The 144,179-nt window shown below is 38.8% G+C and overlaps 1 protein-coding gene and 1 long non-coding RNA gene across 2 annotated transcripts; one reads left to right on the top strand and one right to left on the bottom strand.

The window, feature by feature from the left end:
* Positions 1-32,105: 32,105 nt before the first annotated feature.
* UFM1 (ubiquitin fold modifier 1) lies at positions 32,106-63,701 on the bottom strand. Its single transcript, XM_049853381.1, has 6 exons — positions 63,592-63,701; positions 63,458-63,514; positions 59,650-59,707; positions 48,040-48,079; positions 46,745-46,777; positions 32,106-38,041 (listed from the first exon to the last, which is right to left on the bottom strand). Coding segments are annotated over exons 1-6 (255 nt in total). The 5' UTR covers positions 63,594-63,701; the 3' UTR covers positions 32,106-37,976.
* LOC126058313 (uncharacterized) lies at positions 63,465-142,934 on the top strand. Its single transcript, XR_007513181.1, has 3 exons — positions 63,465-63,575; positions 130,361-130,445; positions 140,994-142,934. It is a non-coding gene; the product is annotated as an uncharacterized LOC126058313 (long non-coding RNA).
* The last annotated feature ends 1,245 nt before the right edge of the window (positions 142,935-144,179 follow it).

Raw genomic sequence — 144,179 nt, 5'->3', positions numbered from 1 at the left:
ACCATATTTCCTGAACTCCAGACTTCTATATCCTACTTTCTTCCCCACATTCCAATTTGGATGTCTAGTAGACATCTGAAACCCAGCATGTCCAAAACCCACCTTCCATAAACTACACTACACAACTAAGAAATGGAAACTCCTTTTAGTCATTTACTTGGGCCAAAACCTAGAAGTCATCAATGATTCACCTCTTTTTTTTTTTTTTTTTTTAATAGATTCTGCTAATTAAGACTCTAACTACTTCTTGTCATCTTCATTTATAGTCAAAGCCATCTTATTTTGCATGCCCTGCTGGAAGAACTTCCAAACTGGTCCCTTTCTTATATTCTATCTTCTACAGTTTATTCTTAACTGTATGTCCTTTATACATATCTTTAAAAAAATCCAAAGCATAACCTTTAAAAATCCAAATCAGATCATATCACTTTCCTATTAAACCTTCCAGTGAGTCCCCATAGCATAACAAAATCCAAATATCTCCACAAAGTTCTCTATGACTAGGCTCCTGTATGCCCCGCTGACCTTGTTTTCTCCCACTCTTGTTCTCGTGCCCTTCTCCCATCCACACTGACCTTTTTGCTATTTTCTAGTCTTCCACGCTTGTTTCTACCTAAGGGGTCAAAACCTGGAATGTTTGTCCCTCTAGCATGACTTAATTTGTTCCTTCGTCTCATTCAAGTTTCTGCTCAAATGACACCTCTTCAGAGAAGCTGTTTCTGACCACTGACCATCTTAATTAATAGACCCCTTCTCATCACTTATGCAGTCCCTGTGTGGTGCAAATAGTTAAGCGCTTGTCTACTAATCCAAAGTAACTCAGAAGAAAGGCCTGGCCACCTGGCCATCTGCTTTCAAAAGACCTTGAAAACCCTATGGAATGCAGTTCTACTCTGTGCACACATGCGGTTACTGTGAGTTGAAACTAACTTGTCAGCAACTGTTTTTCTTTTCCCCTCATCACTTATTATCCCCCAACCTCCTATATTGTCTTTCCTAGCACTTATGCTTCCTGAGATTATTTTAGGTAAGTATTTGTTATTTTTTGTTGTTACCCACCTCATTACAGTCAAAGATCTTTAAGTGAGGACTATAATGGACAGCCTGGATAAAAGAAGGCATTTACTCACCAGGCTTCCTCAGTGCCTAGAGCAGGACTTAGGATACAGACATGTTCAGTTAATATTTGTTAAACAACTGAGTAACTGTTAATTTTATGCAAACATGTGAAATAAGTTTAAGAAGAAACACAAAAACATCAACAGCAAAATTACTTGAGATGAGTTTTCAGAAATTTTTTACATTGTTCATTATAGATTTCTATATTTTTCAAATTTCCTACAATGAGCATGAATTTGTTTATAATAAGAAAAAAATTAATCACTTGGTTAAGGAAAACAAACACCTAGACGTAGCTTCTGACCTGGTGAAAAATATTAGCTGATTTGATATGAGGCAAGAGACTGAAGCAATGGAATTGTGCAAAGAAGTAGAAGAAAAGGGGAACTCTGGCATTTTCCTTCTGAATAGATATTTAAAGGTAATATAGTTTTTTTTTTTTTATAGTAAACATTTAGGATGGCAAAAATCTTAATATATTCCCAAAAACCTTTATATCTTTGGTACTGAACATTACAGAACAGTACCTTTTTTAAAAAACTTAAGGGTTGAATATATATATACACAAATGGAGCACATGTTCTTTATAGAAAATTTGGATGATATAGACAGATAAAACATGAAAATTAAAATCCCCTAACCCTTGTTAAAATTTAAGCATATATATGTGTATTTAATGTACTATACACACAGTGCTATATTCTTTTATTTTAATTATTATAGGTATCCTCCATGGCATGACTACAGCTTTAAGATAATAGACTTTGATAACTGAATCCCTGCTCCTGAGCACTTATTTCCTTCTTGTTTTCTTCCTTTTCTTTATAAATGATGCTGTGATTAATATCCCTGTACAGAAACCTTCATGCATATGTCTGATTACTTCCACTGAATAAATTTCTAGAAATGGAGATACCGATTAAAAGGAGATATTTAAAAACTTTTGATAATACTGCCAAACAGCCCTCCAAAAAGACTGTCCATTTTACATTTACACTGACCTGACATAAGTGTCCATTTCTTGTATCTTTGCCAACTCTGAGTATAATCTTTTAATTTTAATTTGTGACATTTGATGGACGAAATAACTTCTCGTTGTATTATTTTTTCACATTTGACTTCTAGTGAGTTTCAAGATGTTAAATTTTTTAAGGCATATAAATTCCTTTTAAGTGAATTTTTGTTCAAGTGTTTTACTTGTTTTCCAATTTTAGTGTCTTTTCTTATTGAATTGCAAAGATCCTTATGTATTAAGATTATTAACACTTTATCTACCATATGTATTAAAAGCAGCTTTTTTTTCCCCTCCTTGAGAGAACTTTCTGGAACAGTAACCTAAGATGAGAAGAGGAAACTGCTCCAAATTAACTATAAAATTAGAATTGATTTGATCAACAAACGTTGATCCCTTCTTATGTGCCACACTGGGCAGAGAGAGAACGCACAAGCTTTCTATTCCTGTCACAGGCAGTGCACTGGGGCACAGCCACACACAGATCATGAAAACCCTGCTAAGCCTTGAGACATTTACCTGATGCTTGGCTTCTCTAGGAAAGTGAGGAGGGCCTGTGTGGTTACTGAATATCCCTCCAGTCCTTTTTTTTGTCGTGAACATAGATACATGCATACACACATGCACAGGCACACACATGCACACACACAGCACATATGAACACATACAGCACACATGCACATACATGTGCACACACATGTGCATGCACGCACACAGCATACATGAACACACATACACACACAGCATACATGCACACACACAGCATACACGCACAGCACACATGCTCGCGCACAGCATACATGAGCACACATGCACACACAGCATATATGCACATAACATACACAGCTTACGCACACATGCACATACACAGCACACATGCACATACACAGCACACATGCAAACACAGCACACATGCACACACACACTGCACACATGCACACACACATGCACACACACAGCATACACACACACGCACATACACAGCATACACACACATGCACCTACACAGCACACATGCACACATGCACATACACAGCATATGCACACATGCACACACAGCACACACACACGTACACATGCACACGCACAGCACGCACACACACACGTGCATGCATGCACACACAACATACACACGTCCTGGCCTCATATTTCCTCTTCACAGATGTCTTTCTTCTGACTGTCTACAGAAAAGGCTGCCTGGCAGAGGTGGAAAGGGAGGACCAGAGAGGTCTGTCGGAGCCAGTGTTTCTCTTAGGCAGTCCCTCGGAAGTGCAGCTCAGGAGGCATTGCTCAGGGAGATGCCCAGCTCTCCTTCCCTGGCTGTCTGGCCTCCTGCCAAGCCAATCATACAGTAGCATTGGCCAAGCTCTGCTGTTCACTAATCATTACGCATCCCACTGACTTCAATGCTCAATAGGATTTCCATGAAAGTGAACCAAGGGCACAGCTTGGTAGGCTTGCAGACTTAATAATAATAAAGCTTGTTTTAAGAAAAATGATAAAATGGAGGTCTCCTTTAAATGGAAAACAAACTTTAAATATGTTCAAGGCTTCCAATAAAATATCCATTTAGGGATTTACTTGGAGGAGGAGCCAAGATGGCGGACTGGGCAGACGCTACCTCGGATCCCTCTTACAACAAAGACACGGAAAAACAAGTGAATCGATCACATACATAACAATCTACGAACCCTGAACAACAAACACAGATTTAGAGACGGAGAACGAACTAATACGGGGAAGCAGCGATTGTTTCCAGAGCCTGGAGCCAGCGTACCAGTCAGGTACGGCACAAGCACAGAGAGCTGCTCCACCCCCCTGAACTAACCCCGGGAGGGGGACCAGCCGGTTCCACGGGCGGTGTGGGACGCAGCCAGTAGGGGAAGTCCCGGGGAGGCAGTGACAAGTCTTGGAGCAGGAAGAGCAGCGTCCCAGCCGGAGAACTGTCCCGCCGGGATTTGGACTGGACGCAGGTACGGCATAAACACGGAGAGCTGCTCCACCCCCCTGAACTAACCCTGGCAAGGGGCCCAGCTGGGTCGCGTGGGCGGCGTGGGACGCAGCCGGTAAGAGAAGTCCCCGGGAGGCAGCGACTGGTATTGGAGCAGGGAGAACAGCGTCCCAGCCGGGACACTCGGTCACGGCACAAGGACGGGGACCTGCTCCACCCATCTGAACTAACCCCGGAGGCAGCCCAACTGGTTCGTAGGGGCGGCACGGCCACACGGCTGGAGGGACGAGAAGTCCCCAGGAGGCAGCGACTGATTTTGGAGTCGAGAGTGCACCGTCCCAGTAGGGGAGCCTTGATGCTGGGCGTGGGGCTGGAAGCAGAGGATCTGACCGTGACTCCAGCGGGCCAGACCCCCCGGGGGCAATCTCCACACAGCCAGCACACATAGGCGACGCGCCCGTGGGAATCTCAGATATAATAGTCATTTCAAGCAAGACAAGCAACTCTGGCTATATTCTGAGGTGCTACTCTCCTATCTCTCTGTTCCCTCCCCCACCCTCCCCAGGCGGCTTCATTAACATCCGAATAGCCTGAGCCAGAGGGAGAACTCTGATAGGGATCTGACTGCATTTTTTTTTTAGCAGATTTTCTGGAAAAACTAGTTTCCCAGTGATGGCTTGGAGACTACAATCCATATCAAACCACTTAAAGAAGCAGACCATGACAGCTTCTCCAACCCTCCAAACAAAAGAATCAAAATCTTTCCCAAATGAAGATACAATCCTGGAATTATCAGATACAGAATATAAAAAACTAATTTACAGAATGCTTAAAGATATCACAAATGAAATTAGGATAACTGCAGAAAAAGCCAAGGAACACATCAATAAAACTGTTGAAGAACTCAAAAAAATTATTCAAGAACATAGTGGAAAAATTAATAAGTTGCAAGAATCCATAGAGAGACAACATGTAGAAATCCAAAAGATTAACAATAAAATTACAGAATTAGACAACGCAATAGGAAGTCAGAGGAGCAGACTCGAGCAATTAGAATGCAGACTGGGACATCTGGAGGACCAGGGAATCAACACCAACATAGCTGAAAAAAAATCAGATAAAAGAATTAAAAAAAATGAAGAAACCCTAAGAATTATGTGGGACTCTATCAAGAAGAATAACCTGCGGGTGATTGAAGTCCCAGAACAGGGAGGGGAGACAGAAAACACAGAGAAAATAGTTGAAGAACTCCTGACAGAAAACTTCCCTGACATCATGAAAAATGAAAGGATATCTATCCAGGATGCTCATCGAACCCCATTTAAGATTGATCCAAAAAGAAAAACACCAAGACATATTGTCATCAAACTCACCAAAACCAAAGATAAACAGAAAATTTTAAAAGCAGCCAGGGAGAAAAGAAAGGTTTCCTTCAAGGGAGAATCAATAAGAATAAGTTCAGACTACTCAGCAGAAACCATGCAGGCAAGAAGGGAATGGGACGACATATACAGAACACTGAAGGAGAAAAACTGACAGCCAAGGATCATATATCCAGCAAAACTCTCTCTGAAATAGGAAGGCAAAATTAAGATATTTACAGACAAACACAAGTTTAGAGAATTTACAAAAACCAAACCAAAGCTACAAGAAATAATAAAGGATAATGTTTGGTCAGAGAACCAATAATATCAGATACCAGCACAACACAAGGTCACAAAACAGAACGTCCTGATATCAACGCAACTCAAATAGGGAAATCACAAAAACAAACAAATTAAGATTAATTAAAAAAAAAAATACACATAACAGGGAATCATGAAAGTCAATAGGTAAAAGATCACAATAATCAAAAAGAGGGACTAAATACAGGAGGCACTGAACTGACATATGGAGAGTGATACAAGGCAATATGGAACAATACAAGTTAGGTTTTTACTTAGAAAAATAGGGGTAAATAATAAGGTAACCACAAAAAGGCATAACAACTCTATAACTCAAGATAAAAGCCAAGAAAAACGTAACGACTCAACTAACATAAAGTCAAACACTATGAAAATGAGGATCTCACAATTTACTAAGAAAAACGCCTCAGCACAAAAAAGTATGCGGAAAAATGAAATTGTCAACAACACACATAAAAAGGCATCAAAACGACAGCACTAAAAACTTATTTATCTATAATTACGCTGAATGTAAATGGACTAAATGCACCAATAAAGAGACAGAGAGTCACAGACTGGATAAAGAAACACGATCCATCTATATGCTGCCTACAAGAGACACACCTTAGACATAGAGACACAAACAAACTAAAACTCAAAGGATGGAAAAAAGTATATCAAGCAAACAATAAGCAAAAAAGAAGAGGAGTAGCAATATTAATTTCGGACAAAATAGACTTTAGACTTAAATCCACCACAAAGGATAAAGAAGGACACTATATAATGATAAAAGGGACAATTGATCAGGAAGACATAACCATATTAATTCTATATGCACCCAATGACAGGGCTGCAAGATACATAAATCAAATTTTAACAGAATTGAAAAGTGAGATAGACACCTCCACAATTATAGTAGGAGACTTCAACACACCACTTTCGGAGAAGGACAGGACATCCAATAAGAAGCTCAATAGAGACACGGAAGATCTAATTACAACAATCAACCAACTTGACCTCATTGACTTCTACAGAACTCTCCACCCAACTGCTGCAAAGTATACTTTTTTTTCTAGTGCACATGGAACATTCTCTAGAATAGACCACATATTAGGTCATAAAACAAACCTTTGCAGAGTCCAAAACATCGAAATATTACAAAGCATCTTCTCAGACCACAAGGCAATAAAACTAGAGATCAATAACAGAAAAACTAGGGAAAAGAAATCAAATACTTGGAAAATGAACAATACCCTCCTGAAAAAAGACTGGGTTATAGAAGACATCAAGGAGGGAATAAGGAAATTCATAGAGAGCAACAAGAATGAAAATACTTCCTATCAAAACCTCTGGGACACAGCAAAAGCAGTGCTCAGAGGCCAATTTATATCGATAAATGCACACATACAAAAAGAAGAAAGAGCCAAAATCAGAGAACTGTCCCTACAACTTGAACAAATAGAAAGTGAGCAACAAAAGAATCCATCAGGCACCAGAAGAAAACAAATAATAAAAATTAGAGCTGAACTAAATGAATTAGAGAACAGAAAAACAATTGAAAGAATTAACAAAGCCAAAAGCTGGTTCTTTGAAAAAATTAACAAAATTGATAAACCATTGGCTAGACTGACTAAAGAAATACAGGAAAGGAAACAAATAACCCGAATAAGAAACGAGAAGGACCACATCACAACAGAACCAAATGAAATTAAAAGAATCATTTCAGATTATTATGAAAAATTGTACTCTAACAAATTTGAAAACCTAGAAGAAATGGATGAATTCCTGGAAAAACACTACCTACCTAAACTAACACATTCAGAAGTAGAACAACTAAATAGACCCATAACAAAAAAAGAGATTGAAACGGTAATCCAAAAACTCCCAACAAAAAAAAAGCCCTGGCCCGGACGGCTTCACTGCAGAGTTCTACCAAACTTTCAGAGAAGAGTTAACACCACTACTTCTCAAGGTATTCCAAAGCATAGAAAATGACGGAATACTTCCCAACTCATTCTATGAAGCCACCATCTCCCTGATACCAAAACCAGGTAAAGACATTACAAAAAAAGAAAATTATAGACCTATATCCCTCATGAACATAGATGCAAAAATCCTCAACAAAATTCTAGCCAATAGAATCCAACAACACATCAAAAAAATAATTCACTCTGATCAAGTGGGATTTATAGCAGGTATGCAAGGCTGGTTTAATATCAGAAAAACCATTAATGTAATCCATCACATAAATAAAACAAAAGACAAAAACCACACGATCTTATCAATTGATGCAGAAAAGGCATTTGACAAAGTCCAACACCCATTTATGATAAAAACTCTTACCAAAATAGGAATTGAAGGAAAATTCCTCAACATAATAAAGGGCATCTATGCAAAGCCAACAGCCAATATCACTGTAAATGGAGAGAACCTGAAAGCATTTCCCTTGAGAACGGGAACCAGACAAGGATGCCCTTTATCACCGCTCTAATTCAACATCGTGCTGGAAGTCCTAGCCAGGGCAATTAGGCTAGACAAAGAAATAAAAGATATCCGGATTGGCAAGGAAGAAGTAAAGTTATCACTATTTGCAGATGACATGATCATACACACAGAAAACCCTAAGGAATCCTCCAGAAAACTACTGAAACTAATAGGAGAGTTTGGTAGAGTCTCAGGTTATAAAATAAACATACAAAAATCACTTGGATTCCTCTACATCAACAAAAAGAACACCGAAGAGGAAATAACCAAATCAATACCATTCACAGTAGCCCCCAAGAAGATAAGATACTTAGGAATAAATCTTACCAAGGATGTAAAAGACCTATACAAAGAAAACTACAAAGCTCTACTACAAGAAATTCAAAAGGACATACTTAAGTGGAAAAACATACCCTGCTCGTGGATAGGAAGACTTAACATAGTAAAAATGTCTATTCTACCAAAAGCCATCTATACATTTAACGCACTTCCGATCCAAATTCCAATGTCATATTTTAAGGGGATAGAGAAACAAATCACCAATTTCATATGGAAGGGAAAGAAGCCCCGGATAAGCAAAGCACTACTGAAAAAGAAGAAGAAAGTGGGAGGCCTCACTTTACCTGACTTCAGAACCTATTATACAGCCACAGTGGTCAAAACAGCCTGGTACTGGTACAACAAGAGGCACATAGACCAATGGAACAGAATTGAGAACCCAGACATAGATCCATCCACGTATGAGCAGCTGATATTTGACAAAGGACCAGTGTCAATTAATTGGGGAAAAGATAGCCTTTTTAACAAATGGTGCTGGCATAACTGGATATCCATTTGCAAAAAAAATGAAACAGGACCCATACCTCACATCATGCACAAACACTAACTCCAAGTGGATCAAAGACCTAAACATAAAGACTAAAACGATAAAGATCATGGAAGAAAAAATTGGGACAACCCTAGGAGCCCTAATACAAGGTATAAACAGAATACAAAACATTACCAAAAATGATGAAGAGAAACCAGATAACTGGGAGCTCCTAAAAATCAAACACCTATGCTCATCTAAAGACTTCTCCAAAAGAGTAAAAAGACCACCTACAGATTGGGAAAGAATTTTCAGCTATGACATCTCTAACCAGCGCCTGATCTCTAAAATCTACATGATTCTGTCAAAACTCAACCACAAAAAGACAAACAACCCAATCAAGAAGTGGGCAAAGGATATGAACACACATTTCACTAAAGAAGATATTCAGGCAGCCAACAGATACATGAGAAAATGTTCTCGATCATTAGCCATTAGAGAAATGCAAATTAAAACCACGATGAGATTTCATCTCACACCAGCAGGGCATTAATCCAAAAAACACAAAATAATAAATGTTGGAGAGGCTGCGGAGAGATTGGAACTCTCATACACTGCTGGTGGGAATGTAAAATGGTACAACCACTTTGGAAATCTATCTGGCGTTATCTTAAACAGTTAGAAGTAGAACTACCATACAACCCAGAAATCCCACTCCTGGGAATATACCCTAGAGATACAAGAGCCTTCATACAAACAGATATATGCACACCCATGTTTATTGCAGCTCTGTTTACAATAGCAAAAAGTTGGAAGCAACCAAGGTGTCCATCAACGGATGAATGGGTAAATAAATTGTGGTATATTCACACAATGGAATACTACGCATCGATAAAGAACAGTGACGAATCTCTGAAACATTTCATAACATGGAGGAACCTGGAAGGCATTATGCTGAGCGAAATGAGTCAGAGGCAAAAGGACAAATATTGTATAAGACCACTATTATAAAATCTTGAGAAATAGTAAACCTGAGAAGAACACATACTTGTGTGGTTACGAGGGGGGGAGGGAGGGAGGGTGGGAGAGGGTTTTTTATTGATTAATCAGTAGATAAGAACTGCTTTAGGTGAAGGGAAAGACAACACTCAATATATGGAAGGTCAGCTCAATTGGACTGGACCAAAAGCAAAGAAGTTTCCGGGATAAACTGAATGCTTCAAAGGTCAGCGGAGCAAGCACGGGGGTCTGGGGAACATGGTTTGCGGGGACTTCTAAGTCAATTGGCAAAATAATTCTATTATGAAATCATTCTGCATCCCACTTTGAAATGTGGCGTCTGGGGTCTTAAATGCTAACAAGCGGCCATCTAAGATGCAGCAATTGGTCTCAACCCACCTGGAGCAAAGGAAAATGAAGAACACCAAGGCCACATGACAACTAAGAGCCCAAGAGACAGAAAGGGCCACATGAACCAGAGACCTACATCATCCTGAGACCAGAAGAACTAGTTGGTGCCCGGCCACAATCGATGATTGCCCTGACAGGGAGCACAGCAGAGGACCCCTGAGGGAGCAGGAGATCAGTGGGATACAGACCCCAAATTCTCATAAAAAGACCAAACTTAATGGTCTGACTGAGACTAGAGGAATCCTGGCGGCAATGCTCCCCAGACCTTCTGTTGGCACAGGACAGGAACCATCCCCGAAGACAACTCATCAGACATGAAAGGGACTGGTCAGCGGGTGGGAGAGAGACGCTGATGAAGAGTGAGCTAATTATATCAGGTGGACACTTGAGATTGTGTTGGCAACTCTTGTCTGGAGGGGGGATGGGAGGATAGAGAGAGAGGGAAGCCGGAAAAATTGTCAAGAAAGGAGAGACTGAAAGGGCTGACTCAATAGGGGGAGAGCAAGTGGGAGGAGGGAGTGAGATGTATGTAAACTAATATGTGACAGACTGGATTTGTAAACGTTCACTTGAAGCTTAATAAAAGTTATATAAAAAAAAATATCCATTTAGTCCAGCTGATAAGTACAATTATCCCTGGAAAAGGTGTGGAGCCTTCTTTTCTGATATTTTCTGACCTTTCCAGTTCCCTTTTTTATACAGATAATGAAATATATTTATAGAGGTTAAACGGTATAAGCAATCAAAAGCAACACTGGGACTATGTCCAAATATTTCAGATTCCCAGTCCAGTGTTCATCTCAGCTCACAATGGCACCTCTCCATTTGAGATAAGAAATTAGGCTTGATTGCAAACCACTCATCCAAGACAAGGTCTATGAGGAAATGTCTGGTGATGCTGGAAGGAGGCCAATGACAGGTGGAGATTCAGTGTGCCCTGGAGAGGACTTTCCACAACACGTCATGGCAGGTATAATGCTGTCCTAGTTCAGGCCTTCCTTGTCATCATCACGTTATTCTCATCATCATCACTCACTCTGCAACAGCCTCCTGAGAGCTGGCACTGATGTCAGTTTCCTCCTCGGATCATCTTCGCACACGTGCCAAGCTGATCCCTGTAAAATTCTTACTCGGCCATGTGGCATTAATTCCCAAAACACAAAATAATAAAAGTTGGAAAGGCTGTGGAGAGATTGGAACCCTTACACACTGCTGGTGGGAATGTAAAATGGTACAACCACTTTGGAAATCAATTTGGTGCTTCCTTAAAAAGCAAGAAATAGAACTACCATACAATCCAGCAATCCCACCCCTTGGGATGTACCACAGAGAAATAAGAGCCTTTACATGAACAGATGTATGCACATCCATGTTCACTGCAGCACTCTTCACAATAGCAAAAGGATGGAAGGAACCAAGGTGCCCATCAATAGATGAATGGATAGATGAATTATGGTATATTCACACAATGGAATACTATGCATCGATAAAGAACAATGATGAGTCCATGAAACGTTTCATAACATGGAGGAATCTGGAAGGAATTTTGCTGAGTGAAACTTGTCAGTTGCAAAAGGAGAAATATTGTATGAGACCATTATTAGAAGAATTCGAGAAATAGTTTCAACGGAGAATAAAATATTCTTTGACGGTTATGAAAGCAGTGAGGGAGGGAGGGAGAGGGATTTTCACTAATTAGATAGTAGACGGGAACTATTTTAGGTGAGGGGAAAGACAACACACAATACAGGAGAGGTCAGCACAGCTGGACTAAACCAAAAGCAGTTTCTTGAATAAACTGAATGCTTCGAAGGCCAGAGTAGCAGGGCTGGGGGCTTGGGGACCATGGTTTCAGGGGACATCTAGGTCAATTGGCATAATAAAATCTATTAAGAAAACATTCTGCATCCCACTTTGGAGAGTGGCATCTGGGGTCTTAAACGCTAGCAAGCAGCCATCTAAGATGCATCAATTTGTCTCAATCCACCTGGAGCAAAGGAGAATGTAGAACACCAAGGACACAAGGTAATTATGAGCCGAAGAGACAGAAAGAGCCACATAAACCAGAGACTACATCAGCCTGAGACCAGAAGAACTAGATGGTGCCCAGCTACAACTGATGACTGCCCTGACAGGGAACACAACAGAGAACCCCTGTGGGAGCAGGAAAGCAGTGGGATACAGACCTCAAATTATCGTAAAAGGACCAGACTTAATGGTCTGACTGAGACTGCAAGGACCCTGGACGTCATGGTCCTAGGCTTTCTGTTAGCCCAAGACAGGAACCATTTCCAAAGCTAACTCTTCAGCCAGGGATTCGACTGGACTATGGGATAGAAAATAATACTAGTGAGGAGTGAGCTTCTTGGATCAGGGAGACACCTGAAGCGATATGGGTGGCTCCTCTCTGGATGGGAGATGAGAGGGTAGAGGGGGTCAGAAGCTGGCTGAATGGACAGGAAAATAGTGGAAAGGAGTGTGCTATCTCATTGGGGGAGAGCAACTAGGAGTACATAAAAAAAATAGCAAGGTGTTTATAAATTTTTGTATGTGAGACTGACTTGATTCATAAACTTTCACTTAAAGCACAATAAAAAAAAATTTTTTAATTAAAAAAAAAAAAAACTGCCTCTCCACTGCACAGCTGAAAGAGTTACAGTCAGCCCTCAAACAGGTTTGCCTTTGCAATATAACAGCCAGATTCTATCTGCTGTAATGGGGCTACCTGGATTTATGTAGGGGTTAAAGACAGTCTGTGGACCACTTGTGCCCGGACTGGCTCACTTCTGCTCTGAGTTTCCAGATTAGGGGAGTTGGCAGAGAGTTCTTCCCCCATTTGTTAATTTGTTTCTTCTTCAAGGCCAGGAGAATGGCTCAGGAAGCGCAGGAGGACCCGTCTCAGGCCCAGGTAAATCAACTGCTATTGAAACTGGCTAGGGCAGAGGGAGGAGAGATCAGATAGATAGGAGAGAGTTCTTTCAAAAGAAAGGAGCTATTAGATCCACACGTTAAATTAGACAAAATCGCTTATCTGTGCCGAGAGCAGTGTTGTACCTCAGATTCTGGAGGAGTGTGTAGATTGTGTGCACTGGCTTGGTCTCCACCATGTTGCACCAGGAGTCAGGGCTGTGCCACCTCTCTTGCCTTCTTTCATGAAGCAGCCGTGTCCTAAACACCACCACCAGCCCCGCCGCAGTCACGCCATGGGGTCAGGTGTGCACCACTTTGCTTGCTTTCTTTCTCTGAAGCAGTCACGTCCCCGAACACTACCGCCAGCCCCTCTGCAGGGGAATAGGGGCTGAGGTGCTGCCATTGACTTGGCAACTCTTCCCTGCTTCTGCACCATTTCTCCTGTCACTCAGTCCAATTTCTTAACTTTGCCTTGAATGGTCAGGGTTCCTAGCTTGTCATATATATAATTAATTCACTTGTTTTTTTGGGTCTTTGTTGTAACAGGGACCACCAGAAGAGTCTGACTACTCCACCATCTTGGCCTGGCCTCCTGGACTCTTACTTCTGGTAGCATCCCCACAGTGACAAGTATAAATTCCATACACATTTCCATACACATGGTACCCCTCCTTAATCAGGAGAACCTCTCGCAGAGGGAGAAGAATAGAAATGGGCATTCCAGGCAAGATACTAGTATGACCAAAAACATGGCTACAAGAGGGCACATGAAGTGTTTAAGAATCAGGGTCTACAATGGGGTGTAGTAGATATAAGTCTCATAAAAAATCAAGGACCAGAATGTGAAGATCCCTGAAGACAGGCTAAGAAATTGGATTGGCATGCTCTGAGCATTCTCTCCCTGTGTCTCAATTCATAGAATGGAGTGGAAGAAATCTATGCTTTGAAGTCAAACAAACATAGGTCTGAATCCTACGTCTACTCCTTACTTGCCGTATAAGTAAATTAATCTGTCTAAGCCTCAATTTCATCATCCATAAAATAAGAATATTAATGGATTATTATGAATTTTTTTTATTATGAATAAGATGTACATTAGATAAAACACTCAGCAAAGTGTTTAAAACATTAATTGCACCAAAAATGTGAGTTGGCATCTCCGAAGCTATGGCGCCTAGATATCCCTGCTCAGAACTGAAGGCATGCCTGAAGTCCACCTTTCAGCCAAAGATTAGACAGGCCTATAAAACAAACAATAACGTGAGGAATGTGTTCTTAGCTCAATCCCTTATACGAAACCAAATGGGCAATACCTGACAAAAAGCAAAGATGAGAAGGCAGGAAGGGACAGGAAACCTGGACACAGAGAACCCAGGGTATAAAGGGAAAGGGGGAGAGTGCTGACAACATTGCGAGGATTGCAACCAATGTCACAAAACAATTTGTGTGTAAATTTTTGAATCCAAAACTAATGTGCGCTGTAAAGCTTCGTTTAAAACACAGTAAAATTAAAAACAAAAATAAGACAAAATGTGAGTTGGTGATGTCTTACCATTATTTCAGGCGAATAACTTGCACTTGGAAAACTTTCCACTTCCTTTTAACTCTAACTAAACACATCTAAGTATCAAGTTGAGAGACTGGAAAAGAAGGTATTTTGCTCACAGTGTCTGGAACAAATTACAGTTTTGAGGCTCTATGGAGGATTCCTAGGGGGCCCCTCTTAAGGGGACCACCTTAAAGTTGTTTATTTAGAACCCTCTTTACAAAGCCTCAGAGATCTGGTAAGAGGAAGAAAACGATTACTTTGGCAGGCAGGATGGATGTTCTTTTTTATATATGACCTATCATAATTCTTTTTTCAATTTTACTGAAAAGAAAGCCTTTAGAAGCAGATTTTTAAATCTTCTATTTTGGGATCTCCTTGATAAGCAGAACTGGACCTATAATTTGCAGTGCTGCTTCAAGTTCCTATTTAATATGAAGCCTCCATGTTTTAATAGCCTCTCCTTGCTTACAGTTTGTTCCTTCTGAGGATGCTTTGGATGCCCACATTTTTTCATATCAAATAGATTGTTAAATGCTGAACAGAGCTTTTTGCATCTTTCCAAGTAGTACAGGCAATGGAAAGTAGTCTGGCTGCTGAAAAAAACCTTTTCATTTGTTTGAATGATGTGGCTGCGTACAGTAGAACATCCAAGGCTGAGAAATCTCACAAACACAACCTTTTAGCCATTGCTTGAAACTCGAGCTGATGACTGTTTGAGGACTATGCACTACCACATGTAATCATTAATGTGGGTGTGAATTACTAGTTGAAAAGTCTATCACTTTCAGCTGTCAACCTTAAGGGTCTTGCTCTAGGGTGTTTCTTGGGGGAGAGCTTAAGGGTGAGTGACAATTGGAGTGTCAGTTTGCTGCTAGTTAGTAGTGTTAAAGCCAAAAAACCAAACTAGTTGGCATCGAGTCAATTTCAACTCATGGCAACCCCATGTGTTACAGAATAGAACTGTGCTCCATAGGGTTTTCAAGGCTGTGACTAATAGCTTATAAAAAGCAAATCGCCAGGCTGTCTTCTGAGGTGCCTCTGGGTGGGTGCCAACCACCAACATTTCAGTTAGTAGTTGAGCACCTAACTGCCTCCCTGGGACTAGCAGCACTAGGCAATAGTTTGGGAGATGCTAAAGTGAAATTTGTTAATATTTTTCATTATTTTTTCTACTTATTTCATTAACTTTTTAAAGTTATGGGGTTTTACTCATACACTTGTGATTAAACTTGATTGTAATTACACACACAAAGAATTTCAGGACATATTTTGTAATTCATGTATTTAGCCCATAGCCCTTTCTGGGAAGCTGTTGCTGTTGTTAGGTGCCATCAAGTTGGTTCCGACCCATATCGACCTTACGTACGACAGAATGAAACACTACCCAGTCGTGCACCAGCCTCCTGATCATTGTTATGCTTGAGCCCACTGTTGCAGCCACTGTGTCAAGACACCTCGTTGAGGGTAATTAAGAGCTAGGCTATTAACCAGAAGGTCGCAGTTGGAATCCACCAGCTGCTCCTTGGAAACCCTATAGAACAGTTGTACTCTGTCCTATAGGGTTGCTATAAGTCGGAATCCACTCGACGGCAACGGGTCTGGGAAGCTACAACTGGTAAATAGCATGAGGTAGGCTTATACTTTAAAACTTTCCCTTCTTTAAACATCGCATTGTTTCATTTATATTAGCTTTGTCACTCTAGATATTTATTTCAAGAGAGATTTCAGTTAAAAAGTTAAATTGAAGATACATTGTAAACTTACAGCTTATTTTCAGTGAACTGTCTAAAAATGACCATTATTTTGCCAGTAAACCGTGGTGGCGTAGTGGTTAAGTGCTACGGCTGCTAGCCAAAAGGTCAGCAGTTTATATCCACCAGGTGCTCCTTGGAAACTCCATGGGGCAGTTCTACTCTACCCTATAGGGTCACTATGAGTCGGAATCAACTTGATGGCAACAGGTCTGGTTTGGGTTTTGGTAGCTGCATTCCATCTACTTGTTGTTAGCTGTCATCAGGTCGGCTCTGACCCCTGCAGTCTGTAACAGAACAAAACATGGCCTGGCCCTGTGCTATCTGCGTGATCACCCCTGCAGTCTGTAACAGAACAAAACATGGCCTGGCCCTGTGCTATCTGCTTGATCACTGATACATTTGAATCCATCGTTGTGACTGCTGTGTCAATCCATCTCACAGAGGGCTTTCTTCATTTTTGCTGACCCTTTCCCAAACATGATTCCTTTTCTATCGACTGGACTTCCTGATGACATGTCCAAAACAAGGTTCTGTAGTTGTTCGTTGATAGAGAGAAAGTGATATCCTTGGAATCCAGTTTAATTTATTAAAGCCCCTGTGGAATCTATTTTAAAGTGTTTTTTTTTTTTTTCTTAATAAAGCTTTTGAGAATATAATCTTATTAAGAATATTAGGGCTATGGATTAGATAATTTTAGAGAATCTTTTCCCAAATAGAAAGTTCTATGAAATACAGATTTTATACTTTCATAGGTAACAAGGTGTTACGATTTATTTAAAAAGTAAATCAAGATATTTGGAACATGATTATGTCTATACTGGGAAGTGCCTGCAATTAGCCCTTGTCAATCACTGTTGAGGGAAGTCCCTCTCTTGTTTTGCTCCCTACCCCAATTAAAACAGCAGGATATGAAAGTTCAAGATTAAGTTCAGTAGATACATGGCATTGGTAGCAGGTCATGAGATCCCTCACAGTGCTGATGGCCTTCTGAAGCCTCCATGTCCCACAGCTTTGAGAACGCTCACTGTGACTTCTCTACAATCATGTTGATAATTTAGCTCTGTGACTCACTTATTCATTTGCTTCCTTTTAAATTTTATTCCCATATAATGTGCACACCTAAGGATAATTCAAATGGTTCTGATCCATCAAAGAAGCCAGCATCTCCGCTGAAGACTTATCGAAATGTTTCTGGCACTGAAAACAAGAATCACAGGGTTTATTTCTGCAGCAGCTCATCAGCTGTAAATTGTGCATTTAAGAATTAATTTATTAAATCCACAGTGCTGCTCAGTCAAATAAATATTGACATGTTGTGTCATCACAATATGCTCACAATAACAGCTTTTACAGTGCTAGTGAGTTTTGCCAAAAATTCAAAGATTTATGCCAAAAACTGGCTGCCTGCATTTGTTTGCCAACCTAGGCCAGTGTTTTGCATCCAGTGAGAAAATTACAACACCCTTTAGAAAGCAAAACAGATAATAGGGCCATAAAACACTTTACAGATGTTCACACTTCCTTATTGTTAGAAACATATGTATTAACCAAAAAGGAGCTGTTAAGTGCAAGTGGATGGCTGAATGTCAGCTGAATTTTCCAAGTGGGCAGGGCCAGGAAAATCAGACTGACACAGGACCAACAAGGTGGGTCACCATCCCAGCGACAAGGTGGGGTCACCATCTCAGTGACAAGGTGGGTCACCATCTCAGTGACAAGGTGGGGCCACCATCTCAGCAACAAGGTGGGGCCACCATCTCAGCAACAAGGTGGGTCACCATCTCAGCGACAAGGTGGGTCACCATCCCAATGACAAGGTCGGTCACCATCTCAGCGACAAGGTGGGTCACCATCTCAGCGGGACTGGAAGGCAGGGCGGACACCCAGGGCTGAGCAATCTACTCCTAGAGTCCAGAGAGTGTGACCAATGCCCAGAGGACAGAGCTGTTGCCCACATGTGCCTGTAGAGCTGAGGATTATTTTCAACCCTTGAGAGCTAAGGAGATCTGCCCTGCTAGGTTTTGCATTTGCTTGGTACCCATGACCCCTTCTTCCCTTCCAATTTTTCCCATTTGGAAGGAGGATGTCTACCTTGTACTTGTTCCATTATTGTACTTTAAAGGAAGATAACCTGTATTCCAGGTTTCACAGGTCCACAGATGGAGAAGAATTTTGCCCCAGGATGGAGCACACCCATACTTGATTTAGATGATTGAGAAGATGAAATTTTGGACTTACAGTTAATGCTGAATGGGTTAAGACTTTTGGGAATGATGTAACATGTGATATGTTTTTTGCCTGTGGAAAGAACACAAATTTTGGAATGCTATGGACTGAATTGTGTGTCCCATATATTTGTTGAATTCCTGGCCCTTGTACATGTGGAGATTTGGAAATTGAGTTTTTCCCTTTGTTTTGTTGAGGTCATACCAGTATAGCATGGATTCTAAATCTACTCATTATAAAAGGCCAGAATGCACACAGGGAGAAGAGAAAAACAGATGAAAGAAACATCCATCTACAAGCCCAGGAAAGCTGAAATAGACAAGGAAGGACTTCCCTCTAGAGCCATGCTTTGGATTTGTACTTTTAGCTTCCTAAACTGTGAGAAAATGCAGTTCTGATCTTTACAGCCAGGCACTTGTGGTATTTCTGTTAAGGCAGCATCAGGTAACTAAGATACAACAATATATTGTTATGATTATTACTTTACTCTTTTCAATACAGCTTTACTCCCGCTCAACTCCTTTTGCTGTTATTAGCAAAAAATATGTTATACCTATATTACTATGCTATAGGAATTTTTTTTTATAGGCATATTTTTAATAACTGCTTTTTAAATCAGTAAAGATAAGAAAGGAGGAAAATATTCATTTCTACAGTCATTTATAATTACATAATTACCTTTACCTGTGCTCTTCTGTTTCTTCATGTGGATTTGAATTACCCATATAAGGTCACTTGCTTTTAGCCTGAAGACCTTCTTTTAGTATTTTTTTAGGTGGGTCTACCAACAATAAATTCAGTTTTTGTTAATCTAGGAAAGTATTTCATCTTCAGTTTCGAAAGACAGGTTTGCTGTATATAGGATTCTTGGCTGACAGTTTTTCTCTTAGCACTTTAAGTATATTCTCTCCCTATCTCTGACCTTCATTGTTTCTGCTGAGAGGTCAGTTGTTATTCTTATTGGGGTTCCCTTGTCAGTGATGAGGTGCTTTTCTTTTGCTGCTTTTGAAATTTTCTCCTTATCTTTGATTTTCTGCATTTTTACTACGATATCTCAGTGAATCTCATTGCATTTATCCTACTTGGAGCTCATTCAGCTTATTGAATGTGGAAGTTGTTATTTTTCAATAAATTTGGGAAGTTTTCAGCCAAAATTTCATCAAATATTTTTTGTCCTCTGTCTCCTCTCTTGGTATTCCAATTACACATATATTTTTCTGTGCTTAATGGTATTCCAAATTCCTGAGTCTCTGCTTTTTTTTTCTATTCCTTTTCATCTCTATTCTTTGGCTTGCATAATCTCTATCAGGTATCTTCAAATTCACTAATTCTTTCTTTAGATGGTTTAGATCTACAGTTGAGCACCTCTAGTAAATTTTTTATTTTAGTTATTGTGCTGTAATTTTTTTATTGTACTTTAGATGAAGGTTTACAGAACAAACTAATTTCTCATCAGTTAGTACACATATTGTTTTATGACATTGGTTAACAACCCCATGACATGTCAACACTCTCTCTTCTCAGCCGTTGGTTCCCTATTACCAACTTTCCTGTTCCCTCCTACCTTCTAGTCCTTGCCCCTGGGCTGGTGTGCCCCTTTAGTCTCATGTGTTTTGTGGGCTTGTCTAATCTTTGTCTGAAGGGTGAACCTCAGGAGTGACTTCATTACTGAACTGAAAGAGTGTTCAGGGGCCATACTCTCAGGGTTTCTCCAGTCTCTGTCAGGCCAGCAAGTCTGGTCTTTCTTTCTGAGTTAGAATTTTGTTCTACATTTTTCTCCAGCTCTGTCAGGGAACCTTTTTGTGATCGCTGTCAGAAGTGGTGGTAGCCAGGCACCACCCAATTGTACTGGACCAAGTTTGGTGGAAGCTGTGGTAGATATGGTCCATTAGTCCTTTGGACTAATCTTTCCCTTGTATCTTTAGTTTTCTTCATTCTTCCTCCTCCTGAAGGGGTGAGACCAGTGGAGTATCCTAGATGGCTGCTCAGAGGCTTTTAAGATCCCAGACACTATTCAACAAAGTAGAACGTGGAACATTTTCTTTATAAACTATGTTATGCCAGTTGAGCTAGATATTCCCTGAGACCATGGTGCGCCACCCTCACCCCAGGAATTCAGTCCCTTAGGGAGTTTGTACGTGTCTATGGAGCTTCCATGACCTTGCCTTGTACATGTTATGTTGGCTTTCTGAGTATTGTGTACTGTCTTGCCTTTCATCAAAGAAACCACTTATCTATTTACTGTTTTTATATCCCCACCCCTCCCCCTCGTGACCATCAAAGATTCATTTTTTTCATTATTTTTTTATTGTAGTTTAGACGAAAGTTTACAGAACAAACTAGTTTCTCATCAAACAGTTACTACACACGTTGTTCTATGACATTGGTTAACAACCCCACGACATGTCAACACTCTCCCTTCTCAACCCTTGGTTCCTAATAACCAGCTTTCCTGTTTCCTCCTGCCTTCCAGTCCATGCCCCAGGGCTGGTGCACCTCTTTAATCTTGTTTTGTTCCATGGGTAGGTTCAATCTTTGGCTGAACAGTGAACCTCAGGAGTGATCTCATTACTGAGCTGAAAGGGTGTTCGGGGGCCATACCTTCAGGGAGATTGTTCCTTTTTGTGTATAAACCTTTTCATAAGTTTTTTCAGTAGTGGTCTCATACAGTATTTGTCCTTTTGTGATGGACTTATTTCACTGAGCATAATGGGAGAATGGGAATTTCAGAACACTTAATTATGCTCATGAGAAACCTGTACATAGATCAAGAGACAGTTGTTGAGAGAGAACGAGGGGATACTGATTGGTTAAAAGTCAGGAAAGGTGTGCGTCAGGGTTGTATTCTTTCACCATACCTATTCAATCTGTATGCTGAGCACATAATCCAAGAAGCTGGACTATATGAAGAAGAATGGGCATCATGATTGGAGGAAGACTCATTAACAACCTGCATTATGCAGATGACACAACCTTGCTTGCTGAAAGTGAAGAGGACTTGAAACACTTACTAATGAAGATCAAAGACCACAGCCTTCAGTATGGCTTGCACCTCAACATAAAGAAAACACAAATCTTCACAACTGGACCAATGGGCAACATCATGATAAATGGAGAAAAGATTGAAGTTGTCAAAAATTTCATTTTACTTGGATCAACCATCAACAGCCATGGAAGCAGCAGTCAAGAAATCAAAAGACACATTGCATTGGGTAAATCTGCTGCAAAGGACCTCTTTAAAGTGTTGAAAACCAAAGATGTTACCTTGAAGACTAAGGTGTGCCTGACCCAAGCCATGGTATTTTCAATGGCATCATATGCATGTGAAAGCTGGACAATGAATAAGGAAAACCAAAGAAGAATTGATGCCTTTGAACTGCAGTGTTGGCGAAGAATATTGGATATACCATGGACTGCGAAAAGAATGAACAAATCTGTCTTAGAAGAAGTACAACCAGAATGTTCCTTAGAAGCAAGGATGGCGAGACTGCGTCTTACATGCTTTGGACATGTTGTCAGGAGGGATCGGTCACTGGAGAAGGACATCAAGCTTAGCAAAGTACAGGGTCAGGGGAAAAGACGAAGACCCTCAACGAGGTAGGCCGACACAGTGGCTGCAACAATGAGCTCAAGCATAACAATGATTGAAAAGACAGCGCAGGACTGGGCAGTGTTTCGTTCCGTTGTGCATAGGGTCGCTATGAGTTGGAACTGATTCGGCAGCAGCTAACAACAACAACAGCAATGCCTTCCAGATTCATCCATGTTATGAGATGCTTCACAGATTCAACCTTGTTCTTTATTGTTGGGTAATACTCCATTGTGTGTGTATGTGCCAGAGTTTATCCATTCATCTGTTGATGGACATCTAGGTTGTTCCAATCTTTTTGTGATTGTGAACAATGCTGCAATGAACATGGGTGTTCATGTGTCTATTTGTGTGACAACTCTTATTTCTCTAGGACAGCTTCCTAGGAGTGGGATAGCTGGATCATACGTATTTCTATTTCTAGCTTTTTAAGGAAGTGCCGTATTGTTTTCCAAAATGTTTATATCATTTCGCATTCCAGCAGTGCATAAGAGTTCCTATTTTCCTGCAGCCTCTCCAATATTTGTTATTTCCTGTTTTTTTGATTCGTGCCAGTAATACCAGGGTGAGATGGTATCTTACTGTGGTGTTGATTTGCATTTCTCTATGACTAGTGATCGGGAGCGTTTCCTCATGTGTCTGTTGGCTGCTTGAATGTCTTCTTTGGTGAAGTGTCTGTACATTTCCTTTGCCCACTTTTTAATAGGATTATTTCTCTTTTGTTGAGGAGGTGTTGGGTTTTCTTGCAGATTTTGGACATTAGACCTTTGTCTCATTTGTAATAGCCAAAATTTTTTTCCCAGTCCGTAAATTCTCTTTTTACCCTTTTGGTGAAGCCTTTTCGTAAGTGTTTAATTTTTAGAAGATCCCAGTTATCTAGCTTATCTTCTGGAGTTTGTGTGTTGTTGGTTGTCGTTTGCATCCTGTTAATGCTGTGTATTAGGGCCTATAGTGTTGAGCCTATTTTTTCTTCTATGAACTTTATAGTTTTTGGTTTTATATTTAGGTCTTTGATCCATTTTGTATTAGTTTTTGTATATGGTGTGATATATAGGTCTTGTTTCTTTCTTTTTTTTTTTGTAGATGGACATCAGTTTTGCCAGCAGCATTTGTTAAAAAGACTGTCTTTTCCCCCATTTGATGGACTTTGGGCCCTTGTCGAAGATCAGGTGACCATAGGTAGATGGATTTATATCTGGGTTCTTAATTCTGTTCCATTGGCCAATGTATCTGTCATTGTACCAGTACCAGGCTGTTTTGACTACCATAGCTGTAGAGTAGGCTCTGAGGTCAGGTAGTGCGAGTCCTCTGACTTTATCGTTTTTCTTCAATAGTGCTTTACCTATCCAGGGCCTTTTCTCTTTCTATATAAAGTTAATGATTAGTTTTTCTATCTCTTTAAAGAATGTTGGTATCTGGATCAGGATTGCATTGTATTTGTAAATGGCTTTGGGTAGAATTGTCATTTTCACAATGTTGAGTCTACCTAACCATGAGCATGGTATGTTTTTCCATTTATGTAGATCTCTTGGTTTCTTGCAGTAGTGTTTTGTAGTTTTCTTTGTATAGGTCCTTTACATCCCTGGTTAGATTTATTCCTAAGTATTTTATTTTTTTAGGGGCTATTATAAATGGTACTGTTTACATTATTTTCTTTTCATCGTTCTCTGTATTTTGGTGTACAGGAATCTAACTGATTTTTTCGTGTTTATCTTGTATCCTGTTACTCTGCTGAATCTTTCTATTAGTTTCAGTAGTTTTCTCTTGGATTTTTTGCGTTTTCTATGTTTAGTATCATATCATCCACAAATAGGGAGTGTTTAACTTCTTCATTACCAATTTGGATGCCCTTTATTTCTTTCTCTTGCCTTATTGCTGTAGCTAGGACTTCCAGCACAATGTAAACAGGAGTGGAGATAAAGGGCTGTCTTAGCCATCTAGTGCTGCTATAACAGAAATGCCATAAGGGGATGGCTTTAACAAAGAGAAATTTATTCTCTCACAGTCTAGGATGTTACAAGTCCAAATTCAGAGTGTCAGCTCCAGGGGACGGCTTTCTCTGTTGGCTCTGGAGGAAGATTCCTTGTCATCAATCTTCCCCTGGTTGAGGAGCTTCTCAGGTGTAGGAACCCTAGATCCAAAGTTTGCTCCCTGTTCCCAGTGCTGCTTTCTTGGGAGTATGAGGTCCCCAACTCTCTGCTTGCTCCCCTTTCCTTTTTATCTCTTGAGAGATAAGAGATGGTGCAGAATTTCCCCAGGGAAATTCTCATTACACGGGATCAAGAATGTGACCTGTGTAAGGCTGTTACAATTCCACCCTAATCCTCTTTGACATAAAAGTACAATCACAAAATGGAGGACATCCACACAATACTGGAAATCATGGCCCAGCCAAATTGATACAGAGATTTGGGGGGGGGGGGTGGGGGGAGGCACAGTTCAATCCATGACAAGAGCATCCTTGTCTTGTTCCTGTTCTCAAGGGGAATATTTTCAGCCTCCCTCTGTTAAGAATGATGTTTGCTGTTGGTTTTGCATAAATTTTTATGTTGAGAAATTTCCCTTCTATATCTATTTTATCAAGAGTTTTTATCAGGAATAGCTGTTGGACTCTGTCAAATGTCCTTTCTGCATCAACTGAGATGATCATGTGATTCTTTTCTTTCCTTTTATTTATGTGATGCATTATGTTGATTGATTTTCTAGTGTGGAATCATCCTTGCAAATGTGGTAAGAATCCTACTTGGTCGTGGTATATTATTTTTTGGATATGATCCTGAATTCTATTGGCTAGAATTTTGTTGAGAATTTCTGCATCTATATTCATGAGAGATATTGGTCTGTAATTTTTTTTTTTGTGATGTCTTTGCCTGGTTTTGGTATCAGGGTTATGCTGGCTTCATAGAATGAATTAGGAAGTATTGCTTCCTTTTCTATGTTCTGAAATAGTCTGAGTAGTACCAGCGTAAGCTCTTCTCTGAATGTTTGGTGAAGCTGTCTGGGCCAGTGCTTTTTTTGGTTGGGATTTTTTTTTTTTTTAACCTTTTCAATCTCTTCTCTTGTTATGGGTCTGTTCAGATTTTCAACATCATTTTGTGTCAGTTTGGGTAGGTAATGTGTTTCTACAAATTTGTCCATTTCCTCTAGGTTTTCAAATTTGTTGGAGTATAGTTTTTCATAATACTCTGTTATGATTCTTTTTATTTCAGTTGGGTCTGTTGTAATATCCCCCATTTCATTCCTTATTTGGGTTATTTGTGTCCTCTCCTGTTTTTCTTTTGTCAGTTTGGCCAATGGTTTGTCAGTTTTGTTGATCCTTTCAAAGAACCAATTTTGGTTTTATTGATTCTATTGTTTTTCTATTCTCTATTTATTTCTGCTCAGTCTTTATTATTTCCTTTCTTCTGGTGGCTGTGGGCTTCTTTTGCTGTTCTCTTTGTTTTTGTTCAATTTGTATAGTTGTTTTGATTTTGACCCTTTTTTCTTTTTTGATGTGTGCATCTATTGCTATAAATTGACCTCTGAGGACTGCCTTGTTGTGTCCCAAAGGTTTTGGTATGATGTGTTTTCATTCCCATTGAAGTCTAGGAATTTTTTGATTCGATCTTTGATTTCTTATATTACCCAGTGGTTTTTAAGTAGGGTGTTATTCAGTTTCCATGTAACTGATTTTTTTTCCTTGCTTTTCCTGTTAATTTCTACTTTTATGGTGTTGTGGTCGTAGAAGGTACATTGTAATATCTTAATGTTTTGGATTTCGTCAAGGGTTGCTCTGTGGCCCAAGACATGGTCTATTCTGGAGAACGTCCCATGTGCATTGGAAAAGAATGTGAACTTTGCATCTGTTGGGTGAAGTGTTTTATATATGTTGATAACAAGTTGGCTGATTGTGCCGTTTAGCTCTTCTGTATCTTTGCTGAATTTCTTTCTAGGTGTTCTGTCCTTTACCGAGAGTGATGTGTTGAAGTCTCCTACTATTATTGTGGAACTGTCAATTTCTCTTTTCAGTGGTGTTAGAGTTTGCTTTGTGAATTTTGGTGCCCTGTCACTGGGTGCATAGATGTTTATTATGGTTGATTCTTCATGACGGATCATCCCTTTAATCATTATATAGTGCCCTTCTTTGTCTTTTATGGCAGATTCCGTATTAAAGTCTATTTTATCTGAGATTAGTATTGCCACTCCTGCTCTATTTTGGTAGTTACTTGCTTTTTTTTCCCCATTCCTTTGATTTTTAATAAAATTTACATCTTTGTTTCTAAGGTGTGTGTCTTGTGGACAGCATATTGATGGATCCTGTTTTCTTATCCATTCTGTCACTCTACGTCTCTTTATGGTTGTGTTTAAACCATTTACATTCAGTGTAATTATTGGTAGGTGTGAGTTTATTGCTGTCGTTTTGTACTGCTTTTTTTTGTGGTGCTGACATTTTCTTTGTTCCCCTTACTCTCTTGTGCTGAATTCCTTTTGTTTGTGGACTTCTTTTTCTTTTGTTATTATTTTGCAGATTTTGTTTTTATTCAGACTTTATGTTTTTCTTCTTTATTTTGATGATTATGTTTGTCAGCTTTCTTTGTGGTTACCTTGAAATTTACCCTTATCCTCCTAGGTTTGAACCAGTACATTATTACTTGGTATCGCCTTGCTTTCCTCTCCATTAGAAAGTTCTATTCCTACACCATTTATTCCCTCTTTTATTGTTCTGACATTGTCGTCATTTACAGATTAACCTCTCTGGTTCCCTGTTGTAATTCTTTTGGTTTTGGATAGTCCTTGAGAGTTCATTTCCTAGGTTGGTGTCTGGCTAGTACAATCTAGCATCCTAGATTTAGGCTGTGGTCCGATGCTGTTTTTCTTAGACCAAAGGACTCCCTCTAATAATTTTTATAATTTTGGTTTGGTTTTTATATATTCCTTAATTTCTATTTATCTGGAAATATCCTAATTTCGCCATCATATTTGAACGAGGTTTTCGCAGGATGTACCATTCTTGGTTGGCAATTTTTTCTTTCAAGGTTTTATGTATGTCATCCCATTGCCTTCTTACTTTCATGGTTTGTGCTGAATAATCAGAGCTTAGTCTTATTGTTTCTCCTGTGTATTTCACTTTTTTTTCTCAAGTTGCTTTCAGGATTTTTTGTCTTTGGTTTTGGCGAGTGTGATTATGATATGCCTTGGTGATTTTCTTTTGGGGTCTATCCTATATGTGGCTTATTGAGCTTCTTGGAAGATCACCTTTTTATCTTTCATGATATTAGGGAAGTTTTCTGTCAGCAATTCTTTAACGATCCTCTCTGTGTTTTCCAATTTCTCCCCCTGTTCTCGAACTCCAATTACTTGCAAATTTTTGCTTCTGATTGTATCCCACATAATTCTCAGGGTTTCTTCATTTTGCTTGATTCTTTATTCTGGGTTTCCCTCAGAGTTGTAGCCAAGTGTTTCTCTTCTATTTCACTGATCCTGTCTTCCATCATTTCAAACCTACTCCTCAGGCCTTCTATGACACTGTCCCTTTCTGAAATTTTTTTGTTTACCTTTCGGATTTCTAATTGTTTTTGTATAATCTGTAGTTGTGAATTTATTTTGGTATGTTGTTCCTATATTATTTTCCTGAATTCTTCTAGTTTTTTGTCTGTATTTTCCATGAATTTGTCAGCCTTTTCCATGAATTTGTCTATTTTTCCTCATTTTTGCCTGCTTTTTGCTTTAATCTTGGATAGCTCTTCATATTAGAGATTTGAATTCCCTGTCTTGTAGTTCTAGTGCCTTTTTTTCTACTGAAAAGTCATCTGGTGTTTTATTTTGGACGCCTATTAGAACCATCATGTCCTGTTTTTTTTATGTTTTGATATTGTCTGTTTTCAGGACATTCAGTAGTTACTTTCTTCATTTACTGATCGCAAATTTGTTTCATCCTGATTTTTGTTTGGCTTTTTTATGTTTGAGCAGGTGGGCTGTGTGCCCTTTGTTGTTTGCTTGTCTGTGGTCACTTTTCACCTCCTTGTCCAATTGGCAGGGCCAGTCACTCAGGCTATGATGCAACAGGGCAGGTCCAGCTGAAGAGAGGGGCTGGGATGGCTTGTGTGTGGCATGTACTGGGGCTGAAAGGGCAGGCTGGGATTAGTGCTGGGCAAGTCTCAGTAGGCCTTACCCCTGCTGCTCAGGGTTGTGATGTTCAGTGCACAGTGCAGGTAGGTAGGAAGTAGAGGGGAGGTTTTATGTGTGAAGTTAATATGGGTATGGGAAAGAGGAGAAACAGGAGCCAAAAACCAACAAAATAAGAGTGCTAAGGGAGCTTGCTGTTGGAGTGGAGATACGAGAAACCAAGAAATGGAAGTTAAAAAAGAAAAAAGGAAAGAGGGAAAAAGAAAAAAAAATACCAGATAAAAATTTGGAAAAAGTCCCCAGGGGTTCCACTGATGTGGCTGTGAAGACCAGGAAAGTGGCTCTCCAGCTGCGCAGTATGGTGTGGCTGGATGGGTTATAGATGTCACACAGCACCACGTATTCAGGACGCAGGAAAAGTAGGTAAGTGCAGAGAAACGAGAACTGAGAAAGGAAGAAAGACAGAAAGGATATAAGAAAAAATAAAGAATAATGCCTCATGGATCCCACTGATGTGGCTACACAGTCTGGGGAGTGACTCCTAAGCCATGCAGTGCAGCCCAGCTGGAAGGGCTCCCAAGCCACAAAAAGAAAAACAAAACAGAACAAAGCAAAACAAAAACCCCCAGGGATCCCACCACAGGCTGGGGGAGTGGTTACCCAGTCGAGTGGGGCTTCAGAGCTTTTCAAGAAAAAGCAAAGATGGCACACAGAGCCAGGTGTTTGAGAAAAAGGAGGGCGAGGTGGTGGGAAGCACAGAAGAAACCAAAAGAAATGGAAAAAAAGCAACACCAGCAACAGACGAATGGCACTCAGGGAGCTGGCCAGTGTGAGCGGGACGAATCCAAGTGGCCTGGGACTGAATCAGTTGCCTCCCAGCCAAGAGGCTGCAGCCGGTGGGAAGCAGAGGAAGCCAGGAGAGAGAAGGGGGGATTTGGCAAATGTATATTGCTGGTTAGTGGGTGCTCTTGTCTCCTGCAGGGAACTTCACTAAGCTGCTTTCCCATGTGCCCTGTTCCACTGATCTCTCATTTGGGCGGTGCATATCGAAGCAGCACACAGGCTGGACTTCCCAGCCAGCTGAGCCACTACTGCCAGCTAGGAAGTGTGGTGGTAGAGCAGTGGCGAGAGGATGGGGGGTGGGAAAATGTGTATTGCTGGTAACCAGGTGTGCTGTCTCTTACTGCGAGCTCAGTGAAGCTGCTTTCCCATGCTTCCCATCTGCCGATTTCAGGAGTCCAAGATGGTGAATCCCTGCCGTGTTACCTGATAGGGGACCTAAGCACATATCTCTCCTCATTCTATTTTCTGTTAGTTTCTTATTCCACTAGGTGCTTGGCTGAGTTATCTCTTCATTTAACACTTCAGTTTCCAGGACTGACATTCGCCTGTTTTACTTACTTTTTAAGATCTTTGCTGTGGAGGAATGGCATGGTGCTTCTATGGCGCCATATTGGCCAGAAGTCCTCATTGTGCCTTTTGACTCCAGACTTTAAAATTGGTTAAATAATTTTTCTATCACTATTGGTATCCTTTAATTGATGTGACATTGCCATCATGCCTTCCTTTACTTCTTTATTCATGCTTTCCTGTAGTTGTGAGAATTTATTTGTAGCCTTTTTTTGTTAAATTTGTCATCTGGTCACTCTTACAGGTTGCCTGCTTTTTTCCAGTGTATGGGTCATAGTATCTTGTTTCTTTGCATGCTTTATAATTTTTTCTGGGAAACTAACCATTTTAGATAATACATTATAGCTACTCTGGATACCTGCCCTCTTCCACTTCCAGGGTTTTTTTTTTTTTTTTTAACTGACTTGCTGGATTATTTTAGTGGTCTATTTCCTCCCCACAATGTTAAGCCTCTGATGTTGCTCCTTGAGGAGGCATAGCTTTGGGCATGTCTACAGTCACTCTAAGACAACAGTGACATGGTAAGGCTCTCTTCCTCTTATCTGTGACTACTAATTCAGGACTGAGTGCTGTATTGTTTTCACCTGTGTCCTGGGGCATACATTACCAATTAATCCAATGAAATTGTGATTCTACTGAAAAAAAAGCTCCTGATGTTCCTGTTGGATATTTGTTCTGATCCCAGGAGGGCTCCTCCCAGATGTCTGAGTACCTGATTCTCTTCTGCAAACCAGCCAGGCTACAGTTTAGGCCTATCTTTATGAAACATATGCATCTCTTTCCAGTTGCTTTTAACCACAATCACTGCTGTTCTTGAGAATGCTCTTAGTCTTGAGCTTTTGTGTTCTGTTGCAAATGAAGCCAGTAATTTTGGTAAGAGATAAGGAACTGTTTTATGTTCTGCTTCTTTTTCCAGGCAAATTCTCTGAGCCAGGGCTGTGGAGATGGAGAGGGGACAATAGCAAGCTTCTCTCTGGGTGACACCACCACAGTAGGAGCCAGGGGGCAGCAGCCTGAGGCCCTCTCAACTTGCCTCTGCTGGCACAGACCACCACCTCACAAGCTGGGGCAAAGGCAATTCAGGCCCCAGTATTCTCAGAGTCCTATGCCAAATATAGAGACAAAATTACAGCAGTGTGGGTTGGGAAGACAGGAACCCTCACCTCTTGATTGCACTTGCTTGAGTTTTAGCCGCATCATCAGGCAGCTGGGGAAAGGACAAAAAATGTTTAAGTCCTGCTGTTGCCAGAACGAAGACCTCTGGCTAACAGCTAGGTAGAGGTAAGTAGGTAGTGGTCTTGGTTCAAATACCAGACTCTTGACTTTCTCATGGAATTTTCATAGATTTTCTTGAAGAGATGTTTCTTCATTTATGGTTTGCCCTTAGGACCATTTGCAGAGGTTTAAAGATTGTTGTTGCTGTTTACAATTTTCACCGGTTTCACTGAGGCGTCGGTCAGAGGAGCTCCCCATGCTAGCATGCTGCATACCGATATCTATGTCTATGTTTAATAATTGCTTAAAATGAAAGTAGAGGCAGAAGAGCCTGGAGATTCAGTTCCAAAAATCAGCCAGTGAAAACCAATGGATAACAATGATCTCATCTGCACCAATCATGGGGATGGTACAGGAATGGGCAGCATTTCACTGTGTTGTGCCTGAGTGGCTATGAGTTGGGGGTTGACTCAAAGGCTAAAACAACATAAAGTATGTGCAAAGTGCAAATGGTTGCTTAGAAATCTAATCACCTAATTCTGCTTGGGCATAGTGCAGGAAGGTTCAATGGTTTTTGAACTTGAAGAATGAGAACTAGATCTGCCAGGTAGACAAGTGAAGAAAGATTACATGGAAACAATATATGTAAAAGCAAGGAGGCATACAAACATGGCACATCAAAGGTACTAAATATTAATTGTAGCTCAGTGGAGTTGCAGTGTGAACTGAAGGTGGAAACTATAAGGAAGAGTTAAGAGATGACTTAGATCACAAACCAGGTCATGACGGGCCTCAAGTGTCATTAAAAGTATCATTTTTTGTATTCAGAATTTTGACTAATGGAATTATATATTGCCATGTCCGAAAGCTCAATACAGCAACAGTCTAGAAGAGGAAACGGAGATACTAGAGACTTTTATTATAGTATACAGAAGATAAAGGCTTTAATTAGTGGGGATGACAATGAAATGTATTCTGTAGACATAATAAACTTTTATGATTGGTTTGATATGGTAAGTGAAAGGAAATCTGAGTTCAAAATCTCTTTGGTAACTTGGAGGATGGTAATAACAGATTGGGTAATTTTCGCCTCTCAAGAATGTTTATTTCAACTAATGGCTTAATAGTAGCCTGGTTTAAACCATGATTTTTCCACCTTCAGCAAGGTTCCAAGGTGGCATAAATTATTTGCCCTCGACTGCTAGCCAAAAGGCTGGTGGTTCAAACCCAACACAGAAGAAAAGGCCTGGCTTCTGTTAATATTACAGTCAAGAAAATCCTACGGAGCAGTACTACTCTGCAACACGCGGGCTGCCAGGAGTCAGAATTGACTTGACAGCAACTCCCAGTAACAACCATCTCCAGTGGTGGTCAACACTGGAGATCGACACTGGAACTTCAGTACTAGAGGGGCTTATGAGCGGCAAGAGTCCCTGGGTGGCACGAACAGGTAAGCACTTGACTAACCAAAATGTGGGTGATTCAAATCCACCCAGAACTGCCTCAGAAGATAGGGCTGGTGATCTAAGTTCAAAATGTCACACAGCCTGGAAAGCGCTATGGAACACAGCTCTTCTCTGCAACACATGCGTGGCAGTTTTTTTTTTTTTTTTTTTAATGAGCAGCAAGCAGTTGGAAGCTGTGGTTACTAGAGGACTTATCTTACGTAAGATTACTAAACAATGGTAATGGTATATTTTGCAAAATACTTAAGATTAATAAACGATTCTGTTGAGCTGATGCATATGGGGAGATTGCCCTACTCCCACTAAGCTATCTTGTGGAGTGCCATCACTATCGTCACTACCTTCACTTGGCTGGCTTTTGCCTGGTCAGAGAATTCCGTTATCATGCTGACACAATGTACCAGCCGTGTCACATGCATGATCATCACCCACACATTCAGCACTCTGAAGTTAGAATTTAAGCCTGAAGTATTGTTTTCTTTTTAAATTTGTTATTCAATACATAGCTAACTAATACTGAAATATTCCCCAGTATGATGTGCAGGAGTGTTCCAAACTCAAACATGGTTTCAGATTTTAAATCTCAACCTCTGTAAACCTGTTTGTCCTTCAATAAAATGCGGATAACGACCTGGCACTGTTGTAAAGAATGTAAGTGTCCATCAAAGGTTTGACACATAGTAAATGTTCAATAGGTTTTTTTGGATGATTTACATACGTAAAACATATTTTTTGGAATTTTATGAATGGCCTCAGGAACACTAACATAGTCAATTAACTTCGAATCACTCCATTAAAGTATACTTCTAATTTACAAACATTTCAAAAATCCTTGGGTAGAAGACATGGCAGATATTTTAGTATCTTTTGTGTGTGTGCGTGATGGAGGGGAGAGAAGCTCAAATAGTACCAAGTCTTCTTCCCATTGATTTTTCTTTAAAAGAGAAAAACATTTTAACATGTAGTATTAAAATAGCTAATGTTAACAGGTAACAGATCTAAAAAGTGATTGGCACTGTTAATAAGGAAACTAAGGCCCAGTATGACACAGTGACTTTGCAAACCTCCTTTGTGACAATCACATGGTAACCATAAACTCAGTTTATCAATGCAAAAATGTAACTTTAGGTAATCTCCCTTGCTTCCTGAGATAATTCTTCAAATTCCTGAATAATTGGGGTAACTTTCAGCATTGTAAAACCTCCTGTCTGCGTATGCCTAAAAATATGTGCAAATCAATGGGTAGGAGGTGGCCAGGCCAGACACACCTAGTAACCTGATGCCAGCTTATCTCAGTAAGGTGGGACACGGTTCAGTCAACTCCATCAAGTCAAGCCAATGCTGATGCTTTACTTTACTCCCTTCCTCTTCTCTTTAAGAGCTTCATTTCAACTAGCCTACACTGTGATTCATTTTTTTAGAAACAGAATGGTCTCCCCCATGCACATAGAATAATTGCTTTAAAAAAATAAATGCTGTGTTTTGTGTTTTGTTTGCTCTTTATCACAATCTTTATCAAAGGGTTTTTACTAGCAATAAGTAAGGGAGGCTGTTAGCTACCATCTTTGTGTTTAGTGAAGATAGCAGGCACACAAGCAGTGGAATGTATGCTGCCCAGGATCCCAGAACACCAAACCAAAACCAAACCCGTTGCCGTCGAATCGATTCCAACTCATAGCGACCCTACAGGACAGAGTAGAACTGCCCCATTTGGTTTCCAAGGAGTGCCTGGTGGATTCGAACTGCTGACCTTCTGGTTAGCAGCCGTAGCTCTTAACCGCTATGCTACCAGGGTTTCTGATCCCAGAATAGATTCTAGTTATTCTGCCCCTTTAGGCCTCATTTTCCCCATCTGCAAAGTTAGGAGATTGGCCTTATTAGTCATTCTTCTTGGCATGGAAGTATACACTCATTTCTATGGCCAACAGCCATTTGTCACTTTTACCAATTTTTTGCTACATTTTTCACACATTGGCTTAATGGGTGTGCTGACGAGGAGTTCTATCAATATTATGAAGGAGCTTTTAAAAATTCTAGGTGTTTGGCATAAGGACAGGCTTCTGCCAGAGATGCAGGGTGGACCCCATTTTTGCTTTTTACTGCTTATTCTGAGCTGACTTTCAAAAGTCAGCTAACCAGCATACCGCACGAAGCCTGTGGGCTCCCCTCCTTCTCACAGCATGCTCCCAAGGAGGGTATTCACTCAGGCTGGCCCTAAAATATCCAGATTAACAAGATTTTAACTGACTCAAACTTTTATCATTAACAGATTAACAAAACAACCCTTACAGGTCCTTGCAACTGTCTAGTGTCCGCTGAAGCACGATTTTCTAAATGCCAACCAATCAGAATTTTTTTCCTTGTAAATTCCTGCATTTTCTGTATTTAAACTCTGGGAAAAATTCTTTTGTAGGAGCGCTTTTGTGAATCTTCAGCAAGTGCTGCCCGATCTGGATCACTGTTCCATCAACACATCTTTTTGCTTTAACTTTAACAGAAGCTTCTGTTCCCCCTTTAACAAGGAGAGTAGACAATATGGTTTCAGTATAAAATATGTATTTTCTCAAGATGTTAATTATGCACCAATAATGCATTTAAACTAAATACTTCCGAGCATTCTACACAAGAACTTAAGAGATCACATTTAATATCAAAATAGCAATGTTTAAAAAATTGTTTTTAGAGTTTACTACAATAACATTTTCAAAATCAACAAACGAAAATATTAAATCACTTCACCACACAAATAAAACCCTTTGCTATTGAGTTGATTCCGACTTGTAGCGACCCTACAGGACAGAGGAGAACTTTCCCACAAGGCTTCCAAGGAATGGCTCGTGGGTTCGAACTGCCAACATTTCAGTTAGCAGCTTAGCTCTTAACCACTGCACTACCATGGCTCCAAATGGCTTAGAACCCCTGAAATTTTTAACTATGCAGATTTTTGTGCTAAAAACAAAAAAGAATAATCTAAATTAAACCAAAAACTCAAGGAATGGCTGTTTACAAATTTCTGTTAACTGGAAGCTTAACCTTCTCAGAACCAGGGGCCTTTGAACATAAATTTATAAAAATGAAAGCTTGCCCAAACATCAAATCTATCTACCTCAGCAAAGGCTTTTCCTCCTGATAACTCAGAATCCTTTTGTTCATCTGTCAAGTTTATGAACAGTATCTGGTTAGCTTCTTCAATTTAAGTACCAATGTCAAGGTTGTAATGTTGATTCCATTGCATTTTCTTACAAATTTTTCCCCACTGAGCCTAGGGTCTGTGATAGAGAACACACTTGTTTTATACTGCATGAGGAACTCAGCATATTTACTGAAAGCCTACTATATTCCCAGCTCTAGACAGAGCAAGATAGACACAGTGCCTGTCTTTGAGAGGTTGCCAACTATAACACAACAGAATTGGTTCTCAATCACTGTGAGCCTTTCAAGATTTGCATAGATATTGATTTCCTCTACAAGTAAACAAAACCCTTCCTTATGCAAGCTATTCTTTGGATGCTCACAAAAGGAATTTTGAAATCCATGTATTGACAAGGTCTACGCTCTGACTTACGTAATTGCCTTCTGCTACTTAAAACAATGTCCAGTATTTTGTTTATCTACTCAGGCCTCCCCAACAAACCCTCTGCAGTTTTGTCTATCCAGCTGGCTTTTTCTGTGACACTCTCAGCTTTTGGTTATCTTTCAGGTGTTGGCCTTTGTTGCCTTCCTCCTTACCAAAAACCCTGGTCATCTGGACCTCACTATCTTTTCTTTCCTGGCTTCTTATTCACACAGGTGACTAATCTTAACACGTTCTTAAACGGCGGTTCTTCAATAAGTATATCAAATTGAATCAGCATTTTCAACCAGCATTTCCTTGAGTTTTGTTGTAAATTTCAGATGTTCTTAGCAACAATACTTTCTTCCTAAAAGCCTCTTTGAACTACTATTCTCAAAGACAATGATTTCTTGAGGATTCCTGTTTTAAAAGTGGTACTAAAAGAGACTGCTAAAGGACTGCGTAATTCAGCAAAGGATGCTTCTAATGCAGTCAGTTATCAACACTTAAAGTATTGGATTCTGTCAAATCAGTTATAACCATTTGGTTTTCGATGTCAATTTATACATTTATGGACTAGATAAAAAAATACAATTTTTGGCAGTATGCTATTAAATTGAAAATTATATGCACACATGCAGCATGAAATTAAAAAACAAAAAACTTAGTAATCATAGATTATATATCAGTTGTCCCTTGGTATCCGTGGAGAGTTGGTTCTAGAACCCCCCACAGATACTAAAATCTGCAGATGCTTAAGTCCCTTATGTGAAACAGCATAGTATTTGCACATAACCTACACACATCCTCCAGGACACTTTAAATCATCTCTAGATTACTTATATCTAATGCAATGTAAATACTAAGTAGACAGTTGTTATACAGTACTGTATCGTTTAGAGAATAATGACAAGACAGAGGCAAACAATGCTCAAACAACCAGTGCTGGAAAGACGGAGGACTGTGAGATGGCAGGGGGCTACAGCAGGGTACACCTACACATTATTTCATTTGCAGGGATTCAGCACAGTGCTTGGCACATGGCAAATTCAAGTTTTGCTTTTTAGAACTTTTCCCCCCCGGATATTTTTGATCTGCGCTTGGTTCAATCCACAGATGGGGAACTCCCAGATATGAAGGGCCAACTGTAATTAAGACTTCAACTATTTATGAGTCCTGCAAGTCAGATGCTATCAAGCAGACTGCCATCCATCAACCAGATATATTTTTTTAAGTTTTAACTCAAGGACAAATAATTAAAACTCGGTAAACTTTAATTTTCCAAATGTTTTCAGAATTACCAGAAGTGTGGCCTAGTGGTTAAAAAAAAGCTATGGTTGCTAACCAAAGGGTTGGCAGTTTGAATCCACCAGGCGCTCCTTGGAAACTCTACATGGCAGTTCTGCTCTGTCCTACAGGGTCGCTATGAGCCGTAATCGACTCAACAGCAATGTTTTCTTTTTTTTTAATCCTCCAGTTAAAAACAGTTTCACGATCTGTTTCCCCTAAATGAACTAGGTCTTCATGTCGTGAGGTGGCAATGAGACACTGTTATGACCTTCTGTGGTGACGGCGGTCACACTTTATAAGCGTTCCCTCTTTACACTCAAGTGTGAATAACAAAAAAGTGTTAGAACAGTCAGCTTCCATTAACTATTGGCATTTTCATAATATTTTATAGAGAGTGATTTCAGTTTTACAAAAAAAAAAAACCCAAATTTATTTGAAAAGTGTGTTCCACGCAGCAGCTATTAACTTCCAACTCGATCTCTAGGAATAATTCGCAGTTCTGAACCATGCTTTAGAAAAACATTTCCTAAACAAACAGACAAAAAATACAGTTAGGTGTATAAAATACTGTAAGTTAACACTGCAATTACAACATACAAAAAACAAGAGACTGAAAAGAAAATATATACAAAAGCTCGAACAGCATTAGAAGCTAACGCTTTTCAAGACTTATTCCTGTTCCTTTTCTATCTTCATACTCCAACTAATGTTTGACATTTTAGATAAGAACACCAGCCATGGCAATGTGAAAAAACATGATCATTAAATAACAAAGTAATTAATTAAATTCTGAATATTTGCTTTAATACACAACAAAATATACCTAACGAAAGAAAAGTTAATAAATCTTAATTACCACACGTTGCAAAAGTTAAAAACCCTACCCTATTTTGGTTTAATTCCTGTTGAGGTTTTCTTCACATCCTGTAATGTATACAACTGATTTTGTTTTTATAGTGGTAAAAACATACACAAAACAAATGCCAATTCAACAATTTCTACATTTAAAATTCAGCAACACTGATTACATTCCTCAAGGCCCACAATCCTTCAGACCATCCTTTTCCAAATTACTCTACCACCATTCACATAAACTCCACACCCTCTAAGCAAAACTCCCCCTTTCCCCTCCCTCCCACCCCTGGTAACCACTAATAATCTTTGGTTTCTACATATTTGCATATTCCTATAAGTGAGATGATACAGTATTTGTCCTTTTGCAACTTATTTTGCTCAGCATGATGTTTTCAAGGTTTATCCGTGTTGTGACGTATTACCAGAACTTTTCTCTTTGTAACTAATATTCTTTTGCATATATATACCACATTTTGTTTATCCATGCATCTGCTGATGGACATTTAGGCTGTATCCACCTTTTAGATATTGTGAAAAGTGCTGTAATGAACACTGGTGTTTAGGTTTCTGAGTTCCTGCTTTCACTTCTCCTGGGTATATTCCTAGGATTGGGATTGCTGGGTCACATGGTTGTCCTATGTTCAACTTTTTGAGGAACCACCAAACTTTTCCCAGTTGCAGTACCGACATTCCCACCAGCAATGGATAAGAGCCCCAGTTTCTCCACACCTTGCTACTACCTAGTGTTCACCATCAATTTTTTTTCACTTTTCCATACACTTTATTTATATCCCCAAAATATGTAAGGTCTTGATTATGTGTAGTGAAATGGAAGGTAGGCTCTCTCTTCTCTTGTTGTTGTGTGCCATCGAGTCAATTCTAACTCATAATGACCCTACAGGACAAGGCGGAACTGCCCCATAAGGTTGCCTAGGCCGTAATCTTTTTTTTTCTCAATTGTGCTTTAAGTGAAAGTTTATAATTCAAGTCAGTTTCTCATATGAAAACGTATACACGCATTGTTATGTGACCTTGTTGCTCTCTCTACAATGTGACAGCACACTCCTCTCCACCCCGTATTCCCCATGTCCATTTAACCAGCTCCTGGCCCCCTCTGCCTTCTCATCTCGCCTCCAGACAGGAGCTGCCCACATAGTCTCATGTGTCTAACTTGAGCTAAGCAGCACAATCCTCACCAGTATCATTTTATGTCTTATACTCCAGTCTAATCTTTGTCTGAAGAGTTGGCTTCAGGAAAAGACTTTAGTTTTGGGCTAACAGACAGCCTGGGGGCCATGACCTCTGGGGTCCCTCCAGTCTCAGTCAGACAATTAAATCTGGTATCTTTACGAGAATTTGAGGTCTGCAATCCCTTTTTCCCCTGCTCCATCAGGGATTCTCTGGTGTGTTCTCTGTCAGGGCAGTCATTGGAAGCAGCTGGGCACCATCTAGTTCTTCTGGTCTCAGGCTGACGGAGTCTCCCGTTTATGTGGCCCTTTTGTTCTCTTGGGCTCATATTTTCCTTGTGTCTTTGGTATTCTTCATTCTCCTTTCCTCCAGTTGGGCTGAGGCCAGTTGATGCTCTTAGATGGCTGCTTGACCCCTGATGCCACACACCAAAGCGGGGTGCAGAATGTTTTAATACATTTTGTTAGAGCAACTGATCTAGACGTCCCCTGAAACCATGATCCCCAGAACCCTGCCTCTGCTACCCCCTTCCCTCAACTGTTTGTATTCAGGAAACTTATCAGCTTTTGGATAAGTTCAGTCGTGCTGACATCCCCCATACTGTGTGTTGTTCTTCCCTTCACATGAAATAATTCTTGTCTGCTATCTGGTATCTGGAAACCCTGGTGGTGTAGTGGTTAAGTGGTACAGATGCTAACCAAAAGGTCGGCAATTTGAATCTACCAGGCGCTCCTTGGAAACTCTATGGTGCAGTTCTACTCTGTCCTATAGGGCCGTTATGAGTTGGAATAGACTCAATGGCAATGAATTTGGACCTAATTAGTGAATACCCCTTTCCCTCTCCACCCTTGTAACCATCAAAGAATGTTTTCTTCTGTGTTCAAAACTTTTCTAGTTCTTTTAATAGTGATCTCATACAATATTTGTCCTTTTACGACCAATTTCACTCAGCATAATGCCTTCCAGATTCCTCCATGTTATGGAACGTTTCACGGATTCATCATTGTTCTTTACTGATGCGTAGTATTCCATTGTGTGAATACACCCTAATTTATTTATCCATTCATCCATTGAAGGGTACCTTGGTTGCTTCCATCTTTGTGGTATTGTAAACAGTGTTGCAATGAACATGGGTATGCATGTATCTATTCGTGTAAAGGCTCTTATTCCTCTATGATATATTCCAAGGAGTGGGATTGCTGGGTCGTATGGTAGTTCTATTTCTAGCTTTTGAAGGAAGTGCCAAATCGATTTCCAAAGTGGTTGTACCATTTTACATTCCCACCAGCAGTGCCTAAGTGTTCCAGTCTCTCCAAAACCACTTCAACATTTATTATTTTGTTTTTTGGATTAATGCCAGCCTTGTTGGGATGAGATGGTATTTCATTGTAGTTTTGATTTCCATTTCTCTAATGGCTAATGATTGTGAGCATTTCCTCATGTATCTGTTAGCTGCCTGAATGTTTTCTTTGGTGACGTGCCTGTTCCAAACCTTTGCCCATTTCTTAACTGGGCTGTCTTTTTGTTGTTGAGGTTTTACAGTATCCTATAGATTTTAGAGGTCAGAAGCTGATCGGATTTGTCATAGCCAAAAATTTTTTCCCAGTCTGTAGGCTGTCCTTTTACTCTTTTGTTGAAGTCCTTGGATGAACCTAAGTGTTTGATTTTTAGGAGCTCCCAGTCTCAGTTATCTAGTAACTCTTCTGGCGTTTGTACACTGTTAATAATGTTTTGTATGCTGCTTATGGCATGTATCAGGGCTCCTAGCACTGTCACTATTTTTTCTTCCGTGATCTATATTGATTTAGACTTTATATTTCGGTCTTTGATCTATTTTGAGTTAGTTTTTGTGCATGGTGTGAGTATGGGTCTTGTTTCATTTTTTTGCAGATGGATATCCAGTTATGCCAGCACCACTTGTTAAAGAGGCTGTCTTTTCCCCATTTAATAGACTTTGGGCCTTCGTCAAATATCAGCAGCTCATTGGTGGATGAATTTAAGCCTGGATTCTCAATTCTATTCCATTGATCTATGTATCTGTTGTTGTACCAGTACTAGGCTGTTTTGGCTACTATGGCGGTATAATAGGTTCTAAAATCAGGTAACGTGACACATCTCACTTTGTTCTTCTTTTTCAGTAATGCTATATTTATCCGGGGCCTCCTCCCTTACCATATGAAGTTGGTGATTTGTTTCTCCATCTCATTAAAAAATGTCACTGGAATTTGGATCAGGATTGCATTGAATCTGTAGACCTCTTTAGATAGAACAGACATTTTTACAATGTTCAGTCTCCCTATCCATAAGCAAGCTATGTTTTTCTATTTATGTATTCTCTTTTAGTAATGTCTTTTAGTTTTCTTTGTATAGGTCTTTTACATCTCTGGTTAAGTTTATTCTTGGGGGCTACTGTAAATGGTATTGATTTGATTTCTTCTTCGATGTTCTCTTTGTTGTTGTAGAGGAATCCAACCGCTTTTTGTATGCTTATCTTGTATCCTGATACTTTGCCGAAATTTTCTATTAGTTCCAGTAGTTTTCTTGTGGTTTAGGGTTTTCTGTGTATAAGATCATATCATCTGCAAAGAGATACTTTTACTTCTTCCTTAACAATTTGAATGCCTTTTCTTTCTTTCTCTAGCCTAACTGCTCTGGCTAGGACCTCCACCACAATGCTGAGTAAGAGTGGTGATAAAGGGCATTCTTGTCTGGTTACCATTCTCAAGGGATTTGCTCTCAGACTCCATTTAGGATGATGCTGGTTTTATATAAATGGCCTTTATTATGTTGAGAAATTTTCCTTCTACTCCTATTTAGCTGAGAGTTTTTATCACGAACGTGTGTTGGACTTAGTCAAATGCCTTTTCTGCATCAACTGATAAGATCATGTGGTTCTTTTATTTAAGTGGTAGATTACATTGATTGTTTTTCTCATCCTTGAATACCTGGTATGAATCCCACTTGGTCATTTTTTTTTTTTTTCTTTTTTTGATACATTATTGGATTCTCTATTAGCTAGAATTTTGTTGAGGATTTTTGCATCTAAGTTCAGGAGGGATATTGGTCTGTAATTTTCTTTTACCTGGTTTTGGTATCAGGGTTATGCTGGCTTCATAGAATGAGTTTGGAAGTATTCATTCCTTCTCTAATCCTCTGAAATACAATTAGCAGTAGTGATGTTAACACTTCTCTGACAGAAAAAATTCTCCAATGAAGCTGTAAGGTCCAGGGCCTTTTTTTCATCAGAAGTTTTTAAATTACCTTTTCAACTTCTTCTTTTGTTATAGGTTTATTTAGTTGTTCTACCTCTGTTTATGTTAGTTTAGGTAGGTTGTGTGTTTCTTGAAATTTGTCCATTTCCTCTAGGCTTTCAAATTTGTTAGAGTACAATTTTCCATAGTATTCTGTTATGATTTTTTAATTTCCATTGGGTCTGTTGTGATATCACCCATCTCACTTCTTGTTGGGGTTATCTACTTCCTGTCCTGTTTTTCTTGTGTCTGTTTGTCCAGTGGATTATCGATTTTGTTGATCTTTACAAAGAACCAGCTTTTGGTCTTGTTAAATCTTTCAAATGTTTTTCTGTGTTTCATTTACTTCTGCTTTAATTTTTAATATCTTCTTTCTTCTGGTGCCCAAGGGTTTCTTCTGCTGTTCTCAATTTGTTTGAGTTCTTGGGTTGATTTTTTGATTTTGGCCCTTTCTTCTTTTTGCATGTGTGCATTTATTGCTGTAAACTGACCTCTGAGCATGCTCTTGAGTGCTTTTTTTTTCTGTTAGGATACATTTTTATTCTCGTTTGATTATATGACTTTATTTCATCCTTAATTCCTTTTATAGCCCAATAGTTTTTGGGCAAGGTGTTCTTCAGGTTCCATGTCTTTGATTTTTCCTTTGTCTATTATTGATTTCTACTTTTACGGCTTCATGATCAGAAAAGATACTTTGTTTTTTTTAGATTCTATTAAGGCTTCCTTTACGGCCTAATATGTGGTCTATTCTGAAGAATATTCCATGTGCATTGGTAAAGAAAGTATACTTGGCTTATGTTGGGTGGAGTGTTCTGTATACATCTATGAGGTCAAGTTGGTTGACTGTGGCGTTTAGACCTTCTGTGTCTTTATTGAGCTTTCTTCTGAATATTCTGTCCTTTGCTGTAAGTGGCGTGTTGAAGTCTGCTACTATTATTGTGGAGCTATCTCTGCATTCAATGTCATTAGAGTCTGTTTTATGGCTTTCCATCTACTTAGGTCTTCTTTGATTTCTTTTAGTAATGTTTTATAGTTTTCTGTGTATACGTCTTTCACATTCCTGATTAAATTTATTCCCGGGTACTTTATTCTATTAGATGCTATTCTAAATGGTAATTTCTTCTTAATTTCCTTTTCCCCTTGTTTATTGCTAACATATAGAAACCCAGTTGATTTTTGTGTTATTTGTACCCACCCACTTTGCTGAATTCATTTATTAGTTCTAATACCTTTCTTGTGCATTCTTTGGGGTTTTCTATGTATAGAATCATGTTACCTGTGAAAAGAGATAAGTCTTACTTCTTCCTTCCCAATCTAGACACTGTTATTTACTTATTTATTTTCTAAGCTAACTGCTCTGGCTAGGACTTCCAGATCAATGCTGACTAGAAGTGGTGAAAGTGGGCATCCCTGTTTTGTTCCTGATCTTAATGGCAAAGCTCTCAGTCCTTCTCTATTGAATATGATGTTAGCTGTAGGCTTTTCATAAATGCCCTTAATCATAGTGAAGACATCTTTTATTCCTATCTTGTTGAGTGTTTTTACAACTGAATTTTTTAAAGGCAGTACAAATACAAGATGTTAGAGAAAGCAGTAATTTAACATAAATTACTGAACATTTCTGGAGTTAAACAAAACAAAAACCTATCTACCATCACTAAATTTAAAGACATCCATACAGGAAGTGCCAACTTTTCAGTAAATAACCTTTCTAATTTAATGAAATCATATACTTAAAACTACAGATTTAAATATAAAATTCACAATTTTAAATTCCCTTATAATTTCTATATGGCTAAATTTCAATCCCAAAGCCTATGAGAATATAATTTTGTTTTAATAAGAAGCACTTTAGAATATAATGAATTAAAAATAGCAAATGCTTAAAATTAAGTTTACAGTATATTTCAGCATGCTTAACTTCAAAACACTGCAAATGGATTTTTGTCATGGACTGAATTATGTCCCCCACAGAATGTACATATCACTTTGTCTGGGCTATGATTCCCAGTATTTTGTGATTGTCCTCCATTTTGTGATTGTAATTTCATGTTAAAAAGGATTAGGGTGGGATTGTAACACTCTTACTAAGGTCACATCCCTAGTCCAATGTAAAGGGAGTTTCCCTGTGGTGTGGCCTGCACCACCTTTTATCTTAGAAGAGATAAAAGGAAAGGAAGGAAGCAGAGAGCTGGGGGCCCCATACCACCAAGAAAGCAGTGCTGGTGCAGAGTGCATTCTTGGGACCTGGGATCCCTGTGCAGAGAAGCCACTGGTCCAGTGGAAGACTGACGAGAAGGCCAGCAGAGAGAAAGCCTTCCCCTGGAGCTGACGCCCTGAATTTGGACTTTTAGCCTACTTTACTGTGAAGAAATAAACTTCTCTTTGTTAAAGCCATCCACTTGTGGTATTTCTGTTACAGCAGCGCTAGATAATTAAGACACCTGTAAACCAACATTTATCCGGCTTACTACTTATTACATCAATATATCAATCTGTGTCTTGTTAACAGATTAAAGCTAAGAACAGACCAAGTCTCTCTGAAATTTAAATGACCACACTACTTTAAAATAATACTAATAGCTATGAGTCGGAATGGACTCGATGGCACTGGGTAACACTTACTACTAAGTGCTTACTATGGAGAAGGTAAGCTTTTAAGTACTTTACACCTACTACCTCACAACTATTACTTCCAAAACAGAACAATCTTATCCTCAGGCTTTTTACCCGTTTAATTGTTATTGTTAGGTGCCATTGAGTTGGTTCCGACCCTATGCACAACAGAATAAAACACTGCCCAATCCTGCACCATCCTCACAATTGTTGCTATGCTTGAGCCCATTGTTGCAGCCACTGTGTCAATCCATCTCGTTGAGGGTCTCCCTCTTTTTCATTGACCCTTTACTTTATCAAGCATGATGTCATTCTCTGGGGACTGATCCCTCCTGATAACATGTCCAAACTATGTGAGACATAGTCTCGCTATCCTTGCTTCTAAGAAGCATTCTGGTTATACTTCTTCTATGACAGATTTGTTCGTTCTTTTGGCAGTCCATGGTATATTCAAAATTCTACACCAATACCACAACTCAAAGGCGTCAATTCTTTTTTGGTCTTCCTTATTCACTGTCCAGCTTTCACACACATATGAGGTACCTAAAAACACCATGGCCTGGGCCAGATGCACCTTAGTAGTCCTCAGGTGACACAGTTGCTTTTTAACACTTTAACGAGATCTTCTGCAGCTGATCTGCCCAATGCAATGCATCTTTTGATTTCTTGGCTGCTGCTTCCCTGGGTGTTGACTGAGGATCCAAGTAAAATGAAATCCTCGACAACATCAATCTTTTCTCCGTTTATCATGATGTGGCTTATTGGTCCAGTTGTGAGGATTTCTGTTTTCTTTATGTTGAGATGTAATCCATACTGAAGGCTGTGGTCTTTGATCTTCATCAGTAAATGCCTCAAGTCCTCTTCACTTTCAGCAAGCAAGGTTGTGTCATCTGCGTAACACAGGTTGTTAACAAGTCTTCCTCTAATTGATGCCCCATTCTTAAATATCTTTAATTTAACTGATTTTTAATTTTAATTAAATATTTTCAATGCTTAAGCCATTATCAGTCACATTTTCTGTGACTTGTAGCCAAAGTATACATTGTTGTTAGGTGCTATTGAGTCGATTCTGACTCACAGTGGCCCTATGTACAACAGAACAAACCACTACCAGTCCTGTGCCATCCTCACAATCACTGCTATGTTTGAGCCCATTTTTGCAGGCACGTACAGGTTAAATATGCTACATAACTCCTAAAAGTAGCTAATATCTTAATAAGAGTCTATCAAGTCTAATTAGAATAAATCAAATATTTAATATCAATTAATAGATACAGCCCCCACCTATACCTCCACGAGCCTTCAAATAAGATACTCACCAGCCGTCTGTGCAGGATTTATTCCTATTCCATCTAGAAAAAAGGTGTAAAATTACTTAAGTTATTTATAAAGCTAAAGTGGTTTAATATTAACAAGAAATTTGCCAAAACAGTGCCACAATACAGAACAGTGCTATACAATTTAAATCCAAGAACAGGTAAGTTATCTTTCAAGGCTGTTGAAGCCTGTTACCAATATGCACTTATACAACACTGCTGGATTAAATAAGAGCATCTGTCATTGCAATGATCCTTTTAAATTCTATAGAAGACAGTTCTCAATTCTCCTATGCCCCATACAGTAAAAAATGTTTGTCATTTCTCCCAAAAAGCTCAAAGCACATTAAGGATGTCACTAATCTTTCCCATATGGAGCTGGGGCATAAATTTTTAAGGCTGGGGAGCCTACAAAATTATTTATTTCTGTTCCACTGACACCTGAAAGCTTACAAAACACTCTTAAGGGTTATTCATTTGTGAACTCAAAACTTTCCAGAAAGCAGGCCAGCTTTCTTTTAAAACAGAGAAACACTTCAGTGTGTCAGCATGCAGAATGTTTTAGAGTGAGAAACTCTGTCCTACCTAAGCTAACTCACACTATTGTACAACAAACCCAGAATCCCTTGGTCTATCTGAACTGCACACATACCACTGACCAGCACCATGAACATTACTTATATTCTTGAAAGATAATTAAGTACTCTATGCAATCTTTACTTCTAACCTCTTTATTTCATACTTCAGTATTTTCTCTCAGGGTTAGTTCAGTGTACTTAATTATTACCAGTATTCTAAGACATCTAGAGTTTCAGTTATAAATCTAACTAAGTAAGATTCTCATTATCACATGCCTCTAAGAACCAGCTTTCAATCAGGAAAGAAACAGCAAGGTATAAAAAAGGCGTATTACTGCTTAATTTTCTATAATCTAAAGCATTAAGCAATACAACTTTATTTACAAAAACAAAAGAAAAACTTGTTAAATAAAAAAGATGAAGTTATTTTCATTACACTAATAATCTGGTATGAAGTGACAAGGACACAAGACATTATAGTGCTACGCTACACCAAAAGCTTAAATAAGCTGAAGAGAGTTAATTATGGATAAGAGCACTGACTTCATGTTTATGATTCATTTAGAATGATATCATTAATTATATATCATTTTTATGATATCATTAATGCTGGTATAAATTTGAGGCTTTTGGTATTTAAGCCAATTTTAATTAATTTGGTTCCTTTTAAACAATTTCTATAGCTCTGAGGAAATCAAAAAATTTTAAATGAATTCTTACCATTTGTAATAATTGCACTTGTTGCTGCAGGAACTTTAAACTAAAAGGGAGAAAAAGTAAAAAAAAAAAAAAAATTATGTGTATATATATGTATTGAGTAACAATAAATAAAAGATGGTAAGGACGAGATGCATATAATCAATTCTATAATTCTAAAATGTGATTTATCTTTTAAGATAATATAATTTGCTTTCTTTAAAGAATACTGTCTTCCAAATACTGCATTTCATTCTATGACACTGCTGATTGTAAGATGATATCTTTTGTTACACGATATCAAATGAGAAAATGCCAATTAAACTATGACCCAGTGTTTACTTTTTCAGAATTAGACATATGTCACTTTTATCACATACCACCTACTTGCATAAGCAAGAAAATAATCAGAATACACTGATTAGAATATTTCTAAAATTTCCTCACAGAAATGGCAAGTTCTAAACAGGAGCTCTCATGTTTAAAAGGAGGCAGCAATAGAAGATTTTCAGGAAATAACCGAGGCTCACATTCCTTCCTCTAACACTCCTTAAATGATTGCTGACTTAAACCTAGAGCTGTAATAGTCTAATTATACCACTAGGAGGTAACTAAGGTGACGGTGCTGACCATTAGATAATTATGTAATTGTCACATGGCCGACAGTAATATTCCACTGATAAATGACACATCCTTATTTTGAAGACGTAAAAAGATGTGCTTCTGAATCAATGAAATATAGTATTGAACCTTACTGGCAACCAGAAGATTGTATTCTTCTCTTAACGTTCTAGAAGCTAGCAGTTGCCAAAGCTTGTTCATAGTTCATTTATCCAACAAATATTTATCAAGCACTCTTCGCCGTGGACTAGTTTTGTCGCCAAATATGTTTATAAAGTACTAGGTGAAATTAGTAGTCTTTCCAAAGCCTTTAATATGCTGCTAATAGGTCCCTGCACTCAATTACTAACCTCAAGTTTGGTGGTTCAAACCCATCCAGTGGCACCACGACAGAAACACCTGAGGATCTGCTTCTGTAAAGATTACGGCCAAGAAACCCTACGGAGCTTGGTTCTACTCTAACACACATGGCCCACCATGAGTCGGAAACCACTTGACTGCAACAGGTCTGGTTTTTGGTCTTATAATTTAATTCCAAGAAGGAAATAGCATATAAGGTGTTCCTCACATTTTTTGGCCAGTGACCCCATTTTTCAGACTCCCCCTCTCTCACCTCCACCATTTTACAGTTCCAGTGGGCTGGGAAAACACTTTGAAGTGTTATAAATGCTCTGAAACAGTGACATATATATAGTTGTGAAAAAAAAGAACTGAAAGCTTATTTTATATTATTAATTGAAGAATCCAATTTTAAATTAAGAACTTATTATTCATAAGAACAATTTCTTGCTACAAGATTATTTACCCAATTAAAAAATAATTTTACTCTCAATATAGTATAGTACAATCTTAACTGTAAATGTCCTTTCAAAGATTTAAACATATAATTAACAAATCTATTTTTGAGACAACCAAAAAATGTACTTCGATAACTAAATTTAAAAAATTGTTTTTAAGTTTGTAAATGTTATAATGGTAAATATAACTTTGATCAAACACCCAAATTAATTATAAGACACCTTAGACTTCTGAAACTTGAATCCTACAGTTTGTAGCTATCCTACTGAGTATTACTCTTAAATCATGTCCATTTTAAGATGAGCTATGCATTATCACATATTTTATGAACATTAAAAAACGAAAGCAACTGCTAACACATTTTTCCCCTTTTTCAATATATGGAAGCAATTGTTAAACCGAAATTTGAGAAAAGAATCACCAGCAATGTAAAATACAGTAACTACTTTTGTTTTCCAAAATACATAAATTTCTTATGTAGTCTCCTGGGTGCAAAGTGCATTTTATGCTCCTATTTTCATTTATTTTTTCAGTAGATCCCGTAAGTCCATAATTAAGGATGTTAAGAGGCTCTTCTCAGGCTTTGACAGTTGATTAGTTAGTTAAATAAACCCCCAGTTGTATGTTTGGGAATTTAATTTTTCTTTATTAAGGGAGTTTTACTATGAATTTAAACCCACAAACTCTTGGTGCTTTCAGGTCAACTTTTGTTCTCACTCAAAGATTCTAAAATGTCATCTTGTGAAAAGCCCTCTCAATAGCTGCTTGAAAGTCATATTCGAAATCTGTGACACTCATGAGTCATATTAATCACACCCAGTACACCCCAGTGCCCTCGAGTCGATTCCGACTCATTAATCACAAGCTACATTAAAACTCTGGTATGTCTTTGTGCAAATTTTAGTTTCTTTTCTACAGCATACTTCTTAGTATCTTCTTATACTTTAATTAGCAGCCCAAAATCACAAAAATACCTTTGCTTATAAATGACGGACAATAAAATAAGTATAAAACATGTATCACAACTTATCACGTCTACTTCTTTAACTGGAAATCCTGGGATTTGTTATGTCCCAGACCAAGACTACTTCCTGCAGGTGATCCAGCAGCAAAAAGTAAAGACAAGCTGTATTCAGATTTGTTTCTCATCTCTTTTTACTGATTTTTTTTGAATGAAGAATAGATCAAATTGACTATAAAACACAAACTATCCCTTTTCAATTAAATTCTGAACGAGTGCTAAATGTCATCTGTGGTACCTGCAAATAGTTTACAAGGAGCTGTGAGTATGAAGGGTTGGCTGACCATTAATCACTCCAGCACGGGGAAGGATTACAGGTTGAGCTGGGTTTTTATTTAGTTATTAAAATTATTTTTCTGAAGATTTGGAACCCAGAAAATTGAATTGGGGTTACTCTGTACTTATATAGCACTTTTAATTCTGGAAAATTTTTTATGAATGCAATCACTTAATCAAACACGAAGGCCAGGCATTAACTATGCCCATTCCACAGATTAAAAAAAATCAGGGGAGAAAGAAATTGAGGGACCTGACCCATGTCATACAGCTAATTAACGATGCAATTAAATCAGGAACCTAAGCTCCCAAGTTACATTTTGGTGCCTTTTCCACCAGGTCAAGCTCCTCTTCCAAGAGTCATGGCGAAATAGTTGTTTTATGAATGCTTCTGATGATAATTTGGGATGCAAAAATTTTATTTCTTAAAAACAGAAAACTCAAGAGGGGCGGGGCCAAGATGCCTGACTAGGTAGAAGCTACTGCGGATCCCTCTTGCAACAAAGACTCAGAAAAACAAGTGAATTGATCACATACATGACACTCTACGAACCCTGACTATCAAACACAGAACAAAAGAGTTGACCTGAGTGACAGGGGAGCAAAAAGCCATGCCCTGGAGCAGCGACTGCTTCTGGAACGGGTGCCCGCACTACAGCCTCGAGCCCTTGTGGTTCCCTGGTGCCAGAGTGGTGGGGCTGATTGTGGCTTACTGAGACGGGGCAAGCACAGGACACAGCCCTAACCCCTAACCCCCTGGAGTAACCTCGGCAGAGACTCAGACAGCGCGAGCAGGCTGCGCACTGACGCAACCGACAGGAGGAGAAATCACCGGGAAACAGCGACTGGTTTTGGAGCCTGGAGTACAGCGTCCCAACCAGAAAACCTTGGTGCTGGGCTTTGGACTAAGAGCGGAGAAGCTGATCACAGGGCTTCCTAAGACAGTGCAAGCACAGGACACAGGCCAGACCCTCGGGGGCAATCTCCACCCAGCCAGTGCCTCTGGAATCTCAGATAAAACAGTCATCACCAAACAAGATAAGTAACTTTGTCTATATTGCCTCCTGCTACTCTCTCCTATCTATTTAATCCCTGCCCTCCCTGCCCCAGGAGGCTTCATTAACATTGGAATTTCCAGGGCTGGGAGTGAAGTGCTCTGTGGTTTTTTTTTTTGTTTTTTTTTTTTCTTTTCCTTACCCATTCTCCTCTCCTGAGAGAAGCAGCTACTAATAACCCAGGGACAAAAAATCCTTCCCTGACTTCCCTAAACTGGAATTAAAACACAGAATCAGCTCCAGCCAAGCATATGAGATCCACACTCTTTGGCTTTCATCCCTACAGGAAACAAGGTAGCTATTATAATGCAAAGGCCATTCTGATAGAGATCTGACTGTAATTGTTTTAGCAAAGCAGTGGAAAGACAATTTTCCAGGTATGATACCTCTCTACCTATTAAACAGAGCCCTCACTGATCCACAGGGGGGAACTGAGGGCTGAAGCTCCACCCACACCACCTAGCCACCTGCTAAAGGGTCTGAGGATAGTGATGCCTACCAATCTTTAGAGGTACAAGCATTGGGTGCCTAAGGTACAGCTACACAGCCCACCCACCAGAGTGCTCTAGGAATAGAGACACACCTACCTCACTGGCACCTGGGGGAAGGCTGTCAGCATCCTGCCCTCCTTCGTGTGTAACCCCCTGCCGCTACTAGAATCTGGTGCACACAACTATCACCACTACTCCTCTAAGTTAACAAGTGATAGTCTACACCACACACTTGGTGACCCAAATTCAGAACACCTAAGCTGATTCTATTCAAGAATAGTGAATGGACTCTTAGGCTTATATATCTGGTAAGAGCTCAAACTAGCTGGTAACAGGATATAAGTGATTCAAAGGCTACAACACTCAAGATAGCAAAATCTAGTAGCCCATCTGGGTATACTGAAACAGAACAAAACAAGAAGACAAGACTCAGTGAGCAAATACAAAAGAAATCATTACAATATCTTATAGATGGCTCAGAGACAGCAGTCGATATCAAATCACATAAAGAAGCAGAACATGATTGCTTCTACAACTCCCCAAATTAAAGAATCAAAATCTTTCCCAAATGAAGATACAATCCTGGAATTGTCAGATGCAAAATATAAAAAACTAATATACAGAATGCTTCAAGACATCAGGGATGACCTCAGAAACGAAATAAGGCAATCTACAGAAAAAGCCAAGGAACACACTGATAAAGCAGTTGAAGAAATCAAAAAGATTATTCAAGAACACAGTGGAAAAATTAAGAAGCTGCAAGAATCCATAGAGAGACAGCATTCAGAAATCCAAAAGATTAACAGTAAAACTACAAAATTAGAAAACTCAATAGGAAGAGGAGCAGAATCGAGGAATTGGAAGTAGAGTGGGGGAGCTGGAGGATAAGGCAATTGACACCAATATAGTTGAATAAAAATCTGATAAAAGAATTAAAAAAAATGAAGAAACCCTACGAATCATGTGGAACTCTATCAAGAAAATTAACTTGCGTGTGACTGGAGCTCCAGAACAGGGGGAGATAACAGAAAATACAGTGAGAATAGGTGAAGATCTTTTGGCAGAAAACTTCCCTGGAATCGTGAAAGACAAAAGGATATCTATCCAAGGTACTCATCGAAACCCATACAAGATTGATACAGAAAGAAAATGACCAAGGCATATTATCATCAAACTTGCCAAAACCAAAGATGAAGAGAAAACTTTAAAAGCAGTCAGGGACAAAAGAAAAGTCACCTACAAAGGAGAATCAGTAAGAATAAGTTCAGACTGCTCAGCAAAAACCATGCAGACAAGGCGGCAATGGGATGACATATATAGAGCACTGAAGGAAAAAAACCGCCAGCCAAGAATCATATATCCAGAAAAACTCTCTCAAATATGAAGGTGAAATTAAAACATTTGCAGATAAGCACAGCTTATAGAATCTGCAAAAACGAAACCAAAGCTACAAGAATTACTAAAGGAAATTCTTTGGTCAGAAAATCAATAATATCAGATGCCAACACAAGGTCACAGAACAGAACATCCTGATATGAACTCAAATAGGGCAATCACAACAAAATCAGATAAATAAAAAAGAAAAAAATGCTCAAAACAGGGAATCATTGAAGTCATTATTTTACATAACGAAAAGACGACAATAAAAAAAAAATCCTCATAACAGGGAATCATTGAAGTCATTATGCAAAAGATTACAAAAATAAAAAAAAAGGACTAAATACAGGAGGCATAAATCTTGCATATGGAGAGGAAAACAAGGTGATATAGGACGATACAAGATAGGATTTTACTTAGAAAAATAGGGGTAAATATTAAGGTAACCAAAAAGATGTCTAACAATTCCATTCTTCAAAATAAAAACCAAGAAAAACATAACTATTCAGCAAACATAAATTCAACTACTATGAAAATAAGGAACACACAATTCACAAAAACTTCTCAGCACAAATAAGTGGAAAAATGAAATTGTCAAGAACATACAAAAAAAAAAGCATCAAAATGCTAGCACTAAACTCATACTTATCTATAATTACACTGAATGTAAATGGACTAAATGCACCAATAAAGAGACAGAGTCTCAGACTGGATAAAAACACACGATCCGTCTCTATGCTGCCTACAAGAGACACACCTTAGACTCAGAGACACAAACAAACTAAAACTCAAAGGATAGAAAAAAATATATCAAGCAAACAACACTCAAAAAAGAGCTGGAGTGGCAGTATTAATTTCTGACAAAATCAACTTTAAAGTTAAATCCACCACAGAAGATAAAGAAGGACATCACATAATGATTAAAGGGACAATTTACCAGAAAAGATAACCATATTAAATATTTATAAACCCAATGACAGGGCTGCAAGATACATAAAACAAACTTTAACAGAATTGAAAAGTGAGATAAACACCTCCACAATAATAGTAGGAGAATTCAACACACCACTTTCGGAGAACGATAGGACTTCCAGTAAGAAGCTCAATAGAGACACAGAAGATCTAATTGCTACGACCAACCAACTGGAACTCATAGACTTATACAGAACACTCCACCCAAGAGCTGCAAAGTATACTAGTGCACATGGAACATTCTCTAGAATAGACCCCATATTAGGTCATAAAACAAACCTTTGCAGAATCCGAAACATCGAAATATTACAAAGCATCTTCTCAGACCATAAGGCTATAAAAGTAGAAATCAGTAACAGAAAAATCAGGGAAAGGAAATCAAATACTTGTAAAATGAACAATACCCTGCTCATAAAAGACTGGGTTATAGAGGACATTAAGGAGGGAATAAAGAAATTAATAGGATGCAACAAGAATGAAAACACTACCTATCAAAACCTCTGGGACACAGCAAAAGCAGTGCTCAGAGGTCAATTTATATCCATAAATGCACACATACACAAAGAAGAAAGAGCCAAAATCAGAGAACTGTCTATACAACTTGAACAAATAGAAAGTGAGCAACAAAAGAATCCATCAGGCACCAGAAGAAAACAAACAGTAAAAATTAGAGCAGAATTACATGAATTAGAGAACAGAAAAACAACTCAGAGAGTTAATAAGACCAAAAACTGGTTCTTAGAGGAAATTAACAAAATTGATAAACCACTGGCCAGACTGACTAAATACAAGAAACAACCCGAATAAGAAATGAGATGGGCCATATCACAACAGACCCAACTGAAATTAAAAGAATCATATCAGATTACTAACAAAAATTATACTCTAATTTGAAAACCTAGAAGAAATGGATGAATTCTTAGAAACACATTACCTACCTAAACTAACACAATCAGAAGCACAACAACTAAATAGACCCATTAAAAAAAAAAAAGATATTGAAAAGGTACTCAAAAAACCAACCAAAAAAAGCCCTGGCCCGGATGGCTTCACTGCAAGAGTTCTACCAAACTTTAAAAGAAGAGTTAACACCACTACTTCTAAAGGTTTTCATAGCATAGAAAAGGATGGAATACTACCTAACTCATTCTATGAAGCCAGCATATCCCTGATGCCAAAACCAGGTAAAGACACCGCAAAAAAAGAAAATTACAGACCTATGTCCCTCATGAACATAGATGCAAAAATCCTTAACAAAATTCTAGCGAATAGAATTCAACAACATATTAAAAAAAATAATCCACCACCACCAACTAGGATTTGTACCAGGTATGCAAGGTTTATTAAATATTAGAAAAACAATTACTGTAATCCAGCATACAAATAAAACGAAAGACAAAAACCACATGATCTTATCAACTGATGCAGAAAAGGCATTTGACAAAGTCCAACACCCATTCATGATAAAAACTCTCAGCAAAATAGGAATAGAAGGAAAATTCCTCAACATAATAAAGGGCATTTATACAAAGCCAACAGTCAACATCATCCTAAATGGAGAGAGCCTGAAAGCATTTCCCTCGAGAGAATGGGAAGCAGACAAGGATGCCCTCCATCACAACTCTTATTCAACATTGTGCTAGAGGTCCTGCCCAGAGCAATTAGGCTAGACAAAGAAATAAGGGCATCCGGATTGGCAAGGAAGAAGTAAAATCATCTCTATTTGCAGATGACATGATCTTATACACAGAAACCCTAAGGAATCCTCCAGAAAACTGCTGAAACTAATAGAAAAGTTTGGCAGAGTTTCAGGTTACCAGATAAACATACAAACATCACTTGGATTCCTCTATATCAACAAAAAGAACATGGAAGAGGAAATCACCAAATCAATGCCATTCACAGTAGCCCCCAATCTTACCAAAGATGTAAAAGACCTATACAAAGAAAACTACAAAGTTCTACTGTAAGAAACTAAAAGGCACCTACGTTAAGTGGAAAAACACACCTTGCTCATGGATAGGAGGACTCAACATAGTAAAAATGTCTATTGTATGACAAGCCATCTATATATACAATGCACTTCCGATCCAAATTCCAATGTCATTTTTTAATGTGATGGAGAAACAAACTACCAACTTCATATGGAAAGGAAAGAAGCCCCGGAAAAGTAAAGCATTACTGAAAAAGAACAAAGTGGGAGGCCTCACTCTACCTGATTTCAGAACCTATTATACAGCCACAGTAGTCAAAACAGCCTGGTACTGGTACAATAACAGGCACACAGACCAATGGAACAGAATTGAGAACCCAGATATAAATCCATCCATATACGAGCAGCTGATATTTGACAAAGGCCCAGTGTCAGTTAATTGGGGAAAAGATAGTCTTTTTAACAAACGGTGCTGGCATAACTGGATATCAATCTGCAAAAAAATGAAACAGGACCCACACCTCACACCATGCACAAAAACTAACTCCAAATGCATCAAAGACCTAAACATAAAGACTAAACAATAAAGATCATGGAAGAAAAAATAGGGACAACCTTAGAAGCCCTAATACAAGGCATAAACAGAGTACAAAACATTACTAAATATGACGAAAAGAAACCAGATAATTGGGAGCTCCTAAAAATGAAACACCTATGCTCATCTAAAGAGTTAACCAAAACAGTAAAAAGACCACCTACGGACTGGGAAAGAATTTTCAGCTATGACATCTCTGACCATCGCTTGATCTCTAACATCTATATGATTCTGTTAAAACTCAACCACAAAAAGACAAACCCAATTCAAAATTGGGCAAAGGATATGAACATGCACTTCACTAAAGATACTCAGGCGGCTAACAGATACATGAGAAAATGCTCTCGATCATTAGCCATTAGAGAAATGCAAATTAAAACTACGATGAGATTCCATCTCACTCCAACAAGGCTGGCATTAATCCAAAGAACACAAAATAATAAATGCTGGAGAGGCTGTGGAGAGACTGGAACACTTATACACTGCTGGTGGGAATGTAAAATGGTACAAGCACTTTGGAAAGCGATCTGGCATTTCCTTAAAAGGCTAGAAAGAGAAGTACCTTACGACCCGCAGTCCCACTCCTCGGAATATATCCTAGAGAAATAAGAGCCTTTACAAGAACAGATATATGCACACCCATGATTACTGCAGTACTGTTTACAATAGCAAAAAGATGGAAGCAACCAAGATGTCCATCAACAGACGAATGGATAAATAATGGTATATTCACACAATGGAATACTACGCATCAATAAACAACAGTGATGAATCTGTGGAACATTTCATAACATGGAGGAACCTGGAAGGCATTATGCTGAGTTAAATTAGTCAGACGCAAAAGGACAAATATTGTATAAGACCACCATTATAAGATCTTGAGAAACAGATTAAAGTGAGAAGAACACATTCTTTTGTGGTTATGAGGGGGGAAGGGAGGGAGAGTGGGAGAGGGTTATTTACTGATTAGACAGTAGATAAGAACTACTTTAGGTGAAGGAAAGGACAACACTCAACACAGGGGAGGTCAGCTCAACTGGACTGGACCAAAAGCAAGGAAGTTTCCTGAATAAATTGAATGCTTCGAAGGTCAGCGGAGCAAGGGCAGGGGTTTGGGGAGTATAGCTTCAAGGGACATCTATGTCAATTGGGAAAACAAATTCTATTAAGAAAACATTCTGCATCCCACTTTGAAGTGTGGCATCTGGGGTCTTAAATGCTAACAAGCGGCCATCTAAGATGCATCAATGAGTCTACCCACCTGGATCAAAAGAGAATGAAGAACACTAAGGTCACAAGGTAATTATGGGCCCAAGAGACACAAAGGGTCACATGAACTAGAGATTACATCATCCTGAGACCAGAAGAAGGAGACAGTGCCCAGCCACAACTGATGACTGCCCTGGCAGGGAGCATAACAGAGAACCCCTGAGGGAGCAGGAGAACAGTGGGATGCAGACCCCAAATTCTCATAAAAAGACCAGACTTAACGGTCTCACTAAGACTAGAAGAATCCTGGCGGTCATGGTCCCCAACCTTCTGATGGCCCAGAATAGGAACCATTCCCGAAGCCAACTCATCGGATGGATTGGACTGGACAATGGATTGCAGAGAGATGCTGATGAAGAGTGAGCTATTTGCATCAGGTGGACACTTGAGACTGTGTTGGCATCTCCTGTCTGGAGGGGAGATGGGAGGGTAGAGAGGGTTAGATACTGGCAAAACGGTCACAAAAGAAGAGACTGGAAGGAGGGAGCAGGCTGACTCATTAGGGGGACAGTAAGTGGGAGTATGTAGTAAGGTTACCTGTGAGAGACTGACTTGATTTGTAAGCTTTCACTTAAAGAACAATAAAAATTATTAAAAAAAAAAAAACTCAAACATATTTTAAGAAACTAACAAACATTAGACACTTTTAAAAACATGTGCTCGTTATTAAAAAACTGGAAAAATATAATAAAGATTTAAAAAAAAATTAACAAACCTTGTAATTCCAGAATCAAAGCTAGTAAAAATACAAGATTCAGAGCACAGTGCGATATATTTTTTTTCCAAAAAATTTACATATCAATGGTGCCTTTTCAATTTCAATACAAATTCTTCTCTTAATTTTCATTTTTCTTCTATGTGTAAATGAGTCTTAATTTTCTGATAGACTAAATCAAAACCAAAATTGCTACAGGCAAGTTGATTCTGACTCCTGGCAACCCCATGTGTTACAGAGTAGAATTTCTCATAGGATTTTCTTGGCCATAATCTTTACAGAAGCAGATAGCCAGGTCTTTCTTTCATGGCAGCACTGGGTGGGTTCGAACTGCCAACCTTTAGGTTAGTGGCTGAGAGCAAACTGCACCACCCAGGGACCTCTGATAGTATAAATCCAATGACTGATTAATCCATATGGAAATGGGGATAAAGTGTATCATGATGTAAAGATTTTTGATACATGTGGCCAAACTGCATTCTGTAAAGGTTGTTACCATTTCCATACTTACTTCTTCTGCTGCAAACTTCAACACTGCTGTGAAAGGCGTATTTTCAGGAACACTGAGTCTGCAAGAAGAATTAAAAAGAACCCAAAAAACAAGTTGTTTTTTAAACCTTTTGTTCCTTATTTCAGCTACTGTAGCAGACCTGGACAAAGCTGTCTTTTGAGTATGAAGGCTGGGTATTTTTATTTCACATTACACTCATTCACTCTAAAGAGAGAGAGAATATAAAAATTAGCTTTATAGCTGAGACGGTGCCCCCCACCTGAAAATTAACAACCCATGTAGCTGTAGATTTATACGCTTCCAAAGCTTTGGAACAAACCAGTCTTCTATATGGGCTGTTGTCTGTTTCCATGATAGATTTCAAGAAGTATGTCTCCCCTTAGTCAAGATACTTTATCTTCTACAGATCTGGTCTGAACTTTCCCCCAGATGAAGTAATGTTACCATTTTCATAAGTAGAGGCTACCTGGGGACCATTGTAGGATCATAAACATTTTCACAAACCCACCTGCGATTTCTTCAGAGTCATATCTAAAATAGGAAATGAAGTCAACAAAAAATGACCATATTCACTGAAATACTAAAAATGAGGTAAGTGTACTACCTTTTACATCATCATTTGACAAAGGGTTTACCACAGTCAGAAATACTGTTTTGGACAAAGATGCATGATTTTGCTGACATGCAAGTACATTAAAGACTGTTCATAAACTTAGTTCTTTTTTTAATAATTTAGCGCCAGGGTCAATCTGGGTGATGTTTCCAATTTAAAAAAAAAAAAGCATTATACCCTAAGAAAACACCAGACACAGGACATAGTAAGAGGTTAAAAAAAGAAAACGTAAAATAAAAAAATAAGGTCTCTAATGTAAAGTAAATTACAATGATTAAAGAAAAAAAAAAAAACCAAGATCTCTTTCAAAATAGGAAAAAGACTGCAAAACTAACATTTCTTTTTATAACTTCTCTATTACCATTCATATTTTTTTTTAAGGTCTTAATACCAGCTACTGTTAACATTCTCATGTATATGACCAATTTTTTCAACTTGTTTGCAGATCTCTAAATATAAAAATCATTATATCTACTACAGCATGTATCTACTTCCAGAAAGAAAAGCGTGAATAGACTTGTCTGCCCCCATTCCAACCAAACCAAAAAAAAAGTGAAAAAGAGTATCAGTTTTTTTTCCTTTGCCTTTCTCTCTTTTTTGGAAAGGTCAAGAGAATAAAAACACAATCCTAAAGTATAGTCATTTTTTAAAAAATTACCTAATAAATTGGTAACATGATAATTTATAAACCAAAGACTAAAAGTACTTTGCAAGGATTTCAGAATGTATCTATTGTTTAAAATCTAAGACTCTTTTCCTAAAATTCTGCTTCCAAAAAGAGTACTTCTAAAATCCACTTTACAATTGGAGAATTGATGAGCTGAAATAAATTTCTACTTGTATTAAGTTGGTGAGACTCTTCACAAAAAAGACAGTAAAATATACATGAAAACTTATATTTTATATGTGTTCTAAATGGCAGAAAATGAGAGGGACTGAGAGCGGCTCCAATTCTGTAGTCCTCGTCTATATTTGAGAAACTGTTGTGTTTGCCAGTCAGTATAATTTTGTAAAACTGGCACTTGTGTTGTACTGGTATTTTGAAAAACAAACAGGAACTCTCCTGGATGTTAAAGTGCATATTTAAAGCAAATTACTGGCAACATTTGTTCTTTTAATATATATTCCATATAAAAAGAACTACAGTACAACTTGAACAGTGTTATTATAAAGAATAAAAAAAAAAGTGCTATAACAAACTAGTAAGGGGAAAATATAGACTCTAGGCAATTAAAAAAATCTTCACAGAGGCGGGATTTGGATTATTAAAAAAAAAAAAAAAAAGCTACGTCCCTCATACTTTGGACATTTTATCAGGAGGGACCAGTCCTTGGAGAAGAGCAATATGCTTGGTAAAGCAGAAGATCAGTGAAAAAGAGGAAGACCCTCAATGAGATGGATTGACACAGTGGCTGCAACAATGGGCTCCAGCATAGCAACTCTTGTGAGGGTGGCACAGGACCAGGCAGTGTCTCATTCTGTTGTACACACGGTTGCTATAAGTCCGAACTGACTCCATGGTACCTAACAACAACGTATGTAGTATTAAGTTTATAAATGTGATGGAAAGATCAGGGAATTTCTCTGATGGCTTGGGAACAGGGGAAAATGGGTCTTAAGAAGTCTAACAGATATGGAAAAAAACAAATCCCTTCAGAGAATAAGAAGGAGAGTACACAAATTCAGGGTACACAAATTCAGGGAATATAGTAGGTAGCTGGATACACTTGAGTGCAATCATGAATCTTACATGTAACTCACTCAGACTGATCGTGTAATGTGCTCTGGCAACAACCAGTTATGTATAGAAAACACAAGTTGTTGGGTTTAGAGCTGGTGTTTCATCAAGCACTTCCTAAGACCCATTTTCCTCTATTCCCAAGCCATCAGAGAGAAATTCATCTTTCTATTACCACATTTATAAATTTACTACTATATCTACTAACCCATGTTTCTTTTTCCATCCTGTTAGAATGAGAAACATGACTTTACTCCTGTAAAAAACCAACTGTCCCACTTGGGCTCTGGAACCCATCCATTTTATTCTCAAGATTCAAAGAGATGGAGTTCAGACTCCTCTCTCATCATCACTGATCTCTCCTGCAGTGGTAGATTATTCTCATCAATGTGGAAACATACTCTAGAAGAGGGAGGAAAAAGGAGTTGGCGGTGCCAGAGTTGAGCGTGTTTTCAGGAGTGATTTAAAGATGGACCCAGAACTCCAAGCTGAATAAAGAGTACAGACATGGGGTAAAGTGTGTGTGTGTGGGGGGGACACGGTAATCATAAATTAAAAAAACAGTGTGATCAATGGCTTATTAGAAGAAACATTGCTGCAGACAAGATAGTAAAGTCAGTTGGGAGGGGAGAATGGAGTTACCCGTAATAATAGTGCTTGAAAATGACATTTTGGAGATGACAAGGTTCTCGCCCCTGACCTAAGGCAGGAAAGGGATCATTTGAGAATGAAAACATCAAGGGGGTTGGGAGGTGGCATGGGCCATGGATGGGCTACTCAACTCACTGACACTTGATATCTGCTACTATCAGTTCAGTCATCCATAAAATTCTATTGTATTCCTGTTCTTTGCTATATTTCATTTGACTTCCGGCTGCAATAATCTCAGGAGTATTTACTTAAAATCACAGAAAGGTCCAAATGAGTATGTGGTTGGACTACTACAACTCCATCACCTCAACTACCAAGGATATGAAAAAGCCTTGCATAGTAAAGCCGTCATGTTTTCGCATTTCCCATTCCTAATAAAAGCTCTTTATTAAGTCCCAACATAGGAAGTTATCCCCTGAAGCACATTACTTTGTGATCCCCAAATGAAGAATGCACTCACACAACAAAAATCAGGAGTCTGACAGTAACAGCCATTCAAGGTTTCTGAGCCTGGACTGTAAGGTCTCCCTAACTTCCTCTAACAGCTGGCAAAGAAGAACTGTTCAAGAGTCCCGACAGCTTGCCAGAGCCCCATCCATGCGTCCCCCACTCCACTCCACGCAGAGAGAACGCGAGCGAAGCTCGCCGCCAGCAGAGCCGCTCCCGTCCTCACCCCACACCCTCGCGAAGGGCAAGTTGACACGTCGGGGTGCGGGCCGGGCCCCCCCCTCCCCCGGCCCGGCCCCCCTCCGCCCCCGGCCCGGCCCCTTCAGCCCCAAGAGGCCCACCAGGGCGCGGCCACTCACACTTTGTACGGCAGCCGCGGGTCCGACGTGAGCGTGATCTTAAAGGAAACCTTCGACCTGAGGAGGACAGAGGGACAGAGTTAGGTTCGTGCAGCGGGGCCGGGAAGCAGGGCGGCTGGTGAGTAAATACGTACATGATGAGCCACCGGAACGCAGCCCTGAGCGCCTCCGCTTCTCCGCCGGCTAGGGCGCCCCGCACCCAGGCCACGTCTCCCTCACGGGCTGGGGACCTCCAAAGCTGCTGCTGTCCAAGATAGTGCCTGACAGGGGCCTCCAGACGTTCAAGTTAGGTGAAGTCTTCATGTTACAAACAGCTAATATTTCTACATTAATACCTTAGAGACTAAAGTATGGACCCTGTGAAGCGACTAGTTCCCCAAGCGCCGTTATTTACTGCAGCATTTTTAGTCAGGCAGTGCAAGCGTGGTATAGGCAGGCGGCCTCTAGGCCCCAGAGGGCAGGTTGTGGCGGAAGTAAACGAGCCGAGAAACAGGCGGCAGGGCCACTTGGAGCGGAAGGCGGGGCAGGGGCGGGGCGGGGGAGCGGAGAGGGGCGGGGCCCTCGATAGACACGCGCCCGTGTTGCTAAGGCAACCTGCTCTCAGTTCCGGCCATTGATTCTCCACAAACGAATCTTAATCCGCCGTAGTATTCGTATTCTGCCTTTCCAGCAAACCGACCCTGCTATTCTCATATTTTTTCCTTTACACTTTACTCTCCATTACTGATTTCTGACTAATTTTTAGCACATAACAGAGTTATCACAGTAACAGATTAACAGAGACGACACTACCTGTTTTAGGCGTGTGCTAGGGTTGGTGAGAAAGACGACTAGGATCCTTCCTGTCCCTTGAAGAACTTGGCGTCTAGTTGGGAAGACCGACCCAGAAACAGACGATTTCAATAGTTTGTGATGTGATCTAATAGGATTAAGCACAGGGCGCCTAGTTGCCAATCGTCAAACACATGTATTTAGTTTAACGACAAATTCTCAACTTATTCTATGTGCTAGGCTCTAAGCAAAAAGCTGGGGTTCCCCAGATGAGTAAAACAGGTGCCAGCCTTCTGAATCTAACAGCCAGAGGTTCTTGTACTGAGAAAACAGAAGTCTGCATGTCCTCTATTTCCAAATCTGAGCATCGGTGTTTGGAAAAGAAACATCCCTCTCACGATGATTGTAGCGCGCTGTTGCAGACCATTGCAGTTAATACGCAAAATGGGCGCTAACGCAGTAGGGGGGATCCAGTTAATCTTCGGTGTACGTGTTAGGTTCTTAAGGGGAGATAGCTAGGAGAGGACTAGAAGGAACTGCAGTGGGTGTGCTGAAGACCAATTGCAAATTTGCCATAATTTTGTAGCAGGCTGCTCTTCTACGGCGTGATCTCCCCAAGGTTCTCCTTTTGGTTGCAGGAAAGCGGAAGCGTTACCCAACCCAAAAACGCAGTGCCGCCTAGTCAATTCCGACTCACAGCGACCCTATAAGACAGAGTAGAACTGCCCCATAGAGTTTCGAAGGAGCGCCTGGCCGATTTGAACTGGCGACACTTTGGTTAGCAGCCGTAGTACTTAACCACTACGCCACCAGGATTTATGTTTTTTAAATGTTTTATTGTGCGTTAGGAAACCCCGGTGGAGTAGTGGTTAAGAGCTCCGCGGCTAACCAAAAGGTCGGCAGTCTGAATCTACCGGGCGCTCCTTGGAAACTCTGGGGGACGGTTCTACTCTGTCTTACAGGGTTGCTATGAGTTGGAATTGACTTGACGGCAAGTTTTTTTTTTTTTTTTTTTTTTTAATTGTGCATAAGGTGAAAACTTACGGAGCAAATTAGTTTCCCATTCCACAGTTTTTGTCCATAATGTGTTCCATGACATTGGTTTCATTCCCCACAAGAAACTGTCGTTTTCAGTTACGGTGGAGTCTGGACTGTAACCTCGTGTACAAGAGAAGCAAAGGTTGCCCGGTTCTGTGCCATATTCACAATTGGTGGTATTGTGACCTTAACACTCCCCAGCAGGTTTTCTCCTTTTCAAAGTGGGTGACTGAGAACTTGACATAACTAACGCTATGTGATCCAATAGTTTTTCTCCTTCCTCTGTCTGCCTTCTCCTTTCCACATACCTCTGTTAAAGACTTAGTTTTGATCTGATGCACATAACTTTGTTCTTTGTTTTGATCTGATGCTAATAACTTTGTTTTGGTCTGTCCAGCCATCTGTGACTTACGACCCCCACAGGGAAATTAGAGCCCAGATGTCTGACATGTTTATATTTAGCCTGATAAGATGTACGGCATGTATCTCTTTAGTCTGATAAAGAGTCTCTTGTCACTACCTTGTAATGAATAACTCCTCCAGCCATGCCATCTGTGGTCTACAAAGACACTTCTAACCCTTGTAAAAATTCTATATAAGCTCTAATGTAAAATTATTTTTTATAGTAGTTTAGCTTAGTCATCTTTTTTCTATTGCCTTTTTTCCCCCCACAATCCTCTAAGAGGAGACATAAGGTTCTGATGAGAAAATTGCATCCCCGGTATTGTCACTTCCTAAATAAACTTTCTCTTTCTGACTTGGAGTAGGTTTCACTGGCTCCACTGCCTCGGGTCATAGACCCTAATCCAGCAACAGTATGCTTAAGTCTATTGTTGAGACCACTACGTACTTTGAGCATCTTCCAAACTAAGGGGCTCTTCTCTATACTGCATCAGGCAATATTCTGTTGTGATCCATAAAATTCTCATTGGCTAGTCTGTCTTAGTCTGGAAGTTCCACTGAAACCTGCCCACCATGGCCAACCCTGCTGTTCTTTGAAATACTGGTGGCATCATTTCCAGGATCACAGCAACACATAAGCCACTACCGTATGACAAACTGATAGATGGATGGTGCTGTAGCATAGAAGAGCTCCAAGGTTCTCATGTTATTTGTTGTCATCTTCACTTTTTAAAGTGTAAATCTTTCCATATGTATAGAAAGATGGACACAAATATTGGTTAATAGATTGGGGATCAACATTATAGCTTTAAGAGCAGAAAGGATGAAATTGTGAGTGTAACTCACATTTTTGAGAATGGCTTTTTTGAAAATGGCGATGCAGAGGGAGTTACTAATTCTGTCTACCTGATGTCAGCTAGCCAGATAGCAAAGGAAGATCAATGTTTATACTTACTCCCTATATTTCTAAGAATACCTATTAAGTATTTTTAAGCACAGTTCGTATCATGCTATTTACGGTTTGGTTTCTGCTCATGCATAAAAGCATGTGGCAAAATCCTAAAGGGAAAAATAATTTTGATCAAATTAATTTTTATTGAATTTTTAGTAAAGGCAGGATTCAACCGCAGGCAGTATAACTTCAGAACTCACATGCTTTTGCCTCTTCAGTGAATATAGTAATATAATATACTCTACCAAAATGACAAGGGAAAACACATAATATGTTCAGAAGATGTGGAAAAGTATTCTTACATGTTTAGGATTCAATCTCCCAACTCTCCTTCTGCGTGTTTGGCTCCTCATAGTCGTAATGTAATTTCTAGAGCTTCTGTGTTTTATTTTTCTTGGGACTAGAAAAAATGAATGAATTTATTTATATTCAGCATTTTTTTTTTCAAACTTTGCTAAGACATTTTAAATCGGGAAATGTATAGCAAAAGAAGAACCTTCTTATTTATTGAAAAATTAAAGAGCTGAAGTACAGATAGTGTCTGTAAACAGAAGCAAACTCAGGATTTTGAGAAGTAATTGGAAAATCTAATATTTAAGACAACAAACAACACACATGGCCTGATGAGTTTAGGAAGGACTCCAATTAGTCTCGTGTTTGGAGGCAGAATGACTGTAGAAGTACAGAGTGGGACCGTATTAGAAAGCACTAAATGCTAAGGAAACATGCAAATATTCTGTTTGCAAACACATAAATTTCTCTATTAAACAAGAATTGGTAAGAAATTAAATTTACATAAGGACGAAAAACATTTGTTGACATAGTCATAAAAATTCATCTTATTAGTTATTGCTGTAGACAGCTTTAAATCAAACAGAAAACATGCTGGATTTGGATGCTAATAACAGTGTCTTCCTAATTTTTTACCATAATTTGACTGTATTTATAATTATGACTAAAACCATCTGACAGCCAAATTATATAATTGCGGAAGGGGCAATCTTAGGATCATCTTTTCCAAACTTTTTGTATTACAGAAGAGAAATTATAGCCTGATCAGTTAATAATAAATGGATTTTTAAATAGTAGTTTAAAAAGTCTTTTTTTTTTTTCTATTACTTTTTTCCCCCACAGTCACCTAAGGAAGAGGAGACGTAAGGTTCTGATGAAAAAATGATAATAATGGATAAAATTTACAAAAATTTATTTTGTGCCTGGTAATTTTTTTTATTGTGTTAAAACACTTTATACAAACGGAATCACAAAGTATAGACATTAAGCATTGATCTTAGCTGTAAGTTATAATCAATGAAAAGGAGCCTCATGCAAAGAGAAGTGATCTGATGGAAATCCTTTGCCATCAAGTCAATTCTGACTCATAGCAACTCTATAGACAGAAGCACTTGGGAATAACTAAAAGCTGTCTTGATCCCGAAATAAGGACTAGAAGTTTAGGGAATGTTTGAATTCCTTGAGCCAAAGAGAATGACGAAATAAAGGTAGGATTGGAACCAATGGTTGGCGCATAGAAAGAAAGGCCTGATGATCTATCTACTTGGAAAAATCAGTCATTGAAAACCCTATGGAGCACGATTCTGCTCTAACACACACACGGGGTTGCCCTGAATCAGAACTGACTCCAGGGCAAATGGTTGGATGGCAAAGGCCTTACAGGGAATCAGAGCTCTAAATATGCTGCACCTGGTTATCGCTGCTTTCCAATTTTTACTGAAATTGAGGAAAAAACAAGACTGTTCTTGGAAGGTTATCGGTTGACTACAAAGCCTATAAATGTGAAATTTAATTGCAAGATTTATAATATATTAACTATAGAATTTGTAAAATACCTTTATTGCAAAACCAAACCCATTGCCGGTCGAGTCCATTCCGACTCATAACGACTGTATAGGACAGAGTAGAACTGCCCCATAGGTTTTCCGAGGCTGCGATCTTCATGGAAGCAGACTGTCACATTTTTCTCAGGAAGAGCAGCTGACTGGTTCTAACCGCGGACCTTTCAGTTAGCTGCGGTACTTAGTACCATTTAAACAGAGAAAAGATTCTACCCTTTTTTTTTTTTTTTTTTCTGAGACCTTTCCAAGACTTCTTCAGCTTTTTGAAAAATCATGTTGCCAACAGCAACACCACTCATGGTATTTGAATTTCCAATTCAACATAGCTGCATCAGGGTGTTTTTGTGGCTGTCATATTCATGGTGACCCTACATAGGTATGAAGTGGTGCATTAGCCATTCCACTATAATCACTTGTGTAAACATGAAACTTACATGCTGAAGTATGTAACACTTTATAACTGGCTGAACTGGACTAAGACCAGATCAGGTCCAGGTCCCCGCTCCCTGCAGCCTGTCTGAACAGAGAAACACACCTGCTGTTAAGGCAAGTGAAAGCGTTTATTTAGTTGGCCAAATAAAGAAGCGCCGGGACTAGAATCGCCAAGGCAGCTCCTCGAAACTGGGTGGGAGTCAGCTTTTATGAGGTCATCATAGTAAGCCGAATCAGGAAGTTATACATATTTATGATTTTGCTGATTATTCATTGTGGGGCAGAGCTAGGAATTGGCACAGAGGCGACTGTCCAACCCTTCCCTTCTGAAATGCACTCTGCTTCCACAGGTGACATGAATCTGGTGATTTTTTGTTCCTTGGGATGAGTCTTGTGGATCCTTGACATGAGTTTTCTGATTTATTTGCACATATCTGGTGGTCTGGTGTTGGCTTTTCTTGAAACTTGCTTATGACTTTTAGCTGCAGAATTACCCTGAAATTAGAACAATGTAAAGAGTAGGGAAGTGGTTAAACAGAGAGAGTTTGGATCTGAAGCCCTGATATAGCCTGCTTCTATGGTAAGGTTGGGAATGTGGTTTAGTAACCGCCTCAATTACAATTTATTTTTATCAGGTAGGACATTTTCTTGCTTTCCTAGAACTGCTGTAACAAAAAATACAGGTGAGTGGCTTTAAAAAAGAGAAATTTATTGTGTCACAGTTTGGGGAGCCTGGAAGTCCAAACCAAGACCTCAGATCTACAAGACGGTCCTTCTTGTGCTAAGTCTGGGTGTTCCTTGGCTTGTAGATGGTTTCTTACGGGTGCCTTCCCCTGCGTGTGTCTATTTTCTCTTTTATAAGACATTTCTAAAGGATTAGGTTTAGGACCAATCCTACTCTGGCATGACCTCATTAATGTAACAAAATAAAATCCCTTATTTCCAAATAAGGTCACATTTACAAGTGCAGGGTAGGATTTTAAACATAAGTTTTTGGGTAATACAATTCAATCCACAATAGACATAGTATACATTTTTTAAATTATGTATGTAGGTGGCCTGTATTTTCTAGGAATCTGTATTCAGGATAAAACAAAACAAAACAAAAACCAAACCGGTTACCCTCAAGTTGATCCTAACTCATAATGACCTCATGTGTCAGGATGAAAAAAAAAGCATTAAAATATTTGTAATGAAAAGAGCACATCAAGAGCCACTGAATCGTGTCGTCCAACACATCTGTAATAGTTACTCACTTCTCATACGAAAAACCAAACTTGTTGCTGTCAAGTTGATTCCCACTCTATGATATACGATATGTAATATGTGATCTATTATATATGATATGTTGTATATAATATGATGCAATATATAATATAAGCCTACATAATATAACTTGACTGTATACTGTATTATTATACAATACATCTAGAGGTTTTTCCCTTCTTTCTTTCTTTCTTTCTCTCACTGTAAACTTCTGCCTAGTGGCACAAAGTTAACCTGCATTTTCAAAGTCAAATCAAGGTTTTTCTTAATTAAATTGGGATTTCAAAACCCATTCCCGGTTCCTTCCACGCCGTTCTCCTTGGGGTTGAATGCAGAACTCGGGCATTCGAGGCTATGGTATCTGGTCTTTGGCCACCATCCGAATGAGCATTATGTGTTCACTGATGTTTACATCCACTGTCATTGGATGTCCATGGTCTTTCTGCAGAGCCCCCACCAGCACAATCTAGGGAACAGAGAAGCATTTTCCTCAGAGACACTTGGGGGTCGGTTCTCAGGCTCCTGCCTTGTTCAGAGCGTGACCCCCTGCTGCAATCAGACACGGGTATGTACACCAATCACCCCTGCCCCTCTAAGACTGTAGGACAGAGCCCGTACCACGCACTTGATATCAGCTACCTGGAAACCTGAGCTGAATTCATACAAGAAAACTGAATGGACTCCTAGACTGATATATCTGATAACAGCTCTAGCCAGCTGGGGACACACCACCAGAGCTCCAAAGGCAAAAATAATCAAGCTAGCTCACTCAAGCAACCCATAGGGGTATACCAAAACAAAACAAAGCAAGCAGCTACGACACAGTAAGCAAGCATAAACTAATACAATAACTTATAGATGGCTCAGAGACAACAGTCAATATCAAGTCACATAAAGAAACAGGCCATGATCACCTCAACAGGCTCTCAAAACAAAGAATTCAGGGATCTTTTAGATGTAAGTGCATTCCTGGAATTACCAGATGCAGAATACAAAAGTTTAATATACAGAACCCTTCAAAATATCAGGAAGGAAATGAGGCAATACACAGAACAAGCCAAGGAACACACAGATAAAGCAACTGAAGAAATCAGAAAGATTGTTCAGGAACATAATGAAAAGTTTAATGAGCTGGAAAAATCCATAGACAGACAGCAATCAGAAATTCAGAACATTAACAATAAAATTACAGAATTAGATAACTCAATAGAAAGTGGAGCAGAATTGAGGAAGTAGAAGCTACAATTTCTGAACTCAAAGATAAATCACTTGGCACTAATATATTTGAAGAAGAATCAGATAAAAGAATTAAAAAAAATGAAGAAACCTTAAGAATCATGTGGGACTCTATCAAGAGAAATAACCTACGAGTGATTGGAGTACCAGAACAAGGAGGGATAACAGAAAATATAGAGAAAATTGTTGTGAACTGAAAATTGAAATTAAAATATTCTGCCAGAATGCAAACCAAAGGGACAAATGAATGAAGGAAATGTCTATTTCTGGCAATATAACCAGATGAGATAATCTGAAAGTCCTCCAGGCACATTTAAAATTAAAGGAAGTGCAATACTCTAAAGTGCATACATGAGCTTCTGAAGGGAAATAGTGAAAAAAACCCCACAGGATAGAAACAAATACAAACTAAAACCAAGGAGCAGATAGAACAGCAGGGTATTACAGTCATAATCAGTCTTTACTTAGAAGCTTTAGAGGTATAAACCAATACCAGCTGCAGTTGAGTTGATTCTGAATAATGAGAATCCCATGTGTTTCAGAGTAGAACTAGTCTTCATAGGTTTTTCAATGACTGATTTTTCACAGATCACCAGGCCGTTCTTGTGAGGTGCTTCTGGGTGGATTCTAACTGCCAATCTTCTTTTTTTTTAATTTTTATTGTGCTTTAACTGAAAGTTTACAAATCAAGTCAGTCTCATACAAAAATTTATATACACCTTTCTATATAATCCTAGTTGCTCTCCCCCTAATGAGACAGCACACTCCTTTCCACCCTCTATTTTCATGTTTTAGTTGCTCTCCCCCAATGAGACAGCACACTCCTCTCCACCCTCTATTTTCATGTTTTAGTTGCTCTCCCCCTAATGAGACAGCACACTCCTCTCCACCCTCTATTTTCATGTTCATTCGGCCAGCTTCTGACCCCCTCTCCCCTCTCATCTCCTCTCCAGACAGGAGCCTACCCACATAGTCTCATGTGTCTAGTTGGTCCAAGAAGCTCACTTTTCACCAATGTCATTTTCTATCCCATAGTCCAGTCCAATCCCTGCCTGAAGAGTTGGCTTTGGGAATGTTTCCTGTCTTGGACTAACAGAAGGTCTCAGGACCATGACCTCTGGAGTCCTTCTAGTCTCAGTTAGACCACTAAGTCTGGTCTTTTTATGAGAATTCTGGGTCTGCATCCCACTGCTCTCCTGCTCCCTCAGGGGTTCTCTGTTGTGTTCTCTGTCAGGGCAGTGATCGGTTGTAGCCGGGCACCATCTAGTTTTTCTGGTCTCAGGCTGATGTAGTCTCTGGTTTATGTGGCCCTTTCTGTCTCCTGGCCTCATAATTACCTTGTGTCTTTGGTATTCTTCATTCTCCTTTGCTCTAGGTGAGTTGAGACCAATTAATGCATCTTAGATGGCCGCTTGCTAGCATTTAAGACCCCAGACGCCACTCTCCAAAGTGGGATGCAGAATGTTTTCTTAACAGATTTTACTATGCCAATTGACTTAGATGTCCCCTGAAACCATGGTCCCCAAACACATGGCACTGCTACACTGGCCTTTGAAGTGTTCAGTTTATTCAGGAAACTTCTTTGCTTTCGGTTTAGTTCAGTTGTGCTGACCTCTCCTGTATTGTGTGTTGTCTTTCCCTTCACCTAAAATAGTTCCTGTCTACTGTCTGATTAGTGAAAACCCCTCTTCCTCTCTCCCTCCCTCCCCCCTCTCATAACCATCGAAGAATATTTTCTTCTCTATGTAAACTATTTTTCGAGTTCTTATAATAGTGGTCTCATACAAGATTTGTCCTTTTGCAGCTGACTAATTTCACTCAGCATAATGCCTTCCAGATTCCTCCATGTTATGAAATGATTCATGGATTCATCATTGTTCTTTATTGATGTGTAGTATTCCATTGAGTGAATATGCCATAATTTATTTATCCATTCATCCATCTAACTGCCAATCTTTTGATGAAAATTTTAAATCTAAGAAGTTTAACCACCCCAAGTAGAAGAAACATAAAAACAACTTCAAAAAAGGACATAAAAATAAAATTTCTGAAAAACAGAAATAAAGGGAAAATTTTTAATTTGTCAGAAAAAAAAAAGGTTTACTATCAACAGAGGAGTAAGAACAAGAAAAACAGAAGACTTCTTGTCAGAAAGTTTTCAAGTCAGAAAATAACAGATAATAAAGACATTTTTAAACTGAGAGATTTCACTGTCAATAGTCCTGCATTTTAAGAAATAATAAATGAAGTTTTTATAGCAGAATTAAAATGATACTAGATACCAGAATAAAATTGGGATCCACACAAAAGAATGAAAATCACCAGAAATGATAGCTACGTGGTAAATATAAAAGACATTGTGTGTCTTGTCTTTTTAGCACTTTAAAAGCTAATTGTTTAAAATAAATCTAATAAAAATGTGTGGTGTCTAAACACATGCAGAAATAATCACATGACCTCAATAGCACAGGGTCAGCAGGTGGGGCAGAGATGTAAAATGTCATAGGATCTTACAGTGTAAGTGAGCTGTTGTTCAGTGCCGTTAAGTGGGTTCCGACTTCACAGTGACCCTGTGTATCACAGAACAAAACGCTGCCTGGTCCTGTGCCATCCTCACAATCGTTGCTATACTTGAGGCTATTGTTGCAGCACTGTGTCAATCCATCTCATTGAAGGCCTTCCTCTCATTTGCTTGAGTCTCTACTTTACCAAGTTTGCTGCCCTTCTCCACAGACCGGTCCCTCCTGATAACATTTCCGAAGTACAGGAGACTAAGTCTCACCATCCTTGCTTCTAAGAAGCGTTCTGGCTGTACTTTTTCCAAGACAGATGTGTGTGTTCTTCTGGAAGTCTGTGGTATACTCGGTGTTCTTTGTCAACACCATAATTCAAAGGCATCAATCCTTCTTTGGTCTTTCTTACTCCTTGTCCAAATTTTGCATGCGTATGAGACAATTAAAAATACCATGGCTTGGATCAGGGACACCTTAGTCCTCAAAATGACATCTTTGCTTTTTAACACTTTAAAGTGGTCTTTGCAGCAAATTTGCCCTTCCCCAGTCATATTTTGAATGCCTTCCAACCTGAAGTGCTCATCTTCTTGCACTATATCAGACAATGTTCTGCTGCTATTCATAAGGTTTTCACTGGCCATTTTTTTCAGAAGTAGACAGTCAGATCCTTCTTTCTAGTCTATCTTAGTCTGGAAGCTCTGCTGAAACTTGCCCGTCATGCATGACCCTGCTGGTATTTAAAATATTGATGGCATAGCTTCCAGTATCACAGCAACATGCAAGCTACTATCTTATGACAAATTGATAGTTCAGTAGTGGATAAGTGAGTAGGACAGAGTAGAACTGCCCCATAGGATTTCCAATGAGCCCGTGGTGGATTCACACTGCCGAATCCACTGTAGCTATAGCTCTTAACCACTGTGCCACCAGTGTTTCTGGTAAGTAAGTAGTATAATATTTGAAAGTAGACTGTGGTAAATAAAATATGCATTTTGCAAGCCCTAGAGCAGCTGCTGAAATAAAAAAGAATTATAGCTAATCAACCAATAATGGAGATAAAATGTAATTATAAAAAAAATTGAATCTATCCCAAAGAAAGCATGAAAAGAGAAAAAAGAAACAAAGAACAGATTGGACAAATGGGAAACAAAGGTTATGTTTAAGCCCAACCATATTGATAGTTACATTAAATGTTAATGTTCTAAACACACCAATAACAATGCAAAGATTAAGATATGTATAAACTGACACTAAGATTGGAAAATTTGATATACAAAAATTTGCTTAGTAGTATATATGTTTCTTCTTGAAAAGAATTGATGAATTCATGTTTAAGAATATATAGCCATAATATAATGCCATTTAACTCATGAATATGGTTTATGTTTTTATTTGAGAGGATTATACAAATGTTAAAGTGAGAAATCTGAAAATTTGGAAGGAGTGCAGTTGTTGTTGTTTTGCTTTTGTGACTTTCAGCATCATAATCTGTTAAGGATTGTGTGATGATCATTTTTATAATTTTAGATTTTGCCTGTAGCTAAGAACTAGGAAAAAAATAATTCATCTGTTCCATTTTTGGGATACTTTCCAGATAAGAAGTTGAAATCCTGAGGCAGGGCTTTTGACTGAAAATAGCTTCTAAAATTGGAATGTATTGGATTTCTGAGTATCTCTTGACTAGCTGTTGGCAGCTAATGGATGATAGATTCAAAAATTTTCCAAAGGACATATTTTTTGTATGTGCAGCAAAGTAACCAGATTTAAGCATTTGACTAAATAGTATAGTTTAGACTGAATATATTATGACACTAAATGAATTTTAATTGATTTTATGTTCCAGGAGCTATGCAAGTGTGGTCTAGCAGACTGAGATAAGCATGTAAGCCAAAACTGTTAAAATTCTCTGACTACAAAGATATTAATTCGCCTTCTTCCACTTTCTTATCTGTATGTCTTTAACTCGTTTTTCCTCAACATCACAAAATTTAACCTCTTAATTGTCTGTCCCGAACATGGATGTAATTGCAATTCCAGATCATCTTTTCCCAAAATGTTGATGAAGTTTCTCTCCATTTTGGAATCCTAAAATAAGTCCCATTTTGGGGGGTTGGGGAATGACTATAATTCATGACTTGTTCATAGCATTTAACAAGTTGTTTCCTGATATAATTAATACTGGCAATATTTACCTTTTAAATATTTTTGATCCCCTGCCATTTGGCAACCATCACTGGTAGTTGTCTACCACCCATCTGCCAATTTGTCGTACTATGGTGGTTAGGTGTTGTTGTGATGTGGAAGCGACACCACCAGTACTTCAAATACCAGCAGGGTCACCCATGGTGGACAGGTTTCTGTGGAGCTTCCAGACTAAGTCATGGAATGAGAGGCCTGGTGATGTACTTGGAAGATTATCCAGTGAAAATCTAATGGATCACAACAGAATATTATCTGATATGGTGCTAGGAGATGAGTGCCCTAGGTTGGAAGGCACTACACAATAATATCCATAACAATGAACCCAAACATGCTGTCGGTCATGAAGATGATGCGGGACCAGACAACATTTCATTCTGTTACACGTGAAGATGCCTGCCATTAGTTGGAGCTAACGTGATGGCAGCTAACAAGATAAAACTGGTAACTGCCCATCAAACAAGTGTGATCTCTGCTATCATAAATGTTACTCTCCGATAACCTCTTTAGGGCAGTTTAGCATGCAGCACACCATTGTTATAGGAAAACCAAGTCTTTGTTGTTTTCTTCTTCTCCCCGATTGGAGATGGGCATTTTAGGTAATTGTGTTAGAGAATGATTCTAAACTTAGAAACAATGGTTGTTTCAACTCAACTAATAGTTTCTTCCTATTCTTTGTATTTAAAATTGTTATAAAAATAAATAATATAAGCATATAATAAAAATTGATGTTGTATGCTTTTGTGTAAAACAAATAGATGAAAGGTCACCCTTCATGCTTACCGCTAGTCTCCTTTTGCTGAGCGAGGCACTTTAAAAAAAAAAAAATTATTGGGAATAACTGTTTGCAGAGGGGCTCCATATGCTCTCCAATTCTAGGTCACAGAATGGGAATGCTGATTTCCCTTTGGATATTTCCGTTCTTTTATTTTTTTTTTAACTCCCTATTTCTCCCTCCCGCTCCCCCACGCTCCCTGGGAACCACTATTCTTCTTTGGTTGTGATGGATTTACCGATCTAGATATATCAGTGGGATTACATAATATTTGTCCTTTTGTGTCTGATTTATTTCACTTGGTGTAATGTTTTCAAGGTTATCTGTGTAGTGGCATGTATCAGGACATCTTTATTCATCTGTTGATGGGCACTTGGGTTGTTTCCGTCTTTTGTTTATTGTGAATAATGCTGCAATGAGTATTGGTGTACATATGCCTGTTTACATCGTTGCTTCAGTTCTGGGTATGCACCTAGGAGTGAGATTGCTGGGTCACCCAATCTTTCTGTGTTTAACTCTCTTTAGGAATTGTCAAATGGCTTTCCACAGTGTCTTCAGTGTTTTACATTCCTACCAACAATGTGCAAATATTCCAGTGTCTCCACATCATTGCCAACACTTGTTTTCATTTTTTTTTCTGACAATAACCAGCCTAGTGTATGTGAAGTGGTGTCTCATTGCCATTTTGATTTGCATTTCCCTAATGACTAATGTGGAAGAAAGGCCTGGCAATCCACTTCCAAAAAATCACCCACTGAAAACCCTGTGGAGTGCAGTTCTTCTACTCAAACACATACAGGGTAGCCAGGAGTCAGAATCAGCTCAACAGCAATTACTTCTTTTTGTTTTGTTTTAATGACTAATGACATTGAACGGAGCCCTGTGGCACAGTGGTTGAGAGCTCCACTGCTAACCCAAAGGTTGGCAGTTCAAATCCACCAGCTGCTCCTTGGAAATCCTCAGGGCAGTTCGACTCCGTCGCTATGAGATGGAACCGACTTGATGGCACCTAACAACAACAATGACATTGAACATCTTTTCACGTGTCTGTTGGCCATTTGTATATCTTTGGAGATATGTCTATTCACGTCCTTTGCCTATTTCTTAATTTGGTGGTTTGTCTTTTTGTTGTCGAGTTGTAGGAGTTCTTTTTGTATTCTGGGTATGAAATCCTCATCAGATACACGGTTCCCAAAAGTTTTCTTCATTTCTGTACTTTTTCTTTTCACTTTCTTAATGAAGTCCTTTGATGTACAAAAAATTTAAATTTTGATGAAGTCCAGTTAATCTATTTTTTCTCTTGTAGTTATTTCTTTTGCTGTCATATTTAAAAATCAGTTGCCTAAAGGAAAGCCCTGAAGCTTTTCCCCTGTTTTTTTTTTTCTATGAGTTTTGTAGTTTTAGCTCTTACATTTAGGTCACTGATCTATTTTGGTTTAATTGTTGTGTATAGTGTAGGTATGCATCCAAATTTATTGTTCTGGATGTGGAGATGCAATTTTCCTAGCACCATTTGTTGTCAAGATTATTCTTTACCCAATTGAATAGATTGGTCACCTTTATCAAAATTCAATTGGCCGTAAACATCTGGGTTTATTTCTGAACTCTCAGTTCTATGCCATTGGTGTATATGTCTATCCTTACACCAGTACCACACTGTTTTTTATTACTGTAGCTTTGTAGTATGTTTTGAGATAAGAAGTTGAGCCTTCCTACTTCTTTTTCTTTTTTTTCAGGATTGTTTTGGCTATACAGGGCCCCTTGCAGTCCATGTGAATTAGAGGATTGACTTTTCAATTTCTGCAAAAATGCTGTTGGAGTTTTAATAGACATCGTATTATGTCTGTTGGTTGTTTTGGGTAGAATTGACGTTAACAACATTAGGTCTTCCAATCCATGAACATGGAATGAAGCATTTCCATTTATTTAGATGTCTTTTAATTTTTTAGTGTAGTGTTTTAGAGTTTTCAGTATAAAGGTCTTACATCTCCCAGATTAAATTTATTCCTAGGTAATTTTTCTTTCAGATGCTATTGTAAAAGGCATGATTTTCTTAATTTCCTTTTGTTTGCTGCTGGTGTATAGAAACAGAAATCATTTCTGTGTATTTACCTCGTACCCTGCTACTTTGCTGAATTCATTTGTTAGCCCTAGAAACTTTCTGGTGGATTCTTTGGGATTTTCTAGAAATAGTACCAAGTCATTTGTGAATAAAAATAATTCACTTTTTTTCAAAATTTGATGTCTTTTATTTCTTTTTCTTTCCTATTTGCTCTGGCAAGGACTTCTAGTACAATGTTGAATAGCAGTGGTGAAAATGGCCATCTCTGTCTTGTCCCTGATCTTAAGGGGAAAGCTTTCAGTCTTTCACCATGGAGTATGAAGTTTGTGGTAAGTTTTTCATAAATGTCCTTTATCATACTGAGAAATTTCCCTCTATTCCAAGTTTTCTTAGTACTTTTATCGTGAAAAAAAAAAATTCAATTTGGTAAAATGCCTTTTCTGTATCAGTTGAGATGATTATATGGGTTCTATTTACTTTTCAGTCTATTATTGTGGTGCATTACATTGATTGATTTTCTTATGTTGAACTACCCTTTCGTTCTGAGGATAAATCCTCCTTGGTCATGGGGCTGTCTTAGTCATCTAGTGCTGCCATAACAGAAATACCACAAGTGGATGGCTTTAACAAAGACAAATTTATTTCCTCACAGGAAAGTAGGCTAAAAGTCCAAATTCAAAGTGTCAGCTCTGGAAGGCTTTATCTCTTTGTCAGCTCTGGAAGAAGGTTCTTGTCCTCAATCTTCCCATGGTCAAGGAGCTTCTCAGGCACAGGTACCCCAGGTCCAAAATACGCACGCTGCTCCTGATGCTGCTTTCTTGGTGGTATGATGTCCCTCCACTCTCTGCTTGCTTCCCTTTCCTTTTATCTCTTAAGAGATGAAAGGTGGTGCAGGCCCCACTCCAGGGAAACTCCCTTTACCTTGGATTGGTGAGGTGACCTGAGGAAGGGTAGTATTAGAATCCCACCCTAACCCTGCCAACATAAAATTACAATCACAAAATGGAAGACAACCAAACAATACCGGGAATAATGGCCTAACCAAGTTGCACATATTTTGGGGGGACACAATTTGATCCATGAGAGGTGTGTAATCCTTTTAATATGCTGTTGGATTTAATTTCCTAGTTGAGGATTTTTGCATTTTCATAAGGGATATTGGTCTATCGTTTTCCTTTCTTGTGGCGTCTTTATCTGGTTTTGTTATCAAGGTAATGCTGGCCTAATAGAATGAATTAGGAAGTGCTTCTTCATTCTCTGTTTTTTTGGAAGAGTTTGAGAAGAATTGGAGCTAATTCTTCTTAAAATGTTTAGTGGAAATCACCAAGGAAGCCATCTGGTTATGGACTTTCTTCGTTGGGAGTTTTTTTTTTTTTTTTTACTGTTTAAATCTCTTCCCTTGTTACAGGTCTGTTGAGATTTTCTATTTATTCTTGAGTCAATTTAGGTAATTTGTATCTTTCTAGGAATTTATCCACTTCATCTAGGTTATCTAATTTGTTCCATGCAATTGTTCATGGTGTTCTCTTATAACCTTGGTAATTTTTGTAAGGTTGGTAGTAATGTTGCCTCTTTTGCTTCTGATTTTAGTGTTAGCCTCTTCTCTCTTTTTTTCTTTGTCAGTCTAGAATTAATTTTTAGTTTTGTTAATTCTCTGTTGTTTTTCTATTCTCTATTTTGTTTATCTCTGCTCTAATCTTTATCATTTCATTCTTCTGGTTGCTTTGACTTTCCTTTGCTTGCTCTTTTCCATTTTCTCAAGGTGTAATGGTAGGTTACTGATTTGAGATTTTTCTTCTTTTTTAATGTAGGCATTTACAGTGAGAAGTGTCTTTGCTGCATCCCATAAGCTTTTGTATGTTATACTTTATTTTTCATTCACCTCTAAGTATTTTCTAATTTTCCTTATGATTTTTTTCTTTGACCCATTGGTTGCTGAATGATGTATTTTTTAAATTTCCACATCTTTGTTAAATTTCCAACCTTCCTTCTATTATTTCTAGTTTCATTCCATTGTGGTCAGAAAAGATATTTTGTATGATTTAAATATTTAAAAAATATTTTTGACTGTATCGAGGCTTGCTTTGTGATCTAACATATGGTGTATCCTTGAGGGTGATCCGCATACACTGGAGAAATAATGGATATTTTACAGTTGGTGGTGGTGTGTTCTGTATATGTCTACAAATGTCTTCTATTTATCTGGGATTATCTTAGTTTTACCAGGTATGGTTTTTTTTTTTGCAGGGATTATGGTTTTTTTCTTCAAATACTTTGAATATATTATCACACTGCCTTCTTACTTCCATGGTTTCTGAGGAAAAATCAACACTTAGTCTTATTGCAGTTTCCTTGCACAAATGCTTTGCTTTTCTCAAAATTCTCTCTTAGCTTCAATATTTTGACAGTTTAATTATAATGTTTCTCAGTGTGAATCTCCTTGGGTTTATCCTACTTGGAGTTCATTGGGCATCTTGTATGAGTAAGTTCATGTCTTTCATCTAATTTGTAAAGTTTTTGGCCATTATTTCTTCGAAAATCTTTCAGCCCCTATTTTCTTTCTTCTCTTCTTCTAGGACTCCCATAATGCATATATTATTCCATTTAATACCGTCCCATGGTACTCGTATGCTCTGTTCATTTTTCTTTATTATTTTTCTCTTTTTCTTCCTCAGACTTGATCATTTCAATTTTTGCATCTTTAAGTTCTCTGCTTCTTACTTCTGTCAGCTCAAATCTGTTGAACCCCTTTAGTGACTTGTTCATTTTGTTGTTGTTGTTAGGTGCTGTCGAGTCGGTTCCAACTCATAGAAACCCTATGCACAACAGAACGAAACACTGCGCGGTCCTGTGCCATCCTTACAATCATTGTTATGCTTGATCCCATTGTTGCAGCCACTGTGTCAATCCACCTCGTTGAGGGTCTTCCTCTTTTCCGCTGACCCTGTACTCTGTCAAGCATGATGTCCTTCTGCAGTGCCTGATCCCTCCTGACAACATGTGCAAAGTATGTAAGACGCAGTCTCGCCATCCTTGCCTCTAAGGAACATTCTGGTTGTACTTCTTCCAAGACAGATTTATTCATTCTTCTGGCAGTCCATGGTATATTCAATATTCTTCGCCAACACCACAATTCAAAGGCATCAATTCTTCTTCAGTCTTCCTTATTCATTGTCCAGCTTTCACATATATATGATGTGATTGAAAATACCATGGCTTGGGTCAGGCATACCTTAGTCTTCGAGGTGACATCTTTGCTCTTCAACACTTTGAAGAGGTCCTTTGCAGCAGATTTGCCCAGTGCAATGTGTCTTTTGATTTCTTGACTGCAGCTTCCATGTCTGTTGATTGTGGATCCAAGTAAAATGAAATCCTTGACAACTTCAATCTTTTCTCCATTTATCACAATGTTACTCATTGGTCCAGTTGTGAGGATTTTTGTTTTCTTTATGTTGAGGTGTAATCCATACTGAAGGCTGTGGTCTTTGATCTTCATTAGTAAGTGCTTCAAGTCCTCTTTACTTTCAGCAAGCAAGGTTGTGTCATCTGCATAACGCAGGTTGTTAATGAGTCTTCCTCCAAATCGGATGCCCCGTTCATCTTCATATTGTCCAGTTTCTCGTGTTATTTGCTCAGCATACAAATTGAATAGGTATGGTGAAAGAATACAACCCTGACACACACCTTTCCTGACTTTATACCAATCAATATCCCCTTGTTCTGTCTGAACAACTGCCTCTTGATCTGTGTAAAGGTTCCTCATGAGCACAATTAAGTGTTCTGGAATTCCCATTTTTCGCAATGTTTTTCATTTTAGCTATTGTAATTTTCAGCTGCAAAATTTCTCTTTTTATAATTTTTTAAATGATTTTGTAATTTTTTTCTAATTTCTCTCTCTGCTAATATTTTTGTTTTGTTTATAATTTTCTTGATTTCCTTTAATTTTTGTCCATATTTTCCTTCAGTTATCTGAGTATATTCAAAGTAGCTGTTTTAAAATCTTTTCCTAGTAGGTAAAATTTCTTTTCATTCTCAAGGTTGGCTTCTGTTGATTTGTCTTGCTTCTTCAATTGGGCCATCCTTTCTGTTATCTGCATGTCTTATGATCTAGGTTTTGTTATTGTTGTTGAAAATGAGATATTTGAATAATGCAGTGATTCTAGAACTAAGGCCCTCCCCTTTCTTCAGGGTTTGATAGGCTCTTTCTTTCTTTATCTTCATTTCTACTTCCTTCTCTTTTTCTGTTGTTGAAGGTTGTGGTAGTTAATTAGTAACTTTTCCAAGCTATTTTTGCAGAAAAAAAAACAGAAAAAAGGCATCTTTAGTCTTTGTACAGTGGTTCAATGATGGGCTATTTTTTAAACAGTCTTACGCTAAACTGAGAGATCTACTAAGGAGATGTTTATTACCTCAGGTCTTCTGGGCATGTGGCTTATCCCTAGGCATGTGTGTGGCTGTCTGAATTATACAAACTTGGGTGTCTTTAAGTGCCCTAATTTCTCAAGGAAATTCTCCCTGGGGTTTGACTCTGGTGTTTCAATTACCCCCCCGCCCTTTGCCTCAACTGACCACAGGCTTCTCAGTTTACCTTACAGTGCCTGAGGCTATGCCAGCCACTCTTCCACCCTGAATGGCCTCCAAAATGGATAAAAGAGACAGAAGCACTTTGCTATAGTCATTGTAGATAGTCAGTTGACTGATCTGAACAGGTGAACACCGTGCTTTGTTAATAAAGTGTGCACTACTTACTCTAGTACCACGGGCCAAGATCCCAAGCTGGAAACTGCTGCCACTTGTACCTGCCTGCTGCTTGGGGTAGGGGAGTAGTGCTCAAGCCAGCATTAAAAATACTTTAGAGTCTTCCTACCATTTTGCATGGCTTTGCCCAGTTGTCATGATCCCCCAACTGTTCACCAGAGTTCTGGCAAGGCTAGTTCTGCCATTTTCTGCTTGTTTATTTATTTTTCGTTGTTGTTTGTTCTGTTCTGTTTAAATCTTTCTGTGGGAGGACATGAGTGCGGTGCTTCTTACCCTGTCATTGTGGCTCCGGTATCTTTGAATTTTTTAAATGATTTTGTTTGAGATCTTTTATTTGACATATAAACTTTACCAGGTAGAATGCATCTAAGTTCTTAATTTTGAGAAAAAACTACCAAGTTTTTCTTTCCCTCCCCCCACCCCGATGCTTTGAATTAATTAGGGCAAATGATAGTGAGCTAATTATCACAATTTTTGGTTAAATCAACTTCTATAAGAAATATACTTTTCAGCTTTTAGCAAACAAACAGAAACACAGATGTTTGTTTTCTACAACAAACATCCTAAGAAATGTTGTTTCCTATAAAAAATCTTTTTAGTTGCATGTTTCAAGTAACAGTTCTTGGAAATTTTTATTATACACATTTTATTATAGGAAGCTCTTTGATTTTCTTAGTAAACCAACTTAGACATATGGAGTGCATATATACATATGTGTGTATAAGTGTGTATATATAGCTATATGTGATATATAATATATACATGCATATCACATATATATGCATTTCTTTTATTTTGTTAAAATTAATTCTGTAAGCAAGTCTCATTTTTCACAGCCTAGATAAAAAAGAAATAAAGAAATTAGTCAATTAATCACTGTGAAGGAGGTTGCAATGAGAATAAATTTCAGTATATTCTTCTTCAGTATTTCAACAGACAAGATTCCTTTTCTGTGTGAATTCTTCCCATTCAATGTAAAGTGGTAACAATATAAGTGAGACAATTGTTAAAATACACCCACTAACAGACTATTTTTTGCACTTAAAGTGTAACATTCTAATCTCCAAATTTGAGCAAATTGTTTGGAATAATAAAACATAAAAAACTAAATAGTTCATAAAACACAAGCCTGATACTTCACTCATATTATAAATGATATCACCAATGCAGTTATCATTCCTTTTTTGTGTGTGTGCTTCAAACAGCTTATTGTAAGAGGCTAGAAAAACTTTTAATTTTTCAGATGACTGCTGTGATTTGTCATCTTTCTTTGGAAATTTAATTAAGGTGCTTTTGATAAATTCAGATTAAAGAAGAAAAAAAAGTAAACATAACAGAAAATACTGATTATCCTTCACCTGACAGAAAGTCATCTTTATGATGACAGGATACAAAATACAAATACATTGAACAAAACTTATAGCAATCAATATAAATTCACTAATGTTTTTCCTAACTGCTGACAAGATACAATGGCTAGTTAAGTACCTAACTTCCAAAACCATTCTTTTAAAATTTCTCAGTAAATGGAAAATTGTGCCTTGCTGGTTTTTCCTTCAGTTTAAGATCTAGCTGGGGCTGAGATATAAAATGTTGGGTTTATAATTTTTTTTTCTGTACTGTAATGAAAAAAAAAATTTGAGCCAGACATCTAGTTTTCAAGCCTTGCCTCTAGCACAGGGGTTTTCAAAATATTTGAAGTCAAGAGATACCTGCCCAAGAGTATTATTTTTAAATGTGTAGAATAGAATACACAGGAATACGAGGGAAATCAGTTACAATAAAATGTTATCGGTTGCTGTTGAGCTGGCCCCAGCTCGTGGCGACCTTATGTACACGGGACAAAACACTGTCCAGTTCTGCACCATCTCCATGGTAGGTTTGAGCCCATCGTTGTGGCAATTGGGCCAATAAAAATACTTAAAAAAATGAATTTATGCTCTATGTGCTTTTGCTTACCACATTACATAACAAGAGAATACTTTTAAATACTGGCAAGGTAAATTTAATTTTATTTATTGATGTGTAACTCACATTTAAAATGCACAGATTTTAAGTGTATGATTCAATTAATTAATATATATATACACATATACACACTCATGAAACCAATACCCCATTGATATGGACTATTTTAATTACTCTAGAAACTTGCCTTGTGTTCTTTTCTAGCCAGTTCATCTTGTCCAGAGGCAACTACTAACATGATTTCTATCACCATAGCTTAAACAAACCAGTTCCTGTTGAGTCCATTCCAACTCGTGGTGACTCCATTTATGTTAGAGTAGAACTGTGATTTTTCAGAAATAGATAACCAGGCCTTCCTTCTAAGGTACCCCTGGGTGGACTTGAACCTCCAACCTTTGGGTTAGTAGCCAAACATGTTAACCACTTGCACCACCCAGGGGCTCCCATCATAGGTTTTGCTATTGTAAAATTCATGTAAATTGAATAATACAATGTATTATCTTTCATAGCTGACCTCTTTCGCTCAATGTAATGATTAATTCATGTCACTGAATGTTATCAGGAGTTTGTTCCTTTGTATTGCTTAGTACTGCTACTGTACGGATATACCCAATTTGGTTATCTATTCTCTTGTTAAAGGACGTTTGGGTTGCTTCCACTTATTTGACTATTATGAATAAAGCTATGAGAATTTTTGTACATTTTGGTTGTGTATATATGTTTTACATATCTTGGAAAAATCCTGGAAATGGAATTTCTGGGTCATAGGATAGTTGTGTGTTTAAAAGACACTGCCAAAGAAATTTCCAAAGTGGTGTACCATTTTGCAATCTTATCAGCAATTTAAGAAGTTCCAATTGCTCACTATCCTTGTCAACACTTGGTAGTGTCCATATTATTATTATTTTTTAATTTTAGCCATCCTTCTGATTGCATGATGGTAACTCAAGGTGATTTTATTTGCATTTCTAGGGTAAATTATGATGCTTATTGACCAAATACATTTTTAAACAAAATGTGTGTTTAAATCTTCTGCCCATTCTCTTAGTGGGTTATTTGCATTCTTGTTGTTGTTAGGTGCCATCGAGTGGTTTCTGACTCATAGTGACCCTATGTACAATAGAACGAAACGCTGCTGGGTCCTGCACCATCCTCACAACCATTGTTGTGCTTGAGCCCATCCACCATTGCAGCCACTGTGTCAATCCATCTCTTTGAGCGTCTTCCTCATTTTCACTGACTCTCCACTTTACCAAGCATGATGTGCTTCTCCGGGGACTGGTGCCTCCTGATAGTATGCCCAAAATATGGGAGACTTAGTTTTGCAATCCTTACTTCTAAAGAACATTCTGTCTGTACTTCTTCAAAGGTTTGTTTGATGAAATCCTTGACAACTTCAATCTTTTCTCCACTGATCATTATGTTGCTTACTGGTTCAGTTGTGAGGATTTTTGTTTTCTTTATGTTGAGGCGTAATCCACACTGAAAGCTATGATCTTTGATCTTCATCAGTAAGTGCTTCAAGTCCTCCTCACTTTCAGCAAGAAATGTGTCATCTATACAACACAGGTTGTTAATGAGTCTTCCCCCAATCCTGATGTCCTGTTCTTCTTCATGTAGTCCAGCTTGAATTATTTGCTCAGCATACAGATTAAGTATGGTGAAACGATACAGCACACAGCTTTCCTGACTTTAAACCCCCTGTTCTGTTTGAATGACTGCCTCTTGATCTATGTACAGGTTCCTCTTGAGTACAATTAAGTGTTCTGGAATTTCCATTCTTCTCAAAGTTATTCATAATTTGTTATGATCCATACAGTCAAATGCCTTTGCATAATCAACAAGACACAGGTAAACATCCTCCTGGTATTCTCTTCTTTCAACCAGGATCCATCTGACATGTGCAATGATATCTCTTATTCCCTATTCTGAGTTCAGCTTGAATTTCTGTCAGTTCCCTGTCTATATACTGCTGCAGCCGCTTTTGAATGATCTTCAGCAAAATTTTACTTGCATGTGATATTAATGATATTGTCCCATTATTTCCACATTCAGTTAGATCACCTGTCTTTGGAATAAGCATAAATATGGATCTCTTCCAGTAGGTTGGCTAGGTAGCTGCCTTCCAAATTTCTTGGCATAGACGAGTGAGCACTTCCAGCACTGCGTTCATTTGTTGAAAGATCTCAATCGATATTCCATCAGTTCCTGAGGACTTGTTTTTCGCCAGTGTCTTCAGTGTAGCTTGGACTTCTTCCTTCAGTATCATCGGTTCCTGATCATTTGCTACCTCCTGAAATGGTCAACCAATTCTTTTTTGTGAAGTGACTATGTGTGTTCCTTCCATCTTCTTTTGATGCTTCCTGCATTGTTATTAATTTTCACTGTAGAATCCTTCAATATTGCAACTTGAGGCTTAAACTTTTTCTTCAGCTCTTTCAGCTGAGAAATGCCAAGCCCGTTCTTCCCTTTTGGTTTTCTAGCTCCAAGTCTTTGCATGTATCATTATAATACCTTACTTTGTCTTCTCCAGCCACCCTTTTAAGTCTTCCACTCAGCTCTTTTTACTTCGTCATTTCTTCCTTTTGCTTTAGCTACTTGACTTTCAAGAGCAGGTTTCAGAGTCTCTTCTGACATATATTTTGGTCTTTTCTTTCTTTCCTGTCTTTTTAATGGCCTCTTGCTTTCTTCATGTATGATGTCCTTGATGTCACTGCACAACTCATCTGTTCTTCAGGTCATTAGTATTTAACTTGTCAAATCTATTCCTGAGTTGGTCTCTAAATTCAGGTGGGATATATTCAAGGTCATGCTTTGGCTCTCATGGACTTGTTCTAATTTTGTTCAGCTTCAACTTGAACTTGCATATGAACAATTGGTGGCCTGTTCTGCAGTTGGCCCTTGGCCTATTTCTGACTGATGATATTGGGCTTTTCCATTGTCTTTTTCTATACATGTAGTAGACTTGATTCCTCTCTAGTCCATCTGGCAAGGTCCATGTGTATAGCTTCATTTATGTTGTTCAAAAAAGGTATTTGCATTCAAGAAGTCATTGATCTTGCAAAATCTTGTTTATAAATTTTCTATTTGTATTCTTAGTATTTAATTATTAAAACTCAGCAGCTATATGTATTGCAAATATTTTATCACAGTTTTGGGTTGCTCTTTTATTTTTTAACAGTGTCTTTAAAAGCATGTTTTTTATTTTAATGAAGTCCAATTTTTTTCTTTTCTTATGGCTAGTGCTTTTTTATCCTGTATAAGAAATCCAAAGTCATGAAGATGTTCTCTAGTATTTCCTCTTAGAAGCCTAATAATTTTAGCTTTTCTTTGTAGGTCCATAAGAAATCTCAAAATATTTTTGTTTTTTTAAATTTTTGTGGGTGGTATAATCTTCTTCCATAGAGGCATCTAATTGTTCTGGAAACATTTTTAAAAATTATAACAAAATGGAAAGAAAAGAAATAGCCTGAATTTTCCCTTCTGTATTACCTTGGCAGCATGGCTAAAGACCAATTAACTGTATATGTGTGGGTTTACAGGTGGGCTTTGTCTTGTTCCTTTGCTAAGTATCTGTCCTCATTCTAGTACCACCCTATCTTTATTAGTGTAGCTTTATAATAAATTCCAGAAATCAGGTGGTGTGAATACTTCAATTTTCTTTTTCAAGATTATTTGGCTATTCTAAATCCTTTGATTTTCCATAAAGTATTTGATTCGTCTTTGACATTTTAACAGAACATCCATTGCATTTTAACTGGAATTATATTGAGTCTTTAGAGCAATGTGACGAGGGTTGGCCTCTTATCAATATGGAGTCTTCCAATCTGTGAACACAGTATATTTCTTCATTTATTTAGGTAATTTAAAGTTTTTTTCCAGAAGTATTTTTAATTCTGTATAGAGCTGTTGCTCATTTTTTTGTTCCATTTATTCCTAAATATTTCATGTTTTTGATGTTGTTTTAAATTTTATTATTCGAATTTAACTTCTAGTTGTTTTTTGCTACTTAATGAAAACGATTTGTGCATTGACCTTTTATACTGTGACTTCGCTAAATTTACTTATGAGTTTTAGTAAGTTTTTTTTTGTTTTTTGATTCTTTAGGATTCATATATACCCATTGCTGTCGAGGTGATTTCAACTCATAGTGACCCTATAGGACAGAGTAGAACTGCTCCATAGGGTTTCTAAGGAGTGCCTGGTGGATTCAAATTGCTAACCTTTCTTGGTTAGCAGCCAGACTCTTAACCACTATGCCCCGGTGTTTCCAGGATTCATATATATATGTGAAATTTTTTGTAAATAAACATAATTTTATTTACAAAAAATTTCACATATATATATGAATCCTCTTCCTTTATGATCATTATGCCTTTTATTTACTTTTTCTTGACTTATTGTACTGGTTAGGATCTACAGGATGTGAGTAAAAATGGTGATGGTAGACATTCTAACCTTGTTCTCAATCTTAGGGGGAAAGCATTCAATATTTTCCATTAGTTTTGATATTAGCTAGAAATATTTTGTAGATAAGGAGCCTGGTGGCACAACAATTAATCACTTGGGTGTAATCCAAAAGGTTTGCAGTTAGAACCCATCCAGTGACTCTGCTGGAGAAAAGACCTGGTAATCAGTTCCTGTAAAGATTATAGCCTAAAAAAAAAAAAAACCTATGAGGCAGTTTTACTGGTCACATGGGATCACTATGAGTCAGAATCAACTCGGTGGTGGTAGAACAAGGACAATAACGACAACAACATTATTTTATAGATACATTTTATCAGATTGAGGAAGTTTCATTCTATTCTTAATTTGTTGAGATTTTTTTTTTCCTGAATAGATATTGATATTTGCCAAATGCTTTTTCTGCCTCCATTGAGATGATTATGTGATTTTTCTTTTATTCTGTTAATGTGATGAATCGCATTGATTAATTTTCTAATGTTGAACCAACCTTTCATTCACAGGAAAAAACCCCACTGGGTCATGATGTATACATTGTACATTTTATTGGCTTTAACTTGCCCACATTTTATTAGCTTTAATTTGCTAAGAATTTTGTTTTCCCTTTTGACAAGAAAATGATAAAAAAAAAATTACTGAGAATATAATTGAGTCCTTGTTCATAAATTATATTCTCAGTAATTTCTTATGATTTTCTTGTCAAAAAGGAAAACAAAATTCTGTCTTGTAATGCTTTTTATCAGGCTTTGGTATCAGGGTTATGCTGGCACCATAAAATAGGCTGAAAAGTGACTGTGAACATGAAACGATGAAGTAGTTTTGACAGGCAACATGTGTATCATATTAAACACCCAATCCACTTTAGTTTTGTGCCTTTATAATCACGTATATTGAAAACCTCACTTTTCAAAGGTATTTAAAGTTCCTCTTTGTGTTGTACAATACAATCCAATTATCTCTTTCTCTAGTTTAGAGTAAATGAAGAGATTTTTTTACAGTTAGGAAACTCTGTGTTTTGTAATGAAAATATACTTGAAATCTGTCTGAAACATGGAAGATTTTTCTAAAATCACTGCCACTTGGTTAACATTTTGATCTGTAAAATATAATATGCAAGTTTTCTGAAAATAATAGTATTGAGTTGATAAGACTAGTTTTTAAGACTAGTTAGTGAAGAGATTAAATAGCAGAACACATTGGAGGACTCTGTTGTTATGGAACCAGCACCTATCCCATATCTGCTCAATTCCAGGACCTGCCCTCTCCAAGTAGTTTGAAAGCTACCATTTTAAGTTCTCTAGTTTCTGTGCCTGGTGGTGCAGTGGTTAAATGCTCAGTTGCTGACCCACCAGCCGCTCCATGGGAGAAAGACATGGCAGCCTGCATACATAAACATCACAGCCCAGGAAACCATATAGGGCGGTTCTACTCTGTCCTATATGGTTACTATGAGTCAGAACCAACTTCATGGCTATGGGTTTGTTTAGTTTCTATAGTGCTGTAACAACTATGTACCTAGACATTTTCTGATCCGAAATGGGGGTTTGAAAACCTGAAGATAAGAAATTCAGGATGTTTGTAATAGGGAATGGATAAAGCAGATATGAAACAAATACAAAGTATATGTACATAATAAACATAGACATTACAGAAGCAAGTCAATTAACTTTTGTAACTGGATGTAGTTGGTATTGTGAGCTTCTGTGTTGCTTAGTGATGTTAGATGTTTTATCTCTCTTGACTACACTCTAAATAAACCGTAAGTGGTTCATGAAAAGGACCAGAAGTTACTTTTTTTTGAAAACTGTCTCAACAATTTTACTCTTTCATTCATAAAATAGTATTTGAATACCTGCTATGTGCCAGTTTCTCTATTGGTGTTTTAGGCTGGGTACTCTAGAGAGCAAAATCAGTAAAGTGTATAAATATATACAGAGAGAGAGATTTATATCAAGGAAATGGCTCACACAGTTGTAGAGGCTGCAGTGTCCCAAGACCATGGGTCAGGGTAGAGGCTTCTCCTGATTCACGAAGCTGCAGGAGCCGACGAACCCAGGATCAGCAGACCAGAGAGCAGGGCTCTTGCTCACAGGCTTTGAAGATTGAAGAATCCCAAGATCAACAGGCAAGACCACAGATAAGCTGCTAGCTCAAGTCCCAGGAACTGGAGATCAGATGAAAAGGAGCCAGCTGCAGGATCCAGTGCCAGCAAAAGTCCCTGAGCCTTGCCAGAATGTCCGTTTGTATTCGATGAAGGTCACATGCCCAAGGAAAGTGCCTTTCGACTTATTGGCTACTGACAGCAGATCCCATCATGGGGGTGATAACATATCAAATCTCAACAAGGAATTGACCACAACATTACACAACTGCCAAAACACTGAGAATTATGGCCTAGCCAAATTCTTAACCATCACAGCTGGTATTATAAAAACAAACAAAAACCCCAGAAAAACCTAACAAAAAACAAAAGTGTCTTTATTTCAGGTGTCTGTCAAAAAAGCCCTTGGGCAAAACCACTATGTAACTTCTTTACGCAGTCAGAATATGGTCTAATGAGTTTTATAAGAGATGGGAGTGGAAAGCAGGGAAAAGGATTAATGGAGATGCTTATGTCTAAAAGCTTTGATCTTTTCATCATTACACTAAAATTTAGTTTTATTTACTATTAGCTTTTTAATATAATTTTATTAGATATAGTACAAACTTAAAATATGTGTACATATAGTTTCTAGTCAATCATATCATAGAATCTAAATCAACATGTTAACGTAAACCAGCTGCCACTGAGTCAGTTTCTACTTATGGTGACCCCATGTGTGTCAGAGTAAAACTGTGCTCCATAGAGATTTCAATGGCTAATTATTTTGGAAGTAGATTGCCAGGCCTTTCTTCTGAGGCACCTCTGGGTGGACTTGAACCACAAATCTTTTGGTTAGCAGTCAAACAAGTTAACTGTTTGCACCACCTAGGGACTCCACACATGTTAAAAGTATTTATTAAATAAATACCTGTAGCACTCTCCTGGACATGTGGTGGATATCATGATATATTAGATAAGATTCCTGGATTAAAAAAATTACCATTATCAAAACATACACATTAAATATGTAATAATAATAGAATAGAATAGCTTTTGTATGATGGGCTAGTTACCATATTTTGGTATTACAAAAGTATTGCTCTCACTGTTTCCTTCTTCCTGAATTGCCTTTTTCCTTTTCTGTTCACATTTACTAGTGAATTTTTTTCCATCAATCAAATCAAGAAAGTTTATTTTAACAGATGTTGTGATTGTCACTATGAAGAGGGATTCTAGTACTTTCTGTCAGCCTTTGCTCCTGCCAAGAAAACATCTCAAGACAACATTAATGTAACTGCGTCAATCTCCCTTTCTTTCTTGCCCCTTCAATCTCTTTCTTTTCCAGTCCCTAAACCCAGACTGCAAATGTGCTCACATGTCTTTTTTATTTTTTTAACCCCAGAACGTTCTTTATGCTTGATTTCTTCTTACAATTTCTCCCACTCTTGGCCCAAAGTCTTTAAAGAATACTAGTCTTTACTGCTTTCATTTTCTCTCCTTTTACTCGTTCATCAGTGAAGGTATGGATTCTGTTCCAGGCATTTTTCTGAAACTTCTTTTAAAGGACTAAAATGTCCTTGTTTTATTTATGACTTTCTTGGTTACAAGTGACAGAAGCTGTATCCACCTAAGTAAAAAACAAACAAAAACTGCTGGAAAGCCGAATTGTTAATCAAGAGTTAAAATGTGTTCACTCCTGGAGGAGCTTTCTTCCCACTATCACAGGGTGGTCCCTGATATAGCCCAATGTACGATGCCCTTGACACTTTCAAACCCCAGAGAATGAACTCTCATTCTTTTTTTTTTTTAACTTTTATTGAGCTTCAAGTGAACATTTACAATTCAAGTCAGTCTGTCACATATACGTTTACATACATCTTACTCCGTTCTCCCACTTGCTCTCCCCCTAATGAGTCAGCCCTTCCAGTCTCTCCTTTCGTAAAAATTTTGCCAGCTTCCCACTCTCTCTATCCTCCCATCCCCCCTCCAGACAGGAGATGCCAACACAGTCTCAAGTGTCCACCTGATATTATTAGCTCACTCTTCATCAGCATCTCTCTCCCACCCACTGTCTAGTCCCTTTCAAGTCTGATGAATTGTCTTCGGGGATGGTTCCCGTCCTGTGCCAACAGAAGGTTTGGGGACCATGGCCGCCGGGATTCCTCTAGTCTCCGTCAGACCATTAAGTATGATCTTTGTATGAGAATTTGGGGTCTGTATCCCACTGATCTCCTGCTCCCTCAGGGGTTCTCTGTTGTGCTCCCTGTCAGGGCAGTCATCGATTGTGGCCGGGCACCAACTAGTTCTTCTGGTCTCAGGATGACGTAGGTCTCTGGTTCATGTGGCCCTTTCTGTCTCTTGGGCTCTTAGTTGTCGTGTGACCTTGGTGTTCTTCATTCTCCTTTGCTCCAGGTGGGTTGAGACCAACTGATGCATCTTAGATGCCACTTGTTAGCATTTAAGACCCCAGACGCCACATTTCAAACTGGGATGCAGAATGTTTTCATAATAGAATTATTTTACCCATTGACTTAGAAGTCCCCTTAAACCATGGTCCCCAAACCCCCGCCTTTGCTCCGCTGACCTTTGAAGCATTCATTTTATCTCGGAAACTTCTTTGCTTTTGGTCCAGTCCAATTGAGCTGACCTTCCATGTATTGAGTGTTGTCCTTCCCTTCACCTAAAGCAGTTCTTATCTACTAATTAATCAATAAAAAATCCTCTCCCTCCCTCCCTCCCTCCCCACCTCGTAACCACAAAAGTATGTGTTCTTCTCCGTTTTTACTATTTCTCAAGATCTTATAATAGTGGTCTTATACAATATTTGTCCTTTTGCCTCTGACTCATTTCGCTCAGCATAATGCTTTCCAGGTTCCTCCATGTTATGAAATGTTTCAGAGATTCGTCACTGTTCTTTATCGATGCGTAGTATTCCATTGTGTGAATATACCACAATTTATTTACCCATTCATCCGTTGATGGACACCTTGGTTGCTTCCCGCTTTTTGCTATTGTAAACAGAGCTGCAATAAACATGGGTGTGCATATATCTGTTTGTATGAAGGCTCTTGTTTCTCTAGGGTATATTCCGAGGAGTTGGATTTCTGGGTTGTATGGTAGTTCTATTTCTAACTGTTTAAGATAACGCCAGATAGATTTCCAAAGTGGTTGTACCATTTTACATTCCCACCAGCAGTGTATAAGAGTTCCAATCTCTCCGCAGCCTCTCCAACATTTATTATTTTGTGTTTTTTGGATTAATGCCAGTCTTGTTGGAGTGAGATGGAATCTCATCCTAGTTTTAATTTCCATTTCTCTAATGGCTAATGATCAAGAGCATTTTCTCATGTATCTCTCAGCTGCCTGAATATCTTCTTTAGTGAAGTGTGTGTTCATATCCTTTGCCCACTTCTTGATTGGGTTGTTTGTCTTTTTGTGGTTGAGTTTTGACAGAATCATATAGATTTTAGAGATCAGGCGCTGGTCTGAGATGTCATAGCTGAAAATTCTTTCCCAGTCTGTAGGTGGTCTTTTTACTCTTTTGGTGAAGTCTTTAGATGAGCATAGGTGTTTGATTTTTAGGAGCTCCCAGTTATCTGGTTTCTCTTCGTCATTTTTGGTAATGTTTTGTATTCTGTTTATCCCTTGTATTAGGGCTTCTAGGGTTGTCCCTATTTTTTCTTCCATGATCTTTATCGTTTTAGTCTTTATGTTTAGGTCTTTGATCCACTTGGAGTTAGTTTTTGTGCATGGTGTGAGGTATGGGTCCTGTTTCATTTTTTTGCAAATGGATATCCAGTTATGCCAGCACCATTTGTTAAAAAGACTATCTTTTCCCCAATTAACTGACAGTGGTCCTTTGTCAAATATCAGCTGCTCATACGTGGATGGATTTATATCTGGGTTCTCAATTCTGTTCCATTGGTCTATGTGCCTCTTGTTGTACCAGTACCAGGCTGTTTTGATTACTGTGGCTGTATAATAGGTTCTGAAATCAGGTAGAGTGAGGCCTCCCACTTTCTTCTTCTTTTTCAGTAATGCTTTGCTTATCCGAGGCTTCTTTCCCTTCCTTATGAAATTGGTGATTTGTTTCTCTATCACCTTAAAAAATGACACTGGAATTTGGATCGGAAGTGCGTTATATGTATAGATGGCTTTGGTAGAATAGACATTTTTACTATGTTAAGTCTTCCTATCCATGAGCAAGGTATGTTTTTCCACTTAAGTATGTCCTTTTTAATTTCTTGTAGTAGAGCTTTGTAGTTTTCTTTGTATAGGTCTTTTACATCATTGGTAAGATTTATTCCTAAGTATTTTACCTTCTTGGGGGCTACTGTGAATGGTATTGATTTGGTTATTTCCTCTTCGGTGTACTTTTTGTTGATGTAGAGGAATCCAAGTGATTTTTGTATGTTTATTTTATAACCTGAGACTCTGCCAGACTCTTCCATTAGTTTCAGTAGTTTTCTGGAGGATTCCTTGGGGTTTTCTGTGTATAAGATCATGTCATCTGCAAATAGAGATAATTTTACTTCCTCGTTGCCAATCCGGATGCCTTTTATTTCTTTGTCTAGCCTAATTGCCCTGGCTAGGACTTCTAGTACGATGTTGAATAAGAGTGGTGATAAAGGGCATCCTTGTCTGGTACCCGTTCTCAGGGGAAATGCTTTCAGGTTCTCTCCATTTAGAGTGATATGGGCTGTTGGCTTTGCATAAATGCCCTTTATTATGTCGAGGAATTTTCCTTCAATTCCTATTTTGGTGAGTTTTTATCATAAATGGGTGTTGGACTTTGTCAAATGCCTTTTCTGCATCAATTGATAAGATCATGTGGTTTTTGTCTTTTGTTTTATTTATGAGATGGATTATATTAATGGTTTTTCTGATATTAAACCAGCCTTGCATACCTGGTATAAATCCCACTTCATCGTGGTGAATTATTTTTTTGATATGTTGTTGAATTCTATTGGCTAGAATTTTGTTGAGGATTTTTGCATCTATGTTCATGAGGGATATAGGTCTGTAATTTTCTTTTTTTGTAATGTCTTTACCTGGTTTTGGTATCAGGGAGATGGTGGCTTCATAGAATGAGTTGGGTAGTATTCCGTCATTTTCTATGCTTTGAAATACCTTCAGTAGTAGTGGTGTTAACTCTTCTCTGAAAGTTTGGTAGAACTCTGCAGTGAAGCCGTCCGGGCCAGGGCTTTTTTTTTGTTGGGAGTTTTTTGATTACCGTTTCAATCTCTTTTTTTGTTATGGGTCTATTTAGTTGTTCTACTTCTGAATGTGTTAGTTTAGGTAGGTAGTGTTTTTCCAGGAAATCATCCATTTCTTCTAGGTTTGCAAATTTGTTAGAGTACAATTTTTCGTAATAATCTGATATGATTCTTTTAATTTCAGTTGGTTCTGTTGTGATGTGGTCCTTCTCGTTTCTTATTCGGGTTATTTGTTTCCTTTCCTGTATTTCTTTAGTCAGTCTAGCCAATGGTTTATCAATTTTGTTAACTTTTTCAAAGAACCAGCTTTTGGTTTTGTTAATTCTTTCAATTGTTTTTCTGTTCTCTAATTCATTTAGTTCAACTCTAATTTTTATTATTTGTTTTCTTCTGGTGCCTGATGGATTCTTTTGTTGCTCACTTTCTATTTGTTCAAGTTGTATAGACAGTTCTCTGATTTTGGCTCTTTCTTCTTTTTGTATGTGTGCATTTATTGATATAAATTGGCCTCTGAGCACTGCTTTTGCTGTGTCCCAGAGGTTTTGATAGGAAGTATTTTCATTCTCGTTGCATTCTGTGAATTTCCTTATTCCCTCCTTGATGTCTTCTATAACCCAGTCTTTTTTCAGGAGGGTATTGTTTAGTTTCCAAGTATTTGATTTCTTTTCCCTAGTTTTTCTGTTATTGATTTCTAGTTTTATTGCCTTGTGGTCTGAGAAGATGCTTTGTAATATTTCAATGTTTTGGACTCTGCAAAGATTTGTTTTATGACCTAATATGTGGTCTATTCTAGAGAATGTTCCATGTGCACTAGAAAAAAAGTATACTTTGCAGCAGTTGGGTGGAGAGTTCTGTAGAAGTCAATGAGGTCAAGTTGGTTGATTGTTGTAATTAGGTCTTCCGTGTCTCTATTGAGCTTCTTACTGGATGTCCTGTCCTTCTCCGAAAGTGGTGTGTTGAAGTCTCCTACTATAACTGTGGAGGTGTCTATCTCACTTTTCAATTCTGTTAAAATTTGATTTATGTATCTTGCAGCCCTGTCATTGGGTGCATAAATATTTAATACGGTTATGTCTTCCTGATCAATTGTCCCTTTTATCATTATGTAGTGTCCTTCTTTGTCCTTTGTGGTGGATTTAAGTCTAAAGTCTATTTTGTCAGAAATTAATATTGCTACTCCTCTTCTTTTTTGCTTATTGTTTGCTTGATGTATTTTTTTCCATCCTTTGAGTTTTAGTTTGTTTGTGTCTCCAAGTCTAAGGTGTGTCTCTTGTAGGCAGCATATAGACGGATCGTGTTTCTTTATCCAGTCCGAGACTCTCTGTCTCTTTATTGGTGCATTTGGTCCATTTACGTGCAGCGTAATTATAGATAAATAAGTTTTTAGTGCTGTCATTTTGATGCCTTTTTATGTGTGTTGTTGACAATTTCATTTTTCCACATACTTTTTTGTGCTAAGATGTTTTTCTTAGTAAATTGTGAGATCCTCATTTTCGTAGTGTTTGACTTTATGTTTGTTGAGTCGTTACGTTTTTCTTGGCTTTTATCTTGAGTTATGGAGTTGTTATACGTCTTTGTGGTTACTTTATTATTTACCCCTATTTTTCTAAGTAAAAGCCTAACTTGTATTGTTCTATATCGCCTTGTATCACTCTCCATATGGCAGTTCTATGCCTCCTGTGTTTAGTCCCTCTTTTTGATTATTGTGATCTTTTACATATTGACTTCCGTGATTCCCTGTTATGAGTATTTTTTTTTTAATTAATCTTAACTTGTTTTTGTGATTTCCCTATTTGAGTTGATATCAGGATGTTCTGTTTTGTGACCTTGTGTTGTGCTGGTATCTGATATTATTGGTTTTCTGACCAAACAATATCCTTTAGTATTTCTTGTAGCTTTGGTTTGGTTTTTGCAAATTCTCTAAACTTGTGTTTATCTGTAAATATCTAAATATCGCCTTCATATTTCAGAGAGAGTTTTGCTGGATATATGATCCTTGGCTGGCAGTTCTTCTCCTTCAGTGCTCTGTATATGTCGTCACATTCCCTTCTTGCCTGCATGGTTTCTGCTGAGTAGTCTGAACTTATTCTTATTGATTCTCCCTTGAAGGAAACCTTTCTTTTTTTCCCTGGCTTCTTTTAAAATTTTCTGTTTATCTTTGGTTTTGGCAAGTTTGATGAAAATATGTCTTGGTGTTTTTCTTTTTGGATCAATCCTAAATGGGGTTCGATGAGCATCTTGGATAGATATCCTTTCATCTTTCATGATGTCAGGGAAGTTTTGTGTCAGGAGTTCTTCAACTATTTTCTCTGTGTTTTCTGTCCCCCCTCCCTGTTCTGGGACTCCAATCACACGCAAGTTATCCTTCTTGATAGAGTCCCACATGATTCTTAGGGTTTCTTCATTTTTTTTAATTCTTTTATCTGATTTTTTTTTTCAACTATGTTGGTGTTGATTACCTGCTCCTCCAGATGTCCCAGTCTGCATTCTAATTGCTCGAGTCTGCTCCTCTGACTTCCTATTGTGTTGTGTAATTCTGTAGTTTTATTGTTAATCTTTTGGATTTCTACATGCTGTCTCTTTATGGATTCTTGCAACTTATTAATTTTTCCACTATGTTCTTGAATAATCTTTTTGAGTTCTTCAACAGTTTTATCAGTGTGTTCCTTGGCTTTTTCTGCAGTTTGCCTTATTTCGTTTGTGATGTCTTGAAGCATTCTGTAAATTAGTTTTTTATATTCTGTATCTGATAATTCCAGGATTGTATCTTCATTTGGGAAAGATTTTGATTCTTTTGTTTGGGGGGTTGGAGAAGCTGTCATGGTCTGCTTCTTTATGTGGTTTGATATGGACTGCTGTCTCCGAGCCATCACTGGGAAACTAGTTTTTCCAGAAAATCCCCTGAAAAAAAATGCAGTCAGATCCCTATCAGAATTGCCTTTGGATTATAACCGCCACCTTGTTCCCTGTAAGGATGAAAGTCCGAGATTTGGATCATATATGCTTGGCTGTAGCTGGTTCTGTGTTTTTAGTCCAATTGGGGTGGGTTTTTGGTCCCTGGGTGTTTTTTTTTTTTTTTTTCCTTCTCTCAGGCCGAAAGAGTGGGTTAGGAAAAGACCAAAAGAAGAAAAAAAAAAAGGGCGGGGGGGGGGGGAAGCAAAGCTGCCGTGGAGCTGGAGCCGTTCTCCCTCTGGCTCAGGCAATTCCAATGTTAACGAAGCCGCCTGGGGAGGGTGGGGGAGGGATCAGCGAGATAGGAGAGTAGCACCTCAGAATATAGCCAGAGTTGCTTGTCTTGCTTGGAATGACTATTATATCTGAGATTCCCGCAGGGTGTGTCGCCTATGTGTGCTGGCTGTGTGGAGATTGCCCCTGGGGGTGTGGCCCTCTGAAGCCACCCGCTGCCAATCCAAATCTTAGCGTCAAGTTTCCCCTGCTGGGACGCTTTACTTCTGGCTCAAAAATTAGTCGCTGCCTCCTGGGGACTTCTCGTCCCGCCAGCCATGTCACCGCGCCGCACCCGCGGACCGGATGGGCCCCCTCCCGGGGTTAGTTCAGGGGACTGGAGCAGCTCCCCATGCTTGTGTCGTGACAGCGCCCAGTCAAAATTCTGGCGGGACTATTCCCCGGCTGGGACACTGCTCTCCCAGCTCCAAGACCAGTCACTGCCTCCTGGGGACTTCTCCCACTGGCTACGTCGCCACGCTGCCCTTGCAAACTAGCTGGGCCCCCTCCCGGGGTGAGTTCAGGGGGGTAGGGCTGGGCCCCTTGTTTGCACCTTCAGCTCCCCTGGGCTCTGCCCTAAATCGGGAGCCAAAGATTACCTGACTGGGACGCTGGCTCCAGGCTCTGAAAAGAATCGCTGCTTCCCCGTATTTGTTCATTTTCCATCTCTAAATCTGTGTTTGTTGTTCAGGGTTCATAGATTGTTATGTACATCATCGATTCACTTGTTTTTCCGAGTTTTTGTTGCAAGAGGGATCCAAGGTAGCGTCTACCTAGTCCACCATCTCGGCCCCGCCCTGAAGTCTCATTCTTGATAAATCCTGTAGTAGCTTTAGAAAGAAACCCAATGGTTCCACTCAGCTTGTGCACTCATTTCTGAATAACTCTCTGGGGCAGGACCTCATTGTTAGGGCTGAAGTGGGAGATGACATAATTCCTGCTGGTAGCACGTAGACTGACTGTAACGCCTACAGAATGTGGGAAATGTGGGTCACCAAGAAACAGAAGCTGGGGGGAGGACTTGTGGAAACTTAGGTCTTACGTGCCTCCTAATAGGCAAAGCAGGTTGTGTCTCTCAGCTGATACCGTGATGAACATCACCTTCGTTCTCTGCCCAATAGTCATACCACTGACCAGATTTTCCCTCTTTGAAACTTTCTCTATTGATCTTTGTGACAGAATGATTTTTGGGTTCCCTGCCTACTTTGTTGGAGCCCTGGTGGTACAGTGGTTAACTGATATGTCTGCTAACCAAAAGGTCAACGGCAATGAGTTTTTTTTTTTTTTTTTTAGAGCCCTGATGATGTAGTGGTTAAGGGCACGGCTGCTAACCAAAAGGTCAGCAGTTCAATTCACCAACCACTCTTTGGAAACCCTATGGGGCAGTTCTACTCTGTCCTAGAGGGTGGTTATGAGTTGAAATCGATGCCACGACCATGGACTTGGTTTTGTTATCTACTTCTTTGATTTCTCTTTCAGTTTTCGAATTCTTTAACTCAAACAGAAAATACCTAAGGTTAATTTTTGTTCATGCTACATTTTTATGAGTTTTATACACCACACACCCAGTGCCGTCAAGTCGATTCTGACTCATAGCAACCCTATAGGACAGAATAGAACTGCCCCATAGAGTTTCCAAGGAGCACCTGGCTGATTCGAACCGCCAACCCTTTGGTTACCAGTCGTAGCATTTACCCACTGTTCCACCAGGGCTTCCATATAAGAGGTAGTTAATGTAATTAACTCCCAAATTTTAATAATTCTTTAATTGTCAATGGCTGGGCCTCTTTTTCTTTTTGAAAGTCTGCTAGGGTCTTCAAATCCTAGAATGACCAAAACAAAATTTGGAATCTTTCTATATTTTCTTACTTCATTCATTGAAGTTTCCTAGAGTTCATTGACAAGTTTCCAAGCCATCTTAGGCATACTCTTCTTTCACTGCAGTCATTCACCTTCACCTGCATATCTGATTAAGGAGGGAGGAATTAACTTTGCTTGGTGAAGTTATATGAACTTTGTTCTGTAAGGAAAAGTAATTTATTTAAGGCATATTAAAAAAGTCATTTTGGACAAGGAGTCTGGGTAGGTGGAGGATACAAAAAAAAAACAAACAAAAAAGCCATTACTGTGGAGTTGATTCTGACTCATAGTGACCCTATAGGACAGAGTATAACTGCCCCACAGGGTTTTCATGGAGCGGCTGGTGGATTCAAAGATGTAGGCATAGGACCTGTACCAGAGCTTGAAGTCACCAACAAAAGACACAGACCACACATGCTCTAACAGTGCATGGGTAAATGCTTTACTCATATAAAGAAGAGACAGAGCGAGATCAGCTTTGCTAGTGGGTGTAGGTCTCTCATGGCCAGCAAGAGCATCCTCATATGGTTAGTGCAGGGCAGATGTCTACATTCACCCCTCTTGTGCCATAGTTGAGAGACTTTGTTCCTTCCCAGCTGGGGACAGATATAGAAGTGGAGTTGGCCAGGTGCCATATGGTGTCTGTGCATGCAAGAGACAGAGAAAATTACTGTGTGCCCAGAACAGGGGGAAGGACTCTCTGATAAGGAAAAGGAACTGGGAGAGAGATAGTCCTTTTCAGAGAACGTTCTGGGCCCAAAGCTTTTACTTAGGCAGCCTGAGATGGAGGCTTAGAGGCAGACCATTCCCCCAAGAGGACTAAATGCAGATTAGTTTTGTGTAACAAACTAATGAGGTTGAACTGTATCCTGTAGGCAGTGGAAAACGGTGTTACACTAAAGTATGCAACTTGATTTATTTTTCTTATAGTACCTTTTAGCAGTTTTCCCAGTTCCTCCCTCCCGTCTCTTATGATATTGCAGTCACTCATTCATTCATTTAATAATTTCCCTTACTCGTATGCTGAAATCACCGCATATATTATTATTACTTTAGATAACATTTATTTTTTGATCAGTTAAGAATAAGACAACTAACAGATCTTCATTTCTTCATTCTCCAATCTCTTCCTTTATTTTTGCAGATACACATTCTTACCTATATCACTTTTCTTTTAATATTTTTTGAAAAGCAGAAATTCTCTCGCCTTTTGTTTGTCTGAGAAAGTCTTCATTTCTCCTTCACTTTTGGAAAATAATTTCATGATAAATCGAGAAAAGATTGAAGTCAAGGATTTCATTTTACTTGGATCTGCAATTAATGCTTAGGGAAGCAGCAGTCAAGAAATCAAAAGATAAGTTGCATTGGCCAAATCTACTGCAAAAGACCTCTATAAAGTGCTAAAAAGCAAAGATGTCACTTTAAGTGCTAAGGTACACCTGACCCGAGCCGTGGTGTTTTCAGTCACATCAGATGCATGCAAAAGCTGGACCATGAATAAAGAAGACTGAAGAAGAATTAATGCCTTTGAATTATGGCATTGGCAAAGAATATTGAATATACTACGGACTTCCAGAAGAATGAACAAATCCGTCTTGGAGGAAGCACAGCCAGAATGCTCCTTAGAAGGAAGGATGGCAAGACTTTGTCTCACATACTTTGGACATATTTTCAGTAGGGGCCAGTCCCTGGAGAAGGACTTCATGCTTGGTAAAGTAGAAGGTAAGTGAAAAAGAGGAAGACCCTCAAGGAGATGGATTGACGCAGTGGCTGCAACAATGTGCTCAAGCATAACAATTGTGAAAATGGCACAGGACTGGGCAGTGTTACGTTCTGTTGTACATGGAGTTGCTATGAGTCAGAACCGACTTGACAGCAGGTAAAAACAACAACATAGAATTCTAGGTTAGTGGTCTTTTTCATTCAACACTTTAAATATTTCCCTCCATTCTCTTCTTATTTGCATGGTCTCTGATGAAAAGTCTGCTGTAATTCTTATCCTGTTACTTATATGTAAGTTTTTTGTTGTTTTCCTTACCTCTGGGTTCTTTTAATATTTTATCTTTGTCTTTGGTTTTCTGTGGTTTGGTTATGATATGCATACGTGTGTGTGTGTGTGTTGATATCTATCCCACTTGGTGTCCTCTGAGTTTTTGAGATCTGTGGTTTGGTCTGTCATTAAATTTGGAAAGTTCTTGGGCATTACTGCCTGAAATATCTCTTCTGCTTTCTTCTCCTCCTGGTATTCCAATCAGGCATATGTTACGCCTTTTGAAATTGTCCCGTATTTCTCAGATAATCTGTTCTTTCTTTTTTTCCTAGTTCTTTATATTTTTGCATTTCAGTTTGGAAACTTACTATTGACCTGTGTACAAGTGTGCTAATCTTTCCTTAGTTGTGTTGAATCTACTATTGAGACAAACAATAGCATTCTTCATAACTGTTAGAATTTTTTTTTAATTTTGACCATTTCCTTTGGATTCTTCTTAAAATTTCCATCTAGCTGCTTACATTGTCCATATATTCTTGCTTATTGTCTGCCTTTTTCCATCAGAGCCCTTAGGCATGGGTTCGAATCCCACTTCTGGCACAGTGGCTATATTCTTTTAAATTCCTTGTTTGATAATTCCAACATCTGTGTCATATCTGGAGCCCTGGTGGTGTAGTGGTTAAGTGCTTGGCTGCTAACCAAAAGGTCAGAAGTTCAGATCCATCAGCTGCTCCTTGGAAACCCTATGGGGCAGTTCTGTTCTGTCCTATAGGGTCGCTATGAGTTGGAACCAACTCGACGGAACGAGTTTTGGTTTTGGTGTCTGTCTTAGTTATCTAGTGCTGCTATAGTAGAAATACCAGAAGTGGATGGCATTTACAAAGAAAAATTTATTTTCTTGCAGTCTAGGAAGCTCAAAGTCCGAATTCAGAGGAAGGCTTTCTCTCTCTGTCAGCTCTGGGGAAGGTCCTTGTCATCAATCTTCCCCAGTCGAGGAGCTTCTCAGTGCAGGGACTCCAGGCCCAAAGGAGGCACTATTCTCCTGCTTCTTGTTTCTTGGCGGTATTGAGGTCCTTTTGTCTCTCTGCTCACTTTTCTTTTTCATATCTCAAAAGAGATTGGCTTAAGAAAGAAGCGAATTTGTAGATTGAGTCCTGCCTCATTAACATAATTGCCTCTAATCCTGCCTCATTAATATCAGAGAAGCAGTATTTACAACACATAGGAAAATCACATCAGATGACAAAATGGTAGACAATCACACAATACTGGGAATCATGGCCTCATTAATCCTGCCCCATTACTATCACAGAGATAGTATTTATAACACATAGGAAAATCACATCAGATGACAAAATGGTGGACAATCACACAATACTGGGGATCATGGCCTAGCCACAATGGCATATATTTTGTGGGGGCACAATTCAATCCATGACAGTGTCATATCTGGGTCTAGGTATTATGATTGTTTTGACTCTTCAGCCTGTGTTTTTTCTTGTCTTTTAATATGCCTTGCAACTTCTTGTTGAAAGATAGACATATTGTATTGGGTAATGGGAGTTGATGTAAGTAGGTTTTTGTCTGAGGATTTATGCTAATCTGGCTAGGAATTGAGCTATGTTTAATGTTTGCTGTAGCTGTAGGTGTCAGAAGCTTTGAATTTCTTTAGTATCCTTGTTTTTGCCTTTCTTCTTGAATTTGAACCTCCTTAAGTACTCCTTCTGAGAACGTCTGTGCTTTGTAGTTCTTTCAGCTGTGATCCACTGTTACACGGGAGCCCTGTTGGTGTGGTGGTAAGGTATGGGGAATGAAGCATTGTATAATTTTACAATGACACTTCAGTCTATTGTGAGTCTCAAGGATGTCTCAAGGCTCCACTAAAAACTGTCAGCTTCACATGTGTTTCTCCAGTGGTAGAGCATTTTCTCCCCTTCCCTTCTCCGTTCCCTAACTCCAGTACCCCTAATCCCTGAAGCCCTGGCCCTTGTTGACTATAATTTTCCCCTCTTAGATAGGACAGGAAGGCTGTCCTATCCCAGCTGGGATAAGGTTCCGACCAAATCTTTTTCCCTAGATAGTAGATCTTTGTCATGGAGAAGATTCTGGGAGTGTGTTTCACAATGATTACTTTCCCCTCCTCCTGCCAGAAATAGACCTTGGTCTTTTCTGGATCTTCACCTTGAGAATTGGGTGGAATTTCTGAAGGTAAAACCACTGAAGTGTGGAGGTTACCCTATAACTGTGCCCCCCAGGAGTTCCTCACTCTCAAGCTAGTCCACACTCAGACTACAAAGATTCATCAAAATTATCATTTAAGTATTCCTATCAATTTTTTTCTTTTTATGGCTTCAATGGTTTCTGTCCTAGGTAAGGAGACCTCAGATGTGGCTCTCTCGACGTACCTGTCTCTCCAAATTTCAAAGTGGCAGTTTATCTGCAGCATCAGTTTTGATGGGTCCAAAAGAGGCAGTTGATCTCAGTTTGCCAAGAACAGGAATGATGACTTCCAAGTTCCTTACATGTCAGAACTGAAACTGAAAGTATGCAATTTAGTTTTGACCTTTCTGATGACCAAATCCAAGAGAAACACTCTGATTCTTTTGCACCTTGTGAACGCCTGTAATATATTATCTAACAGGGACCTTGTCTTATTCCGTTTATGTCTCCAATACCTAAAGTTGAAACATTTTTTTGGTGATTTATAGGTTAACAGTACTAGTTGCCATTGAGTCAGTTCTGACTCAAGGCAACCCCGTGTACATCAGAGTACAACTGTATTCCATGGGGCTTTCAGTGGCTGACTTTTTGGAATTAGATCATCAGGTCTTTTCGCCAGGATGCCTCTGGGTGGGCTCAAACCTCCAACCTTTTGGTTAGCAGCCACACACGTTAAACATTTGCGTCACTCAGGGACACTGATTCATACATCATTGTTGTTAGCTGCTGTTGAGTCACCCTTAATTCATAGCGACCTCATGCACAAAAGGATCGGAATGTTGTGATCCATAGGGTTTTCACTGGCTGATTTTCAGATGCAGATCTCCAGATCTTTCTTCTTAGTCTGACTTAGTTGTTTTGGAAGCTCTGCATTCATACAATATAGTAGCCTAAATAATTTGCTGCCTAATTTCTGTTGGCCCATCACTGTAAGCATACCTGTTTTGAATTGAGAGACAAACTGCTTTCCTAGATCTAAAACTAAAGGAAAAATTTACCATAAGGGTGCTCACCAGAAGAACAGCAAGTAACACAATGCATGGTTAATTAAGCTACCATTTTGTACATATTTTTGAAATGTACTTTTGCGTGCTTTTTCTTAAACAGTTTCCAAAATTATGCAGCCTAATACGTTATTACTTAGTGATAACATTCCTGTGGAAGTAAATATAATCTGGATATATTGCTTTTGATAAATGCTAATGCCATATAAAAAGGAAACACTGGAGACCTAGAGTGGATAAGCTTGTGTCAGAATCAACTCAGTTTTTTCAAGAGAAAATTTCTAGACTTAATTTCCAGAGATTCTGACTCATTAGAATTAGGGCAAACTAGAGAATTTGCCTTTTTATTTAACAAACACTGCATAAGCATATGATACAGGTGGCCTATCGTTTAAGAAATAGTTCCCTGGAGACAGGAAGTGGATTAGTGTCAATGTATAATTGAATTTTATAACAGGGGCCCAAATTTCTAATAGTCTATGTTGTTTTTTTTTTTTTTATAATTGAATTTTATAACAGGGGCCCAAATTTCTAATAGTCTATGTTGTTTATCACATACTCATATGCTTTTGAGACAAGACGTACAGTGACAAAACCGTTTTGATTCTCCTGGAATCCAGATTTCTAGGTTCATGGAATTGGGGTGACACACCCAGGCCATCCACCTTTAGGTGTCCTTTTGAACCTTGGAGGAACTGGTTCCCTGGAGTCACCTTCAGGTCAAATAGCTTAGTAAGCAGCTTAGCAGAAACCTTTTGGCCTTAGGCATTGTTTTTTTTGTTTGTTTGTTTTTAATTGTCTAAGCAGAGCAACCTTTGGGAGCCCTGGTGGTGTAGTGGTTAAGAGTTTGGCTGCTAACCAAAAGGCTGGCGGTCTGAATCTACCAGCCGCTCCGTGGAAACCCTCCGAGGCAGTTCTACTCTGTCCTCTAAGGCTGCTATGAGTTAGAATCAACTTGATGGCAATGGGTTTTTTTTTTTTTTTTGAGCAAGCTTTGAGAAGCAGGAACTCCAGGGCCTGACTACAGACTGTGTTTTAGGGTGCATGGCATGACCTGGAGATGTATGACAGGGTGACCCTGACGCCCTGCCCTGTGCTTTGGTGCTGTCCTCCGAGAACTTAACAACAACGACCTATGTAACAGGCTTTCACTGTCCTCTCTTTGGAGCACATTTCCGAATACTTTCGGTTTTGACTGCCTGATTCAAATCATATCTACACACAATAGACACATTCCGCTACACTAATTTTTGGTGTTTCTCTGCACAGTAAGGTTTTTGATAGCGGAAAGCAGAGCTGTGGTCTTACAGTGAGCACCGCAGAGCAGGACTGTGTATGAGACTGGAGGCCCTTTGCCTTCTGCAGGGCGGTGGGCCACAGGAAGGCTGGACATAATTCAGGCACTTTCTTCCTTTAATTGCCTTATATTTATATTTAAACTTGAGTAAGAACTCATTTAGAATCTCTAAATTCTGTACTATATTATATGTTATTTGAAAGAAATGATTTTGTCCTGTAACAATGTAAGGGTAATGTTATTCTTACCTCTACTGTGAATTGCTTTGCTTGAGGGCTAAATGACATAAAAGAAGAATGAAATCGAAGCATCGGAGGGAATTCATTATCATAAATTCAAGTCTCATAGAAAACTGATGTTATAAAACTTGAGCAAAAGGAGGGAAATGTCCCGTTTGTGCAGAGTTGGATTTTCCACTGGACTTTTAGGAGGCACTGCGTTTTGGTGGAAAAGGAGCACGGGCTTTAGCAATAGGCAACCATGCCTTTAATCTTGGCTGTGATAATACTGGAATTAATTGCTTAGCCTCCTGTGGTTTAATGTCTTTGTGCTTCATTTTTTTCATTGTTAAATAGGGAGATAATAATAATCTACCTTAAAAGGCACCGTGAGGATTACTATTTTTGTTAAAAAAGATGGAAAGAAAGAAAAAAAGAATCTAGCAAAATGATTGAAAAATTAGGTGCTTAAGAAATATAGGGCACTGGGTTTGAGAAATATTAGTTCTCTTCTCCATCATCCATTTCCCTGCCTCTTTTCCAGTATGTTGACTATTTCTGTTTGTCGTTTAAAAGCATATTAGTTAAAGAATAAACATTGGGTTAAAGGTGTAGTTAGGTCTCATAGAAAAATATATAACTATACAAAAATATATATCTATAAAAACAATTCTCTATTACCATACAGAAACCAATGAGCCCTGTTTTTATTAATTGAAACAGCAGAAAAAATATATCAGTAACTAATTTGTGCAATAGAAGTGAGAATACTGGACTCCTTTCTGGAAGAATTTCCTTGAGTTGCAAGGTGACCTTCTTGTGAGTGGCATCATGTTGAACTGTTGATAGATGTCCCATATGCTTTGTTTAGTTGTGCATAGATGTGAACAATAATTTCTTTTGATTGTATATTTTGTTTAATACTTGCATTATTTCTAGAGCACAGTTATACCAATCTTTAAATTTACTTTTCATTTGCGAATATTTGTCAAGTTTTGTTTCAGAAACATTTTCATACCCTCTTGTACATGCACGCAGCCACACTAAACAAAACTCATTTATAACCCAATAAGGGCAAACATTATTCATGTAAACAGCTTTCATTAATCTCCCATAATTAAAAAAAAAATCATAGAATCATAGATATTGAATAAGGCTTATAAATTTAGTTCAAATTCCATAAAAGACCAATCAAGGATGCTTGCTAACTGTGTGGGGGTTAACTTTCATTGCAATCAATGCTGAAGGCTGATTCTTGGCTTTCAACCCTTAGACATACCTCACAACCTAATAAATGCACTGTAGGATAAAAAGAGAACATAGAAAATCCAGGAGAAAAACTTTTGAAACAGGGAGCTCAGAACCATGGACATAACTTTCTCAGGCATTATTTGTCCCTGTAGTTTCCCACTACATGAACGAAGATTAATTATATTAACCCCAAATGTAACTAAGTAGGTATGTCACGATATCTTGGCATGTGTGTACATATCGCTATTATAAACAACAATGGCAAAAACAAACCCACACCTGTCAAATTGATTGCGACTCATAGCAACTCTATAGGACAGAGTAGAACTGCCCCCATAGGATTGCCAAGGAGCAGCTGGTGGATTCCAAATGCTGACCTTTTGGTTAGCAGACGAGCTCTTAACCACTGCCTCGCCAGTGAAAATTTGTCATAAAGTTTATCATTTCGTTATATCCAGGACCAAAGTAAAGGAAAAACAAAACAAAACCAAAAACCATTCAAGTTGAATATCATTAAGGAATTTTTTAGTAACAAGAGTCGGGGGCTATGTCCCAGCGAAGTGATTGGTCTTGACAGGAAGACGACTTCTATCCACCGTGTGTAAAGTCACAGAGGAAGCTGGGGTTTGCTGTTGCAAGGGCGTCTCTCTCTGGTTGAAGTTTGGCGCCTAGGTGCATAGTCTTCCAAGCTGAGTCAGGCAGTGTACTGTGCGGACTGATGGGCCTGTCGCCAGCCGCTCCTCTTGCCGTCCTTCCTGCGAGGTGGAGGCCAGGAGGCAGGGACTGCTGACAAAACCCTGAAGTCCCACACTGGGTCTGAGCCCAGCTCCGCCAAGGGCAGCCTCCCGGCATGTGCGCCTAGGCAGCAATAGCTGCGGTGGATGGTGGCCGGAAACCCAGTCTCGAGGTTCACACGGTCAAGCCCGGCTTCCGATTCTGTTACCCTACAAAGAAATTGTGCCCCGGATAACTGCACCGGTGTCTCTAAAGCCTCTGATTCACTCTTGGGCCCCCAAAGGTCCCTAGTGATATTACTAAAAGCTGACACACCTCCTTTAGCACCTAACTTACCACCAGGAGGAGGCTGAAGCACTGGGGAAGCCTATTCTAGCTCTTTCTGCCTCAAATTCAACGATGCGAGGGGAGTTGCCAGTTGTCATCTGGAAGTTTCCTGGGAAGTATGCAGCCTCTGCTCAAATGTTGTGATGAATCCCCAAAAGCACTGTAGCTGTAGGTTGCCACTTACCTGCACTCCTCAAGGCAGGTTCTCTCCTGAATGGCATCGGAGTGGGAGGTTACCTGGCTGCCACAACCCACCCCTCTACTGTGCACATCTGCTTTCCCATACAAAACAGCTCTTCATGGCTCCTGTGGGCATCTCTTTCTGAAAGAGAACTTAGAAGAAGGAGGTTTGTGGGACGAACAACAGGCCCCAGTTTAGTCTCAGATCACAACTGATTCTTATCTCCCTTCTCTGCTGTTCTCTCCTCTTACCTTTAGATATTACCTCTACAGGTCTTACCTTTAGATATTACCTCTACAGGTCTCAGTGGCTTACCCAGTGGTATGATCCAAACCCTCTTTCCTGAAAGTCTGTCTGCTAGTAACCATACCCTTTTCAGGCCAGAGTTGCTTCACTTATTCATTCATAGTCACATTTGGGTAAGGGAGTACTAAAGAACCACCTAAGTTCTACACATATTTCTCCCTTCCTATATTTCCTAACAGTAGCCTTAACTCTTACTGATCAGGATCAATTATCTCTACCAGATGGTGATTCCTCTTCTCACTTGCTGTTTCCTGGATCCAAGGAGTACAAAATGGCCATGCTGCAGGCATACCTTGTAGTTCTATGGAACTCTTACTGCCACCTTTGAGGAACAGGACCACTATCCTCGAAGAGCCTAGGGTTGGAAAGATGGAAGACTCAAAGTCTTCCAGTGGGTCATGGGGACAAATGGAAAGGAGGATAAGTATGATGCAATAGCTGTTCCCCTAAACATATGATGATCTACCCTCGGTTCCCAGACCTATGTTTTCTTCCTGATGGGGACACAATGTCAATGGGGACACAAAGTCATATAGAGATCACCAATTCATAAGTATACTGTATCCTGGAAGACAGCACCTATTATGTATTGAATTGTGTCCTCCCAAAATACATGTTGTGAGTCCTAAACCCCATACTTGTGGCTGCAATCTCATGTGGGGATAGCATTTTTTTTGTTACATTAATGAGACCATGTTGGTGTTGGGTGTGTCTTAAGCCAATCACCTTTGACATATAAAAAGAGCAGATAAGCTACAGAGGAGGAAGACCAATGGAGAAAGATTGATGCCACATGGAGATCACCAAGGAAATAAGACACGGCAGTTGAAAAGAGACAAGGACATTCCCCCAGAACTGAGAGACAGAGAAAGCATTCCCCTAGAGCCAGCGTCCTGAATTCTGACTTCTAGCCATCTAAACTGTAAGAAAATTAATTTCTGTTCGTTAAAGTCACCTACTTGTTGTATTTTTGTTACAATAGCTCTCAGAAACTAAGACAACAGCACAACCTTTCTGAGTATTGCTTCCAAACTAGCACTTGATCTACACTTTCATTTGCCTGACAGAGGGCTAGATACATTACAAAAAAGCTATTCTTAGAATGGAAAAAGAGAGTAATAGATGCTGAATAGGTGAACAATAATATATATTTTGCTGTCTGTCATTTTGGACATGCTTAGGGAACTTTCTGGAATGATAGTAGCAGTGGTTATTCCTGGGCGATGATATTTGGAATGATTTTTTTTCTATGTACATCGCAATATTTCTTGAATTTCGTATAATATCCTCATGAAAAACAATATTGTATCTGTGAAGATTTTCTTGAGATGAATGATTCTTTTTTTTGTACACCCAGAGAGTACCAAAGCCATATGATAGAAGTATTGGTCAAATAAGATCTTTAATGCTCCTTATCATTTTCACCTCCAAATCCACAGAACCCCGAAGGCAGCCTGGGATTGGGGAGAGAGTGTCTATACATGAAGGTAATAGAACAAAAATTTACCGTATGCTTCTTCTCAGTGCGGATTCCGACTAGAATAAGATCTGTGGGGAAGGAAGGGAGAAATTAATTTTGATAAAGTTTCTAGTCTTATAATTTCAAGAGGCTGGGTATACAGTTACCAAAATAAGACTGTTATGAAGTTAAAAATAATTGGAGAAGTTTTATTATTTAAACATTTCCAGAATAGTCATGTAATATACCTGGGAAAGAAGAGCACTGGGCTTGATCAGGCACTGTGAGAAAAAGAGTAAAGAATTGATTTTTTTTTTTTCAATTGCTGTCACTCTATGAATTCCCACTGTTCCTATATAATAGTTACATTCACGGAAGAGTAAGAATAAAAATGAGCAGAGCCAGTGGTACAATTTATTAAAGAAGAAAAAAGACTGTGGAAGAACTAGGTTTGTAAGAGAAAATAAAATATTTACTTCTGAATATGATAAGCTTGAGATGTTTAAGTAAAGACATTTAAGTAAAGGTAAAACGTAGGCAATTAGGTACATGGGTCCAGAGCTCAAAATAGAGGAGAGGGTCAGAGATCTAAATTTGGAAGTCAATATGAGTAACGTTAAAGCCAGGGGAGTAGATAAAATCATTTGGGACGAGAGTGAGATTGAGAGCAGAGGACTCTGAACAAAGTCATAATACCTCTCACATTTAGAGGTCACAGAGGAGAGAAGCAGCTGATTTACTAGACTGAGCAGAGCTATTCAAAAGAGGTAGTAGAAGAATCATTAGAGCAGGATGTCACAGAAGTTAAGAGAAAGGCACACAATGTTGATAAACATGCTAAATGTGGCTGAGAAGTCAAGAGGAGATTTCTTCATTGACCTGAGAACATGAAGATCATTGGTGAAGCTAACAAGAGACATTTGGGTGGAGTGGTGGGATGGGGATTCACATTGGAGAAGACTGAAGAGCAAATGGGAAGTGGGAAAAAGAAGGAAGCAGTGCAATGTGCAGACACCCCGTGAGAAATTTGCCTGTGAAGAGGAGTAGAGAGATACAGATTGTAAAAAAGAGAACTATTGCAACATCTCTTACTGATGATAGGAGAGATGAGGTGAAGAGGGAGAGTTTAAAAAAGGGAGGAGAAAAACACCGAGAGCGCTTAGCAAATCTTGACAGTGTGGGATGTTATGGAGGAGCCCTGGGATGCTGCAAATGGCTAATGCACTTGGTTGCTAACCAAAAGGTTGGAGGTTTGGGTCCACCCAGAGGTGCCTTGGAAGGAAGCCCTGGCAATCTACTTCTGAAAAATCAGCATTAAAAACTCTGTGAAGCACAGAACTACTCTGAGACACATAGGGCCTCCATGAGTTGAACTTGACTCTATGACAACTGGTTGAGTTTATGGAACCAAGATACATATAGAGAGATTTGCTTTTGATACAAGGAATACTAATAAACATATCATAACTAGTTGAACAAAAGCAATCACTGTAAACAGGATTCAGTACATGGCCAAAGAACTTGCTGCAGAAGTAGTTTAGAGTTATATTCCATAAGGAAGGAGATGGATGGGGTTTGAATGATTGGTTTTAAGTAAGCCAGCAGTAACAGTTAAACACAGGAGCTGAGATCAGCCAAGATGAACCCTGAACTAGAAGTCAAGGAGGCTGAAATCTATTATTACATCATGACTTCAACATTCTATCTAGACTTCAGCTAACAAGCAGGCTTTTTGGCATTTATTAAGCACTTACTATGTGCCAGACATTGGCTTATGGCCAGATGTTTATTTTGGTTTATTTACACTTACAGCAACCATATAGGAGAGCTATTAATGTCTTTATTTTATAGAAGGAAAAAATTAACTTAAGAGACACTAAGTTACCCTAGGAGCCTAAAAAGAGGCCAAGAAGAACTTAAAATTCTTGTTTGCTTGGTTCCAGTTTCCCTTCTATTAGCACAGTACTCTGTACTGTTTTCTGAATAAAGTCCCGTTATGTGTTTAGAGTAAATTTAAAAAAAAAAAAAAAGATAATCCAGAGATACCATGTATATCTTGGAAAATTTTATGTAACTGCAGACAGGAGTAAAAAAAAAAAAATCTTCTACAAATATTCAGCATTTCTCACAGAATTTACATTGGTGTATCTTTACTTCCTAGAGCCAACCCACCTCCCAGTCACAGCCATCTGGTTTCCTTCTACATCTTGCTATCTCAGTAAAGTTAAAGGAACGAAGTGATCTGCTGGGAACAAATCTATTTCTCATTATTCGTAATGTGTGAAGGCAAGGCTACTGACAGTGATCTCAGTCTTTGTCTCCTGATCTGGTTGGAAGCCAGTGTTTACATAATGGGAAATGTTTTCACATAGAGAAAAGAAATGGATATACGGGGCTTGGGATGCTATGTCTTAACATGGAAACCGATTCCTCTTAACAAATAAACTTAGCATTTCTCTATCTGCAGGGCTAGCATGCCTCTTTCTGAGAATACAGAAGACTTTGAAAGTGGTGCACTTTTATCAATTTTTTCCAAGCTCTTAAAAGAATCTGTCTAACAGATTTAGTAGTAGGAATATAAAACCAAGGAAGGACAGAACTAGATGTTCAGAGATAAAGAAAAAATCCCACTCATTTGTTCATTCATCATTCATTCATTCATTTAGTACTATGTCAGGAAATATTTAAGACACTGTTGCTGGATCAGACAGCAAGCAAGATAAGGTTCTTATTCTCATAGAATAGATACTCTAGTGGACGAAGACAATATAAATAACAACACCAAAAAAGGAAAATACAATGAAGTACCATGTGGAGAGCAACAATAGGGTGCTCTGGCTGTATGGCCACGTTATTTTTGTGGCCAGCAGGAAAAGCTTCTCTGTGAAGGCAGCATTTAAATAAAGAATGGATTGAGAAGAATAATTAGGCTCTGCACAATTTCCGTAGAAGAGTGTTCCAGGCAGAGGAAAAAGCCAGTGAAAAACCTGGACAGTTTTTGAGGTTGGCAAGTGAGAGAAGCCAGGAGAAGCTGTCATGGATTGAATTATGCCCCCTCCAAAATACATGTATCAACTTGGTTAGGCCATGATTCCCAGTATTGTGTGATTGTCCTCCATTTTGTGATTTTCCTATGTGTTATAAATCATAATCTCTGCTAGTGGTTAAAGAGGATTAGGGTTGGATGTAACACCCTTGCTCAGGCCACATCCCTTATCCAATGTAAAGGGAGTTTCCCTGGGGTGTGGCTTGCACCACCTTTTGTCTGTCAAGAGATAAAAGGAAAGGGAAGCAAGCAGAGAGATGGGAACCTCATACCACCAAGAGAGCAGTGTTGGGAACAAAGCATGTCCTTTGGACCTGAGGTTCCTGCACTAAGATGCCCCCAGACCAAGGGAAGATAGATGACAAGGACCTTCCTCCAGAGCCGACAGAGAGAGAAAGCCTTCCTCTGAGGCTGATGCCCTGAATTTAGACTTGTAACCTACTAGACTGTGAGAGAATAAATTAATCTTTGTTAAAACCATCCACTGGAAACCCTGGTGGCATAGTGGTTAAGTGCTATGGCTGCTAACCAAGAGGTTGGCAGTTCAAATCCACCAAGCGCTCCTTGGAAACTCTATGGGGCAGTTCTATTCTGTCCTATAGGGTCGCTATGAATTGGAATCAACTCGACAGCAGTGGTTTTGGTAAAACCATCCACTTGGGGTATTTCTGTTATAGCAGCTCTAGATGACCAAGACAGAAGGTATCCATAGCTTGAAGAGAGTGTGTAGAGGGGAGGAGACAGAGTTGGAAAGACTGGCAGGGACCTGTAATGTAGGGCTCTATTGGCTCAGGTAAGATGTCTACTTTTTTTGTGATGTGCATGTGGAAACCCCTGGACAGCTTTAAGTAGGAGAGGGAAGTGGTTTTCTTAACTCCAGGAGCTAATATGATAGTTGGGTTATTGTGAAGCAAAAGCGTAAGCAGAAAGAATCTATATACTTAGCAGAGGTCCTGCATACCTACCTGTTTTATATCATGGGACCCTATACAAATTTTTATATAAAAAATTAAAAAGTTATGCTGCAAAAGAAAAACAAAGATTGAAAAATCACCGTTGCAGTCTATGTAAGCACTCTGAAGAGAAGTATCAAGAACACTGATTGGTATCCTGGTTTTTATTCCTATACCCATACCGTACCCATTGCTGTTGAGTCGATTCCAACTGATAGCAATCCTAAAGGACAGAGTAGAACTGCCCCATAGAGTTTCCAAGGAGAGCCTGGTGGATTTGAACTGCCGACCTTTTGGTTAGCAGCCGTAGCACTTAACCACTACGCCACCAGGGTTTTCTTATTCCTATTCCTATAGGTACATAGAAAAATGAAAAATTGTAATTGCCCAAATTGTTCTTTGTATCAGATAAGCAATATTTGCTAAATTGGTTTACAATACTCATACTTTTATCATTATTACTCTGACAGTCTCCAATCTACTCTATTTCTTCAATGCATTATACATTTCCATATTTTCCTTTCCCTGAGGCTGTTAACGTCTTTAGTGATATAATTTTAAGAATGTCAGCTTTATTTCTGTTCCTCTCTGTGCAGTACAGACTGTATAGCTGCAGGAGATTGTGCCCAGCTGGAAAAAGGTGTAGGCTATTTCGTTTTTGTAATTCTCAGTAAGACTCTTCTATTTTACAAGAATTCCTACCAAGAAATTTCTTTGTTTAAGACATATGAACACCTAGAGTCTTAAAGAAAAGATCTGGGAACTGGAACCAGAGAAAATATGTTTTGGATATCGTTACAAGTGATATAATAATTGAAAGAGATGAACAACTTTTAAGGATTTAAAAAAATATATATACTTGTCAGTCAACGAACATTTAATTATTGCCTACTTTTTTTTTATAATAATAAGCTAACATTCATTAAACGCTTACCGAGTGCCAAGAACTAGGTTTATAAGTATTACCTCATTTAATTTTCACAGCAATGGTTTACTCTAACACCCTATGTACCAAGTATGTGCTGGATACCATACAGAAACTGTTAACCTTAACCAGTTGTTGTTGTTATTAGTTGATTCTGACTGATGACCACTCCAAGTATGCAGACAGGAACTGCCCACTCTGTGGTCTTCAAAGCTGTAACCTTTTAGAAGCAGGTCACCAAGTCTTACTTCTGAGGCATCTCTAGGTGGGTTTGAACTGTCAACCTTTCTGTCAGTAATCTAGTGCCTAACCACTTGTGCCACCCAGAGACTCCTCACTTCTTGAGGCAGACATATTATTAAACTACAGTGTGGAGAGTTCTCTAACAGTTCTATAGCAGGAATTTGGATTTGAATTTAGCCTGCTCCATTGCTGGAGTTCAGGGATATTTGGATAAGCAGAATAAATCTGACAGAGATGATTTGCATGAGGAGTTCTGGGTTTGGACCTAGGGAGGTATTATGGATTGAGCTGTGTCCCCCTAAGATATGTGTTGGAATCCTAACACTTACGCCTGTAGATACAATCTTGTTTGGAAATACGGTTTGTTATGTAAATGATGCTGTTTTGGTATAACGTGTACTAAAAACCAAATCAATTTTGAGTGATAAGCAGCAGCGTAAACACAAAAGCAAGCATGCACAAATGGGGAAACCCATTGCCCTCCAGTCCGTTCTGATTCATAGTGACCCTATAGGGCAGAGTAGAACTGCCCCTCAGGGTTTCCAAACCTGTAAATCTTTACCAAAGCAGACTGCCAAATCTCTCTCCCATGGAGGAGCTGCTGGGTTCAAACCACCAACCTTGTGGTTAGACACCAAGTGCTTCAACCACTGTGCCACAGGGCTCCTTCACAAATGGAGATGGGGGTATATGCCATGTGAAGATCACCAAGGAACCAAGCACTACGGAAGCTGAGACAGGGTCTTCCCTCTGAGCCCTATAGCCAGTGCCCTGAATTTGGATTTCTAGCTTACTAAACTGTGAGAAAAATTTCTGTTCTTTAAAACCACCCACTTGTATTTCTGTTACAGAAGTACTAGGAAACTGAAGACAGGAGGACAGAAACATTTGTGCATAAGTCCTTGTAGAAAAGAATGGAGCAGCGAAGTGGGACAGCCTGGCATGTGTTTGCTCCCAGCCCCATGAATTAGATGTGATGTTTTTAGGGACAAATGGTATAAGCAGGAGAAAAACCTCTGCATTGAACTTAATGAGGCAAAGGGACCAAGAAGGGAGGATTTTGGGGTCAAATGACAATACTAAAGACACAGGGGCATTGGGCAGCCCACATGCTAAGACTGCTACTAAGATTTGGAGGAGGAATCTCTTGAAGGATTTAGTATAAGGCAGCAGAACCACTTCTACTACCTCTTCTTCCCAAACTTTGTAAGAGTGGGGGAGGAAGGCATGGAAAATACCGAGTAATCCTTTGGCTTTACGGGAAAAACAGTGTTTGTGGTAATCATTTTTCTTTTTTCTCTGTGTGTTAAAGGGGAAAGAGGCACTTTTCCCCATCATAGCACATATCCCCTCTTCTCCAAGCCAAGTGTCTTAAGCTGAGTTCTCTAGAAAAACAAAACCAGTAAATACATATAAAGAGATTTATCTCAAGGAAATGGCTCACATGGTTGTGGAGGATGGAAAGTCCCAAACCTGGGGATCAAACATCAGGCTGTAGGTTTCTCCTGACTCATGTGGTTGCAGGGGCTGACAAACCAAAATCAGCAGATCACACAACAGGCTGCTGATTCACAGGGCTGCAGAAGCTAGTGAATCAAGTCAGACAGCAGACTGCTGGCTCAAGTCCCAAAAAACAAAGGTCAAAACACAACAAGCTGGATGCAGGATCCAGAGTGAGAGAGAGCTTTGTCAGAGCATCCATATGTATTGGATGTAGACCACACCTTCAAGGAAACTCCCCTTGCATCAGATACTTGAGTAAGGCAGTGACTTGGGTAAGGCTGTGACTTGAGTTATGCCTTCTAGTAAGGACATGACTCAAGATACATGTCACACTAATCCTGCCTCATTATCTCGCCAACATATAGAAGTTTAGGATTTATAATACAGAAAATGGAGGATAATTACACAAAATGGAGGACAATTGCATCAGATCACAAACATGGAGGTCGGTTATACAATACTGAGAATCTTGGCCTAGCCAAGTTGACACATAACGTTAACCACCATAAACTACCTCTTGTCAAATTGGCACCTGTACACACCTCATTAAACTGTACATAATCTCTAAATAAAGACAATTATAAGATCATACTTGAGCCTAACATGATACAACTAGCGTACATACAACCAAAAACACACATGCACAAATGGGGAAACCCATTGCCCTCCAGTCCGTTACATTTTGCATTTTGTAAGTGTTGGAAAAAAAAAATATATTTGCTATACACACAGACACACAAACACACACACAGGTATAATAAAACAGGAAAGGAATATTCATAATAATTACAGTCCTTGTTTCTGCAACTGGTCACATGAATGTAACTGGTATTTACAGCTACCTTCTTCCAGGATCCATTCCCTATTGCCTTTGCCCTCAGCAGGCACCTGAGCTGGTCGTGGTTCTTTGCTGGTGGGTGACCCAAACCTTCATTCTGAAGGGCCTGGGCCATTAGTAGTCATGTCGGAAATGCATTGCTGTAGTTTACCATGGACTTTAATCACAGGGCATGGTAGTACTAAGAGACATTCTAAGGGATTGCTTATATTCCATACATACTGTTCTTTACCTCCATTATATAATATCAACCCAATTTCCTCCCCCCCCTTTTTTTTTTAAATCAGGATCAATCACACTAGCCAATATGGTATCCTTCTTTGCCTATTGATTCAGATGCATGAGAAGCCCAAAGTGGCTGCATGGTATTCTTAAGTTCCAGCTCAATGAAATCAGTGTTGTGCCTCCAGGTGGAAATATTCCTCCCTTTGGAACTAAGACCTCTAGAGCATAGGGTTAAAGGGACAGAAAGCAAAAATTTTGCATGTGGGTCACTAGAGGTAATAGTGAGTGGAGCCACTCCAATCTCTACCCCTTGATTCCTGGATCCATGAATCCTGGCTGTGGGAGAAAGAGCACCATATATTGGATGCTGGTTTTGAGCATATACAGACTCCTGAAGAACATTGGCCCAACTCTGAAATGCATTGCCACCTAGCTGGTGTCATAATTTTGTCTTTAAGAGGTCATTCCACCATTCTATTAAGACAGCTACTTCAGGATGTTGGGCAACATAGTAAGACCAGTGAATTCCATGAGCATGAACCCATCGCCACACTTCATTTCCTGTGAAGTGAGTCCCCCGATCCAAGGCAATGCTGTTTGGGATACCATGATGGTGAATAAGGCATTCTGTGAGTCCACAGATGATAGTTCTAGCAGAAGCATTGCATGCAGGGAAGGCAAACTCTTATCCAAAGTGTCTATCCATGATGGAAGGGGTCCAATGTAGTCAATCTGCTACCAGGTTAATCGCCTTAAGAAACAGTGCCGTTTCAGGGACTCAGTGTTGGTCTGTGTTGCTGGCAGACTGGGCATTCAGTAGTGGCTGTAGAGGAAGTTCATGTTGCTGAACCTATGCATAACCTCCATCCAGGCCACCATGGCCACTTTGTTCAAGAGCCCATTGAACAATAATAGGAGTGGCTGGGGAAAGAGGGTGACTAATTTCCACAAATCACATCATCCTATCCACTTGATTGTTAAAACCCTCCTTTGCCCAGGTCATCCTTTGGTGAGCATTCAAATATCTTCACTTCTTTGTCCCATTCAGAGAGATGTATCCACATATGTCTTCCCCATATTTTCTTGTCATCAATTTTCCAGTCATGTTCCTTCCAAGTTCCTGACCATCCAACCAAACGATTGGCCACAGCCTATGAATCAGTATATAATCACACGTCTGGTCATTTCTCTTTCCAAGCAAAGTGAACAACCAGGTGCACTGCTTGAAGTTCTGCCCATTGGGAGGATTTCACTTCACCACTGCCCTTCAGGGACGTCCCAGGAAGGGGCTGCAGTTCTATCGCTGTCAACCTTCAAATGGTGCCTGTGTATTATGCAGAACCATCTGTAAACCAGGCACAAGTTTTCTCTTCCTCAGTCAACTGATCATAAGTAATCCCCCATGAGGCCATAGGTGCAGACTGGTAGAGGGGAGGTAATGTGATAGGAGTGGAGACCATGGGCATTTGGGCCACTTACTCGTGCAACTTACTTGTGCCTTCAGGTCCTGCTTGAGCCAGACCTCATATATACTACTTCCATTCAAAGATAGAGTGCTTCCGGACATACCTGACTTTATGACTCTATCAGTCAGACAACACCTCATTCGTGATAGGCAGCTCAGGCCTCATGGTGAATTTATGGCCCAGGGTTAAGTGTTCAGTATCCAGTAAGGCCCGGTACAAGCCAAAAGCTGTTTCTCAAAAGGAAAGTAGTTGTCTGGAGAGGATAGCAGTGCTTTGCTCCAAAATCCTAATGGTCTGTGCTGTGATTCTTCAATATGTATGAAGTACTGGAATGTACAAAGTATGAATCTAGGAAAATTGGAAATCATCAAAAATGAAATGGAACACATAAAGATCGATATCCTAGGTATTAAATCCATTGATCTGTTGCTGTCAAGTTGATTCTGACTCAGAGAGAACCTATAAGACAAAGTAGAATTGCTCTATAGGGTTTTCAAGGAGCACATGATGGGTTTGAACTGCTGAACTTTTGGTTAGCAGTTGTAGCTCTTAACCACTACACCACCAGGGTTTCCTAGGCATTAGTGAGCTGAAATGGACGGGTATTGGTCATTTTGAATCCAACAATCATGTGGTCTACTATGCTGGAAATAACCACTTGCAAAGAAATGGCGTTGCATTCATCATCAGAACAAACATTTCAAGATCTATCCTGAAGTACAATGCTGTCATGATAGGATAATATCCATATACTTAGAAGATCAGGTAATATGACTATTATTCAAATTTACACACCAACCACTAAAACAAAAGATGAAGAAATTGAAGATTTTTACCAATTTTTGCAGTCTGAAATTAATCAAACATGGAGTCAAGATACACTGATAATTATTGGTGATTGGAATGCAAAATTTGGAAACAAAGAAGAAGGCTCAGTAGTTGGAAAATAATAACTTTCTGATAGAAGCTATGCCAGAAATAATATGATAGAATTTTGCAAGACCAACAACTTCTTCCTTCTTCTTTTCAACAAACTAAATGGTGACTATACACATGGACCTCCCCAGATGGAATACACAGGAATCAAATCAACTGCATCTGTGGAAAGAGAATGGAAAAGCTCGGTATCATCTGTCAGAACAAGGCCAGGGGCCAACTGTGGATCAGACCACCAAGTTCAAGTTGAAACTGAAGAAAATTAGAACTAGTCCATGAGAGCCAAAGTACAACCTTGAGTATATCCCACCTGAATTTAGAGACCATCTCAAGAACAGATTTGACTCGTTGAACACTAATGACCGAAGACCAGATGAGTTTTGGAATGACATCAAAGACATCATACATGAAGAAAGGAAGAGGTCATTGAAAAGACAGGAAAGAAATAAAAGACCAAAATGGATGTCAGAAGAGACTCTGAAACTTGCTCTTGAAAGTCAAGTAGCTAAAGTGAAAGGAAGAAATGATGAAGTAAAAGAGCTGAACATAAGAATTCAAAGGGTAGCTAGAGAAGACAAAGTAAAGTATTATGATGACATGTGCAAAGACCTGGAGATAGAAAACCAAAACGGAAGAACATGCTCAGCTGAAAGAACAGCTCAAGCTGAAAGAACTGAAGAAAAATTCAAGCCTCAAGTTGCAATACTGAAGGATTCTATGGGGAAAATATTAAACGACTCAGGGAGCATCAAAAGAAGATGGAAGGAATACACAGAGTCACTATACCAAAAAGAAATGGCCAATGTTCAGCCATTTCAGAAAGTAACATATGATCCAGAACTTATGGTACTGAAGGAAGAAGTCCAACCTGCACTGTAGGCATTGGCAAAAAACAAGCCTCTGGGAATTGACAGACTACCACTGAGATGGTTCCACAATCGGATGCAGCACTGGAAGTGCTCACTTGTCTATGCCAAGAAATTTGGAAGACAGCTACCTGGCCAGCCAACTGGAAGAGATCCATATTAATGCCTATTCCCAAGAAAGCTGAACCAACTGAATGCAGAAATTATTGAAAAATATCATTAATGTCACATGCAAGCAAAATTTTGCTGAAGATAATTCAAAAGCGACTGCTGCAGTATATCAACAGGGAACAGCCAGAAATTCAAGCTGGATTAGAAGACGATGTGGAACCACGGATATCATTGCTATGTCAGATGGATCCTGGCTGAAACCAGAGAATACCAGAAAGATGTTTACCTTTGTTTTGTTGACCGCTAAGGCATTGGACTGTGTGGGTCATACCAAATTATGGATAACATTGCAGAGAATGGGAATTCCAGAACACTTAGTTGTGCTTATGAAGAATCTGTACATGGATGAACAGGCAGTTGTTCAAACAGAACAAGGGGATACTGCATGGTTTAAAGTCAGGAAATGTGTGTGTCAGGCTTGTATCCTTTCACCATACCTATTCAATCCGTATGCTGAGCAAATAATCTGAGAAGCTGGACTATATGAAGAAGAACGGGACACTGAGTGGAGGAAGACTCATTAACATCCTGCGTTATATAGATGACACAACTTGCTTGCTGACAGTGAAGAGGATTTGAAGCACTTACTGATGAAGATCAAAAACCACAGCCTTCAGTGTGTATTGCCCCTCAACATAAAGAAAACAAAAGTCCTCACAACTGGACCAATGAGCAACATCATGATAAACGGAGAAAAGATTGAAGTTGTCAAGGATTTTATTTTACTAAGATCCACAATCAACACCCATGGAAATAGCAGTCCAAGAAATAAAAAAACACATCACATTGGGCAAATCGGCTGCAAGAGGTGATGCCTTTGAATTGTGGTGTTGCCAAAGAACATTGAATATACGATGGACTGCCAAAAGAATGAAAAAATTGTCTTAGAAGAAGTGCAATCAGAGTGCTCCTTTGAAGTAAGGATGGCGAAGTTATATCCCACATACTTTAGACATGTTATCAGGAGTGATGAGTCCCCAGAGAAGGACATCATTCTTGGTGAATTGGATGGTCAGAGAAAAAGAGGAAGACCCTCAAAGAGATGGATTCACACAGTGGCTGCAACAATGGGCTCAAGCATAGCAATGATTGTGAGGATGGCACAGGACCAGTCAGTGTTTCGTTCTGTTGTACACAGGGACATTATGAGTGAGAACCAACTCGACAGTGCCTAACAACAACAACAAGAAGCACACCCAAATGAGATACATGTTACCTCCAAAATCCAATGAAGCACTCCAAGCTTTGTGCTTCTTTTTCAGTTGTAGGACGGGCCAGATGTAAAGCCTTATCATTTCACTTTAGAAGGAATATCTCGATATGCCCAACACCACTGGACCCCTGGAAATTTCACTGACCTGGAAGGCGCCTAAATTTTTGTTGCCTTAATTTCCCACTCTCTACACACAAATGTTTTACCAGTAGATTTCCCATCTATTTCATTCTTGGGGATGGCATGACTAAGTAGCCAACACCGTAAATCCATGAGTCAGACTATTTTGATTACCACTTTGACTCTGCTGTCTGTTACAGTAACCACGCCCACCTCCTCTTTGTTGATTAAGTGCTACCACTTGGCCCCTACCACCATGATGTCCAGTCAGACGCACTGAAGTTAGGTGTCTTAATTCAGTTAGGGCAGTTCCCACTGCCAAATCTAATTTACAGAAAATAGCAATTACAGCAATCTTCAAAGGTGCTGGGCCTCCTTTCACAAATTTGTTCCTTACCGTTGTGGTAAAAGGTGTACCCTCTGGGCACTCAGTGGGTGGGTCTGTGGGTACCACCTGATAAATCCACTTTAGCATGCCTGTTTCGCTAAGTCATTGGATACCTTCTTGTATCCAAAGCGGGTCTGTCACTTCAGCTTGATTTAGTGTAGGCCACTGCTTAAGCCATGCTTCAGTTAACCAATCAAATAAACTATTAGAGCCTTTATTAATGTTTTGAGCTGAAACATTGAATGAAGGATCTGTTTTTAGCGGACCCATGTCAATAAACTAAGACTGATCCAACTTTATGCTCCCACACTCTTAATAGCCATTCCCACACATATTCCCCAGGTTTGTATTTGTAAATATTAAAAAAGTCGAGCAGTTCTTTTAGAGTGTAGCATACCTCCTCCTGGGTCATGCTTTGTACTTCACCTTTTGGGGCTCTTTGGGACTTAAAAATGGATGGTGGAGGTGGGTTCTGGGAACATTTAGCAATGTCTTGTAAGGCATCTGCCTCAGGCAATGCCCCAGGCAACTCCCCAGGTGCTGCCCCAGTGATATCTCAGACAAAGACTCTTCAGGCACCCACAGGACAGCTGGCTCAATTTCATCAAATGGAGATGAAAGGGAAAATGGTTTACCTGGGAGGGTGGTATAGTAGACAAGGATGGAATAATCTCTTCAGGTGGGAGGGGTGGTGCTGTTGGCAGGAGTGATTCAGTGGAATTAAGGGTCCACTGTCCTCAGCTTCCAAATTATCTGCCCATTTGTCCCTATCCCAAGTTTCAGGATCCCATTTCTTCCCAATCAATGCCCTCATTTTAACTTCAGATACCATTCAACTTTAGGAATTCAACTGGTGTTGTAATTTAGCTACTTTTATGATACGACTCTGCATTTGGTTTTTGGCAATATCAGCTTATTATTACAAGAAATAAGGATTTCTTTCAGGGCATAGGTGACTTCTTTCAAGTCTTTTATGTGGCACTTGACCTGTGACTCTGAAGACTTGAGATCATCTCTTTCTTTCACCGCTTTATCTAGCAAAAGTAGGACTAACCAACCAGCATCCTTATACTTTTCCTTCAGATAAAATTGTAGAGAAGTATCCAATATGCAATCACGTGGAGTCTTGTTTCTCAAAAACATTTGATCTATTGATGGTGAAATTTTGCTTATTTCTATTTCCACCTCACACCATGGATAAGCAGTGCCCTCTTGACTATTGGAGGCAGAGCCATCAACACCTTTGAGACTTGCCAGACTTGACAACCAGTTTCAAAAATTCATCCTTATGGTTTTCTTTTTCTGGAACCACTATCATTACTCAAGGTCTTAGGCTTGATTCTCTAGAGAACCAAAACCAGCGAAGGGTATATATATGTGTATATACAAAGAGATTTAGCTCAAGGAAATCACTGATGTGGTTGTAGAGGCTGGAAAGTCCCAAACCTGTAAGTTAGGCATCAGAGTGGAGGCTTCTCCTGACTCATGTGGCTGATGAACCCAAATCATTAGGTCAGACGACAGACTGCTGGCCCACAGGTCTGCATAAGATGATGAGTCAGGTCAGATGATAGGCTGCTGACTAACAGGGCTGCAGAAGCAGGTGAATTCCAGAATTGGCACATCAGAAGAATATCCAAGAACTGGAAGTCAGATGTTCACAAGCTGTATGCAAAATCCAGAATGAGAGAGGGTTTGCAGGCAACACCCTCAAGGAAAATTCCCTAATATCAGATACTTTGTGTAAGGCAGTGACTCTGGTAAGGCTGTGACTTAAGTCATACCCTTTAGTAAGGGCATGACTAAAATACATACCACACTAATCTTGCCTCATTAACATATAAAGGTTTAGGATTTACAATACATAAAATGTGTGTACACAATACCACAAAATGGAGGATAATTACATCAGATCACAAAATGTAGGACAATTACACAATACTGGGAATCATGGCCCTAGCCAAGTTGACACATAACATTCACCATCACACCAAGTGAGTACAGAAAGCTTCCAGATAGTCATTCCTAGATTTTATAAGTTCACATGGAAAATCTGCAGGCCCACTCTGTACTTCCGCTGGAACAGAGGATACTTATAGGAATAATATCTGATCCACACTACAGAGGGCAGAGATGAAAGAAGAAAATTTGGTAAGACAGTTGGAAAATACGAATAGTGTTTCCATCATGAGAGGGCTGCTTGTTATACCAATGTTTTGGATTTTATCTTAAAGAAAATGAGAGCTACAGATTTACCTCTTTATGTAATTGTTCTGACAGAAGTTTTCAGGTTGATTTAGTGCAGGAACTACTAACCTAGGATAAAAGAACTCCTAAAGGGTTTAAGTCTGGGGTTCATGGATATATGATCCTTTTAAAACTGTAGGTGAAATGTCCTGTCAAGTGACTATGTATAATTTTGTAGGAAAAACGTTTATTACTCTCATCAGAGAAAGAGCTCTACGATTCCAATAAAAGTCAAGACTCACTGGATTAGGGGAAATATGTTGGAAGTCAAGTCCCTGGGTGGTGCCAATGGTTAATGTGCTAAAAAGAAGTTGGAAGTTCGAGTCCACCCAGTGGTACCTTGGAAGAAAGGCCTGATGATCTACTTCTGAAAAATCAGCCATTGAAAATCCTATGGAGCACAGTCCTACTCTGACACAAATGGGGTTGCCGTGAGTTGGAATCTACTCAACAGCAACCGTTTTGTTTGTTTTTTGATTGGGAGTTAAGAAGACCAGGTAGGTGGCTGTCATTGCAATGAGAAAACAGCTAATCAGGGCTTAAACCAAATAAATGAAAATACGAAGCACGTTTAGGGGAGAGAGACTGGGGAAGGAAGCAGGTAAAGGATATTAGTGTTGATGCAGAATCCTTCGGTCTACTTATCAGGCCATGACTGCCCTTTCGAGTTTCCTTGAGATCTGTAGTTACAAATGTGGAATATGCACTTAGATACATCACTAGGGTAGTAGAAAGAGAGCTGACTGGGAAAATACATTTTGAGTGAGAATACACACTGCAATTGAAACCAAGATTTGGGGCATGCAAAAATAAATGCTGTAAACTACCCGATAGTTTATCCTTGGGTGCTTTGTTAACCAAATATGTTAGTTTCTTCTACGTGCCCCTTAACTTTGGTCATATTCCAGACCTGCCTTCTTCTCCTCCCTTCCCTTCTCTGCCTTCAAAATTCTTACCTTTATTTTAGGTCTCAATTTAAGATTTACTTCCTTTACTAATATTTCTTTCTTTCAAAGTACATGGAGCCTGAAGAAAGTATACTTTATTTCCTAGAGTGTCTTGGGATTTATTTCTTAACTTCTTACTTTGACAATGGCTTTAAGAGCCTCACTTGCTGTTATAGCTGACAGGTGAAACTGAGCATGAATTTCTCTAAGTACCCATTCTTTAGCAATGTGGGAGGTTATATATGTTCCCCAGAGAGCTAATCTGTAGAAAATTGTTTGCCACAGTTTGGAACATCTATGAATAAATTTTTGAGCACATATAATCCAGCTTTCTTATTTATTATTTTTATTCATTATTGCACAGAGAACACTCAAATAAACACTGAGGATAAATTGAAACAAAGAAAATGAAGGGAGAAAGCATATCTTTGTTTCCTTACACCATTGAAATAAGAGGTACCAAGAGAAACTAAATACATATAACTAACAGAAATTTGACAGTGGTAACTTGGGAAAATATGTATATATTTTTTTAATGTAAGAAGGATACAAATCTGTTTATAGTTTAGCTTTTAAAATATTTCAATTTTTTTCTCTACAAATTTGCTCTTTTTACCTTTATCACCTTCTTGTTGGTAAAGCATGACTAGATGGGGGCCATATGAAGTGTTTAGGTGGGGCAAATGCATCTTCTCATTCCCAAGACATTAGTAAAAAGCATTTATGCTTTTCTTCTTTATGTTTGTGTGCAGTGTTCAGTATGTTTTCTCAAGAAAAGGATCCTCAAGATAATTCCTAATGAAGATGGGGCTATTTCCACTTCCCATTTTTTTCATGGTGAGTGGCAGAATTGATAAGTACATGTGAAATTGCTAACTGTTAAAAATAACAGAGTAGATATATAGCAAAGTATCATAGGTAATCATAAGGAATATGAATATCTTCCAGTTTTACATGATATTTGGATTTTTGGTTTTCTCTGGCTTTAGGAAAGACCATAAAAGTACGTGGGGCAGGGATCAAATAACCAGCTTTCCAAAAGGGTACTCAACAGGACAGTAAGTCCTCCCATGGAGGCTTTGCGGTGGATTGCTAATTGGAAATAGTTGGAAGGAATGTGTTATCTTTAACTTCAGGGAGCATTGCAGAGTGTGTCTAACTGAACTCTTGTAGACTGTTCAGTGCTACAACAATAGAGCCAGAACAGGCTTTAAACTGGGCAAGGACTGAAGCTACAGTAGTCAGTGGAAGAATGAACACAAGCCATAATTTTTGCCTGCAGCACATTTAAGTAAACTTTTATTCTTTCCTACTTGCAATGGTGGAAAAGTTTGAGCCCATTCCTAACACCTTTTGAGGTTAGAGACCAATGCAAAGGGAGAGAGGAAACTCATAGAAAAAATTAAAATTAAGATTGATTGAAATAATGACAATTGTTTTAGGATATAGGAATCATTGCTTTAACAGAGATTCCAGAAAATGAAAGTTTATTTCTTATTCTAATTAAGAGTCCAGCATAGACAGTTCATGGTAGTGTAGTATCTTCTTCATACCAGGGCTCAGGTTCCTTTTATTTTCAATTCTGAAATTAATTGGGTATTACGCTAATCTTGGTCTAAGACGGCTTTCCACTACCATGTTCCAATTCCAGCCATGGAGAAAAGGAGGGCTCCATACTTGAACTCCAATGTTCTGAATTTGTATACATCACTTCTGGTTATTCAAAAATTTAGATCTGTGAAAACACTGAGTTGCAAAGAGGGCTCAGAAGTTTGTTTGTTTTTTTTTTTTGCTTTTTTTCTAATTGATTTAATTCACATACCATAAAATTAACCAATTTTAAGTTGCCATTCACGGTTTTTAGTATATTCACAAAGTTGTATAACCATCACCACAATTTAATCTTAGAATATTCTATTTTATTGTGCTTTAAGTAAAAGTTTACAAATCAAGTCAGTCTCTCACACAAAAACTTATATACGCCTTGCTACATACTCCCAATTGCTCTCCCCCTAATGAGACAGACTGCTCCCTCCCTCCACTCTCTTTTCATGTCAATTTCACCAACTTCTAAACCCCTCTATCCTCTCACCTCCCCTCCAGGCAGGAGATGCCAACATAGTCTCAAGTGTCCACCTGATCCAAGAAGCTCACTCCTCACCAGCATCCCTCTCCACCTTATTGTCCTGTCCAATCCCTGTCTGAAGAGTTGGCTTTGGGAATGGTTCCTGTCCTGGGCCAATAGAAGGTCTGGGGGCCATGACCACCGGGGTCCTTCTAGTCTCAGTCAGACCATTAAGTCTGGTCTTTTTACAAGAATTTGAGGTCTACATCCCACTGCTCTCCTGCTTCCTCAGGGGTTCTGTGTTGCATTCCCTGTCAGGGCAGTCATCAGTTGTAGCTGGGCACCATCTAGTTCTTCTCATCTCAGGCTGATGTAGTCTCTGGTTTATGTGGCCCTTTCTGTCTCTTGGGCTTGTAATTACCTTGTGTCCTTGGTGTTCTTCATTCTCCTTTGATCCATGTGGTTGATACCAATTGATGCATCTTAGATGGCCTCTTGCTAGCGTTTAAGACCCCAAACGCCACTCTCCAGAGTGGGATGCAGAAAATTTTCTTAATAGCTTTTATTGTGCCAATTGACTTGGATGTCCCCTGAAACCATGGTCCCCAAACGCCCAGCCCTGCTATGCTGACCTTCAAAGCGTTCAGTTTATTCAGTAAACTTCTTTGGCTTTGGTTTAGTCCAGTTGTGCTGACCTCGCCTGTATTGTGTGTTGTCATTCCCATCACCTAAAGTAGTTCTTATTTATTATCTAATTAGTAAATACTCCTCTCCCATCCTCCCTCCCTACCCCCTTTCGTAACCATCAAAGAATATTTTCTTCTTTGTTTAAACTATTTCTTGAGTTCTTATAATAGTGCTCTTATACAATATTTGTCCTTTTGCAACTGACTAATTTCACTCAGCTAATGCCTTCCAGATTCCTCCATGTTATGAAATGTTTCACAGATTCATCACTGTACTTCATCGATGTGTAGTGTTCCATTGTGTGAATATACCGTGATTCCATTCATCTGTTGGTGGGCATCTTGGTTGCTTCCATCTTTTTGCTATTGTAAACTGTGCTGCAATGAACATCGGTGTAAAGGCTCTTATTTCTCTAGGATATATTCCAAGGAGTGGGATTGCTGGATCCTATGGTGGTTCTATTTCTAGCTTTTTAAGAAAGTGCCAAATCGATCTCCAAAGTGACATTCCCACCAGCAGTGTATGAGTGTTCCAATCTCTCCACAGCCTCTCCAACATTTATTATTTTGTGTTTTTTGGGTTAGTGCCATCCTTGTTGCAGTGAGATGGAATCTCATTGTAGTTTTGATTTGCATTTCTTAAATGGCTAATGATCGTGCGCATTTCCTCATGTTATCTGTTAGCTACCTGAATGTCTTCTTTAGTGAACTGTCTATTCATATCTTTTGCCCATTTTTGATTGGGTTATTTGTCTTTTTGCAGTTGAGTTTTTGCAGTATCATGTAGACTTTAGAGTTCAGGTGCTGGGAAAACTCTTTCCCAGTCTGTACATAATCTTTTTACTCTTTTGGTGAAGTCTTTGGATGCACGTAGGTGTTTGATTTTTAGGAGCTCCCAGTTATCTAGTTTTTCTTCCACATTGTTAGTAATGTTTGTATACTGTTTATGCCATGTATTAGGGCTCCTAACGTTGTCTGTAAGTTTTCTTCCATGATCTTTATCGTTTTAGATTTTATATTTAGGTCTTTGATCCACTTTGAGCTCATTTTTGTGCATGGAGTGAGGTATGGGTCTTGTTTCATTTTTTTGCAGATGGATGTCCAGTTATGCCAGCACCATTTGTTAAAAAGACTGTCTTTCCCCCATTTAACTGCTTTGGGGCCTTTGTCAAATATCAACTGCTCATATGTGGATAGATTTATTTCTTGATTTTCAATTCTGTTCCATTGGTCTATGTATCTCTTGTTGTACCAGTACCAGGCTGTTTTGACTACTGTGACTGTATAATAGGTTCTAAAATCAGATAGAGTAAGGCCTCCCACTTAGTTCTTCTTTTTCAGTAATGCTTTACTTATCTGGGGCCACTTTCCCTTCCACATGAAGTTGGTGATATGGTTCTCCACCTCATTAAAAAATGTCATTGGAATTTGGATCAGAATTGCATTAAATCTACAGATCGCTTTTAGTAGAATAGATATTTTTATAATGTTAAGTCTTCCTATCCACGAGCAAGGTATGTTCTTCCACTTATGTAAGTCTCTTTTGGTTTCTTGCAGAAGTGTACTGTAGTTTTCTTTTACATCTCTGGTAAGATTTATTCCTAAGTATTTTATCTTCTTGGGGGCTACTGTAAATGGTATTGATTTGGTGATTTCCTTTTCAATGTTCTCTTTGTTGGTGTAGAGGAATCCAACTGATTTTTGTATGTTTATCTTGTATCCTGATACTCTGCTGAACTCTTCTATTAGTTTCAGTAGTTTTCTTGAGGATTCCTTAGGGTTTTCTGTGTATAAGAACGTGTCATCGGCAAATAGAGATACTTTTACTTCTTCGTTGCCAATCTGGATGCCCTTTATTTCTTTACCTAGCGGAATTGCTCTGGCTAGGACTTCCAGCACAATGTTGAATAAGACTGGTGATAAAGGCCATCCTTGTCTGGTTCCTGATCTCAAGGGGAATGTTTTCAGGCTCTCTCCATTTAGGATGATGTTGGCTATTGGCTTTCTATAAATGCCCTTTATTATTTTGAGGAATTTTCCTTCTATTTCTGTTTTGCTGAGAGTTTTTATCATGAATGAGTGTTGAACTTTGTCAAATGCCTTTTCTGCATCAGTTGATAAAATCGTGTGATTCTCATCTTTTGTTTTATTTATGTCGCGGTTTACATTAATTGTTTTTCTAATGCTGAACCATCCCTGCATACCTGGTATGAATCCCACTTGGTCATGGTGAATTACTTTTTTGATATGTTGTTGAATTCTAATGGCTCGAATTTTGTTGAGGATTTTTGCATCTAAGTTTATGAGGGATATAGGCCTGTAAGTTTCTTTTCTTGTGGTGTCTTTACCTGGTTTTGGTATCAGGGATATGCTGGCTTCATAGAATGAGTTTGGGAGTATTCCGTTCTTTTCTATGCTCTGAAATACCTTCAGTAGTAGTGGTGTTAATTCTTCTCTGAATGTTTGGTAGAGCTCTGCAATGAAGCCATCCGGGCCAGGGTTTTTTTTTGTTGGGAGTTTTTTGATTACGTTTTCAATCTCTTGTCATGGGTCTATTTAGTTGTTCTACCTCTGTTTTTGTTAGTTTAGGTAGGTAGAGTGTTTTTAGGAATTAATCCATTTCTTCCAGGTTTTCTAATTTGTTAGAGTGCAATTTTTCATAGTAATCTGATATGATTCTTTTAATTTCAGTTGGGTGTGTTGTAATTTCTTATTTGGGTTATTTGCTTACTCTCCTGTTTTTCTTGTGTCATTTTGGCCAATGGTTTATCAATTTTGTTGAGTTTTTCAAAGAACCAGCTTTTGATCTTTTTAATTCATTCATTTTTTAAATTTTTTCTGTTTCATTTAGTTCAGCTGTAATTTTTGTTATTTTTTTTCTTCTGGTGTCTGTGGGTTTCTTTGATTTTGGCCCTTTCTTCTTTCTGTATGTGTGCATTTACTGATATAAATTGACCTCTGAGCACTACTTTCACTGTGTCCCAAAGGCTCTGATAGGAAGTGTTTTCATTCTCCTTGGATTCCATGAATTTCTTTATTCCATCCTTAATGTCTTCTATAATCCAGTCTTTTTTGAGCAGGGTATTGTTCACTTTCCAAGTGTTTGATTTCTTTTCCCTGCTTTTTCTCTTAATGATTTCCACTTTTATGGCCTTATGGTCAGAGACAAAGCTTTGTAATATTTCATTATTTTGGATTCTGCTAAGACTTGTTTTATGACCTAATATGTGGTCTATTCTAGAGAATGTTCCATGTGCACTAGAAAAGAAAGTACACTTGACAGCTGTTGAGTGGTGTGTTCTGTATATGTCTATGAGGTCATTTAGACTTTCCGTGTCTTTATTGAGTTTCTTTCTGAATGCCCTGTCCTTCACCAAAAGTAGTGTGTTGAAATCTCCTTCTATTATTGTGGAGCTGTCTCTCACTTTTCAATGCTGATAGAGTTTGTTTTGTGTACCTTGCAGCCCTGTCATTGGGTGCATAAATATTTAGTATGGTTATATCTTTTTGGTATGTTGTCCCTTTAATCATTATATAGTGTCCTTCCTTATCCTTTACAATGGATTTAACTTTAAAGTCTATTTTGTCAGAAATTAATATTGCCACTCCTGCTCTTATTTGATTGCTGTCTGCTTGACATATTTTTTTCTATCCTTTTAGTTTTAGTTTGTTTTTGTCTCTAAGTCTGAGGTGTGTCTCTTGTAGGCAGCATATAGACGGAACATGTTTTTAAATCCGTTCTCCCATTCCCTGTCTCTTTATTGGTGCATTTAGTCCACTTACATTCATTGTAATTATGGATAGGTGTAATTTTAATGCTATCATTTTGATGCCTTTTTTTGTGTGTTGTTGACAGTTTCTTTTTCCCACTTAATTTTATGTGCTGAGTAGATTATATATTGTCCTTTCCTCATATTCATTGTTGTTGATTTTGTTTCTGCTGAGTATTTTTTTCTTGTGGTTCATTTTGGTATGTAGGATAGTTTGTCTCCTTTGTGGTTACCTTGTTATTTACCCCTATTTTTCTAAGTTTAAACCTAACTTTTATTTCTTTGTGTCACCTTGCCTTCCTATCCATATGGAAGATCTATGACATTTCTTAGTCCGTCTTTATTATTTTAATGTTGTTTTCTTTTACATAATTACATCACTGTTACCCTGTTTTGAGCGTTTTTTAATCTTGATTTATTTTTATGATATCTCTGTCTGGGGTAACTGCTGATTGCTCTGCTCAGTGTTCTAGTCTTGGGTTGATACCTGATGTTATTGATTTTCTAACCAAAGAGCTCCCTTTAGTATTTCTTGCAGTTTTGGTTTGGTATTTTTAAATTCCCTAAACTTCTGTTTATCTGGAAATGTCCTAATTTCACCTTCATATTTGAGAGACATTTTTTGCTGGATATAAGATTCTTGGCTGTCAATTTTTTTTCTGTCAATTTTTTATACAAGTCATCCCATTGCCTTCTTGCCTGCTTGGTTTCTGCTGAGTAATCCAAACTTATTCTTATTGACTGTCCTTTGTAATTGACTTTTCATTTATCCCTAGCTGCTCTTAAAATTCTCTCTTTATCTTTGGTTTTGGCAAGTTTGATTATAATATGTCTTGGTGACTGTCTTTTAAAATCTACCTTATGTTGAGTTCGATGAGCATTTTCGATATATATCTTCTCGTCTTTTACGGTATCAGGGAAGTTTTCTGCAAACAAGTCTTCAACAATTCTCTCTGTATTTTCTGTTATCCCTCCCTGTTCTAGTACTCCACTCACTTGTAGGTTATTTCTCTTGATAGAGTCCCACATGATTCTTAAGTTTTCTTCAATTTTTAAAATTCTTTTCTCTGGTTTTTCTTCAAATATATTAGTGCCATGTGCTTTGTCTTGGAGTTGAGAAATTCTGCATTCCACTTGTTCAATTCTGCTGCTCTGACTTTCTACTGAGTTGTCTACTTCTGAAATTTTATTATTAATCTTCTGAATTTCTGATTGCTGTCTGTCTATGGATTTTTCCAGCTTATTAAATTTTTCATTATGTTCTGGAATAATCTTTTTAATTTCTTCAATTGCTTTATCTGTGTGTTCCTTGGCTTGTTGTGCGTATTGCCTGATTAGCTTCCCGATGTCTTGAAGGGTTCTTTATAGTAATCTTTTGTATTCTATCTCTGGTATTCCAGGAAGGTACTTCCATCTAGGAGATCCCTTGATTCTTTGTTTTGAGAGCTTGTTGAGGCAATCATGGTCTGTTTCTTTATGTGACTTGATATTGGCTGTTGTCTCTGAGCCATCTGCAAGTTATTGTATTAGTTTATTTTATGTCTGCTTACTGTGTTATAGCTTCTTGCTTTGTTTTGTTCTGCGATGCCCAAATGGGTTGCTTGAGTGAGCTAGCTTGATTATTTTTGCCTTTGGAGCTCTGACATCTTGTCCCCAGATGGCTAGAGCTGTTATCAGGTATATTAGTCTAGGAATCCACTCACTTTTCTTGTATGAATTCAGCTCTGGTGTCCAGGTAGCTAATCATCAAGTGTGTGGTATAGTCTTTGTCCTGCAATCTTAGAGGGTCAAGGGTGATTTGTGTAGGTACCAGTATCTGCTTGCAGCAGGGAGTCACTCTGTGAACAAGGCAGGGGGCTGAGAATCATCCCTACATGTCTCCGAGCAAAGCATTTCTTGTTCCTTGAGCCTACAGGTGGGTGGGTTCTGCATACAGACCATGGTCACCCAATGTTTTTGGTTTTAAGGACTGGTAGGTAGCAGTTATCCTTGGACCCCTGTCACGGGTGCCTGGGTGACCTGAGTGGTGCCAGCAGTCCTTAGGCCCCTGATGTGGGTAGGTGAGGACGCTGTTTAATAGGCAGAGCAATGTCAAATATGAAACACCCACCTCTCCGCCGCACAGCTGAAATGGTTGGAGTCTGCCAGCAAGGACCTAGTCTCCTAAAATAGGCCCGCACAGGTCCATGCAGAGGGAAAAGTTACTCAAATTCCAGGGACCATTTATGCTTGAACAGGAGCCACTTCTGTCTTGAGATCTACTGGTTAGTGGAGTTGGCAAATTATCTTTTCCCCTAATTGCAAATTCACTTCTTCTCCAAGGCCAGGAGGATGACTCTAGGTGCTCAACAGGGCGTATCTCAGTCCCAGGGAAATCAGCCGCTGAAGCCAGCTTGTGGGGGCAGGGGGCAACGCATTAAAATATACAGAAGTACTTAGCTTTTGCTGGTTCCAGAGGTGTGAGTAGGCTGTGTGGCTGGCTCCTTCTCCCTAAGGAAGGTATGGTCGAATGCTCTTACTAGCCCTCTGCAGTCGCTCCCGGGAATGGTACCTGAGGGCTCCCCGCAATTCACATCCAGTAACTTCTCTCCATTTCTGGACCGTCTCTTTCTTCCCCTGCCCCTCAGTTCATTTTCTAAGCTTGCTTTTGATGTTCAGGGCTCCTAGCTTGTCATATAGTCATTTCACTTCTCTTTTTGGGTCTTTGTTGTAAGAGGGCTTGCTGGAAACGTTTGTCTATTCTGCCGTCTTTGCTCTGCCTCTAATTTAAATATTTTTATCACTGGAAAAAGAAACTCTGTACCCATTAGAAGTTAACCCCCGTCCCCCTCACTTCCCAGCTCTTAGAAACCACTGATTTCCTTTTTGTCTCTATGGATTTAAATGGACTTAGTCCATATAAATGGACTAAGATGATATGTGCATTTTATATCTGGCTTCTTCCACTTAGTATAATGTTTTCAGTTCATTAGTGCTGTTTTATGTACCACTGTTTTATTCCTTTTTATGAATGAATAATATCGCATTGAATATACCCATTTGTTTATCCATTTATCAAATGATGGACATTTAGTTGTTTAAACATTTTGGCTATTATAAATAATGCTGTTATGAACTCTCATGTATAGGTTTTCATGTCGACATCTATTTTCAAGTTTATGTACCTCAGAGTGGAAGTACTAGTGTATAAATAACTCTATTTTGCCTTTTTGAGGAACTGCAAAACTATGTTCCAAAGTGGCTGCACCATTTTACATTCCCACCAGCAATATATGAGGGTTTCAAAATACCATTTGCTTCTCTTTTTTCTTTTTCTGTATATTTTTTGGTCCTATTCTTAGTGTTTACCTTGGAAATTACAGTTAACATCTTATATTTATAACAACTTAGGTTGAATAAACCGAATTTAATTTCAGTATTATACAAACTCTCTGCTTCTGTACATCTCCATTCCTTCCACCTTTATAGTGTTATTGTCACAGATTACATCATTTTATATTACAAACCCATTAATATAGACTTATAATTATTGTTTTATGTACTTATCTTTTAAATAATATAAGAAAAAGAAATATTTAAAAAGCAACCAAAAGTACAATAACAATGGCTTTTACATTTACCTATGAAGTTACCTTTACTAGTGTTTATTTTTTCTTATGGCTTTGAGTTACTAGTGAATGTCCTTTCATTTCAGCCTGAAGAACTCCTTTTAGCATTTTTTGTAAGATGGATCTACTGTTAGTGAATTCCCTCAACTTTTGTTTACCTGAAAATGTCCCAATTTCTTCTTTAGTCTTGAAAGATAGTTTTTCTGCTATAGAATTCTTGTTCACAGTTGCTTTTTTTTTTTTTCTTCCAGTACTTTACATATGTCATTTCTCTGTCTTTTTGGCCTTTTGATATCTAAGGATAAATAAACTGTTAAACTTATTCTAAATCCCTTGTATGTGGTCTGCCACATCTCTCTTGCTGCTTTTGAATTTCTCTTTTTCTGTGGGTTTTTACAAAATGATTTTAATGTGTGTTGGTGTGGATCTCTGTGTTTATCCTGTTTGGAATTCAGTGAGCTTCTTGGATGTGGATATTCATGTCTTTCATCAGATTGGTAATTTTTTGGCCATTATTTCCTCAAAGATTTTTCTACCCCTTTCTCTCTCTACTCTTCTTCAGGAGCTCTTATAATAAACATGTTGGTTTGCTTAATGGCATTCCACAGTTCCCTCAGGCTCTATTCACTTTTCTTCACTCTTTTTTCTTTGTGTTTCTCAGACTGGATAATTTCTATTATCTTCAAGTTCACTTTATTCTTTCTCCTGGCTGCTCAGATCCGCTCTTGAACCCCTCTAGTGAGGTTTTTTTTTTTTAACTTCTTATTTACTTTTCAGATCCAGAATTTTTGTTTAGTTCCTTTATATAATTTCTAACTATTCGTAGTCTCATGTTTTTTTCAGACATTAATTCCATTATGATTTTTCTTCATAATTTCCTTTAGCTCATTGAACATACTCAAGACAGTCCGTTTAGTGTCTTTGACTAATAATTCCGATGTCTGAGCTTCCTCAGGGATGATTTTTATCAAATTCTTTTTTTTTTTCCCCTGTGAATGGGTCATATTTTTCTGTTTATTTGTATGATTTATTATTATTATTTTGGTTGTTGTTGAGACTGGACATTCTGATTATTAAAAACAAAATGACATTCTGATTATTACGTTGTGTTAATGCTGGAAATTTAATTCTCCTACTCCTGCTTTTTTCCTTGAGGGCTGGAGCCACCTATTGGTGACTTTTCAAAAACTATTTTTGCAAAGTGTGTATTCCTTGTTGTGTGTGGTCACTGAAGTTCTATTTTGTTATGCTTGCAGTCACCCAGTGTCCTGACGAAGATTTCCTTAAATGTCTGGCTCCCAAAAGGAACAGAAAAAAATCCTCTCAACAATTTATATCCTCTCAACAACTGCTGTCTGGGAAATTGCTTCAGCCCTTGGGGTTTGAATGATACCTTTCCTTTGTGCTGGCCTCTCCCAAATCAAAAGCAGAGATCAGCAATCAAAAGACACAACCTCAGTTCTTAGAAGTCTAATTTCTTATTACCCATATTGGCACCATCAAGCTTCACCAGGAGCATGCTTGTTTTCCCTATGGCTACCTGCTGCAGATATGGAGGATAAGGGATGGTAGGTGCCATGCAAAATGCCCAAATTCACTGAAATGTACTGACATTTTCCTGCCTTTCCATCAACCTCTCCTCTGAATGCTGCATATGTTCAACAAGATCTCAGAGTTCCAAAATAATTGATTCAGGCTGTCCCAATCAACATAATTATTGATTTGGTGGAGGGACTGATTCTTTGAGTTTCCTTCTCCACAATCTTCCATGACATCACTCTCCCTATTCTCCACTTTTAAGGTTCATAAACAAGTTCTTTAGCAATTGGGAATTTTAAATTGTTCTATTTTATATTATATTAGGATAAAATTTTGTAGCATAATTGACATGGACATTAATTTAGACTCAAACCAAACAAAACCCTTTGCCATCAAGTCAATTCCAACTCATAGCAACCCTACAGGACAGAATACAATTGCCCCATAGAGTTTCCAATGCTGTAAATCTTTATGGAAGCCACACTTTCTCCCACGAAGCAGCTGGTGGGTTTGAATCACAGGCCTTTCAGTTAGCAGCCAAGGGCTTATTCACTGTGCCACCAGAGGTGCATAGTTCAGACTTACCACCCCCTAAATTTCTCGTCTATGCTTTAGAGTTACTATTGTACTTTTGATCTCCTAAAGATAATTTTTTAAAAAACACAATATTTAAGGATGACATTCTTTACTTTTTGAGTTAAACTTTTGTTTTGTTGTGTTTAAAGAGGATTTCAGGGGATAGTTTTTCAAGATTTGAAGAGTATTCCAGGGCAATAGTCTCTGGAGTTTCTCTGGACTCAGTGGGTCCAATAGGTCTGGATTCTTTGGGAACTTGAAGTTCTGTTCCCCATTTTTTCCCTTTCTATCAGGACCCATCTATTGTCTCCCCACTTGAAACATCCAATAATGGTAGCTGGGTACCTTCTGGTCTCAAGTTAGAGGAAGTAGTGGGTCATGGAGACTATTGTTCCCGTAGTCCATTTGCTTCCCTGTTTCTTGGGTTTCCTTCTTCTGTTGCTCCAGGAGAATAATGACCAGTTGTAGCATCTTGATTGGGCACTTGCAAGCTTTTAAAACCCCAGACATTACTCACAAAACTGGGTGGAAAATAGAACCTTTAAAAACAGTATTATGCTAATTGACTGAATCGTCCCACATGATCAAGACCCTAGATCAAAGAGAAAAAAAAAAAAAAAACTAGTCCCATGAGGTGTTTGGTTTTAAGTAGTATCAGCAGCTATAACACTTTTTTTTTGGCAGCGGGGTGGAGTGGTTGTTGTTGTTCCAAAATCATATTTACTATAATATTTGCCACCCCTTTCTTATTCTTAGGTACAGTTTAGTAATATCACTTATGTTAGACGGGCTATGCAATTTTCATCTACATTCAGTGGCACTTTTCCCATGACCATCAACAAAAATTTACTACTACCTAGAGCAGGATTCCATCTCCCTCATCCTGGTAACCATTAATAATCTTTTGTCCCTATGTGTTAACCTATTCCTGTCATTTCATAAAACAAATTTACATTTCATGATCTATCATCTGATAGTTCAATTAGGTGCTTTTCACTTTAGTAAAAGTAAAGAATTGGAGACCATTTGATTGCCAAATAATTTTATCTCTTAATTTTGGAACTGTAAGGAAAATAAATTATCCAGACTTATTACATCAATACTGATTTGTTATGTTTTACTTATATCTACCCAATGTACGGAAACCCTGGTGGCATAGTGGTTAAGTGCTATGGCTGCTAACCAAGAGGTCAGCAGTTCAAATCCACCAGGTGCTCCTCAGAAGCTCTACGGGGCAGAGTTCTACTCTGTCTTATAGGTTCACTATGAGTTGGAGTCGACTGGAGAGCAGTGAGTGGGTTACTCAACGTACTCAGTGGAGATAAAAAAAATGGTATTTTTTATACATCTTTGTCAATTTAATATTTACTTTCAACTTGCCCCATGCTTTAAATATATTTTTATTAAAATCTCAGCGATATAGATGTGGCCCGTTCAATTTATAGAAAATATCTGACTCATAATCTAAGCAAGCAAACCAAAATTACTTTCTGATGTAAAAGTCAGATTTCATTTACCACTACTGTTTGGATTGAATTAGGTCCTCCAAAAATATGTGTTTTAAATCCTAGCCACTATAAAGTTGCTATGAGTCTGAATCAACTCGATGGCAGTTTTTTTTTTTTTTTTTAATACTTCCGTCTATAATCCCATTTGGAAATGGGCTTTCTTTGTTATGTTAATGAGGCAGTGTGCCAAAAGTCAACCTCTCTTGAAATATGAAAGAGCAGGTTAAGCAAGGAAGCAAGCACAAATGGAAGGGGGACAATACAAGCCACATGATCACCAAGGAACCCAGTAATAGAAGCTGAAAAGAGACAAGGGCCCCCACCCCTTCCAAGAGGGAAAAGAGTCTTCACCTAGAGCCTGAATTCAGACTCCTAGCCTTCTTAATTGTGAGAAAATAAATTTCTGTTTCAAAAAGTGACTCACTTGTGGTTTTTTTGTTATACCAGCACTAGATAACTAAGACAGTCACCAATAGGCATTTTTATACATATTTCAAAAATATTATAAAAACACTGAGAAATAAATTATGGCAAGGTTTTTGAAAGAGAAATTTTATTTATTTATTTTTATTTTTTTTATCTTTTTGTTGTACTTTACAGAACAAAAAAAAATTTATTTTTTTTTACAGAACAAACTAATTTCTCATTTAACAGTTAGGATACATATTGTTTTATGACATTGATTGACAAACCCATGACATGTCAACACTCTCCCTTCTCTACCTTGGGTTCCTTATTACCAGCTTTCCTGTCCCCCTGGCTTTTGTGCCTCTTTAGTCTCATTTTGTTTTATGGGCCTGACTAATCTTTGACTGAAGG

Source organism: Elephas maximus, chromosome 14, assembly GCF_024166365.1.
Source record: "Elephas maximus indicus isolate mEleMax1 chromosome 14, mEleMax1 primary haplotype, whole genome shotgun sequence".
NCBI lineage: Eukaryota > Metazoa > Chordata > Mammalia > Proboscidea > Elephantidae > Elephas > Elephas maximus.
Note: the sequence above shows the minus strand (reverse complement) of the source record. Positions and strands in the feature narration are given on the sequence as shown.

Coding starts and splice junctions, on each gene's coding strand:
- UFM1 (XM_049853381.1), bottom strand. Junction 59,708..63,457: donor CCGCGGCTGCCGTACAAAGT/GTGAGTGGCCGC, acceptor TTCTTCTTGCAG/ACTCAGTGTTCCTGAAAATA. Junction 48,080..59,649: donor TGAAGTTTGCAGCAGAAGAA/GTAAGTATGGAA, acceptor TCTCCCTTTTAG/TTTAAAGTTCCTGCAGCAAC.